Consider the following 137,632-nt stretch of genomic DNA (forward strand, 5'->3'; position numbering starts at 1 on the left):
CCCAAACCTGCCTCTGCCCCGGCCTGCTTCTCTCCGCCCCTCTCGGGAGGGGAACACCCACCCAGGAGCGGGCCGGGGGGCTGGGGGGGACCCCGGCGGGCTGGTACCGCCGCGAGTCCCGAGCACCGACACCGCTGGGCCCGCTGCCCCCCGGGACGATGCGGGGCACGGGGCTTCGGGATCGAGCCCCACGCCCGAGGGGGTCAGCAGCAGCATTCCTGCTGGGGGCACACCTCCCTCTCCATAGGTGCGATATATCGGGTTGGGGTGGCCATGGGGTGCCCGGGGAGTGCTGGCTAATGCCCGAATTAATCCCCTCCCAGTACCTGCGGCTGGGCAGTGCTGGGATAAGCTGGTCGGGACAGGGCGAGTCAGGGGGACCGTGTCTGGCCGGAGGCCTCGAGCACAGACAGGCAGATTTGGGTTTTTCGGCTGATTTTTTTTTTTTTTTCTAACACAATTTCGGGTGAAGGAGGGAGAATAAACCTTCCTCCCCGCAGCTAAAACAGAGACAAGGGACGGAGCAGCGAAAACACCTTGACTGGGGAAAGGGGCAACATTTGGGAGAAGGAGGAAAAAAAAAAGGAAGAGGGAGGATAAGAGGCTGAGAGGGGACGGGGAAGGGGTGGGATACCGGGTGGGAAGGCAAGAGGGGCTCCCCCGAAACCCATCCCCAAGCTCAGCGCAGAGAGGCCGGCGCCCATCGCCGGCGCCGCGGGGCGGGGCGGGGCGGCGGGTGTATGCGGCCGGCCCGGGGACACCTTGGGGGGGGAGCCGTGCCTCGGGTCCTGCGCTGTCACATCGCATCGCGTCATGCAGCATCCTCTAGTATAATACAGCATCATAAATTACAGCGTGACATATAATATACGTGTTACATTTATGGTACGGAGCGTATATAACGCTGTACTGCGCGACAGCCGTGCGCCGTCCCGGGGGATGTCCGCTGTCCCCCATGCCCCGTAGGGGGGTGGCGCCGTCCGTGCCCCCGCCGAGGGTGCGGTGGGATCGCCGCATCACCGCTCAGACGATGGGGACCCTGGCCCCCGCTCCCCAAAACAGAGCCCTGCGCTCCAACGGGCGTGTTTCAAAATAGCGGTGTGGGCGCACCTCGGGGCGGCGGGAGAGGCTGCTTCTTTATTATTATTATTATTATTATTATTATTATTATTATTATTATTATTATTATTATTATTATGCAATTAAAAAAGCCCACACCCGCACCGGTGCCTCCAGTATTCATCCCATCCGTGGGTCCACACGCATGAGGGTACACACGGCTCCTTCTCCCCACTAGTGCCCGTGGACACCTCTCACCCCCCTCAGCAGAGGAGCCGAGGGTCGAGCCCCCCCGGGCCACCCACCCGCGGCTCCGCGCCCACCGGGGACGGACCCACAGCGGTCACGAGTTGCCGGGGTCTCAGCGGCCAGGCCGGCGTCGGAGCCCTCGGACGGAGGGAAAAGACGTTTTCCCCGGGTGGTGGGAAATGAGAAATCTCCCCGCGCGTGGAAACAGCGAGGATTTGGCTCTGGGCGTGGGGAAGGCGGGATGGAGTGGGGGAGAAGGAGGGATGGAGGGTGGAAAAGGAAGGATGGAGGTGAAAAAGGGATGGAGGAGGAGAAGGAGAATTGGACGAGGGGATGAAGGGATAGAAGGGGAGAAGGAAGGATAGAGGAATGGAGGGGGAAAAGGAGGGATGAAAGGCAGAAAGGGAGGGATGGAGAAGGAGAAGGAGGGATAGAAGGTGGAAAAGAAGGGATGGTGGCGGAGAAGGAGGGGGGGCGGGGAAGGGTGCCGCACCCCCGATTGGCTGCTTAAGCACAAAATCCGGCGCTGGGTTTGAGGGGAGGGGGAGCGGATGGGCCGGGGGCTGCTGGGGGGCAGAGGTGGGCGCTCGGGCGACTCGCAGGTTCCCCCTCCGCCCGGCAGCCATTTTGTGGCAATGCCTGCCGTCGTGCCAGTGCTGGGCGGTGAGGCCGGAGGTGCTCCCTGCCCTGCCCGGCCCGGCGCGGCGGTGAGGGGCGCGGGAGGGGGGAGGCCTCCATGCCACGGTGAGAAACGTATTACTTCGCCCGCCACGCTTGCCCATTGACAGAGATAAACATGCAAATGAGTCGCTTTGCATGTCATTAGCATACAGGCAGATTGGGGGGGGAGGGGCCGCCTGTGTGCGCACTGCAGCGTGCCTTAATGCAACACCCAAACAGCCATTGCTGGTGTCTCCCGCCAGCGGCACCTGCGGCTCCCCGGGCCCCCCGCCGCGGGCAGTGGGACACCCATCACCCCCCCTGAACCCCTCCAGCCCGCGGAGCCGCCACCGGGGTTGTCCCATCAGGTACCCGGCTCGTCCGGCCCGGCCCGGGGCTGCGGGGCACGGGGACACGCAGGAATAAATAAAGCCAAACGTCGGGCAGCGCTATTTTGGGGCCATTTCAGTATTTTCGACTATTTCTGTGTTTTCACCTTTTTATTCTTTCACCTTGTGCAGAGGAAGGGAGCGGGCGGGGGGGCCCTTACCGTTCAGCCGCCGCCTCTCGCAGCCCCGCTCTGCCGCCGCCTTTAATTGCGCGGGGTGGGTGGAACGGGGAAAGGGGGCGAGAAAGCTGGTGGATTTGGGGAGAGGAGGTGCAGCGGGGGAAGCACGGCCCGGGCCGGGGGGTCCCCGCGGTTCCTGGAGCTGGGGGGCGGCGGGGGTGCGTTTGCAGACGGCGGGTGTGTATCTGGTGTCCGTGTGTAGACACGGGTGTAGACACGGGTGTGTCCGCACACGGATGTCTCATCCCTCCGCCCCGTACGCGTATACCCACGCGGGTGGGTGTGCCACGCCGGCGGGTTTCCGACCTGGGCGTGTGTCCGTGGGATCTGTGTGTGTCCCCGCACACGCGTGTGTGTGTATCGGATCTGGGTGTGTCCGCACACACCGGCCGTGTCCGCTCCCCGGGCACCCGTGGGGTGCATCCCGCCGCAGGGTGAGCACCGCACCCACGGCCGGGGGGGTGCGGCGAGGGTCGCCGCCCCCCGCTCGCAGCTGAGGCGGGGGGACCCCCCTCGGCCGGGCTTCAGCTCCGCGCCGGCCGCCGTGCGGCGAGGAGGGGCCCGCAGGGGTCCCCGCCGTCGCCCCCCCGGGTTTTCGTTGAAAGGGGAACGGCTCTCCCGTCCCTGCGAGAAAGGCGGGAGAAGCAGCCCGCAACGGGCCGCGGGGCTCGGAAAAAGCAGCCGGAGGCGAATGCACCCTCCGCGGGTGGGGAAAGGGGGCAATTCCCGGGCACCTCTGCCCCCCCAGAATCCCTGCACGGCTGCAGTGAGACGGGGGGAGCGGGGGAAGCGCTCCGCAGCCCCATTCGGGGGGCACTCCGGTGGGAAATCACCCCCTTTTCCCTGCCTCCGCCCTAGCCGCAGCACGACCCTCCGTCCTACCCCTCCCAAAGCAGCAGGTCCCCGCTCTCGCAAAGAAACCGGCTTTTTAGTCTTACAAATAAACCTAATTTTAATCTTGTAAAGAAACACACTTTTTTTTTTTCCTCGCAAATAACCACGATTTTTAATTTTTTATTTTCCTGGCGAACAAGCCCGATTTTTATTCTAGCAAAGAAACCTGGTTTTCTCCGCCTCGGCGCTTTATTTCTGGTCGGGAAGGACGGGGATGGGAGAGGGCGCCGGGGCCGGACCGGGCGTTATTTTGGGAAGCGGGAAACTCAAACTCTTGTGAGCATTGAGGAATAAAATCGCGCCGGCTCATCTCCGTGTTCCACAGCAGGGGAGATAAAAGCGCCGGCGAATTTGTTTTCCAAAACATTTTTTAAAAGCTCGCGTGTATCTTTTTTCCCGTATTTCCTCGGGAGAGCGAAAATTCACCGAGTAGCCCCGTAATGCTTTTTTTTCTGTTGAAAATTCCTCCCAAATCCAGTTGATAGATTATTATTACAAATAATGCAGCCTCTTTTCTCAGCCACTCAAAACACAATTGGAAATCAGAATCACCGTTGGTTTGTTTTTTTTGTGTGTGTGTGTTTTGTTTTTTTTTTTATGTGTGTAGGGTTTGTTTTGTGTTTGTTTTGTTTTGCTTTGGTTTTTGGTTGTGTGTTTTGTTTGTGTTTTTTTTTTTTTTTTTTTAACGTACCTGAAATATATTTTTTTAAGCTTAGGCAGCCCTTCGGAACAGCCCGCTGGGTAAAATCCGGAGGTTCTGCCTTTTAAAACGACAGAAGTGTTAGGCGAAGGCTCCAGGAGAAGCACCGTGTGTGCACGGACAACGCCGAGCGGGGATGAATCTGTCCGGCGTGTGCCACTTAGGGGAACCATCCTTCTAATTTTAGTCTCGAGTGAGAAAATTCAGAGAGTCGGAAAAAGCGATTTATGGAGACCCTGAGACCTCCGGCCACCGAGGCAGCCCCGGCAGCCCCGGACCTGGCCCGCACCAGCCCGCGGCCCCGCTCTCCACCCCCCTATGCCCCATTCCTCCGGGCGGCCAGTGGGATCGGGACGACACGGACAGCCCTGGGCTGCAGGGCAAAGTTTGCAGCGCTCGGCAGAATTACTGCAAGGACGATGAAGGGCGCAGGATTAGGCCCGGCTCTGCGGAGCCGGTCCTGGTGTCTGGGTGCAGGGCTCGTGCCACCGGCCCCAGGCACGACTCTCAGCCAGAGCATCCCTGGCTCCGGCTTTGGGGCCAGCTACAGGCGAGGAGGCGGAGGGGGAAGCAGCAGTTAACGAAAGAGGGCTGTATTTCTGGCAGCAGGACCGGCTCTTTGTCGCTGGGACCGGGCAGGGCGACCTCGGGGCTTTGCCACCCCGTTTCGCCGTCGGGGCACGGCGGGGCGCCCGCACGGTCCCCAGCACCGGGGGCAGCCCCGCATGCTGGCGAGGGCGGCGGAGGCTGGCCGAGCCGCTCGATATTCACTAAAACAGCTCCCGAGTTGCATTTTTCTCCCCTATACACGATTTCCCCGCAGAAGGGAGCGCGTTTGCGTTGGGATGGGATGGGATCTGACCCGCTGTCAAACCGCGGCCCGTGCCCACTGCACGGCCCCGGGGCTCGGCGGCTCCTGCGGAGGTTGATCCCAACCCGTTAGTACAGGGAAAAGGGAAAAAGGGAAAAAGGGATCGGTCCCTCCCGGGGAGACCCCCCCTCCGCCCTCGGCGCTGCGGGACGAGGCCGGGGACGCGCGGGGACCCGCCGGAGCCGCGCCCCGACGGCGGCCCCGCCCCTGTCCAGGGTCCTGAAACCGACCGCGGCCGCCGAGCTCGCGGAGCCGCCGACGGGGCGGGCCCCGGGCGGGACGCGGCGGAGCCCCGCGGGTGCTGGAGGGACCCCTCGGGGTGCGGGAGGGACCCCCTCGAGTGCGGGGCGGGAGCAGTCGGGGTGCGGGGCGGGAGCCGGGCATCCTGCCGGGGAGCCGGTGGCTCGGATGGCGGAGAGACGGGGCGGCAGCTGTAGGGCTGGCGAGCGGCCCCGACGGCGCATTTCTATGCGCTATTCTTCCCCGATTTACTGCTTGTCACTGGCAGCTCAATGGGGGTCCCCCCTTCTCCGGGACCTTCGCTGCCTCTCCCCCCCCCCCCCAACCCCCGGCCCTGGGACCGCGCAGAGCCAACCCTCCCCCCCCACCACGTCCCCCCGGGCACAGCGCGCTGCGCGGCGGCCCGCTGCCCTGCGCGGCTCCGGGGAAGTTCAAGAAGTTGGCTGGCCCCGCTCCTTGCGAGCAGAGCCAGCCCAAACACCAGCGCCTGCCCCGGAATATTTCACCGTCGGGAAGAGGGAAGGGAAGCGGGGGGGGAGACAGCTTAACCCCCCCACCCCCTCGGGCGCTAATCTCCCATGCATCGTTACAACTGTCCGCAATGAGGCGGGGCAGGCCGGGCTGCAATTAGCTATAGAGCCGCTCGCCTTGCAAACAGAGGGGCTCGGATTATTGCAAATTCATTTCTATTTTCCAGGCCAGCGCTTGTATTCTCTGTTAGCATAAGAATAGAGCCAGGCCCTGTGAACTCCTCCGACCTACTGACCCCTCTCCCCAGAAATGAATAGCAGCACTTTCCGTCCCCGTCCCCCCCTCCCTCCAGCCTCTCCAGCAGACTCGAGCCACGGCCTAAATTCCTAATCAGGGTAATTTAATATATCTTAAGCCCCTGGCTGCTTTATTTTCCCTCCTTTTTTTTAGTTTGTTTTAGGCATTCACTGGCTCTCACCCCGTCATTAGAGACCCTTATTTGACGGATATAAGAAGCTGTTATGAGACTACAAGTCTCTTTTTATCTTCTAAATAAGCTGTGCTTCCCCGTAATTAGAATGGTGTTCCCAGCCTTTGAGGCCTTTCAGGGCCGCCTAACAAAAAACTTGCAGGAGATGAATAATCCCGAAGTACAAACTCCCCGGCCCAAGCAAAGAGCCGGGACAGAAAGCCGCGCCGGGCTGGGGAGAAGGAGGGGGGGGGGGGAGGCGGCGGAGGCGCCCACGCGTGGGCCGCCGCTGCCCTGCCCGCGCGTGTGCAGGGCGGCCTTGCCCCCCCGCTCCCCCGGCCGCCCCTGGGGCCTTGGAATGTCGGTGGGGTCGGGGCAGCCCTTCGCCTCTTCTTCGGGTCTCTGCTCCGCGCACCAGGAGCTCTCCACCCCGCTGCGCGGGCCTCGCCGCCTCCCCCCCCCCCCCCCGCGCGTGCTCTGGGGGGCTGCGTGACCCAAACTCCCGGCGCCTGGCGCTGCCCAGCCCTGTGTCCCCTCCGTCCCGGGGGTGCCACCCCCCCCCCCCCCGCCCCCCCCCCGGGGGACCCGGCCCCGGGGCGCCCGACGGGGCGGGGAGGGGGGGGGGGGGGTGTCCCGTCCCACCCACGTGCGCCTCGAGCCGTCGAGGGGATCCCGCCGGGGCCGCGCCGCTCGCCCCTTATTGGTCAGCGCGGACTGACGACATGCGGCTGGCCCTCGCGGATTGGCTGTCAGGGGAGTCGGGCTTGATGGCGTCACGGCTGCTCGACGGGGCTCCCCCGGGCGCTGCGCTGCCTGCCAGGGCGGGGAGGACGCCGCGGTGATGGGCGCGGGAGGCCGCAGCCCTCCTTTTCCCTCCCGGTGCGTGTCCCTACGGAGCGGCAGCTACTCTGATATTTCGGGAGAATATCACGTATCTATACCTAGCTATACCTAGCTATATAAAATAGATGTGGGAATGCAGGGAAAGTGGCTTTGGGATAATTAGCCTTGATGTGGTTGGAGAGTTATCTAATCCAGAGGAGCCTAAAGGCATCATTACGGAGACAATATTTCAGGAAATCCAATTCATTGGAGCAAAAATATGACATTCATTTTGCTGGTTATGTTATTACAAATATCCTTCAAAGCCGACATTTCACGCCTCCCCCCCCCCCAAAAAAAAAAAAAAAAAAAAAATGACCAGACTAAAAGCCTCAGAGCTACAGACTAGGAGGAGGATAAGTCCCGTGGCAGAGGGATCAGCCCTCGCCTCCAGGATCTGTGTGCAGCGGGCTGGACGGAAGAGGGGGGGTCCTTGATGCTGGAGGAAGCTCCTGAGGCGGGCAGAGGGCTGGGGGGGTTCAGACAGAAACAGTGGCAATGTCCTGGCCCCAAACGTCGGACGCCAGCGCTGCAGCTGCTCCGGGGGCTGAAAGAGGCTGCCCCTGCTCGGCTTGCGCGGGGCTGCGCGCTATTTTCAGCTCCTCCGTGGAGGAATTGCGGTTCGAGCCGCAGCCGGTGGCGGGCAGCGGGCAGGGCGGCTCTGCCTCGCCCGCGGGATCTCGGAGCCGAGCGGATCCCATTCGGTGCTGTATAAAACCACCGCCCCGGCGGGCAAGGCTTCCCCTCCGCCTGCGCTTCCCCTCCCACTGCTCCGCTTCCCGGGGACAGCAAGTGCAAGCGCCACTGGGGCTACTGGTGCTACTGGTGCCCAGCGGGAGCAGCTGGCCGGGAGATGCTCTGCCGGGGTTTCCCTGCCCGGATCAAGCTCTTCCCACCTCTTTTATTTGAGGCCGGGGGGGAAGCGGAGATGGTGGCGGGGTGGGCGTGAGTCGGTCTCTCCCGGCGTCCAGGCTCGCCGGAGCAGCATCTCCCTAAACCCCCTTCAACGAAATCCGCCCCCGGGAGCGTCCCCCGCCTCCCCTCTGCGCCGCACCCCACCGGGCAGCCCCCCAGCTTCACGCCGGGGCAGGAACACGCGTGGGCCTCCCCCGCCGCGCTGCGCGCCGCGCGTGTTTTTTTTGCAAAGAGATGGACAAAGAGGGGAGGGGAAAATGGGGTTTCCCGGCTCTGGACGGGAAGCCGGACCCCCCAGCCGGCCTCAGCCTCCCGGGCCCGGCGTGGCTCCAGCCGGCTGGAGTGGGCTCGTCCCGGCGGGACGGCGGCGGGTGTCGCTCCCAAACCGCGCCCAGCCCGGCTCCTCCAGCTGCCGCCACGTCCCCACTCCAGCTCGCAGCCTGGTTGTTTTGTTTAATTAAACTCAATGTCAGTGTTAATTTTCCGCCTGGCCGGGCAGCCCTGCCTTTGCCGGAGCCGGCGTGTTGGTTACAGATGTCAACGCGCCCCGTCGGGGCCGCGCCGAGCCCGTGGAGACGCGCCGCGCCGGCCACGCGTGGCCGCGTCCGCAGGCTGCTCGCGGGGGCTGTGGGCTGCGGGGCCGGGGAGGGCACGGGCCGGGCTTCCCTGGTAAAGCCCCCACCCCCATCCGCGGCTCGGTCCTGCGTGGGCGAGCAGGGTGGGCAAGCACTGCTGTGATGTGTGTTGCATAAAGAGCTGTCCCTGCGCGTCTCGCGTGGGTTTTCCCGGAGACACGGGGTAATCGGTGAGACCTTTCTCGCCGGGATGGGGGCGACACGCCGGGAATCCTGGAGGTGCATTTTGGCAGGGAGGATTGGGTCTTGCTCCGTGCTTTAGGAAAGAGGTTCTGCCCCCCACCCCCGCGAGGTGCACCCTTGGCTCTGGGGGTCGGAGATGCTCCAGGGACGAGCAGAGGACCCCGGGCCACCCCTAAACCCACGGCAGCTCTGAGGATACTCCAGCTATCCCCCTCCTAGAGGTGTCCCAGCCCAGGACAGGGCACAGGACAGTGGCAAGGAGGGATGTGCCCTCCTGCTTGCCCTTCCCCAGTGCCTGTCTGGCTCCCAGCCCTTCCAGCAGCCAGGCACCTCTCTGATCTTGACTTCCCGATTACTTTTCCAACCTCTCCAAACTTTTGGTCCCTGCAGACCCTCAGGTGACTGCCAAAGCAGTTCCCTGTGCTTGGCATTCAGCTGGCGCATCTGATGCCCTTACTGCCTCTTCTGCTGAGACAAGCAGTGAGTAGTAAGTGCCCATTCACCTTCTCCCTGCCATTCATGCTTCCACAGTCCACTCTCTTCTCCTTAGTCCTCTCCTTCTGTAGGCTGAAGAGTCCTACTCTGTTTAATCTCTCCTTTGATGGCAGCTATTGCACATCTCCAACCTGGCTTCTTGTCCTTCCCCGCTGCCTCCCCGACCCTGTGAGCTCCCCATGGCGAGGCAAGGACCCACACAACACAGGGTGAGCCGATCCCTGTCCTCTCCTCTGGTCTTTCACAAGCCATTCCTGACTTGCTGTGCACCTCTTGCCCTCTGCCAGTGACCAAGATGATCTTTTCAAAGTCACATCTATGGCTTGGAGCACTCTTCCTTGCTGGATGTAGCTGTTTCATGGCTATGTAGGCAACGAACTTATTTTCTCTTTGTTCAACGCTGAATTCCTCCCTCATTTTAAGGCCAGGTTCATCAGCATAGCAAGACCCTTCCATACCCCTCTATATGGTGCCAGGTTTTATCGTGTTGGAGCAGCAGTGGATACTGTGCTGTCACTGTTTCCTCCCTCCTCCCCGACGCTTCCGAAGGCCTGTGCTCCCGCCTGCTGCGAGGGCTCCGGCACTGACCCCTCCGTGCTGGGAACCCCCTGGGTTTGTTATGCCACTTTGTCTCCTAACTTTTAACCGGTTATTCATTCCCCAGCTGCTTTTCAAACTTCACTTCTCAGCAACAGGCTCGGCCTTATTTACCAAACAATCAGGTTTATTGCTGTTTCTCCCCATTCTTTGTTACCATTTCTATCTGTTTTCCCTATTAAACTCAGGACGTTGTGATTTTCCGGACCCCCCGTAGAGCCCTTTTGGGGAAGTTGGCTATCCTCCATTCCTGTTTACAAAGACCGATTCACACAGGAGGCTAAACTCCAGCTACTGAAATAGCCATTTCATATTTAACTTCTTCTAAAAGCCTTGCCTAAATCCCGTCTTTTCTCACTACTTGTTTCTGCGCACTCGACCGAGCTGTTTTGCAAGCTCTCCTACTGCTGCCTGGGCCTTCAGTCATCCAGCCCCCTGGAAAGAAAGCTTTTTTTGGGGCAGCATCTTTAAGATCATGTTGGCAGTCTTCAGTGCAGGGGGGTCTTCGATGTAGGGGGTTCATCCCATTTTCTTCTTCCTCCATTTTCTTCTCCTGCAGATGCTGAGCCCCCAGACATCCACCTCTGGGGCTTTTTATTTGTTTGCTGTCAGCAAATCGTTCCTGAAAAATCCCTTTGTCCTGCTTTCTTCTTTTATATCAATGTTGGGGAGTTCACCTTGGAGGGGAGCTGAGGATGGGATTTGGGGGCTATAGGAGGTGGTCACAGCTCTGACACAGGTGACCAGTATAAACCAGGCAACATATGCCTACCCTATCCCGATGGGGGTCGGGGAGGGGGGGGGATTTACTCCTACCACCTGTCTCTAAACAGATCCTCACTCTTCAAGCGCTGCCAGGGTCCAAGCACCACCATCCCAGCCCCTTTCCCAAGTCAGGCATCACATCCCAGGAGGGAGAAGATGGGCAGTGACAAGCCAAGGGCAAGAGAGCTTGAGGGGGCCACAGAGCCAGCTAGCGCCGGTCCCCAGGGAGAGCCATCCCCTTGGCACGCGTCCTCCCCCCCCGCCTCGATGGAGGTGCAGGTGTGAAGGCAATAGAAGAGGAAAACGGGCCTTGCCGTAGTGAAGCCGCTCGTAAACAAAGCCACTTGAGTGGAGAGGATTCAGAGAGCCCAACAGCCGCAGGAAACTATAATTACGTTTAAATATTGTTAGCATCATTATCTTTTATCCGCCATCAGATTAAAACAATTATGGCATTTTCAGGAATCGTCCTGGCATTCTCTTGACCGGCGTTATCTGTCAGGCAGGAAATGTGATTTTCGCTTGGAGAGGCGCCAGCCGTCGTGCGGCCGGTCCCATGGCCCCCGTGATGCTCCGGTTCTGGGAGAAGCCAGCAGTCGGGGTAAATTCCCATTTTACAGAGAAATGCATATTCATCCCATTCCCTGTGCTCGGACACTGGTCACTCCTTCATCCCCATCCTGTGTTGCTCTGAGTTTCTACCCGTTGGTTTTGGGGTTACCCGGCCCGGTGGTGGCAGGGGGAGGCGGAGGGGACACACTGGCCCGTGCCATCACCTCTGCCGGTGGCTGTGGCGGCGCGCCGGAGCGGGTGGGCTTGGCAAATACGACTCCGTGCCTGAAAGCCGTGGTGAGCAATTTACCCGAGGAACTCATTTCAGGAGATCTAGTCTAAGTTAATTAAAGATGGCTGGCTGGGGTCATCGCCTTGGCAACAATTAAGGGCAGGAAAGACGCCTCATTAGTAATAGTTTTTAACAAAAAACATATTTTTTCATATCAAGACAATCCCGGGCACTCAAGGTTGGGGGGGAGAAGGATGCTTGCTTTCTGGCTTTCTCTCTTTCCACACCCTGGCTGCGGGTCAGCCCATGGGGCAGGAGCGGGAGATGGATAAATGGGATTGAAACGAAAAGCCCCGTTGCGGATCTGGAGGCTGGCGAGGGTCTGGTGGTCGGTGCCCAGGCCGGAGCCGGTGGGCAAGGGGCCACATGGATATTGAGGGTTATGTTTGGAGGGCAGTGGGTGGGATCCAGCTTCTTGGGAAGGGGAGAAGAAGCCAAGAACTGGCCATTGCCACCGTGCAGGGGCTGCCCACACATCCCGGCCTGGGGAGCATCGTGCCAGGCTGCCACTCCCAGCCACCGGCGAGGGGGTAATTCCTCCAGCTGTGCCTTTGTTTTTTAATTTCCCCCCTTGTACTCCAGAAATCTTAACGCTGCTGCCTACTAATGCCAGGCTGGGCAGAGTAGCTTTATTTTCTACTTAATTAACTGTCATCCTGTGATTGATCAATTAATGATGGAGCCATCATGGTAATGCTCTGGGAGCCGGTGCGCCAGGGCCAGGCCGAGTCACGCGCTCATCTTCCCACTCCTACCTGCTCCGGAGCCCCAGCACACTCCCCCCGGCACCAGGGCCGTGCCGACTCCTCTCCTGACAGCAAAGGACAATGTGACAGATGGAAAATCCCTTGCTCCCAGGAAATTTGGCCATTTACAGGGAAGCTGCAGGAGGGACCGGGGATCGGGAGTAATGCTCCTGCCCTGACATCTCTGGCTGGTGTCTGGGGCTTGCGGAGATGGCCGCTTCCCTGCTGGACATGCACTTGCTGCTGTGTTAAGCTCTAGCCCAAGTGTTTCTTCTGTTTTCCCCCCTCGCAATGACATTTTGGCTTGGGAGGAAGGATGAGGCTGGTGTTGCCTGTGGAGGTGATGCTCTCACTGCTGACCCGAAGGAGTCAGGGCTCAGCAAGGCCGGCAGCTCCGATGGAGCAGCTCTGCTCGTAGCCTCCTTCTCCTCCAAAGTTGGCTCAAACAGGAGGGATAAATATAAACTCCATTCAGATATCCATAGAAACAGAGCTGGAGATGGAAGACCCCATGCAGTTAAAACCTTCCTTCTCCTTCCCACACGCTGCTATTCCCAGTATCTGCTATTCCCAGAACGTTTCATGAAACCAGTAGAGCTGGGCAGAGACCAACAGAAATGACCAGTAAGGTGTTATTGGGAAAATCCCAGAATGGGGGAAAACGCTCTTTCAGATGAATAATCTATCTGTTAGCATTAAAAAAAAAAATCAGGATTGTGTTTAGAAAGGGGTGAGGCTCGAGGTGTGCCGGCACACCCGTGCGCAGGGCTGGAAGGGATGCAGTGTGACTCCAGCACAGGAGCGATGTAAGTCCTGTCATTTAATTACTGTTTCCTTTCTGCGCCGTAAGAAATGCTGAGATACAGATTTGATGTACTGAAAAGCGTCTGGCATCTTGTCATGCACCAGCCCATCTCCAGCATTCAACAGCTGGTGAATACACCCTCCCTACGCTCCCTCAGATGTATACCTGCACCGACAACATCACCGCCTGTTTATCTATAGATCGGTCCAAATGATAACGCGTTTATTCAGACAACTCCGGTGGCTGGTAAAAAAGAAACCGAATTGGTACCAAAGGCAACCCAGCCGCTTCTCGGGGCTGCGCGTGTGGCTCTTCCTCCCCACTGGCTCCAGATGAGTTGTTTGTCTCATTACATCCCTGCACACACACCCACACCCACACCCAGACACATATATAATCCCGTGCACACAGCCAGGAGAAAACCTTATATAGTATTATAAACATAATTCTCATAATGCTATTTTTTGCATTAAAGCTTAAAACCGTTCATCGATGACACACACGACACGTTCAAGCCCAAGAATAGGTTTGGGAGCAACTCTGGCAAATATCAATAATCACCAGTGTTTCCTTACATCTCAAACCCAATCCAAAATAATTTCTGCTGTCAATAATGGACGTTTATGGGGAGAAGACAGAAGACATCCGAGGAGGCCTGTGCCTCGAGCCCTGCCTACTCTTAGGAGTGAGATTTCTGTGCCTCCCTGGGCTGGGGGAAAGATTTATTACCCCCATCCTCATGGCAAGGAAACTGTTTGCTGAATTAACCCCACTGGGTGTTTTTTGGGTGAAAAATGGAGCCTTTTCTCCACCTGCTTGGCGCCTGGAGGTTCACGGTGGTGTCAGGTGTGATGTGCCCAGCGGCGCTCAGACAACTGCCGAGCTCCTGCGTGTCATGGCCCTGTGGAGTCTAAAAATAAGCCGAGGTTTGGGTGGCAAGGAGGTTTTTGCAGAGTGCCAAGGTGGAGGGCAAAGAGGGGAGTGGGTAGCAAAGCAAATCTCCCCCATAGTCATACAGGAGGGAGCAGGGAGCTGGAGAAACTGTGAATATATTTGGAAAAGTAATGGCTGAGCATCCTCAGCATCTCCCTGGCTCCTCTCCCTGCCGGCTGCATCCATACCCCGGCTGAGGGTGTCCTGGGGGGCTTTTGTAGGGCTGCCCGTGGGGTGGAGGAGGAGGAGACGCCATGGGGGAGGTGAGGTGGCTGCTCGCCCGCACAAAGGGGCTCAGGTCGGTAGTGCCCACTGTGCCCTGACCCCGCGTGGGGCAGCTGGGAGGGCACAGCCACATTGTGGCCAGCTCATAAAGATGCTGCGAGACAGAGCTGGAGCCATTTAAAACCAATTAATAAGCTGTAAACTGCCCCAGCCATTGCTGTTCATTAGGCAACCACAAAGAAACTTTATTTTAGAGTTGCAAGTCCTTTTTTTTTTTTTTCAAGAGAAACTTTTTAAATATGTAATTGGCTCTGGGAACCAGGACCCAAAGGGGTTGCAAAAGCAAGGGAAGCAATTGCCTTAATCAGTCCAAGATCCCTGATTTATTTATGTATTTATTTCGATTTCAAAGCAGTGCTGCTCATCACATCAGGGCCTTTAGAAGCACAATTATTCTCTCGACAGAAGACCTAACCTAGGCTGCGATTATTTGCCTTTCTGAAAGGCGGCAGTTCCCCGTCAGCCGCCCTCCCCGCAAACATGCTCCCACTCCCGCACCTCTCTGAGTGATTTTAGCATCCGAGAAACATTCCCCCCAGCCTTCCCGTAGCTGCAGCCCGCCTGAACACCCAGCCTTTCTGCCGAGCTTCCCAGCTTCAAAGAGCCGCGCGAGCGCTCGCTAAATAATGTTTCTTTATTCCTGTTCTTTGGCTGCTTTTCAAGTGGTGGTCGGGAAACGTGCTTGCGTCCCAATGGCTTGCGAAAGGCACCCGAGGTCACAGGTGGAAGGAGCTGGGCAGCCTCAGCCCCGGGTGGGTTTTGCTTGTATTTCAGCCCTGAGAAATGTTTTATTCCCGAGTTGCGCCTGGGGCTGGGGTTGGAGAGGGATCAGGGTGGGATTTGGAGGCGATGCTCTGCCAGCCAGCGGAGGCACAGGGTGTTCCAGCAGCAGAAGGAAACAAGTGAAAAGGTAGGAGAAGAGGGAGCTGCTCTTTGAAAAGAAACCTCCTTGTAGTTGCAGTGGGATGCCCGAGGTCAGGGCAATTCCCTGGCTGAGCCCAAGCCCTGCCTGTGCACCCTGCGGACGCCCATCCCGAGGGCGAGTGGGAAGGTTGGGACTCAAGGTGGGCAGAATTGCTACCCACAAGGTCAAGGAGGCAGCAAATCCTAAGGGATGGGATGGATCCTGCTGGTGTTTCCCCTACCAACTGTGCATTTTGCCTCCCTAGAGGGACAAAACCCCTTTGCAGCAACAGCCCCGCAAACATCCCCATTCCAGGGACTCAGCCACCCCTTCCCAGGGATGTCCCTGCAATGCCACGCCACATCCCCGACCCCATTGTGGAGCTCCTCCGTGGCGGCATGAGCCACCCGCGGGCTTGCAAGAAATCCTCGTGTGTCGTGTCCCCCCATCCCCGCGATGCAGATTTTGCGAAGGTTTAATTGGCTGCAATTATTAACTAGCACGGACACTGGAAACCTGCCAGTCAGGAAAATAATGAACCGTTTTAACACAAATTCAGCCCGTAAACAAACGCGGCTGCCAGAGCTGTTGCCACTGTCCGGTGCTGGGAGAGGCAGTGCAGGAGATTACTGGGGAAACCCAGGGCAGCCCCACCATCCCCCCCGGCATGGGGTGAGGGTCCACATCCCCATGGCCACCCCATGTCCCTGCTGGAAAGGCCTTGCCCCAAAGCTCTCCCATGGGACAGTAACATCACCCCCAAATAGCAGTGCCAGTAACAGCAGGGGCTGAACCCATGGAGGTGTAAGAAGATGCAGGTTTGGGCTTTGGGGTAGTTTTTTGTGGGGGAAGTGTGGCAGGGCAGGGTGGCAGCGGGGCTGTGCATGGGGTGCAGGTGCAGGGGGTGCCTGGGGCTGAGTCCCACCAGAACATCTTTGCTCTCCGCCTTGCCCTGCATCCCTCCTCGGTCCCATGAGCCCACTCAGGGCCCTGGCACCTCTGCCCTGGCTTGCGCAGTCGTGGGCACTGGGCACAAACCCACTCTCCATCAGCAGAGATCTCCTTTGTCTGTCAATGGGAAAAGTATTTCCCACCCCCGGCTCCGTCCAAAAAGGGTTTTAAGGACATTCAAGTATCAGGGAAACATGCTCCTCTGCCCGCTGCAGGCAGGAGGGTGAGATGCTGCAGCCCCAGGTCATCCTCTGAGCACCAGCATCCCCTGGCATCCTCCACCCCTCCTCCCAGCATCCCCCTGGTACCCAGGGTGAAAAGGCAGGGCCCCCCGGCAAAAGGCATCTGTGGGACTCGGTCTTAAAATCTTCTGCTCAGGGAAATATTTCTGCCAAGGAACCGCTTTTGGTTTATTCTAAAAAGGGCTACATTTTTCTATGTTATTTTTTAATTATCTCGCCCTTTTTTTTTTTTTTAATAGTAAAATGGGCTGATGGTTCTTTTAACTTTCAGTAATTTGCGGAAATTAAAAAAAAAAAAAAAGAAAATCATTTGCAACACGACCCAGATTTTAATGGCACTCTGAAATGAATGTCTCCAGGCTTTATTTTATTTATTTTTTATTTTTGGATGAACTCACTTCCTGAATGGTGAAAAATGTCTCAAATCTGGATCATGAAAGTGTCCTGAATTGTTTTCCTGATTTTTTAAATACTTCTGACAAATTAATTGTTCTGGATCTGGATGGAGATTAAAATCCTTTTCGTCTTAACACATAGCTTGCAGGACCATATTTTACCATTAGAAAATAAAGTGAAATTTTATAGAACAGAGAGATTTAAAATAGATAAATTAGTAAAAAGGTAGAATCGTCTCTTTCCTCAGGGTCATGTGTGTAAAAGAGCATTTTTACATGTAGTCTGGGCTAAGACTATTGCTGCCTGCCTTCAGAAGTGGCTCCTTCCCTTGAATTAACCATCAAGGTAGTAAAGATACAGTATTTATAAGCCAAAAAATAAAGCAGGCACAATTTATTAAACAGCGACAATGTGACAATAAATAATTTTAATGTCAATCAAAATTGGATTATTGTCACTGAAATTTGGATTGAAATGATAAAAGCCTGAAAGGGAGAATTGAAATCCAACCCCGGAGACGATTTCAATATCTTTGTTCCTCATGATAAATATTTTGGGTGAGAGTTTAAACCAGCTTATTCTTAATTTGAGGAGAAAAAGGTTGAGTCGGGTAGGCTTTTAAGAAATATTGTAAGAAAATATATTCCTGCTTGGGATTGGTGAGAAGAGTTGGTTTTTTTTTGTGAAAACGAGAGATAAAACAATTTTATTTATTTTAATTTTTTTAAAGCTGCTTGGTTTTTAATTTTCTTTTCAGTCTCAGGCAGCAATGGGAGAGGGATGCTTCTCCCCACCCGGCCAATATTCAGCCTCCTTCTTCCCACCTTAGGAAAACCCAAACTTGGTCCTCTCGAGATGCATCGGCCGAAGCCGCCCGTGCTTCGGGACAGGCATTTATCGGCACATCCCAATTTCAAATGCCTGGGAAGCCCTGGCTGCCGCGAGGCTGCTCCGTTCCCGGCACCAGCCATGGCCCCAGCTCGCCCACCCGCCGTGCCGGGGCCTTGGGGGCGAGGGGCCCCTCGGAAACCCCTCGTTGAAATTTTTCCCTTTGGTCCTTGAGATATTCAAAGGGGTGGCGTGTGCATCCGGGGAGAAAACAGCCCTTTTTGGGAAAGGGGATGGGAAAAAAAACCCAAGTTTCCTAGCAGGAAGCTGGGCATGTCAGAAAGTGGAGGCCAAGGACACGGCTCAGCATGAAGCATCCTGATCACCTATTTTTTAACTCCAAAATGAGGATGCTGCTGAGGATGCTGGGGTGTAACGGGGTGCAGGCAAGGCTGCTGGCCTCTGCTTGATTCTCCCGAGGGGCTGAGACCCTCCGGGCTGGAGAAGGGTCCCCTTCCCAACAGCATCCCCCAGCTTCCCCTCCACGCCTGCCCGGCGGCCTCGGGCAGCGGCTCTGCCTTGGCACCAAGTTCAAACGGTGCCTGATCTGGGGCTGTAACCAGCAAACATCCAACCGGAGCGGCCGAGGCAGAAACCCTCTGTGTGTCTCTAGGGTGATGTTTTTATTCTGCATCCCGATAATGCCCCCCCATTCCTCCTTGAGACAGAGCTCCCAATTATTTTCACAAGGATTTAGGGGCATGACATAAATAAATACACCTATATATATATATTTTTTTTTTTTTAATATGTGTACATGCACATCAAATTAACAGCCAATATTGGCTGAAGACCCACGGCACCAGAACACACACGGATGGAGGTGTGAGCTGGAAGCGGGATGTCTAAGTTTGTCCCCGAAGCGGCTGATGGATGGATGAGGAGGAACCGGCGGGGGCCGGGAGGTTTTAATCAGCATGTGTGTATGTGTGACAATAGTTGGGTGAAGAAGGGGACCTGACACCGGCATCCTTGATTCGTTATAAATCACACCCGTAAAAACAGGGGGGAAAAAAATTAAATCCTGGGGATCGTGGTGCTTTTAGTGCCAACTCAATCCCCAAGCTGGAACAAAGCTCTGCCAGCCCAGAAATAAATGATGCTGCACCTAATGGCTCTTATCCCTTCCCCGCTGCCTCCGACCAGGCAGCTTTAGGGATTTAATGACGCTGACGTGATGGGAAGCAGCGTCTGGGCCTGACGGTGATTTCTACCGGCAAAGGTAGCCCTGCCCAGTGGGGTGGAGGTCCCGGGGGACTCACGGTGAGGAGGGGAGGCTCGTCCCCGTGTCCCCAGGTCCCTACTCAGCTGTGGCTTTGCTGATGCCCCGCAGCCGCCGGGCTCCTCTCTCTGCTCAATTGCACAGCGCGCAAATGGAATCGCTCTCCTCGCTGTGTTTGTGGCCACGGGAGTGGAAGAATTACATTGGGCTGAAAATAGTATTTACTTTTACTGATTGAAAAATAGATGTTGGGAAAAAAAAATAAAAAAAAATGCAAAAGCAGGAATTGAAACTATAATTACAACAAACCGTATGTAAACTCCCAGGTAAACACTGATTATACTGTGTCATTTCAGCCAGACTTTATTAGCGAGGGAAGAAGCGAATCTTCTTTCTCGCTCCGCCTGTGGTGGATGCAGTGCGCAGAGTCCCACCGCCTGCCATTTGCGGGGCACTTTTCACCTTAAAAAATCTCAGGTTTATGGTCCGATCCTGCGTAGTGCTCATCAGCTCAGCTTCCCAGGCTGAGCTGTGCCGTCACCCTCGTGTAGGCGCAGAACAGGGCTGCTGGGGTGCTGCTGTGGGTGCAGGGCTGAGCCGCCCTGGAGCACTCCTTGCCTTTGGGGAGAGGCTGGGAACGGACCAGTGGGTGCTGGGGGGATGAGAAACTTGGGGTACGAGACCCAGCCTGCTTGCTCCTACAGTGTTGTCTCCCTGGGATGGGATGGGGTGCCCCAGCTGCAGCATCCCCATTCCCGCAGTCAGTTCACAGGCCCAGCTGTGGGAGGATGGGGCTGGCCAGATCTATCCTTAGGGAAAGGCTGGGAGAGGCAAGTGCCTGCAGCTTCACCAGGCCCTTTGCTTGCCCCCCAGCTATGAAAAAAGATCCCCTTTATCGGGGAGTTGTGTCCGCAGAGCCCAGCACCCCAAACGCAGGAGAGGAGCCTGGGTCACGCAGCATCCCCCTTGCTTGCTGCCACAGCACGTGGTCCCGCAGAGCCTCCGGCGTCTCTCCTCCGTGCCGACCCTGGCAGAGATGGAGCAATGCCATCCCACTGGTGACATGTCGGTCCCTACTCTCCCCCATGTCGCTCTCAGGACATCCCAGAGGGGACCACAGCATCCCCTCTTCTGCCATGCAGCAGGTCATCTGGCAGCACCGTCCCCTTTGGATGAATATTATGGGGTGCTCTTGCTGCAGTTTCCTTGCGGGGGGTGTGGGGGGAGATGGGAGCAGAGAGGAACAAGAGAACCACGACTAACGTGGGTAATGCCAGGTATCGCTTACACAACAGGGCTGCAGGGCCCGGCCGGCCTTACAGCTTTGCCATAGTGGCACCCTGTGGCAAAATGCATTACTACAGCTGGCAGGGGCTTTGTAGGGGTACACAAGGCCTGGGGGGACCCTCGCCCTTGGAGCTCACAGCCCCCCAGGGACATGTGCCCCCCCACTCAGGCAGGGATGGGATGCCGAGGGCTGAGCAGCGAGTTGGTCCCCACCGTCGTGACATCCCGGTCCCCCGTAATGGGTACCACCCATCCCTGTGGTTGTCCATGGGGTCAACCGGGATGCCCAACCAGCCTACACATCCCCCTGGGCTGGTGCCGGGATGCTGGCAAGCTCACTGGCTGCTGCATGCTCGCTCGCTTAGGGCTCGCCGATGGCATCTGCGTGGCGGGGCTGCGTGGTGGCGTGGAGGTGGGGATGTGTGTGTTGGTTTTCTCCTCCCGGAACAGACCCGGAGTGACGGAGCGAGCTCTTTGTCTGCCCGCGCGCCTGCCTGTCACGGCTCCCGGCGTTTCCCAGCCACCTTGCACGGCGCGCAGCCACTTTGGCAGGAGCTGTCTTGGAATTTTAATGCGACTGATTAACGCACCGCGATGCAATCGTGGAGCCAGCCGTACCCATTCCCTAGCCTTGCCTTTTGGGGGAATAAATAACCAAACTCAATGAGGCACCTCCACCCATAGCACATCACCCTGTCCCGAAATGAGCTGGGGAATGGGACTGAGCCAGAGGCACGAGGTGATCCCAAAGGGAGAGATCCTGATGCTGGTCTTGTCTCAGCCCAGCAAGCTGTGGGGTGTAATGCAGATGCCTCTGCCAGCCTGGGCTTGAGGTGGCAGAGCTGGTTTTGGGGCTGGCACAGGGATGTGTCAAGGGATGTGCCACTGGGTGACACAGCGAGGAGCTGCAGGAAGGGTCACCTCTCCCTCTGGGAACAAGGGTGAGTTATGGAAAACTCCAGGCAGAAGGGAAAATGGTGAAGGAGAGAGAGTGAAGAAGCAGGGGAAAGGTGCCTGCCGAGCTGGGAGGAGGAGATGGGTGAGCAGATAGCCCTGCCACCCAGGAGAGGACGAGGGGGAGTTATTGACACAGAGGACACATTGCTAAAAATTAAATCTGTCCCTTCCTCAGGCGGTGTTGACAGAAGAGGATGGGTAGGAGATATCAACGGCAGGCACACGTGTCCCAGGAGAGGATGAGACACTGGCAGATGGAGCAAGAAACGAGCCTGTGTGCAGGTGCTCTGCCCAGGACAGTGGCTGGAAAGAGGCTCAAGCCCTCTCTGGAAAGTGGGGGGCACCTGCAAGCTGGGGCACTCCGTGAATCACCTAACCCTCTGGGCACCTGAGAGGATCCAGCAGCCGTCAGGGCCTGGAAGGGGTCTCTTTGGTGCTGGGAAGGTGCAGGGCTGTGTGAGGGGCTGGGCGAGACCCCGCACCCCGTGTGCATGGAACTCTGAGAGCAGAGAGGGGTGAGGAAGGAAGCATCCCCTGAATGTCAGCTGCTCTGGATCAGACCTTCGCTGCATCCGAAAAGAAGATGGGGTAGAAGAAGTACCAAACTCCTCTGCACCGAGGTGGGGGCTTGTGCCTGCCAGGCTTGGCGCAGGGTTTATCCCACATCTGTCGGCTCTCCCTGTGCCACCAACAATTCCCACCCAGGTAGCCAAGCCTGAGTGGAGTGGGCAGCAGCAGCCAGGGAGGGAGGGAAGGACGGAGGCAGTGTCTGCGGTGACAAGGACCACAGCCTGGGCATCCCTGTGCCATTCATGTGCTGGTGACTGGGAGCATGGTGGCATGGCGTGTTTCCTTACAACATGGATGCGCAAGGGAGAATGCTGGCAGGGGCAGAGCAGGGCAAAGGGGGAGAAGTCAGGAGGGGCCACTTGGGGCCCATCACGCTCCTGGGATGAGCCCACGGGTAGAGGGGGACACATGAAGGGGACAACCGGACACCCAGGGGGGACAATTAGAATCATAGAATCATAGAATCGTTAGGGCTGGAAGGGACCTTCAAAGGTCATCTAGTCCAACCCCCCTGCAAGGAACAGGGATATCTCCAACTAGATCAGGTTGCTCAGGGCCTCATCCAACCGGGCCTTGAACGTCTCCAGGGATGGAGCATCCACCACCTCTCTGGGTAACCTGTTCCAGTGTTCTACAACTCTCATAGTAAAAAATTTTTTCCTAATATCCAACCTGAATCTACCTCCCTCTATTTTAAAACCATTACCCCTTGTCCTATCAAGGACAATTACTTCGGTAAAGGCCTGAAGGTTGAACATACAAAGCAAAGGTGGTTTGGGCTCAGATGGGAGAGAAAAAGCATTTCTGGAGCATGTGGGCGATGACTTCAGAGGGGTCATGGAGGTTTGAGCTGAGTGAGGTTAACCTGCTGTTTCTAACTTGATTGCAACCAAGCCAGCTCTGCTGGGGCTGGTGGTGATGTTTGTTCATGGTGGTGAAGGAAGGGATCCGCAGATTTCTAGATCCCTACAAGCGTAAGGACGGGGAACGGGCCCTTTCCCAGGCATTGACTATGGGCCATGACCGTCTTACTTTGCCCCGGGTCTTCCCAGATGTCAGCCATGTCCCAAAAAATAAATGATGAAGAAAGAGATAACGAGCCCTGATGCAAGCAAGGGAGCACAAGCTCCCCTCTGCCTTAGGGCTGCTCTTGCTAAAGACTTGATTGACCCCACTTTGGGGAGCTGTGAAGTGAACCCCAAAAGCAGAGCAAACGCTACTTGATGAAGGTCTCTCACTTTGCCTTCAGACCAGAGACCCCTCGGTTTCTGCAGCTGTCGGGTGCAGACCCCTGGTCCCACCATCGCAGCCTTTTGTCTCGAGCGAGAGCTTCCTTTGGGAAGGCGATTTTACCCCCTTACATGCTCTCCCTGATTTTCTTTGGGGTTGTGTCCCCCCTCCAGCCCCTTTAGTGTCCTTTTACCCTATTAATATCCTTCGACTCTCCTCATACCTGCAGACAATCTGGTCCCCAACCACCTCCACCTCCCCCCCTCCTCAAAAGCTTCCCTCAGCTGTCTTTAAGTCGTAGCTGAAATCTGCGGTATGTAGGAGGAGAAATTCAGTCTGACAGCAGTTTAAAACACCGCACTACTTGGCAGATTTAAATGCTATTTTAAATATAAGCTATGACACAACGGACAAAAATAGCATTGAAAATACCCTGTCATGTTCCATATTGCGAGGAATAGAGAAGCAGACCAGGCTAGAAAGGAGCAGAGAGAGGGGCCAGATGGAGAGGAGAGGTTATTTTGTTTGTTTTAAAGAAACTGGATAAATGTATTTTGTATGTGACTGGGTAAATGTGTTTTATGGAGCATGGAGCCAAAAAAAAATAAATAAACCTTCGCATAGAAAATCTACATATTTTATTCTATGTGAGATCTGCTAAAGCAGGTTTGCTGGTAAATAATTGGTGAGAGGATGTAGTTGTTACCAGGCTGTTTTGGTGATGCTCAACACCAGCAGCCACCAGCTATCGGAGACTGCTTGGTCCTCTCTGAGCCTTTCTCTCCCCTTTATTTATGTACAATTTAGTAAGAATCTGCAGTTCTCAAGAACATGAAAAAGCCACCCTAAAATACCTAGAAGTGACGGTTCACTTGTGGTTCCTGGCTCAGTGACCCCACGGTGTGCCGTGCCGGGAGCTGGTGCTGTAGGAGCTGATATATCGCAGTGCTGGGCTGGGAGTGTCCCTGCAGGACCAGCCCCTGGGACTGGGGAGGAATGGAGGGATGGAGGAATGGAGGGATGGAAGGATGCAGGCTGAGCTGCCACTGATTTCCCAAGGTGCGTAGGTATGCAGCTGGAAGATCCCGGGAGCTTGCATGACCCCACAGCACGGTTGCCCACTCAGTGTAGATGCAAAGTGCCCAGAGCATCTGGGACCTCAGACTGTGGGGTTGCAGGGAGAAGTTTCTTCTTCATCTCCTTCCTGAAGAAAAGCACTGCTCGAAGCTGCTCTCTCCTCTTTGTCACCCCTCCGCAGGTACAGGGCAAGACAAACATCCATCCCCGCTTTGGGCTTGTCTCAGTGGAGTGGGGTTTGGCTCCTACCAATCCTCCCAGTATAACCAGCAGTCAATCTGGTGGGAGAGGGTTGACCTGAGGATGGTCCAAGAGATTTGGGGGGAGGTCAGAGTGTGAGTGAGCCTCAGGCTGCCGCACCACGTATCGCCCTGGGAAGCCCCAGAGATAAGGGCTGGTGCTCCCCCTGGGCTGTCTCTGCCCAGGGACAGGTGCAGTGATCAGCACCCATGGCACGAGAGTGCCAGGTGATGGTTGTACCCCCAAAATGGGGTAGAGTGTGGGGTTTACTCCCAGTGCAGGATCTGAGCAGCTTTGCTCTGGCTGCCTGATTGCAATAGCAATTGCTCCTGCTTGTGGTGGGGTAAGGATTTGGTCCCTGACGGGCACCTGATGGCAAAAGTTACCAGGGTGGCCGACCTGCCAGTGTCCTGCTGACCCCCCAAGCAGGATTTTCAGAGCTTCCTGAGCCTCCTCCACCTACTGTAAGCCCTGCTGCAGCAGCAGAAACCAGGGGCAGAGACCTGGAGCAAAATGTTTCTGCTATCACGTTCAGAAAGGTCTTTATTTTAAACCCAGCATTTTATTATAATAGAAATGCACAATTTAAAGAGTTCAACAAAACAGTTTGATCAAGTCAGGTTAGCAGTAGAAACCAGAGACCGAGATCCTTCAATCCCTCACAAATCACAATGGCCTGGGAAAATGTGGTCTTGGTTTCCCTGGCCAATGTCCCTGGGCAGATTTCCCTGACTGTCCAGTGATGATAGCAAAAGCTTTTTATTAGGAGAGAACACTGCCCCTGAAGTTGTGCGCCCGTCTTGCCCCCTCATCCTCTGTGTGTCCAGCCCCAGCCAGGGGCTCACAGCTCCTCCTGACGCTCCGTCTGTGCCCACCCATGGGACCCCCGCGGAGAGCAGCTCTGTGGGCACCGCTGCAGTGGGACCTTGAGCACTGCTCCGTGTCAGGAATGGCATTGCTGCTCACAGCACCAGGCAGGGAACAAAGTCTGCGAAGCTCCCAAAGAGTTACCGTGACCTTCTCAGGCTCTAGGCTATGGCAACCGGCAGAGAAGGGCATTCAGACCTTCATATCTTAATAAAGATTTTAAAGACCCCCCCCATTTGCCCTGCCTGATGCGGTTTCAGCGTGGACCCTGGCTCCAGACGCTAGCCCCAAGCGGGATGTACTCGTACAGCACCTCTCGGCCCTTGTGCACCTCGCAAAGGGGAGCGTGTGCCATTCTCAACACCTCCCTGCATGTGCAGAGACCCGGAGCTAGAGGGAAAAGGGAAGACCTCCGGTTAGAGGTGAAGGAAAACTTCCTGGTAGGGCCAAGAGAGGCTTTGCTGTGTTACAGCCAAAGTACCATCACTGCTGCCAAAGCTGGTACTGGGTGCTGGTTGCTCTGCTCTCCAGGTGATTTTCATGCCACATTCAGAGAAGTAGAGCCACTGCTTGGTAAAAGCAGCCTTTTTGTGCTTGTTTTCTATTTTAGACGAAAATAAAAGCATTTCTGTGTCTTTTCATCTGTCTCACTGCCTTACTGACACTTTCAGGATGCTCACAAGCATTCGGGCACGCTGGGTGCCCATAGCTCAGCAGGGTCTCCAGGACTCCCTTGGGAACTGCAGCCAGGCAGGTACAACCAGTAGCAGAGAAGTAAAATGAGGATGGGACATGTGCCCGGCTCCTCTCAGCTTTTCCTCTGGCTGCCTCGCTCTCCAAAACATCACCCCCTGTTGCAATAGGAGCCTCGGGGTGCGGAGTTGCCGATGGTCGGCATGCGCAGCCACGGGGGTACGCTGGGCTCCTGCCCACCTGCGGCAGGTATAACAGGGCCAAAGCTGCTGGCCGGAGTTGTGGCATTGCGGTCCTGCCTCCTCTTACCGCCCTGCCCAGCTGCGACAGCAGCTCAGCTCCTTCCCTTGCTCTTTGTTAACCACTGAATTCATCTGACAACTCAAAGAGAGAGAGAGAAGGGAGAGACCCCGCGGCCTGCCGTGGCCGGCGCGGTTCCTCGGCTCCCCCTCTGCCCTCATTTGCAATGCTTGAGTGGGGATTTCTCTATTTACTAAGCTAACAATGTGGGTTCCCAGGGCCTGGGCTGATGATGACATCCCGGCGCTGGTGGGTGGTGGGGCCGGGGGGGGCGGCGAGGGCTTGGGGGGGGATTGCATAATGCTGAGGCAGGCGTGGGAAACCACAGCATCTGCGAGAAAAGTCTCTGCCAGGCGCTTTGAGCATGGCTCAAAGGGCTCCTGGGGAAGCCACGGGGCAGAAGGAGCCCCGGGAACCCGGTGGCAAGGGGAGAGGCTCAGACCCACCTCCCACGACCCTAGACCCGCTGCCACGTCCCCGCAGAGTGAGGTGTGACCGATGGTCCCACCGCCACCACCTCCGTCCCTGGAAGGGTTAACGTGGGCCGCCACGGGTCTGCTCATTACAGGGTTAAGGGGGAGATGGCACTTGCAAATCCCTCAATTACCCGGGCCAGAAGGCTGCTCGGGAAGAGCTTTATTAACGGTTGCCGTCTTCATTAACCGCTTCTCCACAGCTGCCTAATTACGGCTGCCATTAGGCTCGCTGGGTCTCCCCACCATCGCCCTGACCCCCCGACCCTCTGATTAACCTTAATTACACCTCCATCCCAGGAACCGGGCGCTCACCTGAGTGGGGCTGTGGCCGGAGGCCTCGAGGGCTGCCGAATCGTGGGCATCCCCATGGACGTGGGGAGGGGGCCGGTGGCCAGCCGCCCGCGGCACGCCAGATGTTCGCCACTGAAAAGCAGAGGGCTGCCCTCGCACTGAGCTAAGCGGCGGCAATGAGATCGGTAGCAGGGCATTGAGGGAGGCAGTGAAAGGGTTTCCCACCTGAGCCGATGGGGCTCAGCTGGGAGGAGAGCAGGGCTTGCCGGCGAGGGAAGGCAAGGGATGAGGCATGGGAGATACTGTGGGTGCTGCTGGTTTTCCCCCAGCGTTCATCCCTGCCGGGAGGTCCAGCACCCTTCTGGGTGTCCCCCGCCCCAGCCATGTTCCTCTCCAGTTAGGCTATGGGATGTCACCCAGGCTGGATGCAACACACGAGAATGTTTGTCCCCAGCGGTGGCCGTACGGTGCATGCCCATACTCAGTATTTCAGGCAAGGCCATGAGCGCTACGAAGGGTGGCAGAGACCAGACCCTACTGTCCTCCAGCTCTGCCATCTGCACCATCAGCCCAGCCCAGAGGTGCCAGGACACCCCCAGGCTCACGTACCGCCCTGGTTGCCTTCCACAAAGAGGACGCTGCTGCTTTTCTTCTCTCCATCACTGAAGAGGGCTAAGCACAGCTCCTTGGGTGCAGGGAAGATGGAGCCGCTTTCTCCCTCTGCTGCGCCGCAAGATGCCCCCACCACCTTCTTCCTCCTCCCCACCACACACCTCCCTTTTGGGAGTGAAAAAAAAAAAAAAAAGAGATAATAAAGTTCTTATTTCCACCACATTTGCCATTTCCTGGTCTAAGTAAAGAGTGTCATAAGAGTGACAAGCTAAAAGCCACTGATTACTGTGGATTCATGGCATTTATTCTCCTCGTGAAAAGAGCAAACATCAGAAATAATGTGGTCCGGCCTGCCTCAGAGCCTAACCCTGCAATTAATCAGCATTCATGTGCAGAAGGTGCACGAGCATCTGATATGCAGAGAGGGAGTAATTAAAGGCAGATGCAATCTCTGTTTCCCGCAGGCCTGGGGAGGGCAATGGCAGCCCCGCTCCCCCATCGGGGTGCCGTCCCCCAAAGTCACCACCATCTCCCTTTTCCTCCGGAGCAGCCGGTCACGCTCGCCCTGTTTGCCTTTGCTGGGTGCACTGGAGCCAGCGAGTTGACAGGGACACCCCTGTCCCTCGGCTGTTCAGCGAAGCGAGCGGCAGGGTTTGGGGCCGCGGTATTTAGGCGAGCTTCCGATGCCTTGAACCCTGACACGGCTCCATGACATTGCGAGGTCCCCGGAGAGGGGGATTGCTGTGAGCTGGGGCTTGCCCGGGACTATCACTGGCCTCCTCCCGACGGGGTCTGCCCCGCTGCTCCCGCTGATCCTGTCGAGACCTTTAATCCGTGGGGGATCAGCAAATTAATCCACTAAAGCATGAAGGGCCTGAGCTGTGTTTAATCGCTCCCTTTTGTGTCAGAGGACGGCTAAATGACCATACAAGAGAAAAACCCACAGAGGGGTCAGAGGGGAGGCGGTGGGCGATTAACCCCCGTCACCTCCCTCCAGGCTTCGGCGCAGGGCGGGATGGGGCCGAACTCGCAGCCGCCAGGGCCGGGACATTGCAGGCGTCAGCTGAGCCAGTGTCCCCTTGCACCCTGATGCCCCGTGTCCCCGATCGTGGTGGCATTGTGGTCGAGGATGCTCTGCAACCCCCCATCACGGCCAGAGCTGCTCCAGCAATGGGTGAGATGAGCTATGCGAGGTCTCAGCCTGGCTCCCAGCAGACAAGCTGTTATCACGGCAATTACCCCCCAATAAGCCCTTTGGGAGCCATTTCGGCCAAGGGGTCAGCGGTGCTGACAGCGGCCGAATCCTCCCCTTGCCCCCGGGGAGGAGGAGCCATGCCGGGGGAGGCTGAGCAGAAGAAGCCGTCTGCCTGCTCCAGCACAGATTGTGCCAACGCGTGGTTGAGCGCGGCGAACGCTCTCAGCCAGCACCCTTCAAAAATATCACTTGGGGAACAAATGACACCACCTCCCCCTCGCCATCCTCACACACCAACGCCCTCGCCCCGGCAGGGGCGGCCACGCCAGCCTGGGTGCTGCGGGCCCCCAATGCCCCCCTCCCATTTTCTTCAAAAGGAGAATAACCTGCAATATATATATATTTTTTTTTCCTTTCTGGAAACTAATGGACTCCTTAAATAGCAAAAATTGCACCCTGTAATTAAGATCTTGCTTTTTAAATGATTAATCATTCTAACCCCTTCCAGCGGCATCCCACTTACTGCTGCTCTCATATTGAAATGCAGATCTGAGAGGGAGGGAGCCGAGCAGGTCTGTGGAGAGGAGCAATTAAATCTTCCAGCTGTCGCTGGTCCACCCCATCCTCCGTTTTTTTTTTTCGGGAAGCCCTGGGCGTTGTCTGCCGGGCTGGCTCTGTGCCCTGATCTGCATCCCCCCTTTTGATCCTCTCATCTCCATCCTCCTCCCCACCTCCATCCCTTCTTTTTCCGTTGTCTCTTGGTTTCTGGGCTCAGCGATACATTCTCACTGCAAGGTCTGACCTTCCTTTCCTTGGAAGTGCTGTCAGCTCCCCGAAAAGCCTCCTCTCCCTCTCTTCCCAGGTGAAAGGGGAAAGGATATCAACACAGGGTTATGGTAACCTCAGCTGGGAGCTGCAGAGAACCAGCGATCCCAGTCCAGCCCATAAAAGCCAGCTGTATGTTTGGGGACTGCCACTTTGTGTCTCTGCCTACATCAGTGTTTGCCGCCCTCTGAGGTCTCACCCTCCCGTCCTTCTCTTGGCTTTCCCCTGAACCGCATTCCCTTGTGAAAAATAAAATCCTGCAAAAGACACCAGTGCACACGTGCCACCTCCCTGCAAGGGGATCTCCAAAGTCTTGATGCGTCACTTCCCTCATTCACACTTCCCTGGGACCAACTACAGGTTTCTCAGGATGCTTCAGCAGGAAAACTGCTCAGCTGTGTAGAAACCATAACCAAAAGAAGTTCCTCTGGTCTAAATCCCTCCTGTAGACCATCTCTAGGTTGGACTATAGACCCTCTCTAGGTTGGATGGGATCCTTCAGGTGTTTTCTAGAAGCATGCAGTTGGGTTTTCAGCCCATCACGGTGAAGCTATGAGTGGATGGAAGTCAGTCAGGGGAAAATATGCCTGGTTTCAGTCCTCAGCAGTGTCAGGCTTGGAAAGGGTAGGCTCCAGGGGAAGGCAGCCGAAGGGGAAGGACCTGGCATGTGTGTTTCTGTTTCAGTTCTGTGCAATAAATCTCCCTTTCTGTCACCGTCTCAAGCCAGTCCCATGGCAAGTCTGAGAGCTGGCTGGGGCTCCAAATCCAATCTCCACAGGCCAAGGAGAAACCTGGTACTCCAGTTTTATTGAGTTTAGTACAATAGACACAGAGTTTCCACAAGAAACCAGAGAAGGGGGTCACTGGAGTTTCTGTGTCCGAGTGTCTTGTATCTCTCTGCCAGTTTGATTTTTCAGATAAGGAAGGAAAATATGCAACCATGTGAAATGGGGGAAAGGGAATGACAAAGAAGAAAAAAAGAGAGGCTGGGACAGGGAGAAGATGCTCCCCACAGAGTGGAAATGAGAGAATAAAACTCTTTCTCCAGGAGGTGGGAATAGGAAGCAGGTTCCTGTGTTACTTTTATCTCTAAAATGCTCCTGGACTGCATCTGTCTTCTCAAATGTTGCCAAAAAACAAAGACTCACAGAAGTTCTAAGGAGGGGAAAGAGACTGGAGCTCCTCTGGACCATCCATCCCACAGTGCATTGGGCCAGCACGGTGCTGAGTACTGGGGCAGAGCAGAGGAAGGACACTCCACGGGTCAGGGGAGCAATAGATGAGGCTCCTCCATATTACAAGCAAGACACTGTTAGCGCTCCGCATCAGCACTGTTTCCACTCTGAGTTTCAGGCTTAATCCCATATTCTGGCTTGCAAGATCCAGCTATGATGTGGCTGTAGGATAGGACATGGTTCTCCTCACCAGGTAATGACCTCAGCCTGCCAGAGCATCCCAGGACACAAGGCAATATTGCTGCTGAGGCCAAGAGGCCTTCCAGCCCTCCACCCTCATCCTCTTGACATGGATGTATCTGAGAGGCAAGAAAGTCCCTAGGTACCTTCTCCCTGCTGAAGAGTGCTTTGATCTTCATGGTCACCAGGACGGCTTTTAATGATGTGGACAACTCTGACCTGGGACTTCATTCCCCTCACAGACAAAGCTCAGAGGCTTTTTTCCCATGACAAAAAGGACATGATCTCAACAAGCCACATAACAAGTGATGTGGGACCATGCAGACCATGAGCCGCCCTCCCAAAGGAGTGACTTCTTGCAGTTCCCACGCTGCTTTGACACCCTCTCTTATATAGACTGGATTCTCCATAACACCCAGTGATCCTCCAGGGTTTTAAAGCATTAAATGCCTGGTTTGGTGGTGTTTTGACCTCAGTCTTCCTGGGAAAACCTAAGCAACCAGGTGTGGAAAGGTCGTGCTCCAGGCTGTTACGGCGAGGAGCACCGCAAGGGTTAACTGGTGGGAAGCAGAGGCGGGTACAGAGGACTCCTGATTAGACCAGATTCCCAGAGCACCAGGAGGAAAGTCAGCAAACCTCACCAAGCTTTTTATTTACGGATCCCCACTCCTCTGCATGGCCCCTTTCTTCCTTCTCTTTGCTTCTCTCTTTCTATTCCCTGCCCCAAGTTGCAAGGCACAGGACCCCGTCCCATCTCCGAGCCCCCTCCACACCATCATTTGCATTTTCACCAGCCTTGATTAATGCCAGAGCCTGTTTATAGAGTTACAATCTCCAAATTAGGTTGCTGAAGGCATCCCGGGCCAGCCCTGGAAAAATCTTGGTGACTGAAAGGAGCCATAACTAAGCCTCAAGCAGACGTCTTTATTCAGCTGTAATTGACGTTTAACAGACGTCTGTAACTTCGTCTGGACTTATAAAAAACCCCCCAAAAAAGTTCTCCCTTCTCTTTATGTTCCCCGCTTTTATCCAGCAGTCAAAAGTGTAAGAGCCCACCACACCGGCCCCACTCGGTCAGTGTGCAGCAGGGGCCGTGACAATAGTGGGGCTGAGACAAAGCCGCAGCCCACGCTGCACACACTGGCGCCTTGTATGTCTATTTACCTCCTAGAGTGGTTTATGCTAATTTATTGGCGAGCGGCGACCACTTCTGCATACTGATGTGCCGCCACTTCTTTCTGAGCGGGGGCCCTTGTCTGCAGGGAGGCCCGTGGGGGGACCCCCTTCCCCGCCGCCAGTGCCCTAGATGGGGATGCTGCAACACTCAAGGGTCCCCATGTGCCCCCCAACCCATGCAAGCTGCTGGTTTGATCACACGATGGCTCTTTATTTTGGTCCCCTTTGGACACAGGGTGCTGATATTGTCCCTTTGCACGGCGATGTTCCAGGCACTGGAACCAAACTGAAGCAAACTAGACCCATAGCCATAGGATGGAGCTAAGGGCACAGAAGGAAATGCTATAGATAGCTGTGGAGACAGACGGATTTTCATATAAATATATCTCCGTTGTGTTCTGCTGACATGTGTGAGTATGAGAGGGTGCTCACAAGTCAGGAAGACACTAGAAATCAAGAAAAAATTATTTTCTTCTTTCCTGAGTGCTTACATTGTGTACTATTCTTTGCTACACAATGGTTTATTTCAGCACTGGGACATGAATTCTCAGATCAGGTTTTACTGACTAGTCCTTGAAGGCAAATTTTCCTTTCTTCCTCTAGAAGATGTGGTTCCGCTCAGCCCCTGGCCAGGGAAGAACCCCTGCGCTCTCCTACTGATGATCAAGCCATCAGGAGGACAGTCAGGTCTCTCTCTGAAGACCACATCCTTCCCAGAGGAGAGTTCTGTAGAGCATTTTCAACATACCCAGAGTTAAAGAGTAAATTGGTTTTAGTGCCTTACCCGCAAAGCACCTTCCAGAACCTGCCAAGCACAAGCCAAGGTGAAGCCAAGGCTTGGAGGCAAAGCCGGGAGAAGCAACCAAAGCAAAAGGAATAAAGTCAGGAGCAGTTTGTTTTGATGCTGGGGACTAGCTGCTTGTAGCACATGGAGCTCCTAGAAACCTGGTCAGTGCCATGATGATGTGAAGGTTGGGGACAGTCAAACATAGGTCTTCGTGTCCGTGATGTAAGCATTGGGTCATTGTATTGCAGACGATAAAGTGAATGAGTAAGGCAGTTCATCCAAGAAGAACAGAGGTCATTTGCAGGTTTAACCATGCAGTGGGCCAGGAAGCTTTAAGATGTACGTTAAAAGTCCTTTGGTCTCCCCAAGAGAGGATGAAGGGTGTGCTCCAGTCCCCCAACTCTTCTACTGGTCCTCTGCACAGGTGATTCCTGGCTGCAGAGCAAAGCAGGATATCTATCCATGCAGTGGAGGACATGTCTCATGGCTAGGAAAGGCACCGCAAATAAACGAGAATTCTGACCTGAAGTACCAGAGGAGCAGTAAGGTCCCAAAGCCAGGAGCTTGCCCCTGCCGGGGTGGCCAACAGCTGGGAAAAATGGGTGACAGAGAGTCAGCTGGGCAGGTGGGACTGTGAGACATGTCTCAGAGGTCAGCCGACCTCACCTGTGTTTTGCTGGCTCAAGTCTACAGAGACTTGAACATGCCCTTGAGAAGCTGCTGGCTGGAAGGGATTTATTTAGGGCGAGTGTCCGCTGCCATGCGTGGCAACCAGCCCACGCAGCCACTGGATCCACAGTGAGCACAAACTGATAGAGCTCCTGCACTGTAACACCACCTTCCCTCAGAACACCAAATGTAGGTGCCCCTATTACCGGGAAGACTGGAGAAAGTCATCCTGCCTCCTGTGTGACTCAGGACAACCTCGGGGCACTGGGAATCCCGTCCCGCTGCCCATGGTGCTGGAAGTGGCCGTGCCTTCGAGTGCGAGGGACCCTCCCAAACCGGAGGAGAGATCAGCTCACCAGAGAAGCCAGTTTTTCAGCTGCTTTGTGCTGCTAAAGCTGCAGAAAGGGGCTGTATCACTGCCACGGATCTGCCTCTTGTGTTTCTAACCCGAAGGCTTGGGGTTTCTTTCCTTTTTGTGCTGTTTAAAAGAGCAGTAACTTCTGCAGCACCTCTGGCACCTGTGCCTGGGGCTTTTTGCACCAACTGGGGATGGAGCAGCTTGCGGTGCTTTGCTGGAGCAGTTCCCTCTTCCTATGGAAAAGGAAAGAGCCTTCCTGCTGGTCTCTTCCACGGTCCTCGTGCATGTCAGTGCAACGAGCCCTTGATCTCCGCCTGTATCGAGATCAAGGGCTTGCAGGGGTCTGAGGTCAAGAAAGACTTCCCAGGCCGAGGTAGGGACAAGGGGGTTTCTCCAGGCTTCCTACAGCCGTGGAAAGGGAGGATTTCCCGCGTAGGGCTGAGCACAAAGAGCCTGAACTGCTGTGCATCACCAATACCCAGGGGTGCCTTTGCTCGGGGCCAGCGAGGCGGGTTCGGCAGCAGCACTCGAGGGTCGCTGGAGGGGTACAGGCACGAAGGGGAGCCTCCTTCCTCCCCCCGCAGCGCCCTGCCTGCAGGGGAGGGCAGGCAGGGCAGGCAGGGCTCTGGGAAGGTGCCAGCCCAGGGCCTGGCAGCCCGCAGCCCTGCCTGCACCGCTGCCTTATGGGAGAGGAGGGAGATGTGAGCACCATGTCTTAGGCGAGGGCACCTCATGCTGGCAGCTCCAGAAATAGCCTGAAAAGCCTTTGTTTTAGTGATTTTCCCTTCTTTCTCGCAGGGTGGTTGGCTGTGGCTGGGGTTGGTGGGGGAAGAGGGTGCTCCAGAGCAGTGTGAGGATGCGGGGACAAAAAAGCTGGCCCAAGCTTGGAGATCATGTTCCCATTTCCTCTGCCACATGTCCCTCTGCAAGCCCAAGCCCAGAACTACCCCTGCATGAAGCCAGGCCAGGCTTTTCTTTAGCTACCAGTGCCGAGCATCCTCCAAGGCTGTGTCCCCCAGGTCCCACTGTGCCCTGACCCAGTGGAGGCTCTGGGTATGGGAGCAGGCTGCCGCTCCGCAGCCCAGCTGGGGACACAGCCATGCATGGCATCAAACCCCAGGCTTTTAGGGTTGAGCCCCTGACCCCAACACCCCAATCCCCCCTCCAAAGGCTTCTGCATCTTCCCTTTCCTCCCAGGGTGAGCTGTCTCGGCAGGGGCACCCCCAGGCCTCGCCGGCGAGCTGTTATCTGCCAGTCAAAGGTGGGTGAGAAAAGAAACACCCTCCCTAAAAAACAAGATGTCTGGTGTGAATCTCCTGATCCTGCTAACCCGAGGGCTCCGCTGCAGTCGGCCGCATGCAAGCGGTGGCCCCGGGTCTCGCTTAGCAACAGGGCACGGAGCAGGCTGCGGCTGGCGGGAGAAAAAAGGGTCTTTTCTTGTCGGTGAAAGATTCATCGTCGGGCTGAAAGTGGCCCCTCCCCTCTTTCAAATACTTGTCAGCGGGGAGAATACAGCTTAGATACTGGGCTGATCAGATCATGGCTAATCTGTTATTCCTGGCCGCGAAAACTGCCGGAAGACTTTCAAACAACTTCACTGGGAGCGTGTGCGGCGGGCGGGAGCGGGCAGGAGACACCGAGCAACCAGTAGCCCTGTGCCAGCATCCTCTGGGCATGTCCTGCTCATGGAGGGCATGGGGTGGGCACCACTGGTCCCCTGTCCCGCATCAGTGCGGGCTGGAGGCATCCTCTGTGCCATGGGCAGGGGCAGCGGAGGGGAAGGGGTCAGTGCTGAGCGGTGGGAATGGAGGAGATGGGCTGGCCAAAGCATCTCCTGCGGTGAGAACCGGGCCATCCTGGTTGCATGGCTTTTTCTCCTAAACCAGGTGGTTTGGAGATGCTTGTCACTGTGGAAGGACATTCACCACCCGTCTGGGAGCCCTGGTGCTGCAGAGAGTACCAATGAAAAGGTGGTAGAAAGGTTGGAGAGAGGTGCTTTCCTGGTTACTCCCTCCCTCCAGGCTGAGATGTTTGCAAGGGAAAAAAGAGACCAGACAATTAATTCTCGGTGGTTTGCAGGAATTTCACATGGTGGCCCAGATTCTGCTCTCCTGTACATGGGTGTATGTCAAAGACATGCCAGTAGCAGGCGAGGTAGGAACATGCTCACAAATACCTCCTACAAGCCCTGCTATGCCCAGTGCCAGGGCCAGCACAGGCGGCAGCCCAGGAGATGATGGCAATGCATCTTTATGGCCAAGAGCCCACTTCTCCCTAGAAAACCAGAGTAGATGGAGCTGCTTTATCCATAGCTGCTGTGCACACGGGTAAGATCTGGTCTCTGGGCCTGGCACATGTTGCTTTGCCTCTCCCCAAATGCATGTGCGTGCATCGTGCCCAGGCATCTCACCCGCTCCCTAGCTCTCTTGCTGCCTCTGCCTTGCCCTGCTGCATACCACTGCCAGCCTGGCTTTAGCCCTAAATCTACCTCTTCTGGGCTCAGTACTAACCATGGTTATGGTGCAGGACCTGCTGTGGAGATGGACCCTTGGTGAGACACCTCTGCCTGTGATGGAAAGGAAAACTACCTCGAAGTGGCCTAAGCTGATGGGAGCCTGTGGGAGGAGGACGGATGCCCCGTGAGCCTGGGGACTGGCCGGCACCCCGGCAGGCTACTCTTAGTCAGGAATAATTAATTACCTTCTCAAGCATCTTAGCTTCAGCCCTTCCCTGCTCATGTCCCAGCCCAGGAGAAGAGGGAGGGAGGAGACGGCAGCGAAGAGGGTAGAGAATTAATTGGACATTGTGTTGGGAATCGCCTCCTGGTCGCTGTCAATCTTGGGAGTGAACAGCCTCTTGTCTCACTCAATAGGAACTTTATATGCTCCTTTAATCCTTCAGTCCGTATTGTCAGAGCTTCCCCCCTCCTTCTGTCTCTCCTTCCCACCGCAGGACTTTTGATGACCCCAGCTGTCTGAGGCAATACAAAGAAGCCCCTTAACTAACACCCTGTGATCTATACAGGCAATAAAGAGGCTCCCCTTGACAAGGATTTGCGGGCGGAATATATGCAAATGCTGGGAGGTGCGCGGGTGGGGAGGTGTGCCGAGAAAGCCGCTGCACGACGTGGCATGGCTCCCGGCCCTGGGGACGTGTTGGCCTAAGCGGGGATACAGTGCAGGTGAGAGACAGCTGGTGAAAACCAACGCTGGCCGGGGCCGGCTGGCTGTTGCACACCCCACCATAGGCTAAGGCAACCAGGAGTGCCCCGTTCGTCGTTCGTCGGGGCTGCAATGCAGAGGCATCCATGGGCATGTAAATGGGGGCTCCCGGCCCGTGCCCCCCTGTGCTTTGCTCCTCCACTGGCCACCTCCCGAAGTCAGGAGGCCATGCTCCTTCCCACATTAGCACATGAATGGGGTTAGGGGTGGGGGGGAGGCGGGAAGGGGGGCAAGCCCCCACTGTCCACTCAAGCAAACAATTTGGCTAGCAAATTGACATAATTACAAGGGACAGAGAGAAAAGAAAGGCGAACCCCCTCCCCTGCGCTCCAGAGGGCCCGACCCCTGCCGAGTTACTTAGACCCTTTGTGCAACTCAATGCTAGGTACTGATGAGGGGACGTATGCCCTTTTCAAGGGCCCTAAGCGACCGGCTGCCCTAATCTGATTACAATTTACAGCGCTCCTTCAGAAGGGGCTGGAGCAGAGCTCACGCGGGCACGGACACGCTGGGTCCAACATCGCACTAGTGCAAAAGTAGTCAGACACGCACGGCAAAGGTAGATGGATTTGCACAGTGATGCCGCTGGCACACACGCATGAGGGCATGCTAATGCCGCCGGCACCGCAGACAGTGTGGTTGTCAATGTGCCGATTGTGCGTGGACGAGAAGGCTGAAGGCAAGTGCGTGGGGACGCAGGGCTTTGTACGCACGGGAACACCGCCGGTGGGAGATGTGCCATGGCCAGTGCCTCAGGTGTGCAACGAGCCCGCTTCAGCCCAAATCTGGGGCTTGCACCATGTACCTGCACCCGCGCACACCAACACACACATGGGCACGGGTGTAAGCACACAACCCCCTTCTCCCAGGCAGGCCCACAGACCGGGACCCTCTGCAGAGGCACGAGGGTCCCCACCAGGGGTGGGGGACAGCAGAGGTGAGCAAAGGCCTTTCCCCGAAATCTCTGCAGCAGCTCACAGGAGCAGGAGTGAGAGTAAAGCTCACCACCACCTGCCTATTAAGAGCAGGATTAAACGATGCTGTTCCCCCTTCGCCCCCTTCCTGCTTTCTCTAACATCACCCCCTTGGGGAAACCACCCTTTACAGAAGATTTTCCTTTTTTTTTTTTTTACCCTCTTTTCTGCTCCATGCCCCATAGATCCCAGGGGATTAGCAGCCAGGCTGGGCCTTCCAGTCTCGTTGAAGGCGGGTTGTTTCAGCCAGCCCCCCCATGGGAACCTGCCCCAGGACAACTTTGGTCAATGCCTCCGGTGCTTCCCAGCCAATTTGTACCACCTAATCCCCGCGGGTATCGACAGCCCCTTTCTCACACGTCCTCCCGCCTGCCGGAGCAGCCCAATCCTCTGCTCTCCATTCTCCCCTGTTGAGAAGCCCTCTGTCCACTGCTGGGGCCGCGACCGTACTTCAAACGCGCCAGCCCGACCCCGGCATTGTTTGCCAGGGAATTAAAACTGCAAGGCCAGCCCCAGCGAGTGATTTAGGTACTGAGACCACACTGAGCCCCGCAAGAGCATGGGCAATAAAACGCTTCGCTGCCCAGCAGCCTGGGCAATTTAGGTGTCTTCCCACGAGGAGGAGGCAGAGCGTGGAGGGACAGGGAGCGGGGTCAGGGCTCCTTCTGCTGGCACGTGTACATGGGATAGGACCATCTCCCGGCGCTCACAGACCTGCCCCACCAGAGATGCGGGCTGGCCACCTCACTAAAGCAACGAGGTTTGCTCGGTCTTTGCAGTTACTGATCCCCGCAGCCCCTTGCAAGCTGTTGGGAGGAAAGACCAGAGGCCACGGGGGCTGGACACAGTATCCTGGGACATGGTGGGACACTGCCTCCTTGGGGGGTGGAACAGCTGGATGCTGGCTTGTCTGGGACGTGGCCAGAGGCTCAAATGGAGTGGGACAGAAAGGCACTGGTCTGGTGAGGCAGTAGGAAATGCAGTGCCCAAGAGATCTGCTTCTGCTTTCAGGTGGTTTTGAAGACTTGAGGCAAAAAGTTTAGGACTTTACTTTTGAAATGAGATTGTCTACAGCACCTGTCAGTAAATGTCCCCGTGATGGTTTCTGACAGGCTCTGTGGATGAAGCTACAAACAGAAAGCGGCTGTTACATCCTTTCCCCAGTGCAAAGAGGCTGGAAGGAGAGCTGGAAGGAGGCTCCTTCCTTCAGCAGATCCCAGCACAGGGAAGTCAGGAATTGCCCTGTTTTCCCATCCCTGCCCTGGGGAAAAGGCGCAGCTCAAGGTACACGCAGCCTCTCCAGGGATCATTCTCCAGAGAGCATTTCTAACCCCTATCAGACATCTTCTTTGCCATCATAAAAGAATATACAACATACCACTAGTTGGCAAGAGGGCTAGAGCTCCTGTCAGCCCACATACGGTATTTCTGGATTTCTCCTTAGCCAACAAACGCTTCCCCTGCATCACACGCTGCTGCTGTGCTTGAGACCTTGCCTCTGGAGGATTTTAGGCCTTTTCTCATTTTGTTACTCTTTATTTTTTCAACGGCAAGGTTGTCTCAGGCCAAAGGAAATGCCGGTTCCGAAGAGAGCATCTCCCGCGCCCGGCTGTCCCCATCCCTGCGCCATGGCGGGGGAACGCAGTGTTTCGGCGCCTCCTCCTCTGTCACAATGTTTTTCAGCTCCACCAAGCAAAGTGTCCAATTAGAGTGGAGCCTCTCGCTTCCATCTTTGCCGACATTTAATTAACATGCTGCTGCTGGCAGCCGCTGACAAATTCCAGAAACATGTTGTAAAGGGTTTTTGTCTTTACCCAGCATGGAAAATGAGGGTGTCATATCCCAAGGGGACGTGAATAGCTACTTTTGACTCCCCCCCTCAGGTGTGAGAATTACAGCTAGATGCAGTGAAGAGACCTATCAGCCCTCCTACCTCCTTCCCCGCCCACCCCCCCCGTTTTCCTCTCCTGCTCCTCATATCATATCCTGGAAAACATGCAGGTTTTAGGCCTGATTTTTATTCCCGTCTGCCCCAACTCTGGCTGAAGCTGGATGGTCCTGTTAAGAGCCTGAGGCTGTGCTTTGGCTTTGGGCTCTTCCCATCAGGACAGCATTAGTAAGTGGAAGGAGTGGTCTGATGACACGGGAAGAACCGTCCGAGTGCCTCCGCTTTCTCCCAGCAGCCAAGAGCTCTCGCAGTAGCTGCACCGGTGAAAGAGACGGGATCTGGGTGACATCCCATCCCGCTCCACTATTCACACGAGGGAGCACAGGCCTGGAAAGAACACGGTTTTTATTTTATTCACAACAGCTCATTACAAAAGCGGGAAAGAAGGGCAGAGCCGAGAGCCTCATCGTCACGGGGAGAAAACACACCTCCACCCCCAGGGAGAAGGGTCCAGCGTCCCGTCGGGTGGGCACCCCGCGGGCGGGAAGGTGGCGGGCAGCCTCCCCGCACCCCTGCGGAGGCAGCGCCCGCGGCGGCGGGCGGCTCATGGCGAGGCGGCCTTGTCGGGGCTGTGCATGTGGTACGCGCCGCTCTCCTCGTCCTCCGGCACCTGCGGCGCGGCACAGCCCCCTCAGCGCCGCGGCGGCCCCGCACGTCGCGGGGCGACAGCGCCATCTCGTGCCTCCCGCCGCCCTCCGCCCCGCTCCGCCCGCCGCGCCCCCGCCTCACCTCCCAGTAAACGCCGTCCTCAAAGCAGTTCTCGGCGGCGGCGTCGCCCCAGAACGGCAGCTTCAGGATGGCCCCTGGAAGCAGGCGGGCACGGCGGTGGGCAGGGGGCCATAGGGTGCGGATGGCCGGAGCCCACCCGCCCCAGCAGCACAGGGGGCAAACGCAGCCCCGTCGCGGCGCTCGGTGCTGATCTCCCTTTTCTCCGCACCCGTTTGAGCTTGCTCCCCTCATGGCTGCCTGCTTTGCCCTGCTCCTGGGTGCCTTGGGGTGCTCCTGCTGCAGGGCGTCCCGAGGGATGCGAGCAGCCCTCCCAACGCGAGCGGTAAGGACACATCCAGCTGCCGGCAGGGGTACGTGGATGTCTCCGTTTCATCCACAGGCTCGATTTCAACCCTCCCCTCTCCATGCTGCCCTCCAACTTACCCACAAGGGCCCCCCCGGCGAAAGCCATCAGCAGAGACACTACAATGCCAGCCGCCTGGAACCCTCCTTGGACACTGGCTGTCCGTGTCCGGTACGTCCCAGTGAAGTCAAATGCCTTGATGAACCTGCCAAGGGCAGAAACGGCAAGGATTGCTCCCGGCAGAAGATCTTCCCGGTTCTGGAGGAGCGGTGCTGCCCTGCTCCCTCGAGAACTCCTCTTTAGCCCCATCCCTCTTCTGCAGTAGACCAGGAGAGTGTCACAATGACACAAAACACCGCTCCCTTCCTTCTCCTCTGGCCCCTGGCAAAGTTTTACCTAGGAGGAGCCCAAAATATAAACATTTCTTTTGTCCTTCAGCCCTTCAGCCTTACCTGACCCCTTCCAAAACAATGCAGGGATGGAGGGAGGAACACTTACCCACACACCATGCCCCAGAATAATGCCGAGCAGCAGGGTTGTGGCTCACTCTCTGAGGCCACCAGAGTCTTTTACACCTCAGAAAGCCCAACACGGTCAGTGCACTCCCATGTTTTTGAGAGGGAAAGAGGCAACTCTGGACAATTAACAAGGGCTGTTAATTACTCCTTGCTCCCAGCCCAAGGAGCCCCAGGTAAAAATCTGTTCTCATGGAGGAGTTTCAAGCTGGCTTACCCTTCCTTTCCATATACATCCTCTGTGGCTGCGGCTGCAGTGATGGCCCCCACGATGCCCCCAATAAGGCCTGGCATGGCGTGGAGGTTGTGGATGCCACATGTGTCCTGGATGTGCAACCTGGACTCCAAAAAAGGCTAAGGGGAAGGGAGGTAGAGAGAGATCAGTGACATGAGCACAGCTCTGGAAAGGATTAGTTTCTTCCATGAAGGACTGGGATAAGCAGAGAAGGAAGAGTGATATTGTGTCACATATAAGAGCTAAGGGCTTGTAGACAAAGATGTGAGCCAAACTTAAAATAACAACATATCCTCCAAACACTCTCCTGTTGAGAAACTGAACCTTCCTGAGCATTTTGAGGCAGTAAATGGAGTCAGGATGGTGGAAAACAGGAACCCTCAAAGGGAAGTGAATCCATTTCTGGTCTCCTTAGCAGGACCAGTGCTGCAGACCCCTAGAGCAGCACTCACCGTGAGGTAGACATACCCCACCGTGGACACGATGCCACAGATGAACCCGACAATGAGGGAGCCGTATGGAGTCAGCATCATCTCTGCACCGGTGCCCACGGCCACGCCACCTGCCAGCGTTGCGTTCTGGATGTGGACCTGCAGAAATAACCGCCCTGTCTTGGCATCTCAGGGAGACTGCAATTGCTCAGGGATGGTGCAAATGGTAAAGCAGGAGAATCAGCTCTGAAAATGCTTCCAGAGGAAATATCAGGGTGCATTTTCAAGCTTGTTGGTGAAGAACAACAGGAAAAGAACAGGCAGCCTCTGTCTGTAGCACAGGCGCACGTAGACTCCCACTCCTTGTACCACACATTCTTTGCATCCACAAATCTGGGTGGGGAGTTGTGATGAGATGGAAATTGTCTCACCCATGTGTCATGCAAGCTCTGCTGTCACAGAGACATGTCACCCACACACATAACACGTACAAGTCAGCCCCCCGATTGCTCATGAGCTGCCGCGCAGGCCCTGCTTGGCTTGCTGGGGAGCACTGCCAAACATGGCTCTGCAACATGCCCGTCAGTAGCTCTCTGGGCAGAGCAAGTCCAGTCCCTGCTGTGACTGAGGTCCACCATGTGCAGGGCATCACCTTGCACCTCAGGCACTGCAGGACTCACTCCCCACCTGCTCGTTCAATACAGCCCCTGAGTTTCTGGCTGGAGGCTGGTTGCACCATCATGCCCTGAAACCCAGTATCTATTCAGCAAAGGACAAGTGCCAGTCGCTTACTGGACCCTCAATAAACCTCATTATAAGTCCCTTGGGCAGCACAGGGCTCTCTGCTCCCAGCTTACCATGTCAAGCTTGCCCTTCTTCTGCAGCATGCTGGAGAAGGCCATTGTGGTGAGGACACAAGCAGCCAACGAGCAGTATGTGTTAATGGCAGCCCGGTGCTGGGCATCCCCGTGCTCAGAAATTGCCGAGTTAAAACTGGGCCAGTACATCCATAGATACAGAGTACCTGGTGGGATGGGGAGGAGGGAATGAAGAAGAGAAAGGGAAAAGAGAGAACACAGGGATTGAAAAAACCTCTAAAGAAGATCTTTCTGCACAGGAGGAAGTTAAATCCTGTAGTCCCGCTACCCTGGATCTGCACCCCCCATGATGGGACAAGCATCAGGAATGGCTGGCAGAGAGGAGGGACTAAAATGCGTTCTTGTCTTCCCAGGCACCATCTCAGCCCAGCCACTGATGAAGGGAGCTGAGAAGCTCTGCAAAGTGGAAGACCAGAACGCAGAGCTTCTCAGCCCCAGATCCTGGTTTCAGTTTGGTTTTCCCAGAGACACAGGAGGGATCAGCCCTCTGTGGCCGAGTGGTCCCCATGTACCAGTGTGTCTGAGGCAGGGCCTGACTCACCGATCATAGCAAAGAGGTCGGAGTGGTACACGGAGCCCTGCTTGTCCTTACTCTGTTCCAAGTTGGGTCTGTACAGGATACGTGTCACCACGAGGCCAAAGTAGGCTCCGAAGGTGTGAATGGTCATGGAGCCACCCGCATCCTTAACCTGCAGTCATGGGAAAACAGAGGTTTGCTTCTGCAATTGCTACTTGTTTTGGAGCTGAGGTCTGGTTTGCATCATGCCCAACTTGTCTGCTCACCCATCTGTCCAGCCTGCACCTCGTTATGGGGAGAAGTGGACAAAAACGCTCTAGTCCTGCTATCAATCCCACTCACTTGGTCCCATGTATGGCCATGGCATTCCTCTTAGCTTCTACTTGGAAGGCATCGAGGCAGAGGGAAGTTTCTGACCTGTCCCACTGACAAGCGGGTTGCAGTGATAGCCAGGTTGGCTCCCAAGTGCACTCAGGTCTTCTGGGAGCTCGTTTGCTTCCCAGCCCTCCAAGCCCTCTCTCAGAGGGCAGGAACCCTGCAACTGTCAGCAGACATCTCATCCTCTTTGTCACTTGGTTTCCTGCTACAACACCCATATTACAGCAAGGAAAACAGATGAGAGGGAAATCTCAAGCACGAGGACAATGACTGGTCTTTTGTGCTAAGACTCCCTGTTTGCCTTGGAAGCCGCAGTGAAGGGACTTGGTGCTCTTGAATTGCCAGGTTTGAGTGTAAAATTCCAGGAGATCTCACTTCTCAGGGAAGTACCTCCCACTGACTCTCTTTTCTAATCTGTCTACTTTTTGGCCTGAATTCTTGTGTTTCAAATGCTTATGAAGACAGTGGCTTGGTGGAGCCATAGGAAAAGGAGACAATTTGGAGACACGCGGAGAGGAAGGAGCAGAACCAAGCAGGTGCTGCCTAAAACCTTACGTGAAGCAGGTTGAGGAGGATGTACTCGTTCACCGCGAAGAGCGTGACTTGAAACAAAGTCATGACAAGGAGCTGTACAGGGCTGGTTTTGCCCAGGATGGCCCCAAAGGCAATGCACACAGAGCCCACACAGAAATCAGCATTGATCAGGCTGGAAAAGGGGAAGGATAATTGTGGTTTAATGAGGAAATACTCTTCTGTAACTCACCCTCATCCACCCCCAGCTCTAGAGATCCCACCTGAAGACAAATAGGTGATTAGGAGCCAGCTCTGGCTTTCCCACTGACCTTCCTCCCATTCTGACATACTGCCCAGGAAAGGTTCTTTCCCCAAATTATTTAAATAATGTGGATTATGTATGTTCTCAGCACTGATGTCCATGGTGCTTGGTTGGGGACTAAGAGATGATGCGTGTCTCACATTTCCCTTTGAGCAGTACGACCATGATGGCAGGTACCTTTGGGCTCAAAGGTGGAAAGCAAGTGGAGGTATGTAGAGGGAAGACAACATTTTAGACACCCATTTGCACATAACAGAGGGTCAGGCACTGCCAGCTGCTTGGCTCCTGTCACAGCTCTTGCACTGGCCAGTCAAGAGGTTGCATCCCAGAGCCCATGTCCTCCTTACTTTTCCACTCCAATGAGGATCTTCCCGCTCTTGAAAGAGTGGAACCAGCCTTGCATCAGGAGAGCCCACTGGATCCCAAAGGCAGCAAGGAGGAAATTGAAACCCACGGCTCCGAATCCATAACGCTTGAGGAACGTCATGAGGAAGCCAAAGCCCACAAAGATCATCACGTGGACGTCCTGGAAAGCTGTGCAGAGGGAAGGGACCGTCAGCTCTGTGGGGAAGGCAGGGCTGTGAGTGCCGTTTGAAGCTAGCGGTGAAAGGAAACTAACCACATCAGTGACAGTAGGGAGGAAATTCAAGAGAAGATGTGTGTTTGTCCCATGTGCTCACATTTCTAAGTCTGAAAACGGCTCAGCTTTCAGAAACTGGCTTTTGGTTAAAAGGCTCAGTCTTGAAAGTAAAAAATGTTTATTAAAAGCTGTGTGCAAGAGAAGACTGGAGAATAATGGAGTGTATGAAGGAAAACATTCTTCTGTTCAGATTGTTTTTTCCCCTTTTGTAAAAATCTCAGAAAACATCATGTAAAATGAACAGTGAATTTTTGTTAAAAACACATGAATGGTCGTTTTGGGTAGGTCCATCCAATGCAGGGTCCTGGTGATTGCTCAAAGCAGGAGGAGTGCAAGAAGAAGGGAAGTTTACAAATGCATTTTTGAATGCCACTGAAATCAGTGGCAAAATACGCTTGAGACCAGGATCCCACCTTGTGAAATCTTTACTGTTTAAACCAGAGAGACCAGTTCTTCCCACAAATGCTCAGACCTGCTAACCCGAGCCCCTCAAATGCCCTTCCCCGGGGGAAACCCAACCTGTGTGAGCCTCTTGAAAGAACTTCTCGGTGCAGTAAACCCGCTGTACTTTTTAATGCGGCATGTTTCTGTCAGATAAGCATCGCTTTGCAATCAAGTGAACTGAAACGCTACGTACTTAAAAATTGAACCATGCAAATCCTCACACTGGAGGCCACTCTGCCCACAAAGTGCAGGAGACCCAAGGCTGGGATCCTCCACAGGAGACTCCTACCAGCAAACCCATGCTGTAGAACAGGTAAATGCATCAACGGAGCTACACCAGCAATTTCTGCATTACGCAGTGCCCAAACCATTACAGCCACTATAACCAGCAATGTCTGTGCACCTCAGAGAAGGCACAAACTCAGGGCAAAGGAAATTCGGTGTTTGAGAATCTGCTCTACCCTGAACCTGTGCTGAAACCTAGAAGTCCTCGATCTGCTCCCACAAGGACAGTGGGGTTTTATCTGCTGCTTCCACTAAGGGCTGGGAGAGGATTTAGGTGAGGTGTAGCTCTGTCTGTAGAAGCTTTGACTTTCATCCTTTGGTGCTTTGTGAGATCTTGTGACTTGTGTAAGGACGAGCATTTGGACAGGCTCCAGCAACACAGCGCCATGTTGCAAAGACAGGTTAATCTACTCGTTTTTAAAAACGCCTCCCATGCCTATGAAATCACTCATAAAAAAGGAAGGAGACAAGATCTGCAGTTAACACTGTTCAGCATAGGTCACTTCAAATGCACCTCTCCACATGTCCTAAGAACCCATCTTCCTAACTCTGGTTTTACCATACAATCCCACAGACTTTCCCTCTGCAGCTATATTTATTCTCCCTACCTCTCTTCTCTAGCGTAAGCTAGAATTGTCTGCTACCATTTGCATTATATAGTCCCACTTTCATCCTAAAGGAAGAAAAACACAGGTCAGAGTCAAAGCTGTAGACTGTGCCCTCTCCAAAAACAGAGAATCCCCACTGTGTGTTAGACCCTGTACAAACCCAGGAAGAGGAGCAGGTCTTTCTGCAAACTGCATCCAATCTAAGGCCTTTTTCTAAACTTTGCACTTGTTTTCCATTGAGAAGAATAATGTTGGCATCAATCAGAGGCAGCTCAGGCACTACAATGCCCTAAAGGTTTTGTGACCCAGCTTTTGCAGGAGGGTAATTTCCGTCGCTATTGAGAGGAAGTGTTTGGGCTTTGGGAATGCTACCTGTGCCGAAGAATCTCATTTCTTTTCCCTAGAGAGCAGGGATTCCCATTAGAGAGTATCAATGTGCCATGTTGTTGCACTGACTGGAATGAAATAGGCAGCCCTGGCAGTGGATACCACTGACACAGCTGCGCAGAGGCTTCCTTCTGCCTGTCTTCCCAATCATCTCTGGGCTTGGAGGACCCATCAGTTTGCCACTCCTCTCCCACTGTAACATCTTTGCCATTGCGGACAGGTCCTATAGACAGCAGCAGTTGCAGACATGTTAATACAAAACATCCTCGGGTGTTTAAGCATTGCACTCTCTTCTGAGCAGTGCTGGATGGACACAGGGATCAAAATGCCAGGGCTTGGCCGCCTTGCCAGGTTTGTCCATCTTTGAAGAAAGAGAATATTTCTGATTAGATAATGGAGAAAACCCAACTGTGCTTTTGGGCACATGAGCCCTTCCTCAAATCTGAAACAGAAAAATATTTCAAAGCTAAAATGAGCTAAGCAGTTGCTCTTGGGTTGATTTAGTTGTGTGAATCTGTGCAGCCATTTGAGAGGGATTATTCGGCGCTGCAGAGCAGGGGTGGGGTATGAGGACAGAAGAGGTGTCAAGTCCTTAGCTCCTGCAAGCTCTTTCTTGGACCCCTGATGTCCTCCCAGCACATCAGTGACAAGAGCAGCCCTTGGGCACTGTTGCTGCTTCACATCGACCCGTGGTGGGGTTAGTCCCAAGGGCAGACCTTGAGGGAGAGCCCAGGGCAGCCATGGCCGTAGACTAACCAGGACGCCAGCTGAGCAGCGGGTTTCCGTAAGCAAATCCTTTTCTGAACTAGCTAATCCTCAGCAGCTACAGGTTTCTATAGCTCCTTTGATTTAGCAGGTGTTTTTAATGGAAATGTTCTAAATAGATTCATGACTCAGGCCTCTTGCTTCCTTGGAAACAATTGCCTACAGAAGCAGCCTGTTCCCAACGGCTCACAAAGATGACCAGACCTGGAGATCAAAGGTGGCCAAAGGCACCGTCTGGCCAGAAGGGCTTTAACCACCTGAATAATCCCTGTGGCAATATGATGCAGTGACCCAAGAGCCCTGGGAACCTGGCAGGTTAGGAGGATGCCAGCATGGAAATGCCAGTAGCTAAAGGGTAATTTACTAGCGAGGGGGCGGATGTAGGAAGGGGAGGAAGATGTCACAGGATCTCAGCAGCCATTCCTCTGTATGCACAGAAAAGCTCGCTCTGATCTAGAGCTGAGGGAGGGGGCAGCAAGCCGAAACTTGCAGGGTGCTGGGAACACGTCAGCCCTATTCCTGGAAAAAAAGACGTCACGTACTGGTGTCATGGTACCCTGCTGACAAAGCCCCAAGAGCACTGGAGGGCCATGAGGCTTTTCTCTTGCTCCTTGGTGTGCCCCAAATCAGCCTCAAGGCAAGAGCTCGACTTTCCAGCAAGTTGCCTCTGACAGGCTCTGCCGGGGGATGGGATGCGATGGGTTGGGATGGGATAGATGGGATGGAGACCAGCCAGCACCAGGAGTAGGCTTCCCAAATACTCACATGGGTATCTGAAGTAGAAATCGTTCTCTATGTCGCTGGTCAGGTTCATCTCTCGCTTCTCTTCCTCCCAGTGTGCGTCAGCTTCAGGGTCGAAGCGCACGAAGACCCCGAAGAGGACGATCATGGCCATCTCCCAGAGGAGGCAGACAAGCGGGAGCCGCCAGCGCATGTACGTGTTCTTCGCCATCCCCTGGTGCCTCGGCCGCTCCATCCACAGGGATCCCCCGGGGCCCGGCAGACCTTGCGATCCTGCGTCCCCCGTGCTTGGCCAAGGCAGGCGACATATATAGGTCGGAGAGGGCGAGGTGGGGCTCGAGGAGGTGCCTGCAGCAGGATCACATTTCAGATCGAGGGAGCTTTGGCAGGCTTGCTCCTCTCGCCTTCCTTCCTCCCTGGGAGGAGGGACCGGTCTTGTTGGCACCTTTTCTCCGGCTGCTCCGAGCACCTCTGAGCCTTGCCTCCCCAGGGACACTGAGATGTGGAGGCCGGTGCGAGTGGGGAGTGGAACCCGGGCGTCCTGCCCCCTGCTCTGCCCGGCTTCACACCCCTTCCCTTCCTCTGGCAGGAGCACCCTCCCTCCCTGCCTTGGGTGCTCCCCTCACCACCTACCCTGACGCTGCAAGCACCCTTTCCTGACCAGCACTGAGGGCAAAGGCAGGGTGTCCTCGCTGTCTCGCAGGGTGCAGCAGCAGCCCCAGGAGACTCTTTGTCCCAGGGTGAGACTGTCCTGCTCCTCACTTTGGAGCGTGCATCTGGACAGTTGACTGCACCATGCAAGCCAGGGTGGAGGTGAGTGAGGACAGGCTTACCACCCCATGCAGGGCAACTCCCAGAGCCTCTTGGGCAACACCAAACTGTCACTGGGGCCTGTTTTCTTCCATGAGCCTCTGTCCTGGGTGTGGAGATGGGGGACACAGCCCTGCCGCAGTGGGGGGCTGCCTGGGACTGCCCACCCCCTCCTCAGAGCAGCTGGCTCTCTTTGACTAAGAGCAAAGGGGTCTGAGCGCAGGGACCATGCTCCCTGCTGATGACCAGGAGAAGGTCAGCTGTGGGGCTTCCCCACATCCCTGCTGAGGCAGCCTGAGTCACTGGGCTGGGCGCGGGTTCCACTGTCTACTTTTGGAAAAGCAATCTTTGGGGCAGTCCCTAGAGGAAGAGGAAGATGATATACGCTTCAAAGCAAATGCCAAGATCTTGCACAAATGCACAGACATGCAACAGCCCTGCTAAGGCTGCCATATATCTATAAGGATGTAGAAGTGACACGTCTCATCGTTTCCCAGAATGATCTACCCAGAGCATCCGCCCAGCAAGACAAGCCAGGCTGGGGCTGTATGAACCAGGGCAATACTCTGAGATGGTGCTGGAGATGGGGCTGGAGACCTCAGAGCTGCAGCTTAAACATCCCCTACTCTGGTATGGGGCTTCCTTTACTTAAAAAACATAAATACAGTGCTGCTTTTTTCCCCTGATTTTGAACCATGTGCTCTTTCCCCAAAGAGCTGGGCGAGTCCTCCAAGCAGATCCCAGCTCCTTCCTCTGCCTGCAGATCCCAGAGATGCCTGTCAGTCTTCAAGAGATAAAAGACTGCAGCCCAGGCAAGCTGCCCAAATTTGCTGATGGCATCTAATTGTGGCCTGCAGGCTGAGCAAGCAGCACTGATTTCTGTGTTGATTAGGCAATAATTTGAGTTTATTATTTTTTCTTGTTTGCTTTCTTCTCAGAATGACAGATGGCAGAAAAATGCTGTGGATGGTCTTGAAGAGACTGACGGCCACACAAAATCATTCTCCAGCCTCATTTGGGCCCTGTGCAGGTGGCAGGGCAGAGGCAGCTTTGGGAAGAACTGGGGAGATGCAGCTCAGGAGCACTTCTGTACGGCAGAGGAACCAGCTAGCAATCCAGACACACCAAGGAAGGTCAGCTGGAAGAAAGACGGTAATTGAACCCAGACAGCAAGTGAAGGCCAGCTCATGGGAGATCATTGGGGTGCAGGCTCCTTCCCACAGCCCCCGGGAAGCACTGGGAGGTCGGGGCCACAAACTAGTGCTGTGCTTGTCTCTGCAAGGGTCCAGACTGGCACTGCTCCCCTCCCATCCATGCTGGGACTGAGGAAAAGGGAACCTCATCTACCCAGCCCTCTACCCTACATGAGCAGAGCTTCAGCTGGCTTTAGCTGGACCAGGGTCACTTGGTGGGGACACCTAAAGCAAGTGGATGTTGTTGTCAGACAGGTGCTCCCTCGAGCGATGCCGCTCAGGGCCCACCCACTATGGTTTTGGGTCTCCTATTACACATGGTTTCTGCAGGGCAGTCTCAGCTGTATGTCTCATGAAAGAAGAGATCTCCAGCTACAAAGAATCTGAAATCCCTAAACAATACCTGAGCCCTAATCACTAGAAGCACTGTTGATAGTTGCATGTTCTCCTGCCAGCTACGTGGTAGGACCAGTCTTCAGCCCTACCCTAGAGCAGCTCTTAGACACCTTCGGAAAGGCAAAACGGAAGCACAGAGGAGCATTTTATAACATAAGGGAACTTGCTAAGGCCTGGTAGCGTAGCCACCAGCAATTACGCTCTGTGATTACCCTTCAGCAGAAGAAAACAAACTGCAGAGTTTTTCTAATCTGTGGTCTCACTGAAATGGCAGCATCTCCAGAAAACCAGCTTGCAAAGGCCTTGCATAGCTCAGGAGGCGGCAGCTCTGTCCCACCTGCTGTCCCCAGCCCCTCTCCCCTGCGTCTGGAGGCTGAGGACAAAGGCTAATAGCTTTTCCACTGGCCCGATAGTCTCACCTTGCTGCACTGCCTCACACTGCCCCTCCTTATCGACCTGCAGATCAGCACTTTACCACTGCAGTCCCATCTAGCCGACATGCTCTGCTGGCTGCCCACATCGTGGGAGCCCATTGAAGGGCCAGTTTCTCTCCAGGCTCCGTTGCAGGACCAGGGTAACACTGGAAAGGCTGGTGGGGCCATGACAGCACAGTTGCACACAGAGCATTTCCTATGGTAGGCTAGACCAATCCTTTGCTTCTGTCCTACAAGGTACCTAACTGCATGGCAGGACGCGTGGGGCAGGTTTCACTATGATCCAGTCACAAACATCAAGCTGCTTAAAAGCCCTTTTGGAAACTCCATGTTGGTGTGAGCCAGCGCAGTGCCCACTGGAGGCAGTGCTTGTGTGCTCCACCACTGAATTTGGCCCATCGTGTCCAGTGCCCATAAGAATTACAAGGTTTGTAAAAAAAATCAGCGGGATGACACTGGGGGAAGAGGGGCAGGTACGTTTGTCCTTCTGCTCTGGAGATGTGGGACTAGAACTGGCAGCAGTCAGGTCTCAGTTGCCTTGGGAAGGCTCTGGGTGAGGGTTGTACTGCACTGGTCCCAGCTGGGTTTCTCCCAGTTTCTCACTTTTACAAGCACTAAAAATACTTGAGAGATGTAAAACCAAAATCTAAAGTGCACAGAAATTTTTCCCTTTTGCCTGGAGGCCTTGGGGCAGCTTCACCCTGGAGCAGAGGGAATGGAAGCTCCTTGGGTCACTGAGAACTGTCTTGGCAGATCTTATCACAGCCAACACTGGGGCCAAGGTGCTGTGATGGCTCTGAGAGGTGACCGCAAAGCCGAGAACCCCAGGGGTCTGGAAGTGCTCAGAGGAGGTCAGAGCTGGAAGCACCATCTCCACCATCTGCAGCATTGTGGGTGCTGGCCTGACAGTCCCTGCCTGCTTTCCCTTGCCTTTACCTCCTTTATCTCCTGGCAGCTCCAAGGATTCACTGGAGTGAGGAGAACTAGGTAAAACCAGGCAATACCAGAACTTCTCCAGGGGAGGGATGTGAGGTCGGGCTAGCCCACATATAGCAGGCAGCGATTCTTGCTCCTGGATGGATTTACTGCAGAGCTCATGCTGGCTTGTCTAGCCCACTGGCAAGCAGAAGGGAAGCAGACCAAATTCTCTTCCATTAAGACAGAGAACTGAAGAAGTTGCCTCCTCAGGAGGCACCAGTGACCTCCCACATCATGCTACATCCAGGCCAAAGCCACCTCTGAAGACTTTGATGCCCAAGAAGCACAGCCAATCTCCACAGCTGCCCCCTCCCCTTCCTGCAGCTCCATCCCTTCTCAGACAACTGCCTGGAGACCCACCAAGGAGCCCTTTGCCAACCTTGACTTGCTCTTCAGAATTAGTGGGCAAAGCAGCAGCAGGCACTACCTTTGGGCACAAAGGAGGTGGAGAGGGCACTGGAGGATGACCATATGGGGAGGCTCAGACACCTTCACGCAGCACAAGTGAATCTCTGGGCATTGCCCAGCATCAAAGGTGACTCGTTGCCTGTGCAGGTGCTTGAGGATTGTCCTGAAAGCAAAGCACCCGAGTCAATCCAAAACAAAATCTTTTTTGGCTGGCTCAGCAGAATGGCAAGCAAACTTTCTACCGGGGAGGGACAGAGTGGTGGTATGGTGGGAGACCAAACAGTTCATTTAGGTCCAGGTTTTCTCAGCCCTTTTTCCAGCCCTCACTGTTAAATATCGCTCGGAGGGAAATGTTGGAAAAAGGTGAAAATAAAGCAAGACGTTTTTAAGTTAAACAAAACCCCATCTGCATCAAAGGCCCAACTAAACATGAGCCCAGTTTATAAACGATTTTTCTTGTGCCCTCTCCTTCCTCCCATGAAACCACATTTATCGGCAAGTAAATGATTGTCCAGAGAGAACCCAAGGGCTCTGTTTGAGAGAGAAGTCAGTGTCCTTGGGGAGCCGGCAGAGAGGGCAAACCTCTCTGCGAGCAACGCAAGCGTGGGACAACGTAAGCAGCAGAGGCGTGAGCGACTGCAGCTGTCACACTGGGAAACATGCAGGTCACCGGGGCTCAGCCGACATCTCTGATGGCTTTCCCAAGAACTGGATGGGCTTCAAGAACAAATACGCTGGAGCGGGCAGGAAAGGAGCAGAGGCTTGAGCAGCCAGTGGCATTTCCCATGTTGGGAGCTGCCGGGCTTTACTGGGAAAGTCCCCTGAGCCCCGAGTTTGTTTCTGATCCCAGGTGGACTGTAATAAGGCAGAATTTGGTCATGCTCTGCTAAGCATCCTCGATGGGCTGCTGGGACAGACACCAGTGGCCAGGTGATAGCAGTGTGAGCACAACTGGATTGGCTTTTCTTCAGGGCTCATGCAGGTGAGTGATAGATTGACAAGCACCACGAGATGTCTCATGGGGCCAAGAGCAGTTCCCAGCCAGGAGGAGGGACTCATGGCTCCCTGGGGAGCCCATCTCCCCACGACTGTGGGCTGCCCCTCACCCTTTCAGCCTGGGAGTCCTGGTGTCCTTCCCTTGCTCTTGGTGGCAGGTTTCTCCTGCGCACCCGAGTGGCTCAGCCCCTTGTTCCAGCTCATTAAACCCGCTTACGTTCACAGCCACAAGAAAGCCAAACGGGTGGTTTATTGCCTGCTTGTCTTTGTTGCTTCATAAATACGACTGGCTGCTGGTGACACTGGTTGAGCTGGGGCATTCAAGCTCTGGGGAGAAGGGTGGTGAGGACATCTGGGTGGCTCTGGTCTGCACGGCTTCCTCCTCCCTGTCACCCAGCGTGATCCATCCACACTTGGATCACACCCCGACTGCCAACACCAGCAGGGCAAGATGTGCTCCAGGACCTGCGGGGACACGATGCTCCGGGGCAAGGTGGTTGGTGACAACGCAGGGTCTTCGTCCTCCCTGCCCCCGGCCGCCAGCCCCTCTCCAGGCACACCAGCCCCACACCTCTGCACCCAGCATGAACCCCGGGTTGATTCGCTGTCCTCCGAGGAGGCTCAGGGAGGAAGATGAGCACTGAGATGACACCTCCCCCAGGTCTGCGGGACCTTCCGGGCAGCCGGCGGGGCTCCTGCCGGTCCCTGTCCCGGTCCCTCCCGCCCGGGGCTCGGTGTGCCCGCACACACCCGCCCGGGGCCGGGCTGCAGCGGGGCGGCTCTGCAGGCGGGCACTGCCCCCCGGCAGCAAGCGGCAGCGCAGCCGCTGAGCTGCCCACAACCCACTCTCGCACCGCCCGGCTGCTACATCACGGTAGTGACATCATCGTACCGTCACCGCCTTCAAACCCAATGAGGGGAGAAGAAGGAAATGACATCACTGCTATGCGCGCCCTGCCGGCTTTAAATTTTAAATTGGCTGCGGCGGCCAATCGGCTCGCTTCGGCCGCTGGCCCGCCTTCTGTTTCGTCACGGGCGCTCGCCAATGGAATGCCGCGCTCTCCGCACGCACGCCGCGCCTGGCCAATCAGCAGAGAGCGCCGCTCGAACAGCGGCCGCCGCTCCTCCCTTCCGTCCCCCGCCCGCCGCCAGCGCGGGCGCCGCATTGCGCAGGCGCGTCACGCCGCGGCCCAATGGGGAGCGCGGAACGAGGGGGGCGGGCACTCGGCGGTAGCCAATGAGGGCGCGCGAGCCGAGGGCGCCAGCGCTTGTACCGGGCGATGGCGGCGCGCGCGCTCTGACCGGGTCCGCGGGCCTCGCGCGCGGCGGGGGCGGCCGCGGGGCTGTCGCGAGGCGGCGGGCGCGCGCGCGCGCCATGGCCTGCTCTCACAGCGTGGTGTTCCTGCTGGACACGGCCAGCCCGGGGCGGCGGGCGCGGCTCCAGCGCGGCGCCCTGCGCCTCCTCAGCCATCTGGGCTGCCGCTTCGGCCTGCCCCGCCTCCGCTGGGCCTTCAGGTTCTTCGACTCGCTCGGGGGGCGCGGTGGGGCCTCGCGGGGTGGCGGCTTCCGCCCGCCGGGGCCTCACGCCTGGGCCCGCTTCGAGGAGGAGCTGGCGGAGCGGTTCGGGGCGCGGGGACCCGCCACCGTCCTGCCCGGGCCGGCGCCCCGCGCCTCGCTCACCCACAGCGGCCTGAAGGAGACGCTCCTGGACTTCCAGTGGGACCGCCCAGAGATCGCGTCTCCCACCAAGCCGCTCCGCAGGAGCCGGAGGACGGGGCTGGCCGCCGGCGAGCCCCCGGAGAGCCAGGCGCCCCCCGAGGGCTTTGTGAACGCCGTCTTCCTCTTCTCCCCCTGCCCCCACTCGCGGAGGGAGCTGCGGCAGTTCGTGTCGGGGAGCGACGCCCCTTCCTCCCCTCGTGAGCCGCCCGCGGCTCAGGAGCTGGCAGAGAAACTCCTGCCCAAGAGCGTCCAGGAGTTGCTCGTGAACCAGAAGATCACGCTGTTCTGGGTGGACACTGCCGAGGGGTCTCAGGTAACAGGAACGTAGAGCACAGCTTTCAGCTGTGGCTGCTAGCGGCCATCTTCTGCGCTGCCCTCCTGCGTAAGAAAGCAGAGCAGTTTTATGCTGTAGTATTTGAGTAGTAGGGAAAGGTCTTCAGTTACTGCCGTGTCATCTTGTTCAGCAAGTGACTGAAAACTGGAACGGTGGTCATCCACGTGGAGACCGAAATATACCAGCAACTGAGTAACTGTACAGTGTTTGTTTATTGTTGAGTCCTCTTGTGCTTTGAGTTAGGTGGGAGTTACAGCCATTCAGAATTGCAGATAAGCAGACTGAGAGTTCAGGTATCCAGATACCATATTCCAAAACCCCAGCTTGAAAATGCAGGCTAGCTCTTATTTCATTTGTAATAGTGTTTTCTCTATGGGATTCCCATGAAGGCTGATAAAGTCCAGCAAAACGCTTGGAAAGCACTGTGTTTAAATGCTTTGCGTACGTTTTTGTATGCCAGTTTTTCTAAAAGCATGCAGTCTTTATTTGTTTAGATGGGGGTTATCTTGTTGCCAGCGCTAACTGGAGACCTTTGTTATTTTATTTCAGGTGATTGAATCTCCAGATCATGTTGGATACTGGACAATGTTTGAACTGATCCGTCGGATGGGAGGCACCATTTTGCCATCCGAAACCTTAGTGCAATGTTTGAGTCAGCACAGGGCAGATCTTGCTCATGGCTTTCTTGGAGACTCAAGCTCCCCGGTGCCACGGGCTGTGCCTTGGACCATGCTTCTGCCGTTGGACGCGACCCTAAACTGCTTGTTCTCAAAGCCCTCTGTGTTTCAAGCAGTATTCCCCCAGCAAGAAGGGACGTTGTTTCTCAGTGCACCTGGTGAGAAAACAGAAAAAGCGTGCGTAGTAATAACTATGATCTGTTGTGCAGGGTCCTTGAGGAATTTCCCTTGTGAACAGTATACGTAGAAGTAACTTCATATATTTAAGAGGCTAAGTTTAAAAAAAAAAGTCCTGCATGCACTCAAGTTCCTCTAAAGTTCCTCTAATATAAGAGCTATTAGCCCATATTTCTGATTTAATCTTTTCAGTTCTCATGCATCCTAACATCTGGAAGCATGGAAGAACTCTTTGCTGATCCTCCCTTATATAGGTGTCCACCATTATACATGCTTTGTCCCAGCTTCAATTTAGCTAAACTAAGAACACAAAAAGCCCCTCAAAAGAAAACAGATCAGCTTTAAAGCAGCATGCAGAGTGCATTGGCTCTTTCTTTAGAGGTCCCTTTATGCACTCAGCTCCTTGAGAGCTTGGGGAGGAGGCCAGTTCTGCATATATGCTTACTGTAGAGTTATTGCCACTTTAATTTTGGAACTTTCTTTTTTTCATTGATGTTGTCTCTTCCTCTGGATGGAAAACCATTTTACTTGCTTTAGGACTTTTGCTTTATCTTATGCTTGCACAGGAGGAAAGAAGCAGGAAAGCTGTGCCGTGATCCTGGAACCCCTAGCCATGAGCCAAACACAACTGCATTGTCCAGTCAGTATCTTCCTGAAGGGTAGCTTGACGGATTGGAGCTTGGTGCAGGCTGGCCACTTCCTCACAGAGAGCTGGATATTGCAGATCTCACAGACTGAGCAGGCAGAAAGTAACAGGTCGCTGTTTCATCAGCTGTTAAGGAGTCTAGTGACTGAAGAACTGCACATGGTAAATCTGTCTCTTTGCCTTAAACTAATATCTGTTCTGAAAGGAGCTGTGACAAACGGGGTGACAGTGTGTCACGTTGTGAAGGCTTTGAGCTAAATTCAGAACATACTTTAGGAGATCATATAAGTCTATAACCTGTTTGTAAAGTCTCTGTACTCCTTAGATCTCTGTATTTTGTAGATAATGTAAACTTTTCTCTCTTTTTTTTTCTTTGATGTAGGTTGCTGAGGTATCTCTGTCTAAAACTTGGTGTCCCTGCACTGCTGTTCTGTCACCACTTTCTGAGAGTACTGCAGTTCTGACTGTACTCAGTACTGAGAAGACTGCTGAAGTTCAGCGATGCAACCTTGAGGGAGCTGTAGTGGAGAACTCTTCCCAAGACTATGCTCTTCACCTCCCAGATATTGTGAATAGTGTGTTGAGTAAAATTGACACATCGCTGGAAGATTCTCTGGCCAGTGTGGGTGTGTGTCAGGAAATGCAAAACTTATATCTTTTGATGATCTTTAGATCTGATTTGGAGTGGAAAAATCTAAAGCTAATGATTTCCTCAGTGAGGAGTCTCTCATTTTTGAGACCTGTTCATTTTGTCTTGTATTCTGTGGCTCAGGCCTTGTGATGTGATGTAGACATGTGCACTGGTGTTCCTTTGTTTTGTTAACAGAGCATTAGTTTCCATTAGTGTGTAGATAAAGAGCAGCTGTGTGTGCTTGGGGACAAGTTTTTAGAATGAGGTTTCCTAAAGTGTGTCACATAGGCCATCCGTGACCAGTAAAGCCTTTGAATGTGACTGCAAGGAAGCTGCTTTTAGCTCACCTGTTTTGTGTTAGAGTGAATCTTATGAGTCTCCCAGCCTCATGTATTGGCTTTTAAATTTCCCCTTCAGGAGCGAAGGTTTGGAAGCCTCTGCTTTAGTGCCTTTGTGAAGGCTTGGACCTTCTACCGCTTCGTTTAGCTTCCTTCTAATTTTTATTGTGTGTCTGTTGACAGGAGAAGAAACTCCTCTGCCAGAGTGGGTCCAACGGGAACTGTCCCATACAGGGGGCTGGCATCCTTCAGTGCTTGAAGGATGGTATCCTGCATCACATGCTTGTGGAGCAAGCTCGGATCTGATGGAGTCATTCAGGTATTTTTTCTGAAGCATGTCTCTGAGTAACAATCCAGGATTTCTGCTTCCTGTTAAGGGAGTATAGCTATAGCATTGCTCAGAGTTCTGGAATTAAATGCTACTCTTAGTGCTTTTATTTCTGTACTAGGTTTGCTTTGTGCTTTTGCTTCGTTCTGTTTTGGTGTATATGACAAAAGGAACTGGGAACAGACTGGTTGGGTAGCAGTCTGCACGGATGAAGATCTTGGCAGTTTTAGGAGTGATATAGGTAACTTAAAACGACCTAAGCTACTTGGGGAAATGTCAGACTTCACCTCATCTTATGGTTTGATGAGATCCACTGTGAGATACTGAAGATAGTGGTTGTGTTGTTGCAGTTGGTGTTTGGTAGGAACAAATACACCTACTTTCTTCAAAGAGCTTGCTGAGTGAAACAAAAAAGAAAAGCCTGATGCAGGATAGTCTAGCACAAAGCTGCTCATGTAGTTTTGTGGCATGCTTCAGTGGCATTTGCCATGGACATCAGGCAACTCTTATGCTTGTTTCCAACTTGGTGTGATCCTTTTAAGAGGGTGGCTTGGGTTTTTTGTATCTCTTAAGAGTTTTGGGGAGCAGGCATTGGAAGAGTGCTAGCATGTGTTACATTGTGCATCCCCAGGACTGGCACTTAGAAAAACTTGGTTTCTGTCCACTGGGAACAAGGAACGTGCCTTTTACTTCCATCTTTTTTTTGATAACTGAATTGAATGGTTCTTTTCTATAGGCTCCTGCAGGTTCCTTGTGCTAACGGGAAGGATGATGCGAACCAGTCTAAAGTGGAACTCTCAGAAAGTCTATCTGAACTGTACCAGAGAAAATTCAGTGAGGGATCTGCTGCAGCTGGACCAGGAAATAAAAAAAGACGTATGTATAGTTTGGGGTTATATGTGCACATTATCAATTAAAGATGATATAAGAAAGAAATTGGATATAAGGAAGATATAAGAAAGAAATTTCTTGGATATAAGAAAGAAATTTTTCACTCTGAGGGTGATGAGGCACTGGAACAGGTTCCCTAGAGAAGTTGTGGCTGCCTCATCCCTGGCAGTGTTCAAGGCCAGGTTGGATGAGGCTTTGAGCAACCTGGTGTAGTGGAGGGTTTCCCTGCCCATGGCAGGGGGGTTGGAACTAGATGATCTTTGAGATTCCTTCCAACCTAAACCATTCTATGATTCTATTCTATGATAAAGATTTCTCAGAAGGCCTTTCTAATTCATGAACCCTAGAGGTCTGTTTTCCTGAGTTGTGGCATGCTTTAGATTTTATTTTTTTTTATTTAGAGACAGCATCATTTACATATTAGTATTAGTATTGTTCTTTAGTACAACCCAAATAAATTTTTAATTCAAGGCTACACAGTGACTGACAAAACTGTTAAAAAAGGCTCTGCAGTTTCAAGAGTTGTTGAAATAGGGATTGCTCCAACTAATAGTAAATACTGTAAGCTATCAACTTTGTTCTAATTTGGAGAAGTAAAACACTTTCTTCTAGGAGAGTTTAATCACTGCATTTCAATATGTTAACCACAGTTGCATATATCCTGACCTGATGTATCCTTAAGTCTTGCTCTGTCAGTTATTTCTATTTCTGTGACACAAGGTTGCTTCCTATATGTGTAATTTCTGATTATACCTATATAAGCTCTTTCACAGAGCAGAAGTTTTCACACATTTTTTACTTGGAGAGGTAGTTGCCTGTTATGCTGCCTGTGTGTTTGTTTCATGGTGAAATACAAACCTTTTGGACTGTTTTTTTTCCACTAGAATGTTACTAATCTCACTTGACAGTAACACAGAATTCGGTGTTGTGCTCTACCTTGAGTGGAGTTCCTGCCCCAGTGTGTCTGATGGTAGAGCTCCCGTTTTGTGGCATTACAGGTGGTGTTCCCCGAACTCCAGTCAGGCAGAAGATGAAGACCATGTCCAGATCCCTGCAGATGCTCAATGTAGCAAGACTGAATGTAAAAGCTCAGAAGCTTCAGCCTGATGGTGTGTCACCAGCAGGGAATGAGAAGGTTCCACAGAAGCTTTCAACAAAAAGATTGGATGAAAAGGTGGAAGAAAAGGAAAAGGCCCTTAAAGTATCAATAGGTGCGTGTTCAGTTGTCAGTCTTGATGTTTGTAGGAGGTCATATGGGATTTTTATGGAAGGTAGAGGGAAGGATAATAGCGGAGTACTAGGTGCTGGGAGTAGATCAATGTTTGGGTATCTTTAACTTGGTGGCTATTTTTTTTCCACTCTTCTCCCAGATTCCCTAAATGTTTACAACCTAGTGTTATAGCTACTCGTGGGGTTAGCTTCCTGCCCTGTACCCATCTGAAAGAAAGCAATAAGGACCGTTTTTTTTTAAACACAAAAGTAGTAGAGGGAGGCACCTGTCAAAGTGTAATTGGAAATCTAGTCCTATTTATTAATTATGCAGAAATAAAGAGCATTTTTTGACTGCTGCAGTAGCCTGAAAATTTGCTGATCTACTTGGAATTAAGCTTACCATTTGTCATGGGTCTGGTCCTGGAGCGCTGTTGTGAGTGTTTTGTGGTCTGGATGCACCTTTGCTGGAGAAAATCTCTTTTTGGTGACCTCCTCTGTTCTGCTCTTCAACTGGAATGAGTGTTTTATCAGTAAGGTGTGGTGAACAGGCATTTAGTTAATTTAAACCATTTCCCTTGCAGACCTCAAAACTGAGGAGGAACTGCAGTCCCATTTAATTGCAAGTTACCAGGAGGTTGTTGCTGAGGGAGTTCTTTCATCTGTGTGTGCCCAGAATATGATCATGGCTGTTAAAAGGTTCTTGAAAGTACAAGATGCCAAAGAGAAAGAGGTAGGTAAGAGCATGTGGGCAGGGTCGTTACTGTTGTGGAAGTTAGTTTTTGCTATTTCAGGCTACCTTTTCCTTCATCTTACCTGAAGTTTTTATGTACAGTTGCATGTAGTCAAAACCATAACCACTGACCTTCTTTCTATCTGTGCTGACTCGATAGTGAAAAACTGCAGGCAGTTGTAAAGAATGTAGGAGAATCCAGTTCACTTATCAGTTTACACCTTTGCTAAATATTGCAACGGAGATCTTTTTCCTTTATGTTGACCTCATTCTGAATTCTAATTTCACTTATTCAAAGGCAGTATTTTAAAAAATACATTCTTGCCAACCATATTTTAAAAAAACGTGTCTTCTGGTTTTGCTTTACATGGCAAACCTAGGCTTGCTACTTTTCCAGGAAAGAGAAATAGTTCAAAGTATTTCTTATTTTATGTCTACAAATAGCGTGAAAGATTGTAACTCACTGAAACCAAAATTAGTACACTTGTGAATAATTGAAAAAAAATATTGTGAAAGACAAGTCCATAGTTACTGAAGAAGGCCTGAAGCTGCGAGTGACCTTCTCTGTGATTTCAAGCTAGAAGTTCTGTCTCATGTCATTGTGACTTTGCTGCTGAAAGAAAAAGATAATTCCTTTCCTTGAAGGAGAAGAAAAAAGTTGAGCTATTCCCAAAAGAATGGGTCAAGAGAAGAAGGGGGAAAGACCTATCTTGCAGACAGGGAACACTTGAAGTTTTTGCTGTAATTATGTATCTCTGCAGGTGGCCTGTGTGGAAAGAGTCAGAAACCACCTCCTGAAGACCAGCAAAATGCTCAGACAACAGCACGGCTCACAGAAGGAGACCAAAGTCAGAGAGTATGAGACATTTTATTTACTTCAGCTTCTGAAATACTGTGGAGTTGGTTTGCAGTTTTTAATGGTGGCTTTTTTGCACAAGTCAAAGTATTTAAATGGACTGAACATCCCAAGGAGAATGTCTGGTCACAGTAAAAACATTTTGTTAAATGCAAATATATATATGTGAGAAGCATTGCAGCCTGTATCTGAAATGAGGCATCTCCCCTGCCACCAAAATGAAATGCTAACCAAATTATGCTGTCAAAAGGAGCCTCCTCCCTTCCCATTGCTTTTTGAGCATCCCTTTTGCAGCAAATGTGCTGTTTCCACCAGAGAAAGGCAGTGAATGACTACTTGTTTTCTTAGGTGCCGACTTCAGGTGTTTTTGCGCCTTGAGTTATGTCTTCAGTGCCCTTCGCTGCAAAGCAACACTGACGAAATGGAGCAGCTGCTAGAAGAGGCAAGTAAATTGTAGACCAGGTTGTGTTTCTGCATGGAACTAGAAATGGAGACCTGGAACCTGTACTTATCCCGATTTTACTGTAACTGTTTTGTATTCCTTGCTGTAGAAATAGGGCATTGCAATTGTCACCAGGTTAATCTGCTTCCCACTTGACTTTCTCTTCCAGATGACAGATATGCTGCGCATTTTGTGCCTGACTGAAGACCCAGGGTATCTTACAAAATTTCTGGAGGAAATATTAGAATTGTAAGTTCTTCAGGGTGATTTAAGTACTGGGCACTGTAGTTTTGCTTGGCTATCTTTGAGTAAACAGCAATCTATAGCTTTCATTTATTGCATCTTTGTAGCTTTCAGTTTAGATATGTTATGCTTGTATCTTGATTAAAGAAAAAGTAGCTGATAAGCAAGTAATGAATGATAACCTGGTTGATTTTCAATTGTGGTTTTTTTTTAATTGACACTTATGAACTAAAACATAGTTTAAACCTTGGGATTGAAATGTCAACAGTTTTGTGGGGGTTTGTAGTTGATGTGGGTTCTCTCTCATACTCTAGATATATGAATTCTATACCAAAGACTCTTGGAGATATTTACTACGGTCTTGGTACACAAATACCCCCGAAGCTGGCATCTGTTCTGCCTTCAGACTTCTTCAGCGATGACTCCGTGACTCTGGATAGCACATCTCCAGGCCTTCCACCATCTTTATCATCTGCCTTAACTCCCAGTGCTGTTTGCCTACGCACTGAGAGCGATCAACTGGAGGAGCTGCGCACCCGGTCTGCCAAAAAGAGAAGGTAATGATTCCAAATAGGAGGCAGCTTGTTGCAGCCTGGGCTGTGGCTGTGGAGTTATTTAAACTACAGCTCAGTTGTCCTTGTCTCTGTTGCTGGATAGCTAGTTGAGGCAAGCTGACACCTGAGGGAAACATTAAGGGCTTCTAGTTTTCATTTTAACTTACTGTTTTTGACCATGTGACAGGGTAGTCTTGATTCTGTATGTTTATCTTATGCACAAGTAGAATTCATGAGCATCTTCCATGAGAGGAAGAGGATGTTCTACTGTGCAGTAGGTGACCCTATATTTTTAAAGTTAAACCTCTGATTTACTGTAGACCTCTCTGTTGGGGATCCTGTGTATGTTTTAGCACATTGTGAAATGAGCTTTAATACCAACTTTTAAGTTAGATATAGCTATTTATATTGCAAATAATTTTTCAGTGTTGTAACATAAGGGAGGTACCAACACAATTTGCAGTCTGAATTTAGGTAAAGACTTCCTATCTCTAGAATCAAACCTAAATTTAATTGTCATTAGATTGATAACTATGCGTCTGATCTTATTTTAACTTAATCTTTGAATACTTTCTTAAGGAATAATGTATTAGCCAGACACAGGAGCATGACAGAAGCACCGCAGAACTTGCGTCAAATTGAGATTCCCAAGATAGCCAAGAATCCCATCAGAAAGGTAAAACTCTCTCAAAAGTATTGTGTGTGTTGCTTCTGCAGGGGTGCAGCAACATTGAGAAGTGACACTTGAGTGCAAAAACTCTTGCTCTGTATTCACTTAGTAAGTATGCCCTGTGTCAGCTGTACAGAGATCAAAATCATTTTGAAGGAGAAATTGAAATAATGTGTGGTTCAGAACTTAATATTCATAATAGCTAAAGATAGCATTAAACTGCTGGTGAGGCTGATTTCTTTTTTGTTTCAGGAGAACTTGCGTTCTTACCTTGCCAATGAGAAGTCCCAACAAATGCCTTCGTTGCAGAAAGAAGCAGTGCAAGGTATATTGACTTCTAGCTTTTCCATGGAAAGGTGCGTCTTCAGCACATGTTCTCCCTGTAAATTTTAGTGAGCTGTGATGAAATTATGCTGAAGCATGCAGGAAATCTGAAGGAAGTTTTGCTGAATTCTGCAAAAACTAAGGAAAAGATAACCTCTGTATTCTGAGTGTGCTCACATACAAAAAACTCAAATCATTTATCCTACAAAGAAAATATTTCAGTTCTTTGTTGAATCTTGCAATCATTTCCATATTTTCTGTTCTGGAAAAAAAAAAGGCAAGGACAGGAGTGACCTCTTATATCTGTAAACAGGATGTCTCTCAAAATTCCAATCCCAGCTGTGTTCTCTGAGCCCATATGTGCTTCAGTTGAGATTTTGCAGCTCACTTAATGTTGCTCCATCTGGAACTCTGACTGGCTGCTACTTCTGCTATGGCATCTGCTTGTAGTTTTTGCTGGAATAATGCGAATAATGCAAATTTGTAAGAGAAGTCCAGGATGGATTTAGAGGAGGACATGTGCCAGTAGCAGGAAAAACAAATTTTTCAATGCTTTGTGGCCTCTAAAAAATTGTTCTTCTACACTGATATGTGATGCTCCCGTCTCTAGCGGCTTGACATTATCTTTCTGTATTTTTTTTCTTGTTTCCCCTTTTCTTCCTTTTAATCTGATAATTTCTTGCTTTGTCTTGCCTCACAGAGGTTACTAAGGTGAGGAGGAACCTCTTCAATGAAGAGATACTTTCACCATCGAGAAGATCTATGAAGAAGATGCCTAGAAGCCAGTCAGTATCTGCTGTGGAAGGCCTAAAATACAAATGCACCGCTGAAGGCACTAAAGGTAGGACATGACTCGTGCAAGTAGGGTTGTTGCAGAAGAGCTTTTGCTAAAATTCCTACTCTTGCGTCCTCAGTTTTCTGAAACAGTTAATACTACTATGTTTTTAATTAAGGAGAAAATATTTTAGAACAGTGCTGTGGTGTTCGGATAGTGAACAGAATGGTACTGAAACAAAACTATTTTTTACTGAGCTCTCTACACCTCGTAAAGAAAACAAATGTTAAAAATGCTTGGTTAAAAAAGGATCTTTGAATGAAAGATGAAGAATAAAAATATCTCAATAGGTTAATTTTCTGACACAGTACTATTAATAAATAATGTTGAGGGAGTGGGAAGGGATTGTAGGCACTGGGCTCTGGAGTACATGATGGTAGCTTATAAGTGCACCATGTAATTCTTAAACTGAAGCCAGTACAAAGCTATTTATTTATTTGTCCTAATTGCTTTATAATACTGCAGTGTTATAGCTCTTGCTTGACTTCTAGATCATCGCAAGTTGTTGACCAAGAGAGTTGCAGAAACACCACTACATAAACAGGTCTCCAGGAGACTACTACATAAACAGATCAAAGGGCGGTGAGTAAGCTATTCCTGAATTTCTTCAGTAAGTACTGGATATTTAATTAATGGCTGTGAGCACAAGAACCAGGTAACTTCTTTGTGGTCAAAGTATCACCTTCACCTATGACAGCAAGAGAACCAGTGGTGATTAAACTGTTGTCTGAATGGGAAGAAATGCTGTTTGTTTCATTGCGTAAATCAGTGTACTTTAATTCCTGCAGAAAACTGTTGTTAAGATTTTGTTGCTTTTTCAAGGGCTTCTGAAGAAAAGGCCTTTGCTGCAATTTATGGAATCAGGCTGAAATTTATCATTTATTTCCATGTACCTATGCCACAGCTAGGCAGTTTACCCATAATCAATCAAAAGTTAATAAGAGGCAAAGTGCTTACGAATTGCTCACATAAAGTAGCCCACAAAGCAGTATATTGTAGTAGAAGAGAGTATTGCTTTTCAGTCTTTATGGTAAGTTCTGTATTTGGAAACATGAACAGTACGCTAAGTCATCAAAACGTTTGCTGTTTCTTAAGGTCTTCTGATCCAGGTTGTGACACTGGTGTTGTAGAAGAGTCTCCAGACAAGGCCATGAATGGTAAGCACTGATTTTTTTTTTTTTTTTTTAAATTGGTTTTGCTGTGTTGTAGCTCGTAAGATGAGCATGCCTTAATTCAGGTAATTCATGAGTAATCAGCACAAAAGTATTCTATTATTCTGTTGGTGGAGCACAGCCACCTCTGATAGAACCACTTGCTGCTCACTGCTTTGACAACCCTGTATAGTAGACGTTAAGGTAAAAAAAAGGTAGATAGTAACTCTCTTAAATGAAAATACATGAAGGACTTTGAGGATGAACAAGATTCTGAGCTGTTATAATTACTGTCAAACCAGCACATGCAGAGGTTTTTTTTAATGTAACTTCAATGTATGCTGTGAACCTAACACTGCTCTGATTTCTACTATAACAGATAGCTACCTGTCTCTGTGGAGCATCTCTGTGTTATTTTGGCTACTGCTGTTTCTTATCCCCAGGAATTAAAAAACCAGTATGGTTGGGCAAGCAGGAAGATGAAATCACTAGTAAAAAGAGACAGGAGAAGTAACTGATCATGTAACCTGGATGTAACTTGGATTGAACATGGCTTTTCTAGCATTCCTTTTCATATAATTCCTAAAGAGGGATGACAGCAATCATGACTTAAAGGAGGGGGCATCACGATTTGGAAGGAGATTTGTATGCATTAATATTCCGAATCTCCGAGAAAGTTGACGCTTTCTTCTTTGCAGACTTGCCTCCCTACACGAGATAGTTATCTGTACAGAAGTTTCTCCTTAGAGTGTCTCTTTTCAGTTACAAACTCTTCCTGAAGATGTCCCCATTGAGGGAGAAAGGCGGCTCAATCTCAAATACCCTTACCTCTTCAGAAACAGGTTTGAGAAGAAGCCCACGCATCAAACAGCTGTCTTTGAATAGGACCTGCTCTGGTGTTTTCTATTCCGTTACACAGCCCAGCTCACAAAATTCACAGCAAGTCCATCAGCGACAAGAACAGGAGAGCTGTGCACCGCAGGATGGAGAAGGTACTGAATGGGATTTGAACAGGCTGATACTGCTGATCTGAAAAGCTGGCATGGATAGCTTGAAGTTTGATTTGATTTAGCTCTACAAGAGACTGTAAGAAGCTGAGAGCTATCATGTAGACAGAAAGTCATCCCCAGTAATTATTTTTGAGTTTGGAGTATGGTAAGGCAGCTATTTCTATGATGAATACACTGCCAACTTAAACTAGTCAGGCCCATCTAACAGAATACTACTGATTGTCAGTCTGCATTCCTTAAATGTACTGAAATCCCTGTAAAATATGGGACAGAAATCCTAAAGCTACTTTCAGTCTACTCTGTGGCAGCATAAAGCAATGACTGATGGGATCTTCTTTGCTGGCTTTCTCAGTAGGATTATCAGCTATAAATGGTGACATTTAGTTCTTTATATTATACTTACTAGAATCCTTAGTCACGAACCAGAACTTTCTTAAGCTACAAGCTATAAATAGAATTAAGAGGTAGGTTTTTTTCTGCTAGACTGTTCTTTTTCTACCGATGGACATTAGTTTCATATTGAGAAATAACAGTAATTCTGGTGAAGCTTTAACATGTGTCTAGAAGAGAACACGCCAGGGCTATAGGCTTTGTGCGGCACTTGTCCATACATCTGAAGTGATTGAGCCCATTGTTCGTGGCAGGTTACTTGGTGTTACTTGAATTGTACTGTTCCACTTTATAGGTATGAAGCAGCATTCAGAGAGCCCCACTGTCCAGACTCCCAAGAGGTTTTTCTTTGGCGCAGTCATTGACACGTGTAGTCCTGCAGTGAAGCATTCACCTGGAAGGAGGAGAACAAGAAAAGGTTCCTTACGCTTAGAGGACCTGACTGCCTGTCAGGTAGAAACACCTCTCTCTCTTCCCATTCCCTTTTTCTATTCATGTTTAGTGAAACCTACACATGTTAAATCTAGTGTTTCTGTTAAGTCTAATCAAATGTGTTTTGTGTTTTAAATATTGAAAAGTAAATATCAAGTGGGGTAGATAATACTGCTGGAATGGGACAAGCATGGTTCTTTAATTTATTTTTCCCTTGCAGACTCCTAGAAAAACGCCGCATAAATTTGCCCAGAAGCCACTGAATTCTGCCAGTAAGCCACCAAGGAGATCACCTCGCCTTCTCCACAGGACACCACAGAAGCTAGAGAAGACTCCTGGCAAAATTTCAGTTGCCAAGCAGACTGTAGCTAAGTGTTTGGGAAAGTACTTTTCTCATCCTGTACAAAGGGTCAAGTCACCATCTGCATTAACTGAAAGTAAGGGGGTTGACTTACTGCAAGTAGCTTCTAAAGACTGTTCTCCAGCAGAAGGACTTTCCCCTCCTTGCAAAGAGGCTGGCTTACAAATGCCAGAACATGAAGGGCTTGCTGTGCTTGGTGCCTCATTACCACCAGCTGCTTCTTCCCCCTCTGCCACCCAGGAAAGATGTTTTACAGAACTGCAGACTCCAAGACGTTCTTTGAGATCCCTCTCCAAATTAGCATCTCCAGTTGGTACTCGGAGGCGAATCCTCCCAAAAGAAATCCAGGTGCAGTCAGATCCCTTATCTCAAGCAACAGAAAGTACTCCCAGGAAACCTAAAGATCCAGGTTCAAAATTATGTACTAGCCCGTTGAGTGCAGAAGTGTTCCAGCTCGCTGTGAGGCTAGAGCCTCCGTTCAATTCTCCTCTCCATGAAGGTTCTGCAGACACTGTGGCAATCAGCTCTTCTTCCCACCTGCAGGCTAGGGAGTCTGACTGGGAACTTAGTGCACCTAAAACATCCCTTCTAAATTCTCCAGATATTACTGGCACTTCGCTGTGGTCCCTGCCACATGCATACAAGCAGGCCAAATGTGAACTAAATTCTGGAGGAGAGAACTTCACACTTGCACGTACAATACCTTCTGAAAATAAGGACAATCATCATGATGGTGGTAACTGCTTTGTAGAAAGCCTCCAGCTCTCTCAGTGCCAAGTTAGTGAAAATATCCCTGTATTGGAGAAAAAGAAACAAATGGATGTAGCATCTCAAAAGTCTCCTCCAAGAGAAGACCCAGAAAACTTGGAAAAGCATTTGTCTCCAAAGCCTTCTGCTGGAGGGCAGGTACATGCACAGAATGTTGAGACAGAATGTGAACAATTGGTTAAGGAGGGGAACTCCAGTGCAAACACCTGTGAGTCCTTCCTAAGTGGTTCTCAAACAGTTAGTGATGGCTTAGAACCAGGAACCCTACTGAGAGAAGAACATAAGAGACTGAAGGCTCCAAGTCTTAAGAGACACTCCAGATTTGCCCTGAATGCTTCTCCTCCTATGCCGAAGTCTGCTCCTGCCTATTCTTTACGCTGCACTGCAGACAGGAGGCAGCGGGAGGCTGCAGCACGGATGGGAAATCCTGAACTTCTAGCCAAGTTCTCTACTCCTAAAAGTCGTTGCAAACTGCCTTCTGCTAGCCCACCAACTTATGAAGTTGAACTTGAAATGCAAGCTTCAGGCCTGCCCAAACTTCGCATCAAGAAAATTGGCTCTTGCTCATCATTGGAAGTTCAACCTGAAGCAAGTGCCAGCAAACCCAAGGGAGAAGAAAGCCCCTTTGGTGATCTTGCTATGACCTGGTGTAGCAAGCATCCGGGAAAACTAGCAGCTGCCTGTGTTTCGCCATCCTGCTTTCGCTCTTTCCATAGTACACCTGGCAAAGGAGGAGGACAGACCTACATATGCCAGTCATACACTCCAACAAGCTCTAACGCCACCTCCCCGTCCTCCTTAGAAGCAGGAGTTCGCCAGACGCCTTCTCCGAAGCAGAAGGGGAAGAGCACTCCTGACGCCATCAACGACTGGCCTCGGAGAAAGAGAGCAGCAGGCAGCACTGCTAATGCAAGCTGCGGTCAAAGTGAGAAGAATGCTGACGAACAGAAGAGAACGTCAACAGGCAGAGAAGGAGAGATGAAGATCTCAGAACATTGCAGCAGCAAAGTAACAAATACTCTTGGGGAATTTGAACTGGAAGGGATTTATAGGCTTCAGGATCAGGCATCTCCTAGTGACTCTGAACCCAGGGCAGATGAGGAGTCTGCCATGGGAACTTTTGGCTTGAAATCTCGGAAGCGAGTTTTTACTTATCTATCGCCAGAAAAAGAGGAGAATTGTGATCCCAAGAGATCTTGCACTGATAGGTGCAACTTGGATCTTACTGGCTTTTCCACAGATGAGGGCAGCAGAAGCAAATCAAGGATGGACTCTCTACTTCCTGAGAAACCAGGAGCATGTGTGCTCATAACTCCTGAGCAGTACAGTTGTGTAGGGAATGACAGCGTCTTCCTTTTGTCAGGTAATTAAGTGGCACAAGTGACACTCCACTGAAATCCAGAGATGGCTGAAAATGTGGGGGTCGACAAAAACAAGAACAAAACTCTTTTCTGTCTGGCTATCTGAGAGAGAATGAGGTGGAGGGGGAGAGTGGGTTGTAAATGACATGGAAGTTAATTATGTGGAGAGGCAGATTAGATGTGAGGAGTTCATCAATGGAGCATTAATGATGGGAGAGACATCAGACAAGCATGAAAGAGCAGAAGGCTGGAGGAATTAAAAGGAAAGCTTGAGAACTTGGGGAGGGAGGATCACAATTACATCTAACTGCTATCTTGTAAATAGAACTCGAGAGTGAGTAAAGGTAGTGTAAGGTAACTGCAGTGCGCAGAGTGCAATGCAAACCATGATTTGAATGAAGTGACAGCTTTTCTATTGCAATACATGTTAAAATTAGACCAGGTGATTTATTTGGGTTTGGGTTGATGGTGCTAGCTGTTTCTGCCCAGCATCCAGCACTGAAGTTAGCTGTCTGAAGTCTAAAGCTTGGCTGCTTCAGTATAGGCTGCAGCCCTGCGGGGGTTAGTCCTGTGGATGTTGGTATATATTGGTGCCTCAGCTCGCCCTGCCTGGGGTGGCGGGCCCAGGAAAAGCGGGTATCAGAAGTTCTTGCCTTGCAAGCAGTAATATTGTTATCAGTAGGTATTTCAGATTTAAACTACCTATTTGCTTTTGCTGTGGGTACGGATGATTCAGCTGACCTTGGTGAAACAAGCTGTCTCAGCTCTGTAAGTGAGGCCTTGTGAATTTGAAATACTTAATCCAGTGGTGTTCCAGAAATTACATGTTACAGGGTACTATAAAAGATGTTCTATAGTCATTGCACACCCTGAAGCATTAAGCTTCAGTGTCTGTTTCCTCTTGGGAGGAAAGGTTTGTATACAGAGGCAGTGCTTTACTCATTCAGCAGATATTGCTGAGAAAAACAGGCAAACTTTAAAGCAACATTGGTCCATATTCAGGACATGAAACAATAGCAGCATTTAGCCTATAACTGGTCCTGTAAGAGACTTTCTGTACCTACAGACCTTGGTTTTGTATTTACAGACCATCATGGTTATAACAATAGTTTTCTTCCAGGACACACGAGTTAACTGGAGAGTAACTATGTTTAATACAAGTGAAGCACTTTCCTACTAAACCACCTAAGAAAATTAAAAGCTTATTCCAGACTGCCGTTTACCTTTCTTGATGCCAGAAACCCACTGTGCCAGCCTAGATTTTGTTTCAGATAATCTCCAAGTATCACTCAAGTTTCAAGGTAGAATAAAGGCTGTGCATGAGACTTGCCTGAAAGCGCCCTTGAGTTGTCAGTTTGCTGCAGCATCTCACTGTGCTTCTCCAGGCTCAACTCCACCAGTGAAGAGCACGCTGTCTGCGAGCAGCCTTCTAGCACTGACCCAGTCTCCGCTGCTGTGCCAGGGACAGACACCGCCACCTCGGAGAAGGCGTCTTCAAGGTAACCACTGGTGCTGGAAGGAAAGGCTGGCCTCGGGCAGAGTAGGTGTGCTCTCTGCTTGCTGGCAGCTACATGAGAGCGAAAGCATGCTGTGCTAGGGATTGGCCTTTGTGCGGAAGGCCTGTGGCTGTATCTGCCACTTGAGTGTTGAGTGCCTCCCTCTCACATGCTTCCAAGAAACTTAGCATGAACGGGGAAGTTTGGAAGGGAGAGGGGGTAGCAATGAAGTAAAAGAGTAGCTTAGTAGGAGTACAGCTTACTGTTCTCATTGTTTCCAGTTGGTATTTGGCTTCTTGGAGTCACCAGCAAACTCTGGCAAACCGTGATTTTATTCTTTCTGTTTTGTAGAAGAGGAATCTGATGCCTTCCAAGTTACTGTCAACCAGGAGCTGTCTCCATTCCATATCATGGCTTCTAGGAAGCGTCCCCTTAGCAGGACTTACTCACGGAAAAAGCTGCTCAGCTGAAGTTTGGAGCCAGAACAGAATGAGAAACTTTGTGTTATCCAGCTGTACAACGTGCTTTTTAACAAGGACCTTATATTTGGTGCTGGACTGGAGCTGTCTTGCGTTGGTAGGAGACTGGATGCAAGCATATGACAGTGCAAATAAGGACCACTCCAAACGTTGGGGTTTTTTTTAACCTCAGTTGTAGCATCTCTCCATCCATTCAAAGCTTAACTCGGTCTTTCTGGCACTTCTGCATGTGGTAGCTGAGCTCTGCAGTGAAGGTTTGATTCTGCTGGGTAAAAAGGGAGAATTGTCACTTTTTTACAGCTTTCTTGTAAAATAAACTGATGTGAGTTTTCATTGTGTCATTTAATCAGAAATCTGTCTTTAGCCCAAGCTATGAGCAAGAGATTGGGGCTGCAGGAAGAAGGATGCTGGAGGTGAATGGGTACAAAACAAGCTGCATGCTCCTGCTGTGTATCTTGTCCTGATACTAACTGGATCCCGGTTAGCTGCATTGTTTGCCAGCTTAGTGGGAAAACAACAAGCAGATTCATTCTGATGGATTAATGAATAAATTACTCAGAAATACTGGACAAATGCCAAAAGAGTACAGAGGAGGGGAAAGATAGCTGGGAACAAGAAAGGAGAGAAATTTGATTCTCCCTCTGTGCAGATCATGAATGGTTTGGTTGGTGCATTGGCTCCTGGCCACTGCTGGTTAAGCAGATCAGTACAAGTACTGATGGAGTAACTTTGTTGTCCTTTTCTGGAAACTTGCAGTGAGCCAGAGAAGACTGGCTAGGGAAACTTCCTTGAGAGGTAAAACTTGGATGGAATACGAGATGACAGTTGAAAGACTTTTTACCAAACTTAAGTTACTGATTAAAGAGTGACTAGTTAGTTGCCGGTGAGACATGGAGTTCGAATCAGAGCACATGAAGACAGCAGGAGCTGTGACTCAGTGCCTGAGACATAGCCTACAAGGGGCTAAAATTGTGCATTATCTTGGAAGGGCTGAGTTCTTCCTTTAGGATAGCAGTGTTTGTCCACAACAGGGTGTTGGAGAAGTCACCTCACTGTGTCTAGTGAATGTACAGGAAGCAGAGAGCTATGAAGACAGTGTGAGGTCATCCTGAAACCAGGCATAGCAACGCAGAAGGCTTTGAGGGGCTAGACGGTATTGAATTTGTTTCCTGGAAGCACTATTTGTTGCAGGAAAGCTGATAGTTTTCTTCTGCCAAGAGAGGAGGAATGGTGTGCTTACCAGTGACTGTTATGTTTGTGGGAGGGTTGCACCTACTTCAAGGATATGGGTTGATACACAAGTAGAGAGCTCCAAGACTACTACTTACTTCCAAGTAGGACAGATTCTTTTCTCTGTTGAAGATCTTTGTTTTCAACAGCAGAAACTTAAATCTTGTGCAGCTCAGCCACATCTAGAGCCCTCCACAATGTCCCCCCCTCAAAGCCACACCTCTACAGGAATTATCAAGTATGTAGGAGGAAGGTCATGAGGTGGTTTCTGCTTCAGATGCTGGCTTTTGACTTGGTGTATGTTACTCCTCAAATGGCAGTCATGGTAGCTGTGTTCCTCATGATTTCGGGCTGAAGCAGTGGCTTGCTTCTTGGGGTCAGGCAGCCAAGCTGCTGTTTCTCCCCCTTGCCTTTCTTAAAGCAGATACCTGGGCTTTCATTTCTTGCTCTGCCAGAGTTAAACTTTTGTCCCCTCCCCAAGGTGGATGGTGTCAGTGTGAAGTTGCAGGACTGTGTTTAATCCCCCTTACATCCAGACTGGACGTTTTCCCAAGAGTAAGAAAATGCTGCTTAAAGCAGCTTATAGGCTAGAGCAGAAAATGGCATCGAACCAGGGTTGCTTTTATCCTGGATGCTTCAGACAATTCTGCTGCTGTCTGGAGATGCTTTTCCTGCAGCAACTCAATGCAGGAAGCTTCCCAGCTCCGGCTGTAAGCACTTGCAAAGCAGGTACTTAAACATTAAGGCAACACTGTGACAGCAGCCGAGTTCCTATGCAGTGAGGTTTAAATACAACTCCTTTCCTACCTACCCAGAATAAGTGAACAACTGGAGCCTCTGACAAGTGACTGCTTTGTAAAACTCACTCTGCTTTATTAGAAAAGTTATGGTAGAAATGTAAAAAACTGAAGGTACTAAAAAAAAAATTAATCTATGTACAAGTTCTGCGGGACTGCAGAGCATCTCCCTCAGAGGCTGCTAGGGCTGAGCAAGCCCTGCAGCAGAGGTTTCCAAACTGTAAACAGGTTTTAGTGTTAGAGGACAGGGGGAGGTGTCTCCCACTTCCCAGTGTTTAAGCCGCTGAGGGTGCAGGAGGAAAGGCGTCCAGTCAGTGCTGTCTAGACTGGCAGCAACGTGGAGAACATAGGCTGGTGGTCCCACACCTTACATGCCTACTTCCCTTATGATGAAAAGTCACATCTGTTTCTTCCTCGGGCCTCTGAAATGTAACAGGTTTGTCGCCAGGCTGGCTTGAGGGACAGGAAGGCTCTTAAGCTCACGTCAGCAGTATCTGCTCCTCCCTGCCCTGTGCCATGGAAGCGCTGAGCCGATGTCTAGAGCGGGTTTTTCCTCACGTCTATGATTGCTGGGTGGTAAGGCACTGCGGTGGCGTTCAGGCTGGCTCTGCGCAGCTCCCGGCGGGGCTTGGAGGCAGGAGCGAGGCACCGTGGCGGATGCACCTCGTGGGACTGCCCCGCTCTCAGCACGTGCTCGGCATCCCTCTGCCGAAAGTCCCCGGGGCTGTCGTTGGGCAGAGAGGAACGTCTCCACGTCGATGGTAAAGGGGCGTGCACCAGGTCCCTGCTCTCATCCCTGACTCGATGGCTTTCTTCAGCGACCGCCGGAGGCACGGGCTGTTCCCCATGGCTGGATTCCTCGCAGGTCCCAAGCGCAGGGGGAGCTCTGTCTCCAGCTCCATGAATGCTTCTCTCCATCCCTGCTGGGAAAGATTGGGGGTACAGTGAGATGAGTACTGGGATCTCTACTCTTCTGGTCACAGACAATGCCTGTAGAGAGCTTGCTCAAAGCCAGCAACAACCTGCGCTGCTCCCGACTCTGCTCCAAGCTCTCGCTGACAGGGAAAGGACTTTAAACTCCCTTGCTTTTAACTCGGTAGGAACAGAAAAGCCCCAGCTTGGGTTTCCTCTCACCTTTGGTCTGTCCAGGATGGAGACTCATGTTACCCAGCCTCTGGTTCAGCTCCTGGTTTGCCCACATGTAACGGCTCAGCTCCTTTTCCAGCACCTGAATCCTTGCCTCATACTGCAGCTTGCTGCTAGCCAGCCCCTCATCCATGTGCTCTACAAGGGAAAACAAGGCTGTTTCAAGCTGCAAGCCCTGTGAAAAGCAAAAGTGGTGCCACTGCTGTCTGTGTGGGGAGCTGGGTGGTTACCATGGCTCTGCTGAAGCAGTAACTGCATGTTCTGCTCATGCTCCTTCTGCTGCAGGGTGAGCTGGCGGTCCATCTCCAGGCGCTGGCGTTCCACTGCTGCCTCCAGCCAGTACACCAGCTGCTGCTGCTCCTCCAGCTGCATCTCCAGCTCTGAGTAGGCAATGTGCTGCCTGTGCTGATCCTCTCGCAGCGTCACCACCTGGCCAGGGCCCAAGAGCAAGGAATGTCTCGGCTCCTTCAGAGCCTGGTAAGATTTCCTTCCCCACTGAGCCTGATCAAGTTAGTTTTTGGTACAGCGTACGAAGGTTAGTAGTTCTAGGATGTCACAGGTGCCTGACAGAGGGAACAGCAACATGTGGCTGAGCTGATGCAGCAGGGCCACTGTGGGGATCCATGCATCCTATGACTAGTTAAGTCTCTTTTGCAGGTGTTGGGACAGGTGGGGATCCATGTGGCTTTGTGGCCTGACTTTACAGGGCAAAAGCACAGTAGGAGGCAGGCAAAAAGCTTGAAACTAAGGAAAACAAGAGTTTGGTCAGATATTACAGCTCCCACCAGGACAGAGGGCAGTTGTCTCCCACCTTGTCAAAGTACTTGCAGAGCAGAGCTCGGGTCTCGGAGGAGGAGAGATAGCTGAGCTTGGCCATGAGGTTCATCTCACACTGGGACAGCAGGCTGGCTGAGGCCCGCAGGACTCGTTGCCTGCACGTGATGGACTCGTTCTTGTACTCGATAGCTGCATCCAGAGCCTCAATTGCCTCATCCAGCTGGAACAAGATCCTTTCCTCCTGCCAGAGAAGAGCTGCAGTTACTAGGGAGCAAAGGGTTTGCTCTGTCTCACCCTGCCTGGATCTCCCTTGTCACTTCAGTAGTGCTGGCAAGAAGCTGGGATATACACAGTTTAGGGATGTGGAGGAGCATTTGCTAAGGACCCCATGCTCAGGTCTTTACTTAAAATCATAGAATCATTTTGGCTGGAAAGGACCTTTCAGATCAAGCCCAACCATAAACCAAATGCTGCCAAGTCCATCACTAAACCATGTCCCTAAGCACCACATCTACATGTCTTTTAAACACCTCCAGGGACAGTGACTCCACTACTTCCCTGGCCAGCCTCTTCCAATGCTTGACAACTCTTTTGGGGAAGTTTTTCCTAATATCCAATCTAAACCCCCCCTGGTGCAACTTGAGGCTGTTTCCTCTTGTCCTGTCACTTGTTACTTGGGAGAAGAGACTGACACCCACCTCACTGCAACCTCCTTTCAGGTACTTCTCTCTTACTACCTCATGCTCCTGCAAGCAGAGCAGCCCAGCCCAAGACGTACCTCTGGGGACAGCAGAGTGCCCTGACGCAGCTTGTTGTCAAGCTCCAACCTCTGTTTGAGCAGCTGGTCCTTCTCCTGGCGCAGGCTGTTAATCTCTTGGCGGATCTTCTGCTGGTCGTGGGCACTGCCGTGACGCAGCTGCCCATTCTTCTCAGTCAACTCCTTCTCCAGGTGCTCCAGGCGGCTGGACACACGCACTATGTCATCTGTCAGGGCCTGCAGTAGAACATGCTCAAGGGGATCTGCTCTAAAGGCAAGTCAGATTCCCAGCTCCTTTCCACTCCCTCCACAAGCCAAATGACGCCCGACCCCACTAAGCCAAGGGCTATCAAACCACCTAGCTCAGAGGCACACCACAAGCAGGCTCTCCTGTGGAGGCAGATTTGCTACCTGCTTCCCAACACCACCTCATGCTGATGTGCAGCCCTGTGCCAGATGCAGGTCTTCCAGTCTCCCACCTCTGCTGGAAATCAAACAAGGGGTTGAGGACTTACACTCCTGTCCTACCTGGCTGGAACGCAGCCGTTTGCTCTCCAGGCCATTCTTCTCCTGCAGCAGGGCTTCCTTTTTGGCCACGATAGCTTCCCGCTTCCGCAGCTCATCTTCTAGTTCATCCAGGGCCCGGCGCTGCTCAAGAACTTTATCCATCTCCATGTCTAGCCACTTCTTCTGTTCCTCAATTTTCTAATGGAAGGAGAAGCAAAGGGCATGTGCATGCATGCAGAGAGCAGCAATGCTCAGGACTGCTAGACTAAGGAGCAACAGGGTCGAGATCAGAGTGAGAGTGTTGAGTCCATCTCTGCTAACCCCTGTGGCCCAGACTTCACTGCTTGTATCCTTCCAGCTCCTCCAAGAGGCACAGCTGAGCTAAATCCCCACCTGCCAAGGAATCCTTGGGAGCCGCATCTCCCACTACCCTTCTGCTGACAGAGAAGATTTCAGAGCTTCTCTACCAATGTTCAGATTTAGAAGAGATCCTGGTCCTGGGGGTAAGATGAGATCCAAGTCCTCTGCTACTAGATATAAGTGATACTATGGACTGTCCTCTTCAAAATCAGGATGGGTTATGTCCCATCTCAAGCTGAAGCCCCTGCTTCTAGGCCTCCCCCATCAACCAGCAGTCTGCCACAGCAGTCCCCTTGGAATAGGGAGGCAGCAGCAGATTCATTCTGCCTGTACCTGCTGCTGCTCCAGGCTGATCACGGAGCCATTGCTGCCGCTCCGCCGCTTCCTCTGGAAAGCTGCGATTTCCTCTGTTTTGATGCGCAGGATTTTCTGGTGCTGCTCATGCTTCAGCTCCAGTTCCTGTATGGGAAGGAGCAGCCACGAGAGGCTGGTTGCTGTTTGCCCTAGAGCCAGGGGCTCAGGGACAGGTTATGTTCTCTGCTGGCTCTTTGGACACTCTTAGAAAGCTCTCTCCATCCCCAGCCCTCCGAGACAATCACAGACCCCATCACAACTGCCTTTGTCTGCCAGCAGCTTGCAGAGCCCACCCACCGCTGTCCTCACAAATACTGCAGTAGCACAGCTGCTCCTGCCCATTCCTACCTTGACTCGGTGCTGCCGCTTATTCACCTCCGTCTCCAGCCGCCGCTTCTGCTCGCTCTCCTCCCGCAGCCGGCGCTGCAGCTGGCCCTGCTGCCGCCGCATCAGCTGAATGTTCCTCTCCAGCTCCTGCACTCGCTTCTCGCTCTGGGCCGAGAGTGACACCAGCCTCTCTGTCGCCTGCTTCTTCTTGCACAGAACCTGCCAGAGGGCAAGAGCTGCCCTTGGGCTCGGTGTCTCCCGCGTGCCCATTGCAGAGATGCCCCAACTCTGCCTCTGCCCACCTCCCTGGGCAGGTAGAGCCCTCCCTGCTCACCCGTGCCTTGCTCTGGGCGGCTGCCACACGCGTGCGGTACTCCTGCAGCTTGTGCTTCTCCCCGGGGTCCCATGGTTCTTTGCCCTCCAGCTCCTGGAGCTGCTTCTGGCTGTCGCTCAGCTCTGCCCGCACCTGCTCTGCCTCCTGCTCCAGCTCACCAATCTTCTGGCAGTACTGCTTGTTCAGAGCCTGGGCATCCTTGCCTGCAACACACCCCACTCCGCTGTGACCTCTGGGCCCCCTTCCCTTGCAGACAGGATCCTTCCAAGGGAAGACTCTTCCTCTCTCTCCTCACATATTTTGGGCTCCAGAGACTGAATGTTCCCTTGCCCTCAGCTACTCTGGGGAAGGGATTTGGGGAGAAACCACTGGGAAGGGTTTCAGTCAGCCAGAGAGATGGAGAAACAATGCTCTGCTGCCTACAGGGGAAGGGACTGGGCACAGGCAACACAGAAAGGGAAGGTGAAGATGGGAGCAGAGACCAAGCATCGCAACTAGGAGGAGATTTCATAGGGAATGGATGCACGTTCCCACCAGCAGCTCTGCACCTGTCTTAATGAGCTCCGTGATCAGCTCCTCCTTCATGCGGATGTTGATAGCCAGCTCTCGGATCTTCTGCTGTGCTTGCATCAGCCTCCACTCGGAGTCCTTCCCTGGCAGACGCTCCCAGGGACTAAGCAGTGGCTCCTGCCTCCTGCAGACCTCTGCAACACAGATTCCCAGGTAAGGAAGGTTCTGTCTTAGCAGACGGGTGACAGAAGGACAATCCAACCTCAGATCGGTAGCCAAGAACTGGCACAGCATCTCCCAGAGTCACCCACAGCTTCCACCAAAACACGCAGCTCCTGCCAGACACCAGCAGTTCAAATTTCTCCTTAACAAAAGCAGCTAGACTGTCATCTGCTCCGTTTTTGTCCTCTGGGCCCATCCAGGTGGGACAAGCTGTCTTCCTATCAATAGCACCCATGCAGACCACCAGCCCGAGGAAGACTGTCCAACAAGCTACAGTTGCCACTTGCCTTTTGACAGCTCGAGCTGTTCCTCCTGAATCGAAGGGGCATGGCCTCTGCTCGGCTCCTCGCTCAACTTGCAAATCTCTTTCTTGCTCCAGCTTTGGATCCCATTTCTAGAAGGAGCAGCAAATTAATTAGTTGGGTCTGGGCACTGCCAGAGCTGTTCCCAGTAAGGACTCTGATGATCCACAGGCTTCAGATGGAGGCCAAAACAGTAGCTGTGGTCAGGAAGGATGGTCATTGGCTCCCCAGTGAGAAGGCAGCTGTCTCAGCAGAACCAGTGACCCCAGAGGCAGCATTTGCTCCTACATGAGAGCTGAGATGCAGAGGTGGGACAGTCAGGTCATGCCACAGCCAGGGCACTGCACAGTGCTGGGACGGCCTCAACTCACCGGCGCTGCGACAGAGACCGTTTCTGTTCCCACTCCTCCTCCTCTCCTGAGGACAGCTCTGCCAGCTTCTCTGAGTCCTGGCTGAACTCCCTCCTCAGCACCGCATCTTTGATCTCTGGATTGCCGGTTGGGCGCTGTGTGTGGTTCAGGTGCCAGCCTGCTGGGTCCTCCTCCTGGAAGGAGGGGTTGCTGTTGAGCTGCTAGAGCAGAGAATCAGAAAGAGAGGAAACATGCTGTGTGAGAGCCGGTGTTAGAAAAAGCAGCTGGCTCTCAGCTGGGCGTCACAGCTAGACACAAAGAAAAGCCACAAAATGGAGCTGAGCGTGTTCTCAGCAGAACTGGTGTGTTGCTAAACCCATCTGCCAGCCCTCCTGCCTTCTGCTGCTCAGAAGCTGAGCAAATCTGGGACCTGCCCATAACATCGAAGCAAAAGCCTTAGTTTTGAAGCTGCACTGTTTTTTCCGGAGTTGTGAATCTTTGGATGCGTACACTGGACACAGTCTCTAGACTACACCCCTGACAAGGTTCATGTTCAATGGTGAGAAAAAAGCAGTTCCTATGGTGGATGGCACCCAAGTGAAAAGGCAACAGCTCCTTAACGGCACAGACTTGCACCCTCACCTTCCTGCAGAGGGCTCTTCCGCTCTGCTCCATGGGAAGGAGCCCCGAGGGAACCCCGCTGAGGCCATGGGATGGGGCAGCATCCAGTGGGGCCGTGTGAGGTCTCTGGCTGGCAGTCACCAGGTGAAGGTTTTCCAGCAGTCCTGGCACACACAAGTTTGGCATTGCCATCTCCAAGCGCACGTGCAGCTCTGAGATCTTATCCTGCTGCTCCTGCAGTTTGTCGCTCTAGGAAGCAGTGAGAAAAACGTGGTTATGTACACATGGATTCCAGACCTGCTGGAGAGGAACTTGGAAGCTGACCTGTGCTTTCCTGGGAAGGAAGCAGAGAAGCAGGGCAGGTCCCTACAAAGAGAGCAGAGCCCAGAAATACCTGCAGCTTATACTGCTCCATGGCATCCTCCAGGGCAGCCAGGAAATCACGGTTCTCCTCCTCCAGGCGCTCCACTTGCCTCTGCAGTTTGGCCACCTGCTCGTCTTTGATGGACTCACACCCCTTCTCGGTGTTCACCTGTCGCCCAAAATAAAAAAGAGGCAGCATCAGCATCCACCTTCCTCCTTCCCTTCCCATGCTGGACCCTGCAAGGGCACAGCAGCTCTGCAGACTCAGATTTTTTCCTGCTAAATACATCTCAGCCACAGCTGAATCCAGCCTCTCCCTGCCTGCTGGGAGGATGTCTTTCTGCCTCTCTATGGCCTCTTGGCCAGGTTGCTTCTCCTTCTCTCCCAACCCTTCCACCACGTCCTGCTGAGGCTGCTGCAATCAGTGGTCATCAGATGAACCCAAACTCAGAGCTGCAACACTCCAACCATTACCTGGGCTTTTGCCAGCTTTGAGCCTTGTGCCTCGGTGCTCTGGTCTTCCACGGAGGTGCTCTCGATGCCGCTATCCAGCCCGGCCGAGGACAGTTCACTCCTCTCGCTCTCCACCGTGCACAGCCACTCCTTCACCCGCAGGATCTGCTCCACCGTCAGGTTACTGTCCTCCTGCAGCTCCATGAGCAGCCGGTACGCGGCGTCGGTGCAGGTCCGGTAATGCGCGCACTCCGCCAGCAGCCGAGCCGTGGGGTCCGGCGCGCATCGTTTGGCGGCGGCCGAGCGGTTGATGATACGGGTCTCGGAGCGGTGCCGCTGCTCCAGCGCCTTCTGCAGGTTCTTTATCTGCAGGTGAAGCTCTTCAACGCGCTCCGTCTCCTTGTGGCAGTTCACCACGGCCCTGTTCTGGATGTTTTGAGCCCGGCTGGCGTAATTCAGCGTGTTGAGGCTCTCATCAAAGTCGGAGGAAGACGGGCTGACACAGGCTATCATCACAGTCTGGGCATTCCCCCCCAGAGAATCTTTCAGGATCCTAGGGAAGAGCACAGCGATTAAAATAGCTGAAATACAAAATAATGCAGGAACCAGAAAGTTTCCAACGCTTTTCAGAGGTTAAGCCTAAGGAAAATGATATTCTCTCTCTGCAGCTGACTCAGCACTAATAAAGTTTGCAGAATGATTAATAAGGAATAACAGTTTGGACTACGGCAAGTTTCGATCCAAATAAATCCTGAGGCTGGTTGCTCCCCAATGCTATGATCACTGCTAGGCATGTGCTGCACAGAAACCTGTTGGAGATTGCAAAGGCCACCTGCTCGAACTAAAAACTCACTGCAGACCAACAAACAAGCCTACTGAAAGCTCTTTTTATTTACTGCCAGGCAGGAAGGGGCAGGATAACCCACGCTGACACCCCATCTCTGCTTCAGCCAGCATGACTTACACAAGCCTCGTCTTCTGCAGTACTGTGATGAGCTAGTCTGTCATTTCTACCCTGGCCTCATTGCTCCTCAAGCTTCCCTACAAAAACCTGCATAGAGGGCAGACCTGTAAACTCCTGTGAGGTAGAGTGGGTCAACTGGCCCCGTACCATCGAGCAGTTGGTCAGAGTGCCCTGGTGCGAGAGCAGAAGGGACAACTGGCCCTGCACGATCCTCTCGGCTAGCCTGGGGACTCTGCCACCCAACCTGGCAGGCTGGACACAGGAAGGTAGGGAGAAGCATCACCTCCTTCCTGCTGGGCCAAGAGTCCGTAAGATGTGCAGAGCATGGGGTCCTTGTCCCAGCTGTACCTGGTGATTTTGGAGTCCCTGTAGGGGATGTGGCTGCTCTTCCTGCGAGGGTCTCCCAAGGCACTGATGACGTTGCCCAAGGCCAGGAGGCCGCTGTTGATTTGGATACTCTCCTTCAGCCTCTCCCCTGTGTTTCCTGTCTTCACAATTCGTTCCGAGCCTGCCAGGTCCACAAAGTGAAACTTGGAAACCAGGACCTGGCCTGAGGCGGGGACGGAGGGGGGCTGGTGGTGGAGGGGGAGGCGGCCGGCCCCACGCCGCTGTTCCATGGTCACCGTGAAGATGGTGTGCGAGCGGCTTGACTGCCTGTTGACATGGGTAGCTCCTGTGTGCTTGGCTGTGTTCCCCATCTCCAGCAGGCTCAGCACCTCGTCCAGCCCTTCCACTTCTGACTCCTTCACACCGCAGAGCACTGCAAAGGCAAAGGGAGCTGTGGCTGGGAGGGATGGGCTGCCTGAGGACACAGCTCCTCTGCACAGCCTGGTGCCATCGCCCTGCCTGTACCGTGCCATGCACAGACTGGCTTTCCACACTGATAACCCAACCCTGGCCTCGGGCATGGGGAGAAAAGGGAGCCTGTGCGCAGCCACACGTACCAATGTTCCCCTTGTCATCCTCACGGATCTGGATGTCTTTGCTGGCTGTATCCACCTGCAGCAAGTCCCGAAACTCCTCCTTGTACACCTCCAGGTAGGACACTCGGACCGTGTAGTCGATCAGGTCATTCTCATCAATGAGCCTGAAGGTTTCAGCCATGGCTCGCGGGATGATGCCCTGCTCATCTTCATTGATGGACGCTGGCAGAGAGATGCACATGGCGATGCACACGTCAGCTGGAAAGGAGCAGCCTCACAACCCTCCCGCAGCTCAACCCTCACAGCCCAAATTAAATATCCCTCTGAGTCTTTTTAAGCCACAAGACCTTGGGGCAAACCCTATCCCACTGCTGTGCTGCATTCCAGCAATGCTGCTTGTCTCCGGTCCCTCCTCAAGAGGAAAAGGCAGGTCAGCATTTCAGCAGGTAGCAAACACCACGCCTGCAGCTACAGCACACTGTCCTTGAAAGCCAGCACAACTCCACAACCTTTCCCAGCTCCGAGGAGAAGGTTTTTTTTGTATGCTTCTAGCCTGCTTGTATCTGGCCACAGCACTCCGCCATCTGAATTTTAAATGGTTTTGCTTTTGTGTGATTTGGGGCAATGGTAGCCTAAACTGGGAAACTGAAAATAGAAGTAGACTGAAAGTAGGGAATCAAGTTAGTGTTTACAAACTATGGAATTAAAGCTGATTGAAACATTTACTGTACATCCTCTGTAAGATATCATAATCCCATTAAACCAGCACTTCCACGAGGGAAAGGCTTCCTCTTTCCTCCACATAAACAAACTAACAGAATTACCCCCCCTAAGCCTCCCTCTCCTTAGGGCTTATTTCAGGACAAATTTGATAGATTCTGCGGTAGCGGTGCCCTAGGAAGATCACCACCACCTCCAGACCAGACATGGTCCTCTCACTTGTCCTGCAGTGACAGAAAAGAAAACCTATGCGCTGCCATCTCTGAGAAGGTGTTGTCCATGGCGGGTGGTTACAGCAGCAGAGGTGGTGGGGTTGGGCAGGGTCAAGAGGGAGGGCAGGGTGGAAGACTTGGCCAGGATGGTGATGTTGGAAGCGATGGAGGGCTGGCAGAGATGGTGATGGTGGTGGGTTTGGGCGGAGAGAGCCAAGCTGACCAGACGGGTGGGGATGATGATGCTGGGGGGCTGAAGGGGATGGCTGGGACGGTGGCGTCGGTGGCTTGGCTCGGGATGGAGGGAGGTGGCGATGTGGCACCGGCGGGGCCGGGGAGGGAGATGCCGGCGGGACGGAGGGCGGTGCCGGCGGGCGCGGTGCCGCGACTCACCGACGCTGGCCTCGCCGATGGTGTAGGTCTTGCCGGAGCCGGTCTGCCCGTAGGCGAAGACGGTGGCGTTGAAGCCGCGGAAGAAGGCCCGCAGCAGCGGCTGCACGCAGGCGCGGTACACGGCCGCCTGCCCCGCCGCCTCGGGCAGCACGGCGGCGAAGCGGAAGCGGCGGCGGCGGCCCAGCACCACCTCGCCGGTGGCGGCGTCGCCCCGCAGGCACGGCCGGTGCCCCCGCAGCGCCTCCCGGGGCAGCAGCGGCCGCACCCGCACCGCCACCCGCACCGCCGCCCCCTCCGCCGCCATGGCGGGGCCGCCCCGGGGAGCGCGACCGGCCCGGCCCGGCGCGGCGCGATGGCGTCAGGCGGCTCCGCCCGGCGCCGCGGAGCGGAGGGGGGGAGCGGCGGGCTCGGTCGCCCCGTCCTCGGCGGCCCTTGGGCGGAAAGGCCCGGGAGGGAGCGGGCGGTGGGGCTGCGGTGGGGTGGGGAGGTGGGCACGGGTGGGCTGCGGGGGCGGCGCGGCAGGTCGGGGGCAAGGGGTGGGATGCTCCCGAGGCGCTCCGTCACTCGTGAGATGCTCCATCGTTCACAAGACACTGCATCTCTCGTGAAGATGCTCTGCTGCTCGTGAGACTACATTTCATCACCCGTGACACACCGTCGCTTGTGAGATGCTCTAGCACTTGTGAAGCAACGCTCCACTCGTGAGGTGCTCCACCGTTCACAAGACACTGCATCTCTTGAGGTGCTCCAGCACTGGTGAGACGTTTTGTCACTCGTGACACTCCAGCACTCGTGAGACAGCACTCCATCGCTTGTGAGATGCTGCATTGCTCGTGAGACGCTCCACCACTCGTGAGACAACGTTTCATCACTTGTGACATGCTCCATCACTCATGAGACAACGCTGCATCACTTGTGAGACGCTGCATTGCTTGTGAAACACTCAACCACTTGTGAAGTGGTGCTCCATCACTCGTGAGATTCTCCACTGCTCCTCGCAGGCAGCTCCATGATCACCATGGGGAAGGGACAACAGGCTACGTGGCCCTGCCAAGGGGCAATGTGCTTGAGATGCAGGCATGGGCATCCTCCTGGAATGCAGTTTGCGGAGCAGCTGGTGCAGCCAGACGGTGCTTCCCTGCCTCGCTGGGAGATGGCAGGGCCAGCTTCGAGCACTGACGTACATTTGGGATGATCTGAGCAATAACCAAGTTTTTCATCTGGCTGCCTGCAGCTCCCGCTGCACCGCCCCTGCGGCTGTGGGGAGGGGTATGGCCTTCATGGGTCCCCTGGGTGCCGTGGGAAGTGCTGGCTCCTCGGCCACACAGAGACGAGTTGCAGTCACTGCTGGAAGCGCCGGTGAGGCACGGCCGTGCTCGGCATGGGGCTCCGGCTCCCGCTGCGCCGGAGTGCCAGCTTCACCCCCGACCACCCTGCCCTCATGGAGGTGCCCGGCCCCACCGCCCTGAAGATGGAAACAAATGTCCTTGTTATGGGAGCGGACAACGTGGGGAAATCAGGTGAGAACTGACTGTGAGCTGAGAGCAGGGGGTTCCCAGGCACAGACTTGTTTCTGTCCTGCAAAAAAGGCTGAAAACTGCAGCAGCATTTGGAGAACGAACTGCAGAGACCAATCTGTGGAGCAAGCTGGTGAGATGGGGCTGAGCTTTGAGGTGTGGTGGTGATTCGAGATGGGGAAGCTGAGCACAACCTTGCAGGCAGCAGGCGAGCGGTGGGGGAAGGTATTTTCTGCTGAGCTGTGGTTTGCTGATGCTCTGGTTCATGCTGTGCCTCCGCTCTGCTTGCAGACCCACCGAGGGCTGGGAAACTGGAGGTCGTTCTGGAGAGTGGGAGCTTACAGGGGGATGGTGCCTGTCTCTGCTCAGATTTAAAAGGGGAAATCCTTCAGGTTTAGGATTATTCTGATGATTCTCATTCTCCCCTCTGCAGCTCTGACTGTGCGTTTCCTCACCCGACGCTTTATCGGGGAGTACGGAGACATGGGTGAGTGCCAGGCCAGGGCTAGGCTGGTCCCATTAGGGGCTGGGCTCAGGAGGTGAGACTGCTTCTGCCCATGGGATTTCATTGCTTCCCATCCTCTCCTGCCTTTCTCCAGAGCTTTCACCTGCTTCTGGGGAGCTTGATGGTTGTATTTGCTTAGTGACCCATCTCTTCACTCCAGAACTGCTTCTCTGAGGTGCAAAAGGTTCTGGGTGGCAGCTGGTGGCACTGGTGTGCCTGGACTGTGCGCTGGGGTGGAGGTAGGCTGGGGTGGTGACAGCCCTGGAGACCACCATGGTCTGTGTGATTGTTGCTGTGTGGAAAGAGCCCTTGGGCCTTGCCTTGTAGAGCATGGTCTCCCAGGGTGGATGTGACAGGCTCGTCCCCAAGAGGAGAAGACCTGAGTTGAGGGAGCTATCTCTTGGGTCTGTTAAGATGACCGTTTTTGTTCTTGTTTTTGGGCAGAATTCATCTACAGCCACAGCCTGATTGTGGATGGTCGAGAGATTCTCTTCCACATCTGGGATGTCCCCAATTCCCAGGTGAGAGGGCTCCTCTCCTATCATCTCTTTTCACCCCAGGGAGAAAAAAACCCTCTACTAAAAGTTACACAGGGGGGAACCATAGGCATAGGCAAAACTCCTGTGTCGGATGGTTTGAGGGCAACTAAACTCTTCTTGCCTGCAGAGCACAGGGCAGCAGTGTTGCTGGCAGGGCAGCCATAGTCACCATAGCCCATGGTCCTGTGACTGAGGACGTTGGGGCTGAAGCACTAATGTTATCAGCCCAGGTCGAGCACAGGACCGTGCTGACAAAGTGGAAGTGCCGCTCTGAGGTCCCCACACTGTTACCACCTGCAGCACCGGCCAGCTGGGTGATGAGGTGATCAAATCGTGTCCCCCTGGTGAGGTCTGCCAGGTCCTGCTCTGCCTGCCTGGGTGCTGCTCTGTCTCTCTGTCCTTTGGCTGCTGCTTGCTAGCTGCTCCGGTCCCAACGGGCTCCGGATCGCCGTGCCCTGTCCTAGCAGGCAGTCGTGGAGGGAGGGAGCTGGGTAAAGAAACCTTCCTTGTCTCTTTCCCCAGGAGCAGGCAGAGGAGGGCTCCTCGGAGGAGAAGCGAATCCAGTGGGCAGACAGCTTTGTCCTGGTCTACAGCATCTGCGACCGTGCCAGCTTCAACATCCTGCCCCTCAAAATCCAATTCATCAAGGCAGCCAAGGAGGGGCAGAGCCAGGAGAAGGTGCCCATCGTCATTGTGGGCAACAAACGCGACCTGCACCACCAACGGGTGGTGTCCAGCGAGGAGGGCCGGCTCCTGGCCCTCTCTTTGGACTGTGGTTTCTACGAGGTCTCTGCAGCCGAGGCTTATCATGGAGCCCTCATGGTCTTCCATGGACTGGCCGAGCGCATCCCTGACACCAAACTGGCACTGAAAAAGGGTACAGGGATCCGTGGCATCGTCAAGACCGTGTCGGCTGTGTTTGCCCGTAAGCGAACGGACTCTCTCTGAGATACAGCCTGGGTGGTGCTTCTCTCTGCGCTGCCCAGCTGGACCGAGCCTCCTCCCTGGGTGCCTGTGGAGATGGTGTGTGCTTCCATAAGTATGGTGGGTTCCTTGCTGCCCTCCTAACCTCAGGGTCTGGGTCTCCTGCCATACCTGGCCAGTGCAGCTGAGGACCGTAGCAACTTCCTTTGCTCTTCCCTGTACAGCTCTTCACTCCATGGTGGCACAGGTGGTGGGGCAAAGTCTCTACTCTTTGCTGTACCAGATTTTTAGGTGCCTCGCACTTTCTCCTTCCATCCTCTGATGCTGGAAACCACCAGGTGATCTTGCTGCCACTCCAGGCAGCATCATCCCCAGCGCCTTCAGCAGGAGCTGCCTGGGCTGTCAGTGAGCAGGGAGGACAAGCTGCTTCTGCACAGCCACCCGGCTCAATGTCACCCCCTCCTACCCCGGGATCCTTATTCCTGTTTAACGCTCATCAGGGTCCTCTGGTGACCCTGGAGCACCCATGAGCTGGCAATGTGGGGGTTTCTCCACTGGGAAGCCACTGGCCATTCCTATGTGTGCATCACTGTGTCTGAGTGTCCCAGAGCCTGCGGCACTGGCTGACCCCTGAGGACCTTGGTGAGGTCCACATCCCAACTCCCTGCTTTTGAACCGTCCTGCTCGTGGTCCTCTCTCCCACAGCCTTCCTGCAGCTGCAGCAGTTTTCCTTATGCAAGCGCCCTACGGGCTGCGCCTGGGAAAAAAACAGGCGCGTGGCTCGTTCCCAGGACAGGGAATCGTACCGTGCGCCTTCCCAAGCTGCTCCTTCTCTAGGGCTGCCTGTCCCCAGGGAGGAAGGGAGGTGGGGAAAGGGGCCGCCGGGCTCATTGCCGAACCCTTCCGCTGCTGAGAGGTTTTTCCCTGCCTCTTCCTAAACCCTTCCCCTGGTGCGCCTGGGAAAGCAGCACGCTGGGGTGGTGTGCACGGTACGGACTGTGAGTGCTCTGCTCTGGTCTGCAAACGCAATAAATGGTCCTTGGCAGGAAGCCCCCAGCTCCTTGTGGGAGTGAATTTGTACTCGGGGCATGGGAAAGGACACGTCATGCGCTGGACACGAGCCCCCGCCATCCCTGTGGCAGCGACCCGAGGATCAGTTTTCCATACCTGCTCCCTGGGCCCTGGGTTGGGTGTCTCACCCTGCTCTGCTCCCTCATTTTGGTGGCTTGCTCTCGTAAAGCAGCCAAGCAGACGGGGCGAGCGGCAAGTCGAGAAGGTTTATTATTGCAGCAGATACAACGAGGTGTTGCGGGAAGCCAGGTGGTCCTGCGGGAGAGAGGGGCTCCAGGAGCTCTGCTTGTTCTCACTGGTCTTCCTGACCCCACCATCTGTCCCACCAGCAGCTGGGGGTGGGTGCTCAGGGTTTTCCAACTTATGAGTCCTGCTGGTTGGTGGGGACCTTCAGCACCTCCCTGGAGGAGCAATCTGTGGCCAGGAATGGGCCCTGCGAGGTGGGACAGAGGGAGGAAGGATGGGGAACCAGGCTTGTTATGGTGATGTTTGATGGCTTTGCTGTCCTCCCTGTGCTATCTCAGCACTGTTCTCAGCGTGTGGCCCAACTAAGTCCATGCTATCTGCTCAACAGGGACCAGTGTGGCCCAGTGCTAGGCCTGGCTGGTCCCTTTTTTTGTTTTCTGTTCCCATTGCTCTTTCCGCATCTCCTTCACCTCTTTGGTCCCCTCTGGCCCCACCTCCCCCTACCTTCTCCTTCCACCAACAAGAGCTTTTGGCTGCCTTTATTGCCCCATCCTGGCCCTGATGTGCTCCAGAAGAACACATCCCATGGCATGTCTACTGCTTTGAGCTCCTGTCCTGGTACGGGGGGTGCGTGTGGGCGGCTGGCAGGGGCCCGGGCAAAGCGTGCTGGGGCAGGGTATTAGAGAGGCTCAGGATGCGCTCGTCCTCCCCGCCAGCTCAGTCCTTCTTGAAGGCAGGGCTGTAGAGGTTGGTGTAGTAAGCCCGGCTGTACATGGCCTCGGGGCTGAAGCGGTAGGAGCCTTCGCTCACCCGCCTGTTGTAGGGAGCGAAGGCGGATTTCCTTGGGAGGGGGTACTCGGGCTCGAAGGCAGAGCTGCGGTAGAGGTTGTGCCGCAGGAAGAGCGGGTCCTCGAGCCCCAGGAAGGAGAGGGGGTGATGGCTGCGGTACAGCCGCCAGTCGCCCCTCAGCTGGGATTTCTCCTCTGCAGAGGGGGTGGCGGGCTTGGCCTCCTCCTCCTTCTGCTCAGTCTCCGGGCTGGGCTTGCTGCCCTCAGCCGCCTCCTCTTCCTTCACCGACTGCCTGCGGAGCTGAGAGATGGGGTGAGCGCCTGGCTGGACTGCACCTGCCTATCAGCTCTCCTGCTACACAGCCCCCCCAAAACTGGGGAGATCCTCAGGACAGGCCAGTTTGCCCCCTGAGAAGAGTGGGTGGTTGCAGCCCCCAAGCAGCTGCAGTGGAGAAATGGTCTCGAGGGAACAGCAGGATCGGGAGGAAGAGAGAGGACATGGTCTCATCTCAAACTGTCACCTTCCCAGGAATTTGTGGTCACACCCTGGCTTGACCATGAACCGTGTGAAGGTGCCACCACCGGCTGACTTGACAGCTCTATTTGGGGGGGACTGACTGTCACGGCTTGGGTGATGCTCAGGAGGAGGGTGGGACTGAGGTGTCCCAACAGCACCCCATCTCCCCGCTCTGGTACCTCCTGGTGCCATGGGGTGCTCATGGGAGGAGGTTGGGCAAAATGGGATTTGCTGGAGATGGACGAGTCCTGGCTGGGGACAAACTCACCGGCACATAGCTGTACAGGGTGCCCAGCAGATGCTTGGGGGCACTGACGAGGGTCCCCCCAAGAGCATCCACTGTCTCCATGGCCTTGGACAGCCTGCGGGGTGTGAAGAGGATCAACCCCTCTGCTGCGTCCCAGGCCACAGCCGGGACCTTCTTCACGCTGGAGATGCCGGAGGCGCAGGCGGTTTGCAGGTTGTGTGCCATGCTGCCCACCAGCCCGGCGCCGTTGCTTGCCTGGCGAGAGAAACTAGCTCAGCTGGTGGCCACATCACCACCAGCCCCTCCGGGCAGGACAGGAGCAGCTCTGGGTTCCCCATCCCCTCTGCAGCTCAAAGCCTGAGCGCTTTCAGCTCACTGCTTGCAAACGCCTCCGCAGCCCTTTGCAGTGGGGTTGCTCCTGTCCCCCTGCTCTGGCTGCCCCCACTCCCAGGTCCCCGGGGACCCCCTGCCCTGGGCTGCGCTTCCGCTGCCGGCAGAGGCCGAGGGCACTGACCCCGACCTGCTGCTTCCTGTCCCCGCGTCCCAGCGGAGCCAACGCTGGCGACTGTTTCCAGCCCTGTCGGCTCACGCTGCTCCTCGCTGCTGGGACCATGGGGGGGGGCTGTTTTTTGGGGGTGTTCAGAGACTCAGTGGGGTGCTGGGTGCTGTCACCCCCCCGGCAGCAAAGGACTCTTGAATATACAAGCCAGGGTGACCCTGCCCAGCACAGCGGCTGCCCACATCCCCAGTTTTGGGGGGTCAGGGAAGGGGGCTGCATCCTCCCCCCCACCAACCCATCCTTGCCTCCTCCAAGCCACGGCTCTCGCTGAGATTCACCAGGGATGGGGACCTGGTCCCCAAGGGTATGGAGGGGATTATCCCTCACGTCAGCCGGCATGGTACACAAGCAGGAGTATGCTTTGGGGTGCCCCCGGCTCATGGCTCCCCTTCTCTCTGTACCTCCTTGGTGTGGGTGTTGTCTTTCTTCTCTGCCTTCTCCTGCTTCTGCTCCGGCACCTTGCTCTGCCGCCGGCTCAGCCAGCCAGCCACAGTGCTCTGCCCATCACCGTGGACTCGCGGTGCCTCAGGGGTGCTTGGCTTGGCCAGGCTGCCCTGGGAGGGGAGCAAAAAGCCACCGCTCAGGGGAAGCTGGCAAGTCCCATCCACCCCAGCTCGCTGTGCCTGAGGATTTCATGGCTGCCCCGGGGTGCGAGGGGTTCCATTATGCACGTGGGAAGAATTCCTGAGGGCAGCTGTGAGCTCTGGGATTTCAGCACAGGCCAGGGAAGGGGCTCCCACCACAGCACCGGGTGAGAGAGGAGAAGTGCCTCCTCCTCCCCACCCTCTCCGGGCCCCTGGAAGGTCTTTTTGCTTTAGGCTTTTTTTGTTATGGCAAGGCCATAAATCAACAATATACATTGGGAGCCGGCTAAAAATAACTCGTCCCGCTAACATGGTACAAGATTGTGTGTGAACATGCCGCGGGAACTGCCGGCCCTGGCTCGTCCCGCCGAGCAGGGGAACCAACAACGCCCACCACTCTGCTCTCAGCTGTGCTCCAAGGAGCCCGAAATATCTCCTCTGGAAGCAGAATTATGCCAAAAGAGGGTATGGGGAAGCAGGAACCCAGTGGGTGGGTTTTGGCACTCACCAGGATGGGAATCCAGGTGGCCAGCTCCTGCCCTTTGGCTTTGGCGTGCTGGAGGCCTTGGGTGGTTTGCTGGTAAGCGCGGTGGGAGACGGTGCTAACCAAGGTGCCGATCCGGCCCAGCGTGCTGGGAGCGCTGGGCTGCTGCTGGGAGACCTTTACTGCTGACCCACGTTTCTCTTTGGGCTTCTGATCTAAAGACAGAGAGCAGAGGCAGAAGACCAATGGGGGTACTATGTCCCAGTGGGACAACCCTCCTAGACAGCCCTATGCCAAAATCCAGGGGCTTCTTCCTGCCATGTGCATCCCGTGGGTGAAGTGCCACCCCACATGTGGCCAGCCCTCCCCAGACACCTTCAGATGGGATTTGGGCATGAGGACTACCTGCTTCTTCATCCTCCTCCGGCAGCAGGTACTCCATCAGCTTCTCCAGCCCTCCCAGGGCCGTGTCGACCCCCGCAGCTGCCATCTGGCTCACTGAGTTCCTCCTTGTGTACCTTGCCGTTGTTTCCACCGTGCTCTTGGTGGCCTCGTAGCCTTCTGCTGCCAGCTCCATGATCTTATCCATGGAGTTGCCAATGGTGCTCTTGGCACTTTGGAGGGGGGAGGAGATGGTGCCCTTCAGTTCAGACGCAAGCTGTGGGTGGAGAGATGAACAGTCCTGCCAGTGTGCTCAGGATGGCATGGGATAGCTGGAGGGATCATGAGGGTCTCAGCCATGGCCATGCTAGCAGATAGCCCCAAGAGGGGCATAAGAGCTCTCTCCACCCTGGGCTAGAGGTAGCTGGCATTGAGGTAGCTGGCATGAACGGGACATAGGACACTGTTGACCTATATTTAGGAGTGCCCCAACCATCCCCTGGGCTGCAGGAGCCCCTGGAGGAGTCCTTACTTGGAGGTGCTACCTTGTTTCCCTCCCAGCAGTCCATCACCGTCCAGAAACAAGACCACAGGAGATGTGCTGTGGGCTCTGCAAAGGGACTGGGGGAGTCCCAGACTGTCCCACCTGTGACTTACCTTGTCAACAGGGTACTGAAGGGCAGGGATCTTCTCCTCCAGGTGGTCCAAGCCCCGGCAGGCCAGGTTGTTAGCCACAGCAACTGCCTTGGGCAAAAGCATGAGGGTAGGTTGGTAAGAAAAGCTCCTAAGCTGTGCTAGGAGGTCTCATGTGCTAGTGCCAGCGCTGTCCCACCAAGGGAGGCTCTGGTGGGCTCCCCCCTGCTGTGTCCCCCAGGGGGATGGACTCACACTGAGGCTCCAGCCTGCGCACCACGGGCTCCACGCTCCACATGGCCAAGGCGCTGGCGCCCTGCACACCCCGCTCGTAGACCTCACACACCGAAGCCATGAGCGGGTGGGCCTCCTTGGTGCTGGCGTAGGTCCGCTGGAGGCTTTCGCAGGTTGAGCTCACCACCGGCAGCTGCAGGACCCTCTGCAGCACGTTCTCCTGGGCATGGCAGACAGGCATCGATTAGCCAACAGCCCTTCGCCCAAGAACGCCCCATCGTCCACATGCTGGTGGCATTTGGTGTGTTGCAGCAGCCGTAGAGGACCTCAGCTCATGCTGGAGGAGGAGGAGGTTTCTCAAACCCTGTGAGGGTCTCCCAGCTACGTTGCCTACATCACAGCCACAGACAATCAGGCTAGCTGCTGCCACCGAAGGAGCAGGAACACCACAGGCAGTGTTGGAGGGGTGATGGTCCCCATTCCCCTCATCTCCCAAGCCCGACTGTCCAGGCACTCTCTCTGGCTTTCCACCCTGCTCTGCTCTGTCTTCCATCTGACCCAGTCCTTGCTCCTGTCCTTGGGCCAGCAAAGTCCATTTTGCCTATGTGATACCTCTGTCCTGCCACCACTGTGACAAGAAAGGGATACAGACCTCAAAAAGGAGAAGGGGAGAGGAGTGGGTCTGTCCTTGGTGGCACAATGGGCTTTGGCAGGAGCCATTGAAGAAGAGGGCACCAGAGCCATCCAGGGCAATGAGGCACCGTGTCCCCACATCCTGCCTGCACAGGCAACGTGGGATGCCGGTATAAACCAGCACAGCCACCACCTGTGTGTGCTGCCGGTACCAGAACATGGCTGGATGTAGGACCCTCAAAAGTAGGTGAGCAGGATAAACCTGCGGCTCCAACTCTCTGCTCCTGCCCTCGCCTGGCGCCCACCTGGTGAGGTGAGACAACCGAGCAAGAAGCTGCAGCCACGAGGGTGAACGCCGGCTCATCGCAGCAGCCACGAGGCAAGAACTCTTTGGGTTGCATGGGACAGAGCAGAAGAAAAAGCTGAGCTTTGCCCTGATCACCAGTGGGTGAGAGGCCGAGTCAGGCTTCACGTCCTGCTTGTGACCACAACTGGATGGCGAATCTACATGTTTGATAGAAACGATAGTTTTGATAGTTCTGTGCTATATGGTGTTAATTTTGGCTTTCGGCGGAGCCAGCCCGCTCACAGACCCTGCAGCCCCGGGGCTCAGCGGTTCAGAGCCGTGTCGCGGCCCTGGCAGAATGGCTGTGGGAGGTCTGGGCTCCATGGCGGGGACACAGACGAAGGACGGGCACTGCCAGCAGGTACCGCGTCAGGGTTAACTTTCTTGACTCCGAGCTATTTAATTTCAAGCAAGCGAAAGGTTTTATCCTTTCCCTTCGGTGATGCTCCATGTTATTGCAGGTAAAGATCGATATAAAGATAACAGAGGGACACATGGGACACACGAGATGTGACTTGTATTCACCCGGCACGCGCTACCTGGTGCCCTCGGCACACCTCTGCCCTCCCCTCTCTCCCTCTTCCCGCACCCACCTTGGCACTTCCATTCTGCAGAGCCTGATTCTTCTTCGCCGTCATCGCAACGCAGCCACCTGCAAAGCCGAGTCGGGAGCCGCAGACCCCGCTGCAAAGGCAGGGCTGGGTCTGGGCTCCCCCTCCCCGCTCCAGCACCCCCCGAGCACAGAGGGGCCGGGAGCTGGGCTGAGACACGCACCTCCTACGGGCACAATGGATGTGGCATTGCCCAACGCTTCACTTTTCACCAGATAAGCTGTAAAACCAGTGGCTTCGCACAGCCCTCCCCTGCTAGCGTGTCTTAAAACTAGCCAAAAGCCAAAGCACCCAAAACACCCATCCCCGCTGCTCCCGGCTGGGTGACAGCCGAAAGCACACCTCCAGCTCCCCGGCACAGACCCCGTTTTCTCAGCAACAGATAAAATTTGGGAGATTTAGGGAGAGAGGGTGATCCCTGCTCTCACCCCTCCGGTCCCCGGAGTGCCTGATGCAGACAGGCTACTCACCGAGGGGCAGCCTGGCCCCAGCAGAGCAGGAGCAAAGAGGGTGGTGGCTGTGCCGTCCCTTTGCCCAGGTCGTCTGAGAGCAATGCAGGGTGCCCCGGCCACTACCACCACGATGCTCCACCTCCCAGTTGCGTTGGTTGTGGTGGAAACTGGCCAAAGAGCTCCCTGAAACCACTGTAATTCGGAACGGATGATGGCAGAAAATTCCCTTCATTGTCTTCCCTGCAGAGCCCAGCAGCTGCAGCACAGCTGGGATGCACCGGGGTTTAATGCCTCTCCACCAAAAGAAAATGAAAAGAAGCTGCCCTTGGAGCTTATCACCTTGAAAATAACAGATCATGAGCAGCCAGGGAGAAGGCGAAGAGTCAGGCAGGGTTTCCTAAGAAATTAAAACCTTCCTGTGTTTCCAAAGCCCCTCTTATCCCCCGAGGTGGACCAGGATCCTATCCTGTTGGGAAATGCAACATGGTTTCTTCCCAGGAATGTTTACTAAGCTCAAGGAGGAGATGGCAGACATGGGGGGGGCACATCCTGCATAAAACAACCTAGTTTGGCCAGGTCTGCAATTTCTAAGAGAATTCACTGAGGGTTTTGGTGAGAAGGCTTTTAGCTGAGGGTCAGGGCAGACATCGCATTAGGCAAGCTCTAGGCATTTGGAGTAGACAGAAATGGAGGAAAAAATCAGTTTGGAAGTGGTCTCTGGAAGTCACCTTATCCAACTCTTGCTCAAAGCAGGGCTACCCTCAAAGCTAGGTCAGGCTGCTCAAGGTTTCATCCAGTCAAGTAAAAAATCTTCAAGATTCCCATCTCTTTGAGGCCCAGCTCCAGTGCTAACCACACTCACGCTAAACCATTTTTTCCTCATGTCCAACTGGAATTTCCTCTGTTGCAATTTCTGCTTGCCACCTCTTACCCTTGCTCTGTGCGCCTCCGAGCAGAGTTTGTGCTCCAGTTTGTGCTGGTATGGCATGTGCTCTGTGCCCCTAAATGTCTTACCCTCCTAATGATCCTCCGCTGGCGGAGATCTCCAGATCATCCAGATCTCTCCTGTGCTGGTGGGGCCAAAACAGGGCATGGTTCCCCAAACGTAGCCTCACAAGTACTGTGTGGAGAGGAGCAGCTGCTGCCCTTGATCCATCAGTGATGCTCTTGTGCTGTTGCTCTTCGCAGCCAACCTGCCTCGCCTCACGGGAGGCACCTGCTAGCTCTCATCATAATTAAATCTGTTTGTGGTACTGATTGAAAAGAAAGAAGACACCACCTGTACAAAGCTGCAAAGGGTTTTGGTTATTGACTGTGGAGATCAAGTACGAGCCACACTGAAAGGATGAGGACAGCGTGGTGGAAAGAGGACAAATGAGAGAGGACAGAGCGATAATCCAAGGGGATCAGTGCAGATGGGAGATCCAGACAAGCGATACAACCAGAGTGTTCTGGATCACCCGGCACGAAGCAGAGAGACCCTCGGTGTGAGGCTCAGCATCAGGGGAGGCCCCAGCAGCAGAGCCAAGTCCTCAAACACCCGCAGCTGCCCAGCACCCCTGTGCAGGACATGGAGATGTGCCCCCAACACGCTCCATGGCTCCCTGCTCGTACATGGGCGTGGGAGACTTCCCTGGGATGTGGCAAAGTCATGCACAGGAGGAAAATACCCCCTTTCCTCCCAAAGAGCCTGGAGTTCACTTCCAGCCCCAGGCTCTGCAGAGCTCGCACGCCTTGCTGGATACAGAGGCACAGGAACGTCCTGGGCTGCCTCCAACTCGGCGGCGGGGTGAGTCACTGCTCTCCAGACAGCGGGACAAAGGGCAGCAGCCTGCCTAAAAGTTTGCTCTCTTGGCACCGAGACATTTTCCAGCCCCGTTGGCCTTGCTAAAAGTGCAGGGGGCACACCAGCTTTCTCTGCCTTGGCTGGAGTTGGGATCAACAGACACCAGCTTAGCCTTCGCCCTACTAACGCCTTTGCTCATTCCCTTCCCTTCCTCTCGGGAAAAGGCTGTGCCAGCCCCGGGCTCTGCAGTGCAAAGGTACCACCGCCTCCAGCCCTTGCCACTCCAGAAATACTTTCCGTGTTTCTGCAGGCAACATTTAGAGCTCACCGGATCAGCTGGGTGCAGGCAAGCTGAGTTCTCCACCCTTGTCTCTGCAGTCTGCTCCATAGCCATTAATATACCACAGGGAGGGGATGAGCCAGATCCCCAAAGACCTACAAGGCATCTTTACACTTAGGTCTGGGAGGGGGCTGGAGAGGTAATTAATTTATTTCCATGCCCTACGGCAGGATCAGCACCCCCTAAACCACTGCTGGCAGATGTCTGTCCAGTTTCTTTCTAAGGACTGCCTTCCTTTTATTTTACTTACAGTTCAAAACAAGTCACCTGTATGACTTAATTTTCCTTTGCTGCAATATAAAGGTAGTACCTCCTGGATGGATTTAGAGACCAACTTATTGCGTTCCTCTTGGCAGTCAACCTTTTAGACACTTGGAGACTTTTCACACCCTCCCCCAGTCACCTTTCCTCTACAGAACCGGTTCCTTTGTTCCCTCCCTGGAGATGCTGGTTTTTAGACCTTTGATTTTGCCACTTACCTGGGAATCCCGAATGGCAAACGTCACACCAAGCATGGAATTAACATTAGGAAGGCCTCATCTGTAAGCAGAGTAGATCACTTTGCACATCTCACACTGACCACTCTCCTGTTAACTGTTCCCATTACAAAACGTGTAAGAGACCAGTAAATCAAAAGGAAACTTTTGCTAAATTATTGCTGAATGCATTACTTTATACGTTGTTCAGCAACTGACATTTTGGGGCTTCCAAGTTTGCAAGGCTCTTACTGCAAGAGATAGGAGCTAACAGTAATTTTGGTTTTAATGCTTATCCTGGCTCCATCCCTCGCCATCTCAGCTGGAGATGGTACCCTTCTCTCCCTACCTCCATGAGGCATTTGTTGTTAAACAGCTGCAGTGATTTGCCCTATGACACTGAGACCCATCCAGATAAAAGGCTGTTTATAAGATACTAAAGTGCAGGTGCACCTGGGCAGAACGCTCCAGCACTCATCGCTGGTACTCAAGGGTGACTGAGGGCAATTCTCAAAACATCACTTTGTTTCAGGGCATGTCATATATGCTGTTTTAAATAGTTACTTTGTCACGTTTTTGTAGCTGAAATGGGGATTGTAAAGAAGTCTGACCAATCTGGCTGCCATCTTGCTAACGCGAAATGAAAGCTCTATAACCCAAACACAACTACAGGCAACGTCTCTTTAACAGTACCACCCTTCATAAAATTCAGAGATGAGAGAGAGGATTCCTCCTTCAGCACCTCTTTTCCCCACCTCCTAAGTTACACACACAGACACAGTGTCACACTCATCTCAGTTTATTGGTTCTGTTCAAACAGAAGTCCTTATTCCAACTGCTGTATTAGAAACAAATACAAAAAAAAAGGCACTAAAAGGATTTTCTCCATTTGTTACAATTCTATGGCTTCAGTCACATTATATTAAGGTACATTAAATTGCTAGCCTCCAGGTGCAGGGCAGAAGGCAAGTATTAGTGCTTAACACCCAGAGTTACTCCTGTATGCTCCAACCCACATCGTGTAGAATGGGACAGGTAAGGCTGACAGAGGCTGAAAATTCACTGCCCCATCTCCCAGGTTAAGTCTGTACTTGCTAATCCATGCCAATCCCTGCAGGAGGAACATCAAAGTATGGCTCACAGCTTTGTACAGTGTTTGCCTGGCACAAGGGAAAAAACCCACCCTTCTTCGGCAGGGCACAGGGAGGTGTAGCTGGCCAGGGGCCAGCCTATGCATTGCCCTTTACCTACAAACTACAAGAGAAAAAGAGAAATCCATTTGGAAAACAGCGAAAGAAGTATTTTGTATCCGAGAGCTCCCCTGAGAAGAATTAAAAATGCTTTTTTTTTTTTTTTCAAGAAGGCGAAATCCTGCAGATGAAGGGTGGCCAAACCTCTGCAGCCAGATCAAGACTCCTCTTCCTTTCTTACAGTTGTTGCTACACACAGGGATAAAGATCAAATCTGACCAAGGGAGGGATGGGCCCCATGTTGCCAGAAGCTCAAAGGCAAATGGAGTACAGAAGCAAAAAAATTCCATTGTTAAAAAGGAGAGAGGAAGCCCTTGAAGATAACACATCCCACACGTAATGCTCCATTATGACCTGAACTGCCAGTATGCGCTCTACTTTTAATAGTATTAATTTCCATATTAAAAAGAAGAGCTGCTGCAGGCCACATTTGGTCTTCAAGCACACTTAATTATCCTGCCCAGCAACTTCTTTTTTCAAACACTTCATTGGTAGGCTAACACTTCACATTCAAACTGGAAGTAATTCCAAGCCTGACCACAATGACTTAAAGTAAACTAGGGCACGGCCTTACTGTGCCTACTCAATTCCACAGCCTTCTCCTTTTAATAAAGAAGACCAGCACCTTCTAATTTTTGTTTTCAGATAGCATCAGAAATAACAAGAGTACCTTCGTCGAGGTTAGAGCAGTCTCTGCTCGCACCTCTCAACAGATTAAACAAGGAGCCCTTGCCCCAGAAAGCAGCAGAACACAGAGACCTAACTCTGATGAAGAAAAATAATAATTTTATCTCCTACAGAATGTGCCAGTTCTTTTCAGATGGTGTCAGAACTGGTTCTCTGCCAAGTCAGGAGCAACGAAGACTGCGTGCCATGTAACCGTTAGGCAGCTGGACGCAGCATTTCTCCTTTAACCTAGATTACGCTGCCAGGGGATCATTCCCAGCAAGGTAAGCGACGGGCAATAGTGCAGTTGCAGGGCAAACGTGAGGTGTTTTCAAATGATAGAACCCATTCAACCAGCGAGGGAACACACAAGAACTCTTGTGGTCATAAGAGGGCAGGATAGGGAGGAGCAGACAGGAAAATCTAAACCATGAATGCCCAAATCCAGTAACGAGCTTTTCTTCTCACAGGGGATTCTGATATTATCACAACCAACTTCATTCCCTTCCCTCCGGGAGCTTACACAACTAGAAATACGACCTTGCAGTTTTTCTGACTCGATGAGCTCTGAGCCAGGCTTCCCTCCTTAACTACAGGTTCCAAAGATCCTTTATTATAATGGAATTTTTCACCCAAAATTAAAACAGCAAAACAAGCTCCTTATCACGATATGATTAATGGAAAATTGTTGCACTTGGAATCACAGGGGTTTGGGAGTTAAGGTGCGTGTGTAATGGGAAATTTAGTGCTTGTGAGTGGTTCCAGATTCACAGCTTCGGAAACCCAGTTCCCTACAAATCACAGCATTGTCAGCACTCAGAGAAGCTTCTCCCACACACTGTCCTTCACCAGAACCCTCAGCCATGGTCTGCTGAAGAAGTCAGAGTTGGTGGCCAACGGTCCTTGGCTCATATTATTGAAGGAAAAGAAGAAAGTGCTGATTTCCTGGGACACAAGTTGGTACTCACTAGACTACAGATCCAGCATCACCAGTGCATGTTACACAGAGATCATGGGCAGGTCGGATCATACCACTCTTCAGTCACCATTACACTGCATTCAAACCACTGCCTACAGATAACAGGATCCATCGACCCAAATCATACTTGACTTCAGGCCATTTTAACCACAGCTCCTAACTTGCCCCAGCCCACTATAGAAAATCTGACTGCCGGAACCTTCAACTGGTGAATTCCAGCTTTCCAGTGTAAACATGATTAGTTATGAGTCATATACCTATTACAGTTATCTATCTATGCAGCTATTTCACAACCCTGTATTAAAATATAGGAACATCAATATTTCCTTATCTAGCAGTCATGTTCCAGGTCCTGTTTCTGTTTGTGAAACATTACTCTGCCTTCTCCCATCTCCACTCCCCCAGGGAGTGTGTCATGGCACCAAGCTCATCTGCAAAGACACAGGGAAGGAAAAAGGGTAGAGTTCACTTATTCAGAGAACAAAATTAATCTTGAGGTTACTGTGAGACAAGTTAATTTTGAAAGTGCTGTATGGAGGATAAAAACCTATCACAGGATCAAAGCTGTTGGCTCACTGCATACTATGCAGCTTCTTTTATGTCACTGTTTCAGCTTCAGATGTGGCCTTGCTAATGTGAGGATGCCCACCAGGGAGGAGAGGATGCCACAGAAACCAATCACTCCTGGGTTGGTCTTGTAGATCCTCAGCGTATCCAAAGGACCTGAGAGATCACAGAGATTCTTCACCAAGTCCAGCAGCAAAGGAGGATGTCTTTTTAGTATCTGAAACAGCAGGAGAAGAAAACCATGCAAACTATCACATTTCACACAGTTCAGTTCCTGATCATGTTTGTCCCAGAAGAAATTCTTCTTTGTCTTTTCTTCCTGTACAGCTTGTTCCAGTCTCCAGGAGATCTCATACCAGTCCCTGGCTAGATTCATCAGGAGCGAGAAGTAGTAACACTTGGTAGCCCAATTCCGCCACTTTGGCTTATCAATGTCGGGTTGGAGCCCAATGCTCTTCAACCACAGGACTGTATCGCAGACGAAGTAGAGGACACGGGTCAGGTTGGAGGCTGTAAGGCAGACGCGAGGAACCATGTCTGGCAGCTGCGTAGTTCTCCTGGCTGCCACCAAGGCGTGAACCATGTTGCCCAGTCTCAACACTGCAAGAAACCCCACAAAAGTTAGCACGGCCTGGCCTTTACAGCACAGACACAGCCCTACGTGGGACAACCCGGCATGTCACTGTCCACCGGTACTTTTAAAAAACTTACTGGGTTGTGGGCATTTGTATGCTGAAGTGTTTTCTTCTCACAGTGTGAGAAGTGAGGAAAGGGGTGTAAACATCTCAGTTCTGTCCTGCATGGGCCCAGGACCTACACACAAATTTTGTCCGTAAGCAGGACTCACAGTCTTCTCCTGCCACTCTGTTCTCAGCGCGTGGGTGCCCTCGGGACCAGTATCACCAACTGATCTGAACGAGTCAGTGTCAGCAAAAGAAATGACACAAACAGAGCCTCTAATGTCAGCTGTTCGCTGCACTGGATTTCACCTAACTCTGTGGACAGGAGACGCTACTGCACTAACCCTGTCGCAACCATGAGCCACAACTTTCCTAAGCCTCTGTGAAAGCCGGTGATTCACGTGCCAAGCACGCTGAGACCCGAGTCCCTTCTCAGCCATGAATTTGTCAGAGGTACATATAGTTAGTTCCCTGCAAACAGAACAGTATATTCCATTTCAAGCTATAATATACGGCAAGCCTGATTTCACCCACTGCACAGTTTAGGTTTCGCCCGTGAATGTTAATATAATATTATGCAAAACACTCTTCGTAACCTGCTGCGCTGTCACAGTGACAGATGTCGGCAGCACCCAAGCTTAGTAGAACTGCAAGAGCCCCGAATTTAGGCCTGACATCTATTAGCGATTTGTTTAGCAGAAGCAAGAGAATTATGGCTTTGCTGATAAACCAGCTGGCCTCTCCGCTAGAAATTACCACACTCTGAAGCTAACTGGAATCATAAAACAAATCCATGGTAACACACTACATTAGAATATTTGCCTCATATATTGAAGTTGTTCCAGGATTGAGCAATTGATAAGTAGGTGTAAGATCAACCCCAGCAACAGTGTAATCATAATGGATGCAACTGTGACACAGAACGAAGTGATGCAAAGGGTTAGGCTACGAGAAACGCGTGGAAGGGTGTATGATTTAGTAGGGTATAAATGCTAAAGAAAATTAATGCATGAAGTAGGATATGAAAAGCCACATTAAAGGATGGTCCTTCAGACGTGATTTTACTGGGATGATGACCTTTAGCGTTAGGCCATCTCAACCCATCAGCTGGAAGGATTCAGGAGAGCGCAGTAAGCCAGCCTTGCATCGTTAACTCTGTGGTCTGTCCTTGAACGGAGATGACAACTTGATCTCTGCAGCAACAGCTGACTGTTAACTTATTTCTCTTGTTCTCCCAGCAACAATTCACACTGTCTGACCAGAGAGGAGGCTGAGGAAGTAATAAATGTCTCTTTGGCCCAATCTAGCCTGGCAAGCCAAGGCAGGGAAGGGATAAGGTCTATCAACAATTTTATGAATATACTAAAAGAGGTTTTGCGGCTCAAGATAAACTGACTACAGAAAACACAAGGCCAGGAGCTGTTTTGCTGGAAGGAGCAAGAGAAGAAGGACTCATCCCTCTAGGCACCAGGTACTTACTTTTCCGGCCAGAGCTCATGCTAGATTCCAACTGCTTGAGTTTCATTACCAGCTTCTCTTTACCAGCCTTATGCTCTAGTAAATAGCTAAGCAACATGCATGTGTACTGAGTGGCTCTGGAATGGAAAAAACGAGGAAAACGGTACACAAGTGAAACACGGGCAATTCGCAGGAACGGCAGCAGCAGGGCGGCGTTTACGGCCGAGCTTAAGGTCGCCTCTCTCGCAGTGCCAGGGCGAGTTATGCCCAGCGGAAGGGGCACAAGCGCAGGCGGGGCGGCTAAGGACAGGCGAAGCGGAGAGCAGCAAGGGGTCAGCGCGGCGGGAGAGGGGCTGGTGCCCACCGGGGGGCCCTAAAGCGGCTGAAGGGCCCCCCTCACCCAGACGGGCAGTGGGGATACCCCACCCCACGGAGGTCCCCGCACAGGCGGCACGGAGGGGCCGCTGCCGGGCGGGCCGAGCCCCCCAGCCCGGTACGGGGAGGCGCCGCCGCCGGCTCCGCACTCACCGGAAGAGCTGGTCGCGGCCCTGGCTGCGGCTGGTGAAGTCCACGAAGCCCTCCATGGCGGCGGCGGAGCGGCGGCAGCCGCGGGAGGCGTGCGGGGGCCGCAGCCGCTCCGCCCGGCCCGCGCCCCGCCCCGCCGCGGAACCCTCCGTTCCGGTGCGCGTTCCCGTCGGGCCGCACCGCGCCGCGCCGTTGCCACGGCGACCGTCAACAGCGGGGCAGGTGTCCCCGCTAAAGGCTCCCCCCGGCCGCTGCTGGCCGGTGGCCGCCGTTAGCGGCTGCAACGGTTCTGCCCGGGGAGGCTGGAGCGGCCCGGCCCGGTCCGGTCCCCGCGCCCGCTCCGAGGTTCCCCGAGGGAGGCGCGCAGACAGCACCCGGTGCCTTGGAGCTGAAGTTTGTAACTTCCAGTGAAATCACCTGCTTTCCTAATTAATTGTTGGGCTTTTACCCAGGCCGAGTAAGTGTTTTAATGAAGAGCACACGAGTATTTTTGAACGCTTTGTCAGAATTCTTATACAAACTCGTGCCAAAGTTTTTACACTCCCTTTTTCTGTAGGTAAGCTCCAGGTGCCTGTGTGGCCGGTATTCCCGGAGGAGGACAAACCGCTGAGTAACAGGTGATGCAGGAAATAAAAATGAGCTGTACAGAACAGGATTGCTCTGCTTATCTATACTGAAAGGATGCCCCTTCCCTCTTAAAGATCATTAATTATCTTTTTCTTTTCCCCTATTACCTCATAAAAGTAGATATTGCACGATTCTTCTGTCTTCTGCATCTACTGTGGTTCCTGCATCCGTGGTGTGTTTTGCATTTGAAAGGGCAGAGCCATGGCTGCATATACCTGGAAGCATCCCCTGGAGATTCCTCCACCATCTGAAAAGGACTGGCTAAAGGATGATGAGGAAGATTTCTTCCTGCAGGATCCCGATCGAAAGCGTGATGCGTTGCCTCAGCCCTTCAGGATGATCAACAAACTGGTGATGCTGGTTTTTGAGAACGCGATGGAAATCATTGAAAGACGGGAGATGCTCCGAGAAGCGCAAAAACTAAAGGTCCAGCCCACAAAATGCTTTCCTACAGCAGAATTCCAGGTACAGAGCCCCTCATAAAAGAGATAGCATTAATCACCATAGTAGTTTTTCTAGAGAACATCCATTCAGTTGATTTTACATTCTTCTGTTCATCACCTTTCTCAGAATCCACCACCATCTCACTGATTCACTTCAAAAGGCTGCGGCTTCTAGCCTTGTCTGGCAGGTTCTGCTTCCCACCCATCTATCACACCTCTCTGAAAAGAGAGAAGCAGATATTAAACAGCCCTAAATTCACCTTCCGCTCCTCAGGCTGGCTCCACCCTTGTTTGCTGAGGAGAAGGTAATAAGTTAGTAGCACATAAACGGGGAAACTCAGCTCCGTGTTATGGTGAATACCCTAATGGGAGCAGAAGGGCAGTGCTGCCTTCCCATTGTTACATGGAGTTATCCAGGAGGATACGCTGGTGTCTGCTGGCGTTCTGTGATTGCCTGGAGGAGCTCAGCATCCTGTCGCAGCTCTGCGTTAGCAGTGGGAGGGCTGAGTGCTACTGAGTTCTTGGCCTTTAAAAAGCCCCTTCTGTTATTGGCATGGGACAGGTGGGAGCAAACTTTCTCTTTCCCAAGACAGAACAATCTCTGTGACAGAGATGAGAGCCCCTTCCCTGCTATTCTGATGAAAGCTCATGCAAAAATATTTCCCTTGTAGAATAAATCAGTGTTTTCTGTTGGTGAAAGGCTGGGAGTATGTCACTAGGATGGCTGATAGATCCTCCACTGGGGAAGCAGTTGAGTACACTAATCTTTTCCCTGTCTTGGTAGGTATCTGGAAGAGCCAATTGCCTAGCAGTATCAGGAAAACATGTCTTTGTTGGTCTGTGTGTGGGTCTGGCTGCCTTCAAGGTGTCTGACTGTACAGAGGTCTGTGCTTGGGATGCAGTCAAGACAGAGATTTGTACCATCCATGCTTCGGATTTGGGGAATGAACGCCACGTCCTGCTTGCTGTGGATGAAATGGGTTAGTGTGACACGGATTTCCTTGACCTAGCTGGGGGCGGCTGTACTCTGGAGCTGAAGAGTTGACAGTTGCATTATGGAAGAGTGCTAAATCAGGGAGGACTGGCAAGTGTCCTAGAAAGCCCTGCAAAGTGGGCATTAGATAACAGGTTATAGGGTGACAGAATGGACTTAGGGCCTTGTGGTTAGCAGAGGGTGTGGGTTTGGTGTGCTCTCTAGAGCAGCAGATGCAGGTGCAGAGCTGAGAGTGAAGTGTGGTAAATTTTAGGAACACCTTGGACCAGACAAAAAGGACCATGGCTAGGTGTGACCTCCTGCCCATGCTTTGTTTCAGCACCTGTAATTGCACATCCCTGTGGTAAATATGTTAGTCTGTTGATTCATCTGAAACCTATCCATTCTGGTGGAGATACTTTTCAAACTGACTTATCCATCTCCGTGTATAATTGAGTGTTTGCTGGTGCTGGCATAAGGAAACCAGCAAAGGTTTAGTGTTGGAAGCAGTGGGATACTCTTCCTTGAGCCCAGGAAAAAATGTAGTCCCGTTTACTCTCCTGCACATGTTGTAGCAGCCATCTCCCAAGAGCATGGCTACCGTCTGTTCACTCTTCTCCTCCTCCTCCTCTTACTCTTGTATTTCTCTTCCAGGGCTTGTCTGGCTCTTCTGCTTTCACAAGGAAAGCTTCCTACTCATTAAAATCCTAAATGAAATGGTAAGTACTGAGTTAACTCCATAGATGCTGGGCAAAGGCTGGGAAGTAATCAATCATGAAGAGCACTAATTGCTCTGAGGAATTTCTGTCATGGGCAGCAGCACTCCAAGAGTGCTGCCCAATATTTGTTCCTGTTCTTCCAACAATCTGTCGGGCCTTCACCCTGTTGAAAATGGTGTAAGGCCATGGAGCTCTCTTGAGTCGGTGATTTTGCTTTGATGCCAGCCCGTTTTCCTTTGGCAGGAGGATATCAGCAAGCGAAGTACTTGTGTGGAGATGGTTCTGTCTCCAGGAGGGGATTACGCAGGAATCCTGCTGCAAGGCAAGTGCAAGGACATGGTGTGTTGGGTGACGACTGTTGTGTTCTAGCAGAAGGGCCAGCAGCAATGCTTCTAAAATGTTCAAAGTGTTCTGGGTTCCCAGGGAGCCTGTTCCTGACCCTCCCAGTCTCTCCTCCAGCTTAGAGAGCTGCTCCTGCTGCTCTCTGTCCTCTCCAAAAGGCCTGGTGTGGACCAGGACTGATCCCAAAAGTGAGTTGTCTGGAACTGATCAGTGCAGTTCCCAGCTCCCAGAAGACTCAGCGAAAGCCAGTTTCCTACTCCTCTCCATAAGTATCAAACTCAGGTCTTTCTCTGGTTCACTATGGCTCATTGTTACACTGGAAATATGGAGACTTGAAGGGTTTCCTCTGCAGACATCAGCCAGACAACATAAAGACAGTCTCTAAAAACACTACAACAAACTCCTTGCTACAAGATTCTTCTGCTTAATGGCAGAAGCTGCCTTTATCAACCCGTTTGCTGCTAGCAGGTTTTCTGAACCCCTGTTTGGTAGAATCTGTCTGGACATACGCTGAGAATGAGATATGCGGTGCCCACAGAGAACCAGTGTGAGACCACGTCTGACTTTCTACTTTAACTCAGAGGCAACAGGTCCAATTCTTTGACTGAGTCTCTTCATGGAATGCGTTTGGTGGATATTGGACCTTGAGGGCTTGAGCTGGAGGCTGAGATGTTGGTCTCGGTCAAGCATATGAAGCCTTAAGTGGGAGGAGAGATGGGCTGCATGGAGTTCACAGGGATTTTATATTTCAAAGAATATCCAAATCTTGTTTTAAGGATGTAAGATAACAGAGGCTGCTTGCTTGAAAGACCTTTTCTCCTCATTTTCAATTGCTCAACATGGTTTCCTAATGCAGACAGCACAAAACCTTGGCTGGACATCTACCAATTGCCTAAGGATTCCTGGCTGAAGGAGATGGAAAAGAACCCAGGAGCTTCATCAGGACTGTCTTGCAGAGAGAGGAGGTCAAGTTCGACATCTGCGGTACAAACCAGCTCCAACTCCCACTGTGATATTTTTCCTCATACCCTTTTGCCTACAGGTCTTTCCTCAAGCCTTTCTCCTGCAGATGGCAACAGCAAGATACAGGCTGAACAAGTCTGTCGGCCCAGGGGGATGGAGTATATGTGTCTACAGCTGCCCGTCCCACATTTCACAAAACCTTTTTGTTACTGGGACATGTTTACTCTCCCAAAACAGGCTTTCCAACGAGGTTCCTTTGGTCTCAGGGCTAGCATTCGTGCTGCCCCTCCCTGAAACAGGCAGCTCCTTTCCCAGCAGTATTGGCCCATCTGAGGAGGCTCTATGTAAGGGTGTTCCCACAGGGCTTCTGCCTTCTGTTGCTGGGGGAAGGTGAAGGAGTGGGAATCAGGCCTGATACCTCCGGCTTGGGAGTCTGGTCCTGAACCAGGGTTCGTGTTTTAGGCTGTCTGCAAGAGCAGCCTGGTGGGGTCACGGCCAAGCCTGCCTGAGCAGAGCTGGGTCTCTGCGGGTTTGCTCTAACCACTGCCACCTCGGTGCTTTGGCAGAAAAGTCTGGAGCTGCTCAGTTACTGGCCTGGGTGAATGTCCTGAGCTGTTCTGGGGAATTTTAAATGCTGAGCCCTCTCCTGCATCACTTTCACCCTGCTAGATTTCACCTCTTGGCACACAGGCACCTTCTGACCAGCACCTCCAGCTAACCGTTGGTGACACCTGCCTCGTAACTCTTCCCCACTCCTTCAGCAGAGACTTTCCTGGCCGTTTAAGAAGGAGCTGCTTCTCAGCCCTGTCTTCAGGTCAAACATCCCCCCTTAACTTGGCCAAGCGGAAAGCAAAGGCATTCCCTCTTCGCTAGTTCCATGTAAACTACCCAAGTTCCTGCCTCTTCCTTGTCTTTTCTGTTTAGCCAGGTGTCACTGTGTGTGGATGGGGGTGGCAGTGAGGACACACTGGTGCCAGTCCCCTGTTAGTGTTTTCCATTCCTCGCCAAGCACATGTGACCTCCTCCAGTCCTGGGCTCTCTGAAGTAAAATCTGGTTCTTGTATTCAGCAGCACTCTGCAACCTTTAGTCCTGCTTCTTTTTTTTCCCCTGTTTTTCCCTGATTATCCCGGCCTCTTTTTTTTTTTTTTTGGCCTCTTGCCTGACTCTTGCTGTACCCCACCCAGGCCTGTGCTGCAACAAGGTTAATTCAGACAAATTAGTAAGATCAGAAGTAGAGGTTATTTAGGGCATAAAGACAGAAGGTGTCTGGGTAGGACGTCCTTTGTAATGTTGTTGAGCAAGTAGTGACCTCCCTGAAGCCTGTGCTTTGGCCTCTAGAATCAGCCTGAACCAGTATCTCCTAGGCAGCGTCAGTCAAGTTTTGCATACACTTACTTTAGGAAGCATTTGATTCCCGTGAACAGGTGAAAACTTAGCAATGTAAGGCACAAGACAGTTCTAAGGCTGATGTTTTTCTGTTGCAGGAGTCTTCTCTGTCTGCAAACAAAGGTGATGCAAAGCTGAGTTTCCCAGTGCTGCTGCTGAAAGTGAAGCCACCCAAACCCATTACAGGTCAGGACTGATTCTGTACTTGCAACCTACAGCCTCCTTCAGGTGATAAAGGAATCATGGCCCTTATAAATATACAACAGGTCAGAAAGTTTCAGTAACGTGCTCCTTGGTTCCTTCCTGACCTGTCTTTGCAGTTACATGTAATCCTCTAATGGAAGTTGCTTCTTACCCGACCGTCTCACATGTCACCTTTGTTAGCACTAAATGCTTCGGTGTGTCTTGAAGTAGGTGTCGTACACCCTCGGCTTCATCATCACTAGAGAGGGAGGAGGTTGTTTCCTAGATCGTAGCAACATGACAGCACCCCTAGTTCACCACTCAGTCCTGGATTCATAGGAAAACGCTGAGGATGGGGAGGGAGCAGAGCTTATGCTGGGACACTGGCAGGGGTAATGCCACAGAAAGGCAAGGTGAGCTGGGTCCACAGATGACTAGCTCTAATCCCTGCCTTCAAGTACTGGAAAACGGGCTAGTGATATGGAAAGTCCCACAGAATATATTCTTAATATTGAAATACTTCTACCAGGAAGATGCAGTGTGTCCATCTTCAAGATGATGCCACCCTGAAGGAAGGATGGTCAAAGTGCCTCTGAGCACTCTATGGTGTCTGCTTCTCTAGGGCTGTGCCTTTTCCCTTTGTTTTCCTAATCCAGGCAGTAGTTTTAAAAGCCCTTTGGATGCCTTGAAGAAAGTGGATGATGACAGCATGCTTGGCTTGGGGTACAATCACCTAATCAAGGAGTCCCAGTGGGAGCTGCAGGAAGCAATCTTCCGCAGCACTTATCGGGAGTATCTGGAAGTCGAGGGTGAGAGAGAGAGAAAAGAGGAGATGCCCAGGTGAGTGGGAGCACCAACCAGAATTTCAGTCCATGAGACTTCAACACAGGGCACTTTTCAAGTGTAGATGGACGCCTCTGTGTTAGCTTTGCCTCCTTCATCCCAAGACTTCAGGGCAGGGGGGCAAGAGCCATTCCAGGTCTTGCCACAGTGCTGCCTACTTATCAAGGCCTTTCTTTTACATCTATTTCTTACTTCTGTTTTTTCAGACATGCTACTTTTCATTTTCTCCTGCCTAGTCGGATCCTACAGAGGGGCCCTGAAATGAAAATGCAGCCAGGTAATCCAAATGGGCAAAAAGCTGTTAACCTATTAAGCACGTTGTTGCATGACATTGAGCTCCAGTTAGAGCTCAATGGCTCTGGCTTGGGTTCACTATATAAATTCTGTCTCCGAGGACATAAGCCTGGATAAGTCAGTCACTGGCATGAAGTCAAACTAACTTAGCTCTGTAGTTTTTAAAAAAAAAATCCCACAAAAAAACCCCAAACCACCAAAAAAGATGAGGGGACACATAGGCAAGATATAAATAACAGACAAGGAGAGAATTTGTTGTGGTTTAATTTCTGTGTGAGCAGAATTTCTATAAGTCCTGTCAGAGAAGCCATGAGAAGTCTAATGAAAGCTTTCTAATGGTATTTTGGTGTCCTGGATTGTTTCTTTCTTTGTCCCCAGTCTCCTTCTCACTTTTGGTGTCCCCTTCTCTGTACTAGGTGTTCCAGCTGGCATCAGCGTGCACTGGAATGGAAACCACAATCTCTGCTTGTACTTACTTAACCGTCCACTCAAGGAAAAAGTGGGTAAGAAAGTCGTGTTTTCTCTAGAAGATCACTTTGTAGGGAGTAGGAGTGTTCAGTGGCCAGTGGCTGTCATTCAGTCAGATCTTCATGATTCAGGGAAACGAGAAATGAAGAGCTGCCCTGTATCTTGTAGGTTCGACGGCATTGTAGGGCTCCATGTTGCACAAGCTGGCAGTATTTTGAGTGAAGCCACTCTGGTAGGAGACTCCGGAATGGTGAACATGTTGGGAAACTGGAAGCTGATACCATGAGACAGAATGCTTTGCACCTTCTTACAGTTATCTCTTCGTGTCCTTCTGTTTAGATTCTGATCCAGAACCTGATGTTGTCTGGCCATGTGCAGCTCCAATTGCATGCTCGGCTGTCAGCTCCTGCTCCAGATACCTGGCAGTGGCATGTGAAGATGCAACAATAACTATTTGGGATAAACAGCTAGGTGAGCTTGCCCTTTGGGACTGTTTTGGATCACAGGGGATAAATTGCTCCCTTCCTTAGGAGTTTGAGGCTCTGCCTTGGTATGAACAGGAGACTGGCAGTGAGTTTACAAGCAATTCTGAAAATAGTTTGGACTCACTTCTTCATGGGATGCTTGGCCAGGCGTTGCCAATGCAGAGTGGCTGCCTCAGCCCTGACAGTTCCCATCCACAGTGATGCAGGGGCTGTGAACTGCTGCACCCAGAACTGATGCCTGTCTTACCCTCAGACTGTGAGACAGTCACTGCTTTGCCACTGCACCCTCAGGTCATCTTTGAGGCTGTTGTGGCATCACGGTCCAGGCTGCCATCAGTGCTAGTGTCACCCTGCCATGATGCACGGATTCTCCTGGCAGAAGAATCTTCTTCTGCCATCAGAATTGTTCTGCAGGCTGCTGCCCCTGAGCAGGCCACGCTCCAAGCTAAGCTTTCCTTGGATAAATTGCCAACTCTTTTTTCTTCCTAAACTATGTTCTTTTTTTTTTCTTTTTGTCCCTGCTTCCCCAGGATACCCACTGTCTGTGACTGCCATTCTAGAGGAACGTCTCATCCGTACTGTCCACTTCCTGCACAGTTCTGCAGCTGCCAGCGATGAGACACCTTGTCCTGGTACAGATCCTGTCTGCCCCATCGTGCAGCTTCTAGTGCTATGTACAGACAGCTCTTTCTATTTGGTGAAAGCACCCAGGGCCGGGCAGTCTAGCATCACGCTCCTGGCAGACAGGTGAGGTAGATTCTGATAGACCGTACTCCAACCAAAGAAACCATGTGGTATAGTGGTCAGGTTCAGCAGGGAGCCCCAGATTTCTGTGGGGTAGAGAACTTTCTACTGCTTTCACCCAGATAGCTCTGCCATGCTGCTGTCAGCAGCAAGTGTGGTTTTGCTATGAGTCAGTTCCAATGCTAAAATCCAATGGTTATGCCAGAATTGGGAGTGTTTCTGGGTTCTTCTATGCACCAGAACACAAGTGCTTGTAACTCTGTGCTGGGGCTGATGTTCAACTAGCTGGGTTTCTGCTAGGTACCCAGGGGAATTTTTTTCTTCTCTCTTCTGATCTTTCCAGAATAACTTCCTCTTAGAAGTCGTATAAGCATTTCTTGCTATCTTTCTATCAGTTTTATATTCACTTATCCCCTTGGTTTGAGGAGAAGGGTCAGCTTTGGGGAAGCTGCTGCTCTGAAGGCTATGGTTTCATGCCTCCATGACAGGCAGGGGATTTGTATCTCCAGTATAGCTCCTAGGCAGGTATGCACAGGGACAGGCCCAGGAGGAGGCAAGCTTTGTCTCCATAGGGAAGGGGCTTGGCTGGAACTTTATGCCAGCTCGTGTGCCAGAAACTGCCATTGTCATTATTACAGCCTCTCAGAACATGCCAGGTACTCAGCATAAGCCTGAGTCTGTTTTACAGGCCTGAAGATCCAAATCTTGCTGTCAGTGCGGTGGTGCCTGTCCTGACATTCCCCAGTGCTGTGAGTATCACTGCCAGTTCTCTTAAGAGAACACAGGTCCATCTGGCCTAGGATCCCATTTCCAGTAATGGCTGTAACTGGGTGCTTAGAAGATAAAGAACAGGGCAATCAGATATGGTACTGCCCTCACATCCTTTCCTGGCCTCCAACTATTTTAGCTTGGGGACTTCCTGCACCAGTTACAGGTCTGTATGTAGCTGGTAACTCTCAAAGGATTTTTTCTTCCATGATCTTACTTAATATCCCCTTGCACCTGTGTCCTCTAATGACCACTCAGGTGGGAGGCACTGGAGGTCCTCTGCACATAGACATGTCCAACTGCGAAGATGAGAAGGTCCATGCATGAAGCTTTGGGCATCAGGATCAAATATGAGAGGGCACCATGGTGAGGTGAATTTACAAGCACAAGTCCAGCCAGACCTTTCAAGTGGCCTGATAAAGTTTTCAGGCATGGGGAAAAAAGGACTAAAAGCCACTCACCAGAGCCAGTCATGCGGAAGGCTGGATCTAGTTCATTTCTAACCTGTCCTGCTACCCTTTTCCAATCTCACCATGCAGCAATTGCAGTCCAAATTCCCTGCACAGCCTGTTCTTGATCTGATGTTGCCCTATGACTGCTGGGCAGGCAAAGAACACAGTATCATAGTTGGAGGTGTGAAGTCCTCAATGTCATTACATGTCCTTTCCAGCAAAGGCTTTTTGCTTCTTTTACATCTAAGTGTCAACTTTCTGTTTCAGGCCCTGGTCTTCTCCTGGGATGGCACAGTGTCCCTGATGAACACTGCCACGTCACAGATTGTTTACTGCTTCAGTACTCCACCTTCTCATGCTGTAGCATCTCCCTGGCAGCCAGTGTTTGTAGTGGATAGTGTGAATTGGTGCTTGCTGCTTCGAGGTGGGTTAGCACCTTGGAGTGGTCTTAGATACCTGGTTACTGGTGCATTCAGCTATGCACTGATCCTTGATAGTTCTTTTTATTGGGTGACTCCTGATGCAATAGCCCACTGTTCTTGTTTCTATCTAGGAGATAAGCAGGAGCAGGCAGATGCATTGGCACAGAGCAGTGCCAGTCACAGCACCATCTTCATTTTTAACTTCAACTCCTACCCACTGAAGGAGGCTTTCCCAAAGGAACCAGATTTGCCTTTCAAATCCTTGCAGAACCTGCCATGGATTGAGAGATGTAACATTTTCTTACGTGATAGGTAAGGTTCTCCTTCTGCCTGACAGGTAAGTGCACTTGCATTATTGTAAGCTGTGGTGTTGCTCAGGTCCATGCAAGGTCTCACTCTGGAGCTTCTGGGTTCTTTTGTGTGCTTTGACAGATTTATGTCTGGGTAAGGTTGACTTTCAGGTAGCTGGATTCCTGACAGCCACCCAGAACCCTTCCTCCTCTGCCTTCTGTCCTTCCTAGAACAACAGCTGTAAGTCAGGATGCCTAGGGCAAGCTTGTCACTCCAGGTACAGAGGGCTTGCTGGTTCTAATGTGCTTTTGTGCAAGTTTGTCAGGCAGGGAATATGATCCTCGCTTAAGTGTCTGTGTCTTCCTTTTGTCTCTATAGCTAGGCAGAGCTGGGATCTCTTTGCATCTTGCTTCTCCCCTCTATTTCTAGGTTCGTTCGATGTTTAAGTAGGTTTATGTTGGAGGTTTCTCAGTTTGGGGAGATCCTCAGCACTCTCAGGCCGAGGTTGCAGAGCTTAGCTGATGCATTGAGTTCATGCCGTCACTAGATGGCAATGTGACATCTCTTATTGGGTGACCTTTTGCTCGAATTACTTCTTTCGGGAACCTGAAGCCAGATCCATGTAAGTGATAACTCTGCTCTTTTCCCTGTGCCTTAATTCTCCAGTTTGAAGTGGAACAAGTGAGCACAGGTATGATCTGACAGTACACATTACTTGGTAGCCTTCCCTGATTCCTTGTCTCCAGGGTGAGTCCTGTGGTGTTACCTGGCTAGTTAAGCGCAGAAAAGTTTCATCCTATGCTACCAGCCGCCAGTTCTGTCCCTCCTTCTCATACAGCCGAAGAGGAGACTTTTTTCTGCCTTATACCAGAAAAATTGAGGAGGTATCACCTCCAGGGACATCTTGCTCCCTGGGTACTGAGAGCTAAAGCCAGAGCAGAGCAAATACAACTGCAGTGAGACCTGTGTGTACAGAGGCTAACAGGCAAAGAGCAATAGGGAGGTCATTGCTATCAAGAGCAGTAAACTTGAGCGCTGAGTGGCATGAGGGAATCAATGAGGCTTTCTGGACAGAAGAAGTCTGAACTGCCTAATTTGCAGTGAGCCCCAGGGACCCTTGGGGGAACCAGGCTAAGGTTGTCTGAGCACCAGGGGAATGGCAGGGACTGTTTTAACCACACTTTTCTTCCCTCATTAGGCAGCAGAGCATGCTGGGGCTCAGGGAGCAGTTGCCTGAGTACTGGAGTCGGCTGCAGGCACAAGCCGCTGCCATGGACAAGGAGAGACAGAAAGCAAAGGGACAGAAGAAGCCATAGTCAGCCTTGCATCCTGAGGGCCAGGCTCTGCACTCTCACAATCTTGCAGACTCATGACCCAGCACTGATATTTTGACAGCAACTCTATTCAAATCTATCCTGCTGCTTTTCAGCCCGGGGCAATTTGTCATCCGAAATAGCTGGTTACCTGCCACTGCTCAGCCAGAAGGATCCGCACCCTGCCTCTCTCCTTACCTCATCAGAGGTTCAGCCCCTCCTCATCAGAGACAAACACTGCTGATGGAGGAGTCTTGAGGTAGGAAAGGCCTCTCATCGAGGTGGCAGACCCAACACTGGTGTGGTTCATCGAAGTATTTGTGCTGGATCTCTGAGTGCTCCCAGAGACCTGCAGCATCAGAGCAATGTGATATGTTACAATGTCCCTCCTTAATAAAGCCTTTTCTCCAGTAAAAGTCTCTTGTTCTCCATAGGACTGATATTTTATCAGACTCTGAGGTTCTGTCCTGCTGTTCCTGGGACTCACCAATGTGTCTCATCTTCTGCTCTGACCCAGATGGGCAGGCAGCAGCATCCTTGTGCTTGTCTTTTTAAACCAGGGGACAAATCAGCCATGAAGGTGGCATCCTCCAGAGCATAGCAGCACCAAGCAGCAGTGATACCACAGAGTGTGTCAGGCCTGACCTAGGCTGTTCTGCAGTCTAGTAGTTTCTTTGACTTCAAAGCAGGCGTTTTTGGGATAAGACTGCTTAGGAACTGCAGCCCGGAAATGTACAGACAAGCTCTCTGGGTTAAGGTCAGGCTAGAACTGGTGTTAGAGCCAAGAACTGATGTTACTGAGGAGCAGGACAGAATCTGGGGAGTCTGGAGAGGTCAGGGCTGTGCTGAGACAAAGACAGGCCAGGAGCATGGCCAGCATGTTGGGCAAAGGCCATAAAAAGCTGAAGCTTCTCTCATACAGGCAACACAGGACAAAGAACTAGCAGGGACAATGCAAGGCCAAGAATCCATGTATTTATTTCTTACTCCAGCAGTGTATTAAGCTAGAAGCTTGCCCTGTGCACTTGACAGATGGGAAAAAAAAGGATGCAGGCTTCCTGGTCAGTCTTTCACTTGTCAGTATTTTCAGGTCTGCAGTTCCATAGGAGACTGAAAGCATCTAGATGTTAGCTGCAGAGTCTGAGTGCTTAGTCGGGGGCTGACAGCCTACCTGCATTTTGTACCAGGCATCTTTGTTGATTTTGGGCAGTCAGGAGTCCTCTGGAACCTGAGGGGCTTTAGGGGGAGGTGACCCAAAATGTCCATTCTCAAGCATAGCAAACATATGGTTTCTCGAGCACAAAACCCATGAGAGAGCCTCAGCCTTTTTACATCTGATCATGCTTCCAGGATGACTGCCTAATCCGCAAAGAATCTGACAACTCTGCCAGCAACCACTCTGATCTGTGTGCATGAGCGAGCTGTATTTTTTCCAGGTCTCCCTCTAGTGACTTCCCCAAAGGTTCAGTAAAGCATCAATGCAGGGTGCCAGGGATTCAGCACAGACTGAGCTACATAGACACTTCCATGCCAAGTTTCAGATTTCCATATCAAGTTGTCTTAGTTTGGATTGAGTTTTGATGAGAGGTCTCAGCTCACCCTCTGGAAATAAAGTCAGCCAGTCTGTTATGGAGGTAGGGAAGGGGAGAAGCATTCCACTTGTTTCACACTTAGATGCCTGCTTTTGCTCTGGAGAAGTACAAGCTATTTGAATTAAACCTTCCTGTTTGCTACCTGTGTGAAGGGCTTCGAGGGCCACAGTAAAGCCTTTTGTGCTGTCATTTTCCATCTGCCACAGATTACAGCTTTGCAGCTCATCTGATTGTTACGGATATTGATACTGGGTTGTGTGAGCACTTGCCATCTGCTTCAGTGCAAAGTCAGGGGGGTTAGCTCAAACCACCTTCAATGCCTGCGTGCACGGGGCCTCCTGCTTCAGCACTGAAGTGAACAAGGAGCAATCCTTGATCTTCTCTTCTTGCTGTGGTGGCAGTAACAATGACTTTGTTTTTTGTGGTAGTTTCAGAAACAATGGACCTTCTGCCATAACTAGGCACAGGGGATTACTCAGGGCTGGAATTCCTATTCCTACATTGCTTTCCATGCTGCAGAGAGCCAGCACGACTAACACGTGGCCCCTCAAACAGCCCTGGTCTAATACTTGCTATTTGAGCAAATATAAAGGGCTTGGTGATCTGTGCCTTTAATCCTATCACATCTGCTTTCCATCGAGAAGAGGAGCAGGGTTTGCCTAGTATCAGAAGAAGAGGCAGAACAAGATCTGCTAAATGGTTAGATGTACTGTGCATCCACCAGTTTGTGTGTATTCATCTCAAGATATACTTGTTTGTTTGCAATTTGAATTTGCTCTAAAACCCTAATCATGTGCTTGGCCAAGATAACCAGGAGCTGGCAGGCTCCACAGAGAAAGGAAAACAACAAGCAGCTGCAGGAGGCTGATGAAGAGCCTTTGTTTTCACTCGTGACTTCAGCAGGGGACTATTTGTTTCCTGGGTCTTTGAAGGGATATAGAACAATTGGTATGATCAGTGTGTTGACATGTGTGTTGGTGATGGAGCTGAGCTCCATGGCATGTTCTGGAGAGGACCAGAGGCACCTGATTGCTTATTCCAAAGACGGTGCGCTTGCTAGCTATTCTTCCGTGCCTGGTCACTCCATGAGCTCTAGGCAGCTGTAGGTCTGAGCCAATTTGAGCTATTCCGCTGCTGGAAACTTCAGAAAGGCCTTGAGAGGTATCATAAATATCACCATCAAAAGATGAAACTGTAACAGTTCTGGCTGAGCAAACTCCTAGCTCAGTGCCAAGTTCGGTGAACTCAGAGGTGCTACCTGGGTATAATAGGAGCAATTTAGCTCTGTATTAAAAAAAAAAAAAATCAGTTGGTCGATTGAGGATTGTCAGCGGGAGGAAGAGGAGCTGAGATCCACAGAGAGGCGCTCGAGCAGCACCGTTCCAGCCGAGCCGGGTTACTGCCCGGGCGTGGGGAGATGTTTCTGTGGGAGAGGAGGCTGTTCTTTAATCTCACTAAATTATCTGCTGTTCTCTGCAAGAAGCCAAATGTCATCTTACTTCTTTGCATACTTGCTTGTGCTGTGGAAGTAGAGGAAATCAGAGGCTGATCTGATAATATTTCCCCCGCTCCCAAGAGCCAGCAAAGGTTCAGGCTGTTTGGGTAAACTGTGTCTGTGCTGTTGGAAGGAGCGTGGTCCTCAGAAGAGCTGAGGAGTTGTGTGCTCCGGGAGCTGCGCTCCTTGCATTCATGTTGCCAGCCTTAATGTAACAACCCACACATCCCATGTGCAGCCTGAAGCCATCCTAGTGAGGAACCTGCAAAGCCCTCTGTGTGCTATCTGGGCAAGTTGTTGTCCCTGCAAGACACAGTGGGCCCTGCAGCAGTTCCTAGGGCAGGGCAGTCCCAGCAAGTGCTTGCTTTGTTTGCTCTGCAAGTAGGGGCACACTCAGGTGTAGAGGCATCACAAGGCCAAGCTTCCTCCTCTGCTCTACAAATTTGTGTCAAGATATAGGTGAACCATGCACCACATCCCATTCCTAAAGGCTCAAATAGCTCTCGTTGTCCAAACTGGTGTCACCTCATTAAGTCTAATACCACTTCCTTGTACCGAGGTGCAGTTTCTCATCTTCCTTTGAGCCCAGGCTATAGCTGTTGAGTTGTGCTGTTCAGCCAAGCTACACAGATTAACTCTTTCAATCTTCCCTAATGCACTGTGCCAGATGTCTCAGACTGGTTTAATTTTGGGTTTTGCAAACCCCTTCCAGTTTGTTCCTGTTTCTGTTCCAATTTGCCTTTGTCCAGTGTTTCTAGTACTGTTCTGTCTACGAGCTGGTACGATACTCGTGTGTGGTCCGTCACAGGGCAAGGGGAGCCTCGTTCAGCTGGCATTCGTACCTGATATTGCAAGAGCAGGACCATTGGCTGGGATGAGAAATGAGCTGTGTTTTCAAGGCCAAGATACAGGAGGAAATTGCTGAGCCTAGCCGAGGGTGCTGGAGAGATAAGAGATTTGCATGATGACTAGGGTGATGCTGTGTTTTGGCTATCGCCCTGTGGATTTACAGGTGCTTTATACAGCTGAAGACAGACAGGTCTTGTGCTATGAAGAACTCATACCCTACGTAGGCCAAGTGCTGGGGCCGGCGTGTAGGGCAGCAGGACCAATTCCAGTGCGGTAGGGGAGGATTTGTCATTGTAAGAGCCAGATCTTCACGTGGCACACCTTGCGCAGCGCCGTGTGTTGGCTCGGCCCCAGGAAAGTCCATGCTTGAAGAGGAGGAGAAGGCGAATGATTCATGTCACTGCAGGGCTGCTGATTAGGCAGGAGGGAAATGTACAGTATCTGAATGGCAAATTGGCCCGGGCTGCCAAGTGGGAAATGCTTCAACCGCCTTGAGCTCGTCAGGCTGAACGGCTCATTTTGTTAGAACTTCGTGTCAGCCCCCTCGAGCGAATGGCAGCTCTTCAGCATGCGATGGGCTCGATCATCGTCGGGGGGAGAGGGAATAGGGGATGTGCACAGGAGATGGAGATCTGTAGGTGGAAAAAACAAGTCCTGCACTGAGCTATGAGGAAGAAACACTAATTAGGCAAGGAAGAGGAACCTGCCAGGTTGCAATCCTGACCTAACAACCAATTACAGGATAATACAGTGCAGTAATGCAGGGTAAACACTAAGTAGAGGATGTTTCTGAATTAATCCCTTTTTGAAACACAGTGATCATTCAAAAACATCCGGTCATACAACTGCCCATCATAGACTCCAGCACAGCCTGTGGTAAACGGTCCCAGTTGTTAAACTACCCATGTTGTTTGAATTTACATCCTGTTTCTAATTCAAATAGGTCACCTTCCAGCTTCCAACCACTGGACCCTGCTGGATCTTTGGGAGATGGAAGAGCCCACCAGCAAAAGGTGTGACTCATGGGGAGGGACTTACGAGCCATGTCTGTGTGCAAAGCAGACGTAGGGAGACTAAAGAGTTCTCAGTGTCCACAGCAGGGCAAAGTAGTGAGTTCAGGTTAGGTATGAGGGGGAATTTGTACTGGCCGTGGAGGCAGCATTGGTGACCTTTTTCTGGGGAGTCATGCAGTCTCCATCAATGGAAGACTTCTCAAACATCTGCCAGGAATGATATCATATAGACCTTGCCCTGACCAGGCAGATTGACTAGTATAGGGGGAACTCTTGAGTTCTTTCTAGCCCAAATTCCCTGTGATTCTCAATTTCTAGAATTGAAATGGTCTGGGTTCCTGAAGCGTTCCCCGTACATTGTGTGCTCAGGTCCTTGCTCTCTGTGAAGGCTGTAACATACTCTTAGTGTGGCAGAGGAAAATGAGAAAAGCATTTCAGCCAATTCCTGGGGCAGTGCAGAGAGGCAACAGGAGAAGGGAGACAGACCAGGAAAAAGACTTGCCGTTGCCCAAATGGGAATTGAATGCTCAATTCCATTACTAGTAGCTTTTGCCTTTCATTGATCTTCCCTGTGACAGAGTCCTGGCAGAGGCTGCGGCAGTGATGGTGGATTAGATGGGACTAAACAGATCTGCCAGGCTGTACTTCCCTCCCGCTTCCATCGCTCTTACCCTTCACAGCACTACTTTGCAGTGAGTAGGCAGTGGATACTATGGTTTTGTCATCTCTTTTTCCTCTCCTGGTGCTCTCTCTCTCTCAGTTCATATTTTAGCAATTCATTTTCTTAAAAATATTTCTGCTAAAAGCATTGTTAGAAGGTCCCTTGGCACTGGTAAACGTTTGCAAAGGCTGAATTGTGTTGATCAGCATTGTGGACAAGCATCCTGCCTGCAGATTAAATCGGAGCCAGTGCTGCTGAGTGGAGTAACAAGGGGTAAGGCAGGTATGAGTGACAAAAGGAGAAAGCCCTGAGTTATTCAACTTTGCTATGATCACTTTAATCAGCCGTTTTCAGGAACGAGTTGTATTTTTCTTCAGTGCACATTACCAGTGTTGTAAATCATCATTCTGCAGGGATCAGAGAGGCTGAGGTTATTTACTTGTTGGAACTAGAATGAACAGAAAAGATAGAGACGTACACATTTCCTTTACAAAATGAGTCTGAAGCAGAAGCCTTCCTCTGTGTATTCTCCACCTCTTGAAGAAAAATCCGAAATCCAGACCTGGATTTTACACTTGCATCTCTCTATGACCAAACTAATCTTCCAGAAGAAAATATGGAGCCTAACTGTCATTTAGGCTTGTGCACTTCAATTTAAGTCAGTCTTAACAGCAGTTTCTCCTTCTGAACATATTAAGGCAATCTCATTATAACATAATTATTTTGTTGAAAGACATGCATCTTGTTGCCTCATTCCAGAGCTTTCCAAGGGAAAATGCCAATACAGATTGCAGTTTGACAGTCATTTCCCCATTTAGTTTTGACTTTACTTTCTTTGGGAACAGAGCAACTGCTAGAGCCCCTCTCCCTCTTTCAAAGATGCCATCATGCAACTAGGAAATATTTAGCAAGGTACTGGGGCAACAGAACAGACACATAAAAGGCACATAATGAAATATAATGAATTGGTGAAAAGATCAACCAATTAATGCTTTCAGCTGTTGCAGAACCAAAAGGACATATTTCCTCCCCCAAAGGTAGATCAAGTGCTGTTATGAATTCCTAAAGACTTGTTAGAGAATTTAAATACATCTTTCAGCTCTAAGCTGTGGACTCATGTAGCATTCCAGCAATAATATTTTCCCAAGGATGAACTGTTCCTGAACAGAATGGCTATTGAAGTGCATTTCATATGTGAGAGATTTCAAGTTAGCGGGAGCTTATAGTTCTATAAGTAAGGTATGTATCATCTGCCAGAAAGTTAAGCATTTCCCCAAGAAGTCTGAAAAAAATCCTGTAAGGACGTTTTCGTATTTTGAGTACAAACCCAGTATTTTTTCACTTGTCTTTATCATCTAATCAGATGCACAGGGTGAAGAAGGAATAAAAACTTTAAGGAAGCAAATTTTATTTTTTATTTTTCTCAAAGGAGAAATATTGCCATATTTTTTTTCATTAGTTTAAAAATCCACAACCCTTTTCACCAAAATGGTCTTTTGAGCAAAAACTTCTTTCAGCGAGCTCCATGCACATGCTCAGTATTTTAGGAAAAATGGAGGTATGGTTTTCGAAAGAAATGAGTGATCTTGGATGTCTTTACCTCGTGGTACTCAACTAGAGTTAGTTCAAATGGACTGCTTTTCTTGTCCCGTTCAAATCAGAGTCTTTTAAGGTTTTTCAGATGAATGTGAGATATTTGCCTAGAAAATGCCCTGAAGATTTGGCTGCCATTCATGTGAGGAAACAACTAAATGTTCCATTGCCCCATAAAATTGCACTGGGCTAATGCTGCAAGGGCCACTTGACTTGGACAGTTTCAATGTCCACCTGAAACTGTGAAATGAACTTCCCTGGGTCAAATTCGCTCCTTGTGTGACTTCCTTGAATGTGTTGATTTCAGTGGACTTACACCAGGGAGAAAACTTTTCCTACTTTAATCAACAGGAGGGAACTTCAGTTACCTGCAGCCACACAGCAGGTTTATAAGAGACCAGAAGGTGAGTTTTACTAGAAGACCCTCTCTCTGTCCCCCAGGCATCACATCAGAGGTATGTTTCCAGATCATATCCTTAGCCATTGAGCTTTACAGCTTCAGAGCAAGAGTCTGCTAATCCACAGTGGCTCTCAGCATCTCCAGGTCAAGGTAGAGCTTCATGGGCTTCCAAGAAAAGCTTTTCTGCTGCAGCAGCATGGTCACCCCAGCTCTGAAATGCAGCAAAGCAACAATTATATTTATCAGCCTACTTGAACATTAAGTTCTGGGTAAAACGTGAGCTGAGCCCCACGTTTGCTGCAACCCCTTGGGCACAGCCATGGGTCTGGGAGCAGAAAAGCTGAACAGGGCTGAAACTGTGGACACATCTGCAACTGCTGTGCCTGCAGCTTGCCCTGCTAAAGCTCTGTGTCATGACAAATGGCTCCTGCGAATGAGACCTTCCAGCAAAGATGGTGCAGCCGGTGCCCGGGCAGGGGCAGGAACCTGGAAATTACTTCCCACCGGCAGCACGTTGCTGAGAGAGTATGAGAGGGTTTGAACTGAATCTGCTGGAGACTCTGAGGCCTTCTGGGAAGGATGTTAAAGAAGGCAGGGAGCTGCAGGATATTCTCTTTTTCAGGAGTGAATGTCTTTTATGCAATCATTTTAGACCCTCTCTTGGCTCCTGTGGCCTCCCCACGACAGTGAGGCTGATTATTTGTGCTAATGTCCTCATCTCTGGTGAACAATATTGCTGCTATATTTAATATGAGAGAGGGTTATTGCAGTATTATCTAGAATGAGCCATAACCATTATAGGTTGCTCTGTATCTCAAAGCTAGTTTTAATTAAAACTGCCAATAACTTCTGAGGTCTTTGACTGCTGGAGTTGAAGCAAAGGAACAAGATGCTCAGGTGGTTTCATTTGATTGTACAACTAATTATGAGAAGGGTGGACTCAGGTTCACTGGCAGCTGAGCCCCACAGTTTTCATGCTAGCTGAGAGAGTCCATGTGAGCACGGCTATGCTGGCCTTCTAAAAACGTTTGTATATTTGGGAGCGGGTTATCGTTTCCATGGGCCCATGGAAGGAGATGTTATCCTCCCTCACTCCACTCAACTTGATTTTATTATGAGACAAAACTGTGGGATTTCATCTTGCCTGGGGTGCTGTTTGGTCAAGCACTCTGGTAGCCAGAAATAAAGAACTGGGTCTTTTCCAATTGCTCAGTCTGGAGTGAACGCAGAGTTTTCCTGCTTCCTCCTGAGCTTCAGCAAACCTGGACACCACAACTGCTGCTCTACCAACACATGTGACAGAATACGAGCTCATGCCTCCCTTTACCTGCAGAAAATAGAAAAGAGCCTTACAAGTATGACATTAAAAGACTGAAATGAACATGCAATTAGAGATCAGAGAAGCCTTCTTGCAGGAAAGTGCTAATTAGTCTAATCAGAGATTCTTGTGTCTCTCTTTCCCTGTGCACATCAGAGTTCAAGTTTTTGACAGTCACAGTAAACTCAGAAAATCCATTTATATCCAACACCTGATGACTGGTATAAGCTACATAATCGATCTTCTTTGCTTAGACCTTTGCCTATGACCTACACGCGATCAATACACAAAGGCAGCAGAGGTGAGCTCGGGGCCATAGCTGACACCAAAGGCCCTTTGCAGTCAGATACACTCACTGGTTTGAAGCAATTCCCACTTTTACTACGTCTCTCCTCCATCCTATCGCCCTATGAGACTGTGAAGGTTTGAGAAGTTGCAGGTAATGCACGGGGCAGATTTCTAGCAGGGAAAGAGACTGGGGTTTCATGCACGTTAATGCAGCTTGGTGAGGAGAGGAACACTTCAACCCCAGAAGCAAAGGGGCATAACAAAGAATTCAATGACCTTTTCCTCCCGCTTACTCTGCCTATGCTTTGTCTCCTGAATATCACCTGGGATGTGGCAAGTTTTCTTCACTGATGTCAATTGATGGGCAATTTCCCCACCTCCAGAACTGATGGGTTTTCACTATTCACTAGCACCTCCCATGTGCCAGTACACTAGGTACTGTAATCACTACTTTCAGGAGAAAAATCACCCGAGACTTACCCTCACAGGAGATGTACCCTCAGGTTTGCAGTCCCTGCCTTTCCTTGAGGCACAGAGACAATCCTACACCATTACACGGCTTGAATAATCTGGAATCCCAGCAAGTCACCCATCCCATTGCTGCAATGATATGATTAGAGGCCTTTGTAAGCAACCGTGTGTGGTTTGGCTTTATTTTGGTATCTAATCTGTTCACGTTGAATCAGAATTAGCACTGTAAGAGGAGCAAAAAGGCAGCATATTTGTTTGGGAAAATAAAGGCAGGCAATGATGGTATGTGTGAGTGATATTCCTTCTTAACTATGTCATGAAACCATTTTTTCTTAGCCTGAAACTTCAGTCTCGATTTCCTTAATGGCCAGTTCTTTAATTTTGTTCTCTTTGTTCAGCCTTAAAAGTTATTTACAAGGTGCTTCTAAAAGTAGGTGATTTAGGCTGCTCTAATGCTTGGTTTGTTTTTGTCTCATCAAATTGCCTGCTGACCTGCAAGCAGTGGCCAAATCAGACTGAAATTAAAAAGGTGGTGGAATATGCCCCAGTCTCTCCTCAATCAATACTAGCCTAAATTACTGCAAACCTGGAGCCACAGTGCATGTAATACATCATTTTGTAACCCATAAATTGCTTTTAGCCAGTCTTTTCTGATTTCTTTTTAATGGTCTTTCAGCTAAGATCAAGTGTAGCATCAGTTTCGCATCAGCTGCCTACCCTACCCAGGGACCGACTCATGCTGGTGCTGGGATGAGCTCAGCCAAATTGTTGTAACTCCTTGATGTTGGTCATTTTGAAGTTGCTCTGAGATGCCTCCCCTTTGCAAATCGCATTCAGAGAGGCAGCACATGCCTGTACATGCCTGCCACGGACTGTGAAGTGCTGCCCAGGGCTAGGTTCTTACTTATCTCGTCCTTGTTTTAAGGAAGGAAGGAGGAGAGGTGGAGAGAGGTTATTGGAATCTGGGATTTAAGTCTTGCGTTACACAAATCCAAGGCACTAGCCCTTCCTATGGTTTCCTTTGGCCAAACAAAGCTGTTTCAACCCCCAGTGGGGATCTCCAAAAGCTGCGGTCCTGCAAACTTCTTGCCATGGCCTCCAGAGACCACAGCTGGGGAGGCAGTACTCTGGACAGCAGGTCTCCTGCTCCTGGATCATCCCTGTGCTTGCATGGAGCTGTTTGAGACTCGAAGAGCAGGTGTCGAGCCTCCCCTCCTCCTGAGATGGCCCTGCGGCTTGTGCTGAGATGGAAGATCCTCACCATCTGCTAGTGGTGCTGGCCTGGCCATGCTGCTCTCTTCCCAGCAGATACGTGCCTGTATTGCAAAACGTGCTGCAAGAGAGGCCCCGACCTGCCTTTAGACCAGCCGTCTCCACAGCTGAGCTAGAAATATGATGGGTGCTGACACAGCAACTTGATCTCCTCCACCAGTCCCTTCTAGATGTTGTGTCCACAGAGTTATTTTCAAATAACTTCTAAGAGAGACGAGTTAAGCCCAAGTCAACCAGAAGCAGAACCGACACTGCGTCCCTTCAAACAGGACTTTCTTGTTTTGTTGCCTTTCCCTGTCCTCAACCTCCTTTTCTGTGGCTGTTTGCACAACGCTCCCAGTTTCAGGAGATGCCTTCTCACGTGTGCCCACGAGATGTGGAGCAGAGAGACATCTGCTCTGGGTGCAGCCCCTTCGCCTGTAGCTTTTCAAGACTTTCTGCTTAGAATACCAACTCTTTTGTAAAATAAAGTATATTCTCCCCTGGGCTTAATTTCAAAGGAGGTGTTGATGGAATAAGAAATGACATGTGCTTTGTTTTATGCAAGTCCCACTATCCCAGACCTTCCTGGACAAGAGAAGTCAACTTGTGGCTGGCTACTCCTGGTTATGCAGGTAGAGCCAGTGATAGAGCTGGATGGAGTTTCTCATCTGTCTTCCCCAGGGAGGTGTATTTCTGCCACCTAACAGCCAGCTGTGGATGGGAGCTCCAGGAGGGCTCTCCCCCACGTCACTCCCCATCCCCAGACCCTTTCTGCAGTCAGAGCATGGCTTCAGCTGGCTGTTAAAATCGTCCTCCTGGTCCTACCATTCCCCTTGTCCCTTCCTGCTCTCTTGGCTCTGTCTGTCTGAACTGAAGCTCCTTCCCCAGCCTGTGCAAACACAGGGGACGGGGAAGTGGAGCTGCTCAGAGCCGTCGCGTAGGGTCCCTCAAGTCCAGCCCCTCTGCGGGAATGGGAACATGGGCTTTGGGATGCAAGAGTTAAATCCAGCAGCAGATGTTTCTGGAGGGTCACTTTGGAGGTGCCAGCCATCTTGCCACTTTTTACCTTTGCTGAGAGCTAGTGAATTTAGCTGTTCTACTGTTGCTGCAGACGCCATAAGAAAACTGAACTCCACCCATCAGCAGACAGAAATGCAATTGATTGCAACAGATAAAAGGAGAAAGGACTCACTTGGGGATGGAGCTCTAAGGGCCACACGCAGCCATGCACCCTCCCTGTGATACCCACACCATCCCCATGACACCCACCTACCCTCCCTGCAACACCCACGTGCTCCCACTTGCTTCTGGCGTGACCTGCTGGGGCCTGGCAGGCTCCTTTCTTCAGCAAACACAATCTAAAGAAATTGGAAAGATTTTCTAGAGCTCTGCTGAAAAGAAATATTTTTACAAGAAAGTAATGAGAACTTTAGGAAGAAAAGGTTTAACTTTTAGAAAGAAAAGGTAATTTTTCCGTGGGTGCTTGCTGAACCACTGACTATGCTTGGCACTGACAGCAGCTCCTCTTCTCTCGGCTTTTCTGTTCCACTTTTTCCCAGTGATTGTCTTAAAGAGCTATTAGGAAATCTTGGAAGAACTATGGAAGTAGCTGGAATTAAAGTGCAGCCTTGATCTGTGATGGTGCAATGTGCAAGTGAAGCTACTCCCTGGGCTGGGAGACACTTAATGAACTGAACTACCCACAAAATGCTTCAGATTTGTTCACTTGATCTGTGCAACTTGTAGCACCCTGAAACGAGAATGTAGGCTGTGTTGCAAAGAGCTCAAAACACTTTCAGATGTTCAGAGATGGTCAGAGATCAGATTTTCCTATCAGAAGTATCAGACACCCCCTCCTTCCACCAAAACACAACCTTTTTAAAAACATCTTAATAGGAAATCTATGCCTGCTACTGGAGGGCAGAAATGCACGTGTCCTATTTCAAGTTGACATTTTAAAATGAAAATTTCCATTTGGGCTTGTTTCCAGTTTTCCCAAGGGGAATACCAGCCTTCTCCCACTGGAACTGCTGGTTTCCTTTCAAACGATTTTTAGTTTGGAAGAAGATTATTTTTTCTCTCAGGACAGTTTATAGGGTCAATCTCAAAGGAAACAAAACACTTCTGAAACTCTGGGAGAAAACGCCATGTTTTCCCCTGTGTGCCAATGCACTTCTTACTGCGTAAGCCGCTTGTATCCTTTTACGTAAAAGAAAGATGCAAAGGGCAGCTGGTGTTTTGGGGGAAGACCAGTGCAAACAGTGGCAGAGCAACCCACGAGTAACTGGCCTTTATTTTTCTAGGGCCTTAAAATCAGATGCTACCCCAGGGCAACCCAAAGCAAATTGGAGTGGGATTTCCCAGCTCTGGCTGCCAAGGGAGAGAGCAGCGTAAATGCTTCGAGGCTACGGTGAGGTTTGCTGTACTTGTGCTGCCTTTCATCAGGAGTCAACAGAAGTTTCAAGGTGACATGCAGAGGCCATTCCTGTGGCCTTTTCCTCTTGATGGGCTTCAAGTGGATTAACGGCTGCCCAGAAGTCACCGCGCTTGACAAGCGATGCAGTCCTGCCTGTGCAACCAGGATGTTGCTGGCAGCTTCGGAGGAGGGTACTGCTTATGGCTGTGTTCTCTATAGCGAGCCTTAAAACTCCTCAGATCTTCTGTAACTCAATAAACTGCACATCCAGCTGCAAACTTAGTTCCTTTTCCTTTCTCTCTGGGCATCAGGAGCAGTGTGCTATAGGTAGGTAAGCCCTGATGCCTTTTTCATATCTTTATTTGAGACTGCAGTATTTAAGCCTTTCTGTTAATAATAAGTCCTCTTAATTAATAGAGCTTGTAACAGCGACACCAGCATACAGAGCAAAATTTGACGAGAGAAATTACTTCTGCAGGAATATAATAATGAAGTTGTGTGCAGATCACAATTCTGATAGGCATAGCGTACTGCATCTGGTTTCAATTTGCAGGTTTGACCTTTTGCCAAAAATGAATTTTAATAGGCAATTGACTTAAATAATTGCTATGTGTTCAAATCAATACTGGAATGTGATGGCTAAGTGGTTAAAATAATTGAGGTGTATGAAAGGGTTTTAAAAAGATTTTCAGATTCAGATCAGAAGGACGATGTTTGTGGAGATCAGAGCTCAGTTCTGTGTCTTTGTGATCACTAAAGCGCTGTGTGAGGCCATCGCTTTGGCAAAACTACTTTTAACCTCCTGGAGCCCTCCCAGCAGGTGAGTGCTTCTCCAAGCCACACAGAATCAGGCTGCAGCGCTCGCTCCTTCTGCTCTCTTGCAGGGGTTATGGAGGTGAGGAGGATGCCATGCTCTCTGGATTGCCGTGGGAGGGAGAATCTGGGTGCACATCCACCCTGGTGTGAGTTAGAGCCCTGCGGGGATGCTGCAGCAGGCACGCTGCTCTAAGCCCCCGCGGCTGCCCCAAGCTGAGTTTTGGGGCTCCAGTCCTGCAAGTAACATCTGTGAGATCTTGGTGAGCTCATGTTTTGCATGTGCAGAGCAAATCCATGTTTTGCAGAGCAAACCCATATTTTGCAGAGCAAACCCATATTTTGCAGAGCAACATTTCTGCAATAGTCCACAAAAAGGTTCCTTTTGGTTGTAAAGCATGGCTGTTGCTCTGGCTTTCATTTCTAATGTACGCACATGAGCAGGAGGTGCCTCGTCACACCCCAGCAGCAATTGCTGACAGGTACGTGGTGTTGGAGACTGCTATGGACCCTTTTCCTCTTCTGAACCTAATGCAAACAAATTTAATCCTGTGCATTAAAAACAGGGGCTGAAAAGCGAAGGGCAAGACAGCACACCATGGCTTGAGATCACATTCCGACGGGTCACAGCTGCCAACCAGCTCTGCTGGCCACTGTGGCCGGGCTGGCAATGCCGAGCTCTGCTCCTTCTGCCTCCCCCAGCCCGGCTGCAGCAGAGGCTCTCGGCACAGAGCAATTTTGCTGGTGATTTATGAAGCCGAGTAGACTCCAGGTTGTTCCCCCATCGCTGACCTGGCTCTGCAGATGGAGCAGCAGTGCTGGCTTTTCATCGGTGGCACAGGTGGGTATGCCTTGGTGACACACTGGTACCAAAGGGCAGAGCGAGACATGGATGCTTTTATTACATCTGTACACATGTGTTATTTTTGTTTTAGGAGAGGATGTATGCTTTGCTGCTGACTCTGTGCCTAACATCTTTGTATTTCTACCACATAGAAAAGTTTGTTTCTTTGTCCAGAAAGAAAAAACAACAACCTCAAACCACCAAAAGTTTTTCCATTTGGGCACTCTCAGCCTTTTCCTCCACATTGGCCTCTCCTCTCTTCTCTCTCATGAAGCAACACAAATGATTTGTCATGAAAGTAGCACGTTTCCTCCCTGGGCAATCTAAGATGATGGAGTAAGAGGTTTCAGGTGGAGAAGATGGGCTTATTTTGGTATATTGAACACTGACCACCTGAAAATCATTAAGGGCCATGAGTTTATAAAAGGCTCAGAGAGATGGTGGTGGGTTAGTAGCTCAGGTTGGAGGCTTGCAAGATGAAGAATCTTTGCAGAGGAGGGAAATGGCTGTGGTTAGAGGAGCTGCTCAAGAGCCTGGATGTAGGTTGAGGGGTGAGTGCTCTGTTGTTTTTTTTTTTGTACTTGAAGCAGCTGCTTTACTTTGGGGTTCAACCTCCTGTTGTGAGGTGCTGAGAAGCAGAAGGCTTGTGCTTGGGCAAACCAAGTGAGAAAGCAAACCCACTTAAATGTGATGAAGTTCTCTGGTCTTTCAGGGTGCATGTTTGGGGAGAGAGGGCTGTGCCAGCTCTTGCAGTTCAAGCAGCTTTTAGTAGAGGTGCTGCAGGTGGTGCCGGGGAAGTCAAATACTGATCTGAGTTTGTAAGGAGATTTGTGGGTATGAAGTACAGCGTTGACCCTGGTGGTAGGTGATGATGTGGTCTGTGTCCTGGTGCAATTTCTCTTCTGATCTGCATTTACATCAGGCAAAGGGGGCTGAGCTGCAGAGCTGGTTAATGTGCTTTACATGGGGGAGGTGTGTGAACTGGAAAGGGAAGGGCTGTGGGCTCAAACTGTTCTGTTTGTAACAAGGTCTGCCCTCCTTGTGCTTTACCTGCCTGCTTCTCTTTGCTTGCTGCAGAGAGATGACTTCCATGGAATGCCTGGATGCCTGTTTCACCTGATCAGAAAAATGCATTAAAAATAATAAACCCCAAAATCCAGGGGCTTTTGCTGTTTGCTAAGACCAGCTGATAAAGTCACCCTTGGGGCAGGTCAGCAGAGCTGCCTCGTAATCTTTTGTATCTGCCTGGCACAGGGTGGCCCAGGGGAGGACCGTGGTCCTGCTGGGGACCACAGGCTCTGTGGTGGGCGATGCCGACGTTTGTGGAGGTGGCATGGAGAAACCCCATGTCTCCTGGGAGGAGCTGAGCCTGCCACGGTGGGTGCTCGCTGCCAGGAGGCATTTCGCTCCCAGCAGATGAGCCTTGTTCAAGCAGAGTTTTGCTGTATCTTCCAAAGCTAAATTTAAGAGACTGTTTGCAAAGAGTTGCCCCTATTTTTAGCCCAGATCAGTTCCTCAGTCTGCTTTGCTGTGCAGCTGCATGTGCAGCTGTACTGGGGTGATGGAGCAGCATGGGGCTGTGGGCAGGGGAGGGATCAGCAGGGCTGTCCCTGTGGCTGTGCCCAGTTCGGGTGGGGGCTCTGAGCTCTCCTGGGGTTTTTAAGTGATGGAGAGATGAAGGTAAGGAATTTGGACTCTGGGGCTGCTCTGACCCTGGGAGTGGGTAGCTGCTGTGGCTCTGCTGTGTCCCCAGGGGATTTTGGCTGTCCCCTGTGCCTGAGCACTCTTGCTTGGGCCAGCACTGGTTTCCTTGTTTCTCCATTCACCTCAGACTGGGCAAGGCTCAGTCCCAGCTGGGAAACCAGTGTTTTAAGTGCAGGCTGACCCTGTGTTGGTGTAACCCAGCTCCAGCAGTGTAAATCCAGAACACAGCTGTGGACTTGGCTGGACGTGCAGCGAGCTGAGGCTGAGAAGCGTCTGGGTCTGCTCTCCTCTTTCATCTTGTTCTTGGTCTCGGAGTTGTTCAGTAGACTGAACAATGACATCAACATTATTGTATTTTAGCAAATAATTCATGCTTTTAAGAATCGTATCTTTAACGAGAAAGGTGGGCAGGAGCTGAAGGACTGTGAGGAGAGAGATGTGCTTTGCATATGCTTTTTTATTTAAAAAAGTTATAAATTCTGCAGAACAGAAAACATTTATTAGCTATAGTTGTTCTCAAAGTGAAATGGCTGCCAGCTCAAATATTTTTGTGGTGCTTCTGTAAATAAGGTTCACAGGTATGACTGATACAGCAATCTGTCATCGTGCTAAGTGGCTGCTCCACTCCATGACTGCAATTTGATCTTGATGTGGAATAACCGCTTTAATATATAGAAGAAATAATCAGAGTTTGTTTTCTCAGGATATCCCTTCTCTAGAAAGATAAAGAATCTAAATCCTTCCATCAGGCTGTGTTTCTGCTCAATTAATGTGCACTGCAGACCCTTTGGTATAGTCGCAGATCCCAGGCATGACAAAGAGAAAGGCAGCAGCGGATGGCAGATGGGTCTGACACTGACGGAAAGGCATAGGGGAAAAAATTTACCCTTTTCTCTTTGAGTAACTGGACATCCTCAGCAGTGCATCCGTCATAATGCTGCTGAGATAATCTGTCTTCTACAGCCTGAAATCTGATAGGATTCAAGACTGACAGTGTGGAAAATAAAATCTGTCTAGGCATTGAGCAGGCTGGCAGGGAAACCTCTTCCTGGGGGTGGGACTGGTAAAAACCAGTGCAATAAATTAATGCGGACCCTGGCCTCAGCTTGCCAGGGCTGTGCGTATGAGGACAACGCTACCAACTGTGATGGCTCCACTTGTGCTCAGGTGAGCAGTTGCCATATGCTGAGTGTTGCAGCTTTCAGGGCTTTTGCAGCGTTGAACTGCTGTATAGAATGCTTTTTGCGGCTATATGTTATGCACTCCAACCGTTCTGCAGTGGTAAGGTGATGCCTGGAGGAACAGTGCCTTCTGGAAACATCATTTCTCTCCTATATCTTCTGCAAAGTTCATTGCTGCCTTGACAAAATTCAGTTTTTATTAAAAATGATTAATGTCTATGAATTTAATCAAGGCTTATTCACACAGCGGCAGCCTTACTATAATAGTTTGATTTTAAACAGCTTGTGTCCTGATGCGTGAGGTGTGTTATGTTATTTGACAGCAGTGACATTTATATTTGTAATTACTAAATGGTGACAATCCGTTGGAAAGCCTGCCCCACTGGAGGGAACAGAATGGATGGAAATGCAGGGCACTGAAAAGCACAAAGTGTCACAACACTTCAATGCATCCTGAGATTAAAAAAGCTGGAGATGACACACTCTTACCAACAAAAGAACATACATGTTCCCAAATAAATTGCTGAGTTATAATTAATTCTTTTGTATTCAGGGAATATTTTCTTCCTGCTTATTGCCTGACACAGTTACCTCTTCATTTCATAATGCAGGAGCATCTTGAAAGCAGAAGATGTCGTGTGCGGGAGTCAGGGACCTCTCGGGGTTTGATTAGAGAATGGTGAAAAATTGGGCAAGTCAAACTGGAACAGAGAAGCCCAATCTGATATAAATCTTGATAAATTCGTCCTGGAAAAATATGTTTGGAGCTGCTGTTTTTAAAGTGCTGAGATGCAGGATAAACTTATCAGCTGGTACATGCTGTTTTGAAAGTGGCTTTAGACTATTAACACTTTGCAGATAAGATCCCTCCCTCCACAAGAGGAAACTTGGTGTTTATCAAAGTGCCTGAGAAAGTAGGGTAGTAGGGAAAGGAGATATCTTCAGGCCTGCTAGTAATTAATGCTACTTATCTCCTAGTTAAGGAAGAGCTGTTGGATGAGATTGCTACCCAGATTGCGCAGATGTAGCAAGAACATGGAGCTCTAAATGAAATTTGTAGCTTAGAAAGTTTACATTACCTGCTGGGATGCCTAGTGACACTGGGCTGCGCTTGTCCTTGACACCAATCTCCTCTTTGCATCTGCGTGGTCTATTAGAGCATTTCCAGTCCAGTTTGAGTCTGTCCTGGCTGCACAGTGACCTGTAGGAGAAAAATAGTCCTTATTGGATCTGCACAATGTGCAAAAACACATGGAACTGCTCCTCTGGAAGATCTAATGCTTTTTTCCTTTCCAGCTAGTCCTCCAACAACTTCTGGGCTAGTGTCCAGCTGGGGGTTGAGCATGCTGCAAGCAGCATGGACAGGACCTGAGGACCAGATACACCTAGCAGCAAGTGGGAGAGGCTTTTCCATAGTAGCTGGATTGTTAAGGCAAGACACCCAGTACTAGAGCTATCTCAGGTCACTGTGGGATCTCCCGAGTAGGTGGGAGTTAACTGTGAGAAACTGGGACACAGACAGTCCTGCCTGGTGGCTGGAACAAGACTGGGTATCAGAGTACAGATGGAAAATACCTGAGATACCAGGGGCCAGCACACAGACCACACAGAGTACTGGTGGGGAGGGGAGAAGACTAGCGAGATCCCCCAACCAGGGGCCTCAGGAAAAGCTGGATCAGAAATGTCCCATACTGGAGGAAAGGGTCTGCCTTCAGGATCTCCCAGGCTGTTCCCCAACAGCTTGTGCTATCTGGGGGCTTTCCAGGAGCTCTTACATAAAGACATAGAATTGTTTAATTTGGAAGAGACCTTGAAGATCGTCAAGTCCAACTGTTAAACTAGCACTAAGTCCACCACTAAACCATAGAATCATAGAATGGTTTGGATTGGAAGGGAACTTAAAAATCATCTAGTTCTAACTCCCCTGCCACTTCCCTAAGCACCGCATCTATGTGTCTTTTAAATGCCTTCAGAAATGGTGACTCAACCACTCCTCTGGGCAGCCTGTTCCAATGCTTGACAACCCTTTTGGTGAAGAAGTTTTTCCTAATATCCAATCTAAACCTCCCCTGGTGCAATTTGGGGCTGTTTTGTCTTGTCCTATCGCTTGTTACTTGAGAGGAGAAACTGACACCACTAACTGCTGGGAAGGAGTGCCCTGCCTGGCAGGTGGCTGGAGACACAGGTTGTGCAAGAAGGGTGCAGCAAAAGGGTTGCTATTCCCATCCTATCTCAAAAAGCTTGGGCCAACAGGGAAGTTGATGTTTCTGCTGCTTGGGACTGGGATAGATCCACCCTTTGTAGAGGGTGTTTCTGCCAGGAAGAGAGCCTGTAAATGTGAGCAATGGAGCTGGGTTTGCCTGGCTGTGGTGGAGTACATCCATCTTCATGGTGTCTAAGTAGATATTAGCAGAGCCTTGTTTTT

General features: G+C 51.8%; 7 protein-coding genes across 12 annotated transcripts; 3 read left to right on the top strand and 4 right to left on the bottom strand.

The window, feature by feature from the left end:
- Positions 1-40,581: 40,581 nt before the first annotated feature.
- Positions 40,582-49,003, bottom strand: RHCG (Rh family C glycoprotein). The gene is made up of 10 exons (XM_086620337.1): positions 48,793-49,003; positions 45,246-45,432; positions 44,619-44,769; positions 43,710-43,857; positions 43,148-43,314; positions 42,312-42,449; positions 41,842-41,978; positions 41,190-41,314; positions 40,767-40,840; positions 40,582-40,647 (listed from the first exon to the last, which is right to left on the bottom strand). The coding sequence occupies exons 1-10, from the start codon at positions 49,001-49,003 to the stop codon at positions 40,582-40,584; spliced, it is 1,404 nt and encodes a 467-aa protein (XP_086476463.1).
- Positions 49,004-55,358: 6,355 nt separating this feature from the next.
- Positions 55,359-73,168, top strand: TICRR (TOPBP1 interacting checkpoint and replication regulator). Its single transcript, XM_086620267.1, has 22 exons — positions 55,359-56,015; positions 56,586-56,871; positions 57,457-57,698; positions 57,919-58,162; positions 58,689-58,824; positions 59,570-59,709; positions 60,723-60,935; positions 61,518-61,666; positions 62,428-62,522; positions 62,871-62,964; positions 63,134-63,213; positions 63,522-63,764; positions 64,341-64,437; positions 64,684-64,756; positions 65,456-65,596; positions 66,082-66,172; positions 66,686-66,747; positions 67,578-67,733; positions 68,437-68,594; positions 68,794-71,065; positions 72,449-72,562; positions 72,911-73,168. The coding sequence occupies exons 1-22, from the start codon at positions 55,359-55,361 to the stop codon at positions 73,027-73,029; spliced, it is 5,862 nt and encodes a 1,953-aa protein (XP_086476393.1). The 3' UTR covers positions 73,030-73,168.
- Positions 73,169-75,602: 2,434 nt separating this feature from the next.
- On the bottom strand, positions 75,603-85,964 carry KIF7 (kinesin family member 7). 3 transcript variants are annotated; one of them, XM_086620269.1, is made up of 18 exons: positions 85,661-85,964; positions 84,357-84,557; positions 83,761-84,172; positions 82,470-83,001; positions 82,027-82,164; positions 81,654-81,881; positions 81,033-81,229; positions 80,647-80,753; positions 80,176-80,331; positions 79,628-79,830; positions 79,315-79,512; positions 78,946-79,071; positions 78,274-78,450; positions 77,767-77,997; positions 77,023-77,229; positions 76,442-76,640; positions 76,200-76,349; positions 75,603-75,988 (listed from the first exon to the last, which is right to left on the bottom strand). In XM_086620269.1, the coding sequence occupies exons 1-18, from the start codon at positions 85,962-85,964 to the stop codon at positions 75,603-75,605; spliced, it is 4,152 nt and encodes a 1,383-aa protein (XP_086476395.1). The 3 variants fall into 3 exon arrangements, with proteins under 3 accessions (XP_086476395.1, XP_086476396.1, XP_086476397.1); XM_086620270.1 differs by having other exon boundaries at positions 77,767-77,982; positions 81,033-81,232; XM_086620271.1 differs by having other exon boundaries at positions 77,767-77,982; positions 81,033-81,202; positions 82,464-83,001.
- Positions 85,965-87,041: 1,077 nt separating this feature from the next.
- LOC104372186 (ras-related and estrogen-regulated growth inhibitor-like protein A) lies at positions 87,042-89,169 on the top strand. Its single transcript, XM_009977812.1, has 4 exons — positions 87,042-87,180; positions 87,611-87,664; positions 88,127-88,203; positions 88,744-89,169. Exons 1-4 carry the CDS (start codon positions 87,042-87,044, stop codon positions 89,167-89,169), a joined length of 696 nt encoding a protein of 231 aa, XP_009976114.1.
- Positions 89,170-91,119: 1,950 nt separating this feature from the next.
- Positions 91,120-96,446, bottom strand: PLIN1 (perilipin 1). Of its 2 annotated transcripts, XM_086620467.1 has the most exons (9): positions 96,402-96,446; positions 94,851-95,049; positions 94,620-94,702; positions 93,987-94,239; positions 93,606-93,796; positions 92,915-93,067; positions 92,475-92,477; positions 91,976-92,209; positions 91,120-91,491 (listed from the first exon to the last, which is right to left on the bottom strand). In XM_086620467.1, the coding sequence occupies exons 1-9, from the start codon at positions 96,444-96,446 to the stop codon at positions 91,120-91,122; spliced, it is 1,533 nt and encodes a 510-aa protein (XP_086476593.1). The 2 variants fall into 2 exon arrangements, with proteins under 2 accessions (XP_086476593.1, XP_086476594.1); XM_086620468.1 differs by lacking the exon at positions 92,475-92,477.
- A 6,523-nt stretch (positions 96,447-102,969) lies between these two features.
- PEX11A (peroxisomal biogenesis factor 11 alpha) lies at positions 102,970-106,472 on the bottom strand. Of its 2 annotated transcripts, none has more exons than XM_086620411.1 (3): positions 106,333-106,472; positions 105,095-105,210; positions 102,970-103,535 (listed from the first exon to the last, which is right to left on the bottom strand). In XM_086620411.1, exons 1-3 carry the CDS (start codon positions 106,470-106,472, stop codon positions 102,970-102,972), a joined length of 822 nt encoding a protein of 273 aa, XP_086476537.1. The 2 variants fall into 2 exon arrangements, with proteins under 2 accessions (XP_086476537.1, XP_086476538.1); XM_086620412.1 differs by lacking the exon at positions 106,333-106,472 and adding an exon at positions 105,602-105,657.
- WDR93 (WD repeat domain 93) lies at positions 106,427-117,318 on the top strand. Of its 2 annotated transcripts, XM_086620409.1 has the most exons (16): positions 106,427-106,690; positions 107,453-107,648; positions 108,296-108,360; positions 108,604-108,682; positions 109,559-109,686; positions 110,232-110,250; positions 111,119-111,238; positions 111,892-112,075; positions 112,285-112,355; positions 112,789-112,875; positions 113,180-113,311; positions 113,856-114,072; positions 114,758-114,818; positions 115,557-115,713; positions 115,843-116,023; positions 117,201-117,318. In XM_086620409.1, the coding sequence occupies exons 1-16, from the start codon at positions 106,427-106,429 to the stop codon at positions 117,316-117,318; spliced, it is 2,079 nt and encodes a 692-aa protein (XP_086476535.1). The 2 variants fall into 2 exon arrangements, with proteins under 2 accessions (XP_086476535.1, XP_009981355.2); XM_009983053.2 differs by lacking the exon at positions 110,232-110,250 and having other exon boundaries at positions 111,151-111,238.
- Positions 117,319-137,632: the final 20,314 nt, after the last annotated feature.

This window comes from Tauraco erythrolophus, chromosome 14 (genome assembly GCF_009769465.1).
Source record: "Tauraco erythrolophus isolate bTauEry1 chromosome 14, bTauEry1.pri, whole genome shotgun sequence".
NCBI classification, from domain to species: Eukaryota; Metazoa; Chordata; class Aves; order Musophagiformes; family Musophagidae; genus Tauraco; species Tauraco erythrolophus.

Bases quoted from the DNA above. Each gene is read 5' to 3' on its own strand.
- RHCG (XM_086620337.1), bottom strand. From the start codon at position 49,003: ATGGAGCGGCCGAGGCACCAGGGGATGGCGAAGAACACGTACATGCGC. The intron at 43,315-43,709 runs GTGAGTCAGGCC...CCATCCCACCAG, and splicing joins CGACCTCTTTGCTATGATCG to GTACTCTGTATCTATGGATG. The intron at 40,841-41,189 runs GTAAGTTGGAGG...GCCTGCTTCCAG, and splicing joins CGCCGGGGGGGCCCTTGTGG to GGGCCATCCTGAAGCTGCCG.
- TICRR (XM_086620267.1), top strand. From the start codon at position 55,359: ATGGCCTGCTCTCACAGCGTGGTGTTCCTGCTGGACACGGCCAGCCCG. The intron at 68,595-68,793 runs GTAGAAACACCT...TTTCCCTTGCAG, and splicing joins AGGACCTGACTGCCTGTCAG to ACTCCTAGAAAAACGCCGCA. The intron at 71,066-72,448 runs GTAATTAAGTGG...GTGCTTCTCCAG, and splicing joins CAGCGTCTTCCTTTTGTCAG to GCTCAACTCCACCAGTGAAG.
- KIF7 (XM_086620269.1), bottom strand. From the start codon at position 85,964: ATGGCGGCGGAGGGGGCGGCGGTGCGGGTGGCGGTGCGGGTGCGGCCG. The intron at 84,558-85,660 runs GTGAGTCGCGGC...TCTCTCTGCCAG, and splicing joins CATCGGCGAGGCCAGCGTCG to CGTCCATCAATGAAGATGAG. The intron at 77,998-78,273 runs GTAGGACAGGAG...GATCCCCTTGAG, and splicing joins AACGGCTGCGTTCCAGCCAG to CATGTTCTACTGCAGGCCCT.
- LOC104372186 (XM_009977812.1), top strand. From the start codon at position 87,042: ATGGGGCTCCGGCTCCCGCTGCGCCGGAGTGCCAGCTTCACCCCCGAC. The intron at 87,181-87,610 runs GTGAGAACTGAC...TCCCCTCTGCAG, and splicing joins GGACAACGTGGGGAAATCAG to CTCTGACTGTGCGTTTCCTC. The intron at 88,204-88,743 runs GTGAGAGGGCTC...CTCTTTCCCCAG, and splicing joins GGGATGTCCCCAATTCCCAG to GAGCAGGCAGAGGAGGGCTC.
- PLIN1 (XM_086620467.1), bottom strand. From the start codon at position 96,446: ATGACGGCGAAGAAGAATCAGGCTCTGCAGAATGGAAGTGCCAAG. The intron at 93,797-93,986 runs GTAGTCCTCATG...CTCTGTCTTTAG, and splicing joins GGAGGAGGATGAAGAAGCAG to ATCAGAAGCCCAAAGAGAAA. The intron at 93,068-93,605 runs GTGAGTGCCAAA...CTCCCCTCCCAG, and splicing joins CCACCTGGATTCCCATCCTG to GGCAGCCTGGCCAAGCCAAG.
- WDR93 (XM_086620409.1), top strand. From the start codon at position 106,427: ATGGCTGCATATACCTGGAAGCATCCCCTGGAGATTCCTCCACCATCT. The intron at 107,649-108,295 runs GTTAGTGTGACA...TTTCTCTTCCAG, and splicing joins GCTTGCTGTGGATGAAATGG to GGCTTGTCTGGCTCTTCTGC. The intron at 113,312-113,855 runs GTGAGCTTGCCC...CTGCTTCCCCAG, and splicing joins TATTTGGGATAAACAGCTAG to GATACCCACTGTCTGTGACT.
- PEX11A (XM_086620411.1), bottom strand. From the start codon at position 106,472: ATGGTGGAGGAATCTCCAGGGGATGCTTCCAGGTATATGCAGCCATGG. The intron at 105,211-106,332 runs GTAATAGGGGAA...TTTCCATTCCAG, and splicing joins GCAATATCTACTTTTATGAG to AGCCACTCAGTACACATGCA. The intron at 103,536-105,094 runs GTAAGTACCTGG...GGTTTCTTGCAG, and splicing joins CATGAGCTCTGGCCGGAAAA to TGTTGAGACTGGGCAACATG.